We start from the raw sequence: 121896 nt of genomic DNA, 5'->3' as shown, positions 1-121896 counted from the left end.
ATGGGCGACACAACGGACGATCACCCTGTTGACAGCCAGCTCCCCCACCATAACCATGGACGAGTTCAACACGGAACTCGACGCCATGTTTCAGGACCCGAACCGGGAGGCCACAGCTCGGCAGAAGTTGGCAGTCATCCGCCAAGGGACTGACTCCGTGGATAAGGTCATCCAGGAGTTCGAGATATTGGGACCCGCCTCGAGGCTAGGCGATGTCAGGCTGGTCGACCGGTTTGAGCAAGCGATTAACTCCCGGCTCAGGGAGAGTATATACCGCCTCCGCCCCATGCCCACCACCTGGACTGAGTGGAAGCACGAAGCCATGCTTCTGGACAACCAGTGGCGACGTTTCCAAGCCACCCAACCATGCGCACCCCCACCTAGACCCCCATTTCCGCCAGCTCAACCTCCGCTGACCACGACCCCATCCCAGGCCCGACCCGCACAGACCCCCCCATGACCTGCTCCCGCACCTCCGCCCCCCACCCCAGCAGCCCGTCCTACACCAGGGACAGGCCCCCAGCCGATGGATCTCAACAGGTCAAGGACTGACCAGAGGCAGTGCTACAATTGTAACACCCCAGGTCATCTCGCGCAAGAATGCCCACACCCCAGGGCCAGCCGAGTACGACGTCTCCACCCGGAAGACCTGAGAACACTGATGGAAGGGCTGAAGAGACAGTTAACTGAAGGGACAGAGACAGTGGAGGGGGAACCAGAGGAAGAACCTCAGAGGGATTTTCAGGCAGGCGACTGGTAAGGGATGCGTCCCGGCCGCCTGTAGAAGATAGCTCATGTAAATACCGCAGCGTGCGTAAGCCAATGCCAATGCCAAAGTTTCACTGAGTCATCGCGAAGAAAAAGAGGAGAAACGCATCCTCCACCCATGAGAACGAGAAGACCCCAAGGGCAGTAACGCCCGAGGTAGCAGTCTCCCCCCCAGCCATTTACGTCCTTTCCAAGCAGTCCCCCAGATCCCTTAACCTCACAGTGAAACTGACCGCCCTAACCTCCCTCGCGTCGGTATCTGTATCAGCCCTCCTGGACTCAGGAGCCACTGGGAACTTCGTAAGCCCCAAGTTCGTCCGAAAGCACAACCTAGAGACAACCCCCCTCCCCCAGCCCGTTCCCGTCCGTAATGTCGATGGAACCCCAAACGAAAATGGAGCTATAACAGAAGAGCTAGAAGCCCTCCTGACCTTCGGGTGACACACAGAGCAGGCATGCTTCGTGGTTGCAAATCTCGGGCGACAGTCCCTCATCATAGGACACTCGTGGTTGCTGCACCACAACCCAGAAGTGGACTGGGTATGACAGAAAGTCGTCATGTCCCGCTGCCCGTCCTCCTGCAGACAACCGTGAATACGAGATGATCAGGACCCGGTACTGGAGCCTGGGGATGGGATCTACGCTGCTATCATTCCCCCAAGCTGGGGCCATGACCTGAGAGCCACCACGACCCCCTCGCAGCGGATGGCCCAGGAGGCCCGCGACCCGGAGGCTGAGCCTGCGTCGTTTGAGATGCTAGTACCAGAGCACTACCAGGACTTCCGGGACGTGTTCTCCAAAGAAGCCTTTGACCAATTGCCCCCCGGAAGCCCTGGGACCATGCTATAGACCTGGTACCGGATGCCAAACTGCCCAGGGGGAAGACCTTCCCACTCTCGCGCCCGGAACAGAAAGAGTTGGACGAGTTCCTACACGAGAACCTACAGAATGGGCGCATACAGCTGTCCAAATCCCCCATGGGAGCACCAGTCTTCTTTGTCAAGAAGAAGGATGGGTCCCTATGCCTGGTCCAGGACTACAGGAAGCTGAACGAGATCACGGTGAAGAACTCGTACCCGCTCCCCCTCATCTCGGATGTCCTCGCCCGCCTCCGCAACGCCAAATACTTCTCAGCCTTGGACCTACGCTGGGGGTTTAACAACATCCAGATCAAGGACGGAGACGAGTGGAAGGCGGCATTCGCGACCAACCGGGGGCTGTTCAAGCCCATGGTGATGTTCTTCGGCCTGTGTAACTCCCCAGCAACCTTCCAGACCATGATGAATGACATCCTGAGGGATTTCATCGACCGGGAGGTTGTCATCTGTTACATGGATGACATCCTGATCTTCACGGCCACCCTGGAGGAACATCAAAGGGTCGTCCGAGAAGTCCTAGAGACGCTGAGGAGAAGGAGGCTCTTCCTTAAGCCAGAGAAGTGTAAGTTTGAGCGAACCCGGATCGAGTATGTTATGGGGATGGGGGAAATTCCCCATTCCTCGATCCGTTCTTATAGTGGGATGACAAAGGTCATATCTGGTCTGTACCATAATGGGATATGTAATCGATGAGTGATCCCAGTCTTGCCTGGGAGTGGACGATCGAATTCCCATCGATCGCGATTGGTGATGTAGTGAGCTATTAAGGGATTGATGGTAGGTAGTCGGAGATGCCAGGATGGACGGGTCAGCCATGGGTACTTGGCACTCCTCAATGGAGCGTACCGTGTGCAAGGTCGCGACTTGTGAGATGGGTGAGAACTTCGTATAGTCGCCATCGGGTACTTGGCGTTCGCAGTGCGAACGTACTGGTAGCGGGTTGATATCATAAGCATGCAATGAGGACTGACTAATAGGGCCTTCGGTGACTTGGCGTTCCCAAAGGGAACGTACCATTGGCGGGGAAACATGATGACTGACGAAGGAGGGAACAGACGGTGGATGGGCGGCAACTTGGCGTTTGCGTAGCGAACGTGCCGGCATCACGGGAAAGTGGGCCTCAGAGTATTCACGATCTCCATGATCGTGATGTGACATCATATGTCGAGTACTGGGGGGAGAGCGGAGTGATGAGGACCCATAGGGTACAGATTCAATAGGACGATACACATGTCGAGAGTCTTCGACTCGTGACCTCGAGTTCTCACGGCGAGGGCCGTTAGAGGACTCGATATAACCAGACTTATAAGACATATTGAGAGTTGTACAATCACACGGGTTCAGTTGAGTCACAGGGAGGGTTGTTACAGAAGACGATACACGAGGCAGTTGTAGAGCAGTTGTTAGTTAGCGGGAACCGCCTTTGGCGGTTTCCATACAAGACGCGTGACTATCTACAAATGGTAAGGTCGCGGGAAATCCCGCGAAACACAAGTAACCTCAGCCAGCACCAAAACCCCAATGGGGAAAGCTTTGCACGAGGGGGGGAAAGGGGTAGAATGGGTAAGGAGGATAGGGTATCGGGATAGAGGACAGAAGGGAGAAAGAGGGGAGGAACGATAGAGAGGAGAAGTCTTTGACCATGCGACGGATATGGTCGTTGGAGACTCCATATCCGTAACAGAGTACCTGGGCCTCATTATCTCGGAGGGTAACGTCGTGATGGACCCGGTGAAGATCCAGGGTGTCCTCGACTGGCCCCCCCCAACCAAGGTGAAAGAAGTACAATCCTTCCTAGGATTCATAAACTTCTATCGCCGGTTCATCAGAGACTTCTCTGAGAAGGCCCGCCCCCTTCACAGGCTGACCCGGAAGACCCAAACCTGGAACTGGGGCCCGGATGAAGACGATGCCTTCCGTGCCCTCAAGGAAGCTGTCACCACAGCCCCCATCCTCTCTTTCCCTACCGACCACGGCCGCTTCAGGCTCGAGTGCGATGCATCCAACTTTGCAACCGGCACGGTCCTCTCCCAACTGCAACTGGATGGAGAGTTCCACCCAGTAGCATTCATGTCCAAAAGTTTCACGGATGTAGAGCGCAACTACAAAGTGTATGATAAAGAGATGCTTGCAATCATCTGAGCCCTCGAGGAATGGCGACACTTCGTGGAAGGTGCTGAGGAGAAAGTCGAGATCTACACCGACCACCGTAACCTGGGCTACTTCCGGACAGCCCAGAGGTTAAATCGACGCCAGGCCAGATGGTCCCTTTTCCTCTCCCGCTTCCATTTCACCCTCGTCCACTGCCCAGGGAAGCTCATGGGGAAACCAGACACACTCTCTCGCCACGCTGACCACCCGAAGGGAAGGGACAACAATGAGGGGCTGACCCTCCTCCAACCGGCCTGGTTCGAGACCCGTGCGACAGAAGCAGTCTCAGTGGAAGGTGAGGAGGCAGATATCCTAGAGAGGGTACGAGGAGTGAAAGATCATGACGAGCGGGTGGTGAAGGCCATGAGGGAACTGGGAGAAGGAACGTTAAGGTCGGACGAGTGGGAGAGACAGGGAGAGTTGGTCCTCTACCGAGGCAGGGTGTACGTTCCAAAAGACCCACAACTCCGCCACGATCTGGTACGGCTACACCACGACGCGCGGGCGACGGGACATCCAGGGTGATGGAAAACCCTGGAGCTCGTCTCCCACGACTACTGGTGGCCTTGGATGGCAGAATATGTCAGGCGATACGTACGTGGATGTGACACCTGTAACCGCGTCAAATCCTTCCCTGCACGGAAGGTTGGGAAGCTCACCCCAAATAAGGTCCCCACCCACCGTTGGCAGGTAATCTCGGTAGACATGGTGGGAGAGCTCCCAGAGTCAAAAGGTTATAACGCCATCCTAGTTGTAGTGGACCGTCTGTCCAAACGCATCCACGCGATCCCCACCGTGACATCCGTGGACTCGGCTGGTATCGCCCGGCTCTTCCTAGAGCATGTCTGGAAGCACCACAGGCTCCCGGAAGAGATCCTTAGCGACAGAGGGAGCGCCTTCGTCTCGCACTTCTCAAAAGAACTTGCAGATCTCCTGGGGGTCAAGCTAACCCCCTCAACGCCCTACCACCCCCAGACTGACGGACAGACAGAGCGGGTTAACCAGGAAATCGAAGCCTATCTCCGGGTGTTCGTCAACCACCACCAGGACGACTGGGCGGACTGGCTCCCACTGGCAGAATTTGCCTACAACAACCGTGTCCACTCGTCCACCCGTCGAACCCCCTTCGAGCTTGACACCAGGCAGCATCCCAGGATGGGGACGGAGCCCACACGTACGTCCGAGGTAGAAGCCGCTGACGCCTTCTCGTCCAGGATGATGAAGATGCAGGAAGAGGCGAAGGCGGCCCTGGAGCACGCAGCGGACGAGATGGCCCGCTACTATTGTTACAGGGATGGGGGAAATTCCCCATTCCTCGATCCGTTCTTATAGTGGGATGAGTGAGGTCATATCTGGTCTGTACCATAACAGGATATGTAATTGATGAGTGATCCCAGTCTTGCCTGGGGGTGGACGATCGAGTTCCCATCGATCGCAATTGGTGATGTAGTGAGCTATTAAGGGATTGATGGTAGGTAGTCGGAGATGCCAGGATGGACGGGTCAGCCACGGGTACTTGGCGCTCCTCAATGGAGCGTACCGTGTGCGAGGTCGCGACTTGTGAGATGGGTGAGAACTTCATATAGTTGCTATCGGGTACTTGGCGTTGGCAGTGCGAACGTACCGGTAGCGGGTTGATGTCATAAGCGTGCGATGAGGACTGACTAGTAGGGCCTTCGGTGACTTGGCGTTCCCAAAGGGAACGTACCGTTGGCGGGGAAACATGATGACTGGCGAAGGAGGGAACAGACGGTGGATGGGCGGCGACTTGGCGTTCGCGTAGCGAACGTGCCGGCATCACGGGAAGATGGGCCTCAAAGTATTCACGATCTCCAAGATCGTGAGGTGACGTCGTATGTTGAGCACTGGGGGGAGAGCGGAGTGATGAAGACCCATAGGGTACAGATTCAGTAGGACGATACACATGTTGAGAGTCTTCGACTCTCGACCTCGAGCTCTCGCGGCGAGGGCCGTTAGAGGACTCAATATAACCAGACTTATAAGACATATTGAGAGTTGTACAGTCACACGGGTTCAGTTGAGTCTGTTATAGGAATGGACCTAGAATCTTATGGTCCGTGACTATGAACAATCAAACCCTTGGTCCCTGCACCTTTATTTCGCTGTCAAACCCCATGCCAAGCTTTCCCACTGGGTTTTGGTGCTGGCTGGGGAATTTGTTGAGTTTCAAGGGACTTCTCTTGACCATTGTGACTTTTATATTAGATAGTTAGAAGTCATATGATGTGTAAGGCAGATGCCGAAAAATGCTTTCTCATTATCGAATACATAACCCAAAAACCTTGTACCGCAATTGTAACATCCTCACCATTGTGCCACCACTGTAAACTCAACCTGTAACCTTGGAACCATGTCCACCTCCCTATTCATCCTCTCCATGACAAAACCGCAACGAGGAGGGCATTCCCACGCCCAACCTCCTGCTGCCCGCTCCCACCAGTCCACCGGGTGGTTGGGCAATCACTCCCATCCAACCAGAAGTTCCCTATCAGGAACTGTAGCCTATCCCACCTCCTTAGGAGAGGGATATGGTCCAGGCAGCTCCAGGATGCCTGGCCACACACCCGCGGGTCCCACTTCCCACGGTCACCCACTACCGTGCACTGGTCCACCAACCCGCTTTCCCCAACAACTCCCGCTACCGGTACGCTCCCATGAGCGCCAAGTCACCGATAGCCATCATCTGGGTGACTCCCTTTGGGAGTCCCAGTATCCCTCACTACCGGCACGCTCCATTGAGCGCCAAGTCACCGTTAGCCAAACACTCCCAGCACACCCGCTACCGGCACGCTCCCAGGAGCGCCAAGTCCCCGTTAGCAGACAGCCAGGTGGCTCCCTCAAGGAGCCCTCATCATACTCGCTACCGGTACGCTCCCAGGAGCGCCAAGTTACCGTTGGCCAACCCACAGGTTGTACTTCCGTACACTCTTCCTATTCCGCTCTCCCTCCGATGGCTACGCAGCCACCTCCATCAGTGAGTCGAACGGCTCAGGTTGGGTTCCCCGGAACCCATTCCCGTAACAGAGTCACAGGGAGGGTTGTTACAGAAGACGGTACACGAGACAGTTGTAGAGCAGTTGTTAGTTAGCGGGAACCGCCTTCGGTGGTTTCCATACAAGACGCGTGACTATCTACAAATGGTAAGGTCGTGGGAAATCCTGCGAAACACAAACAACCTCGGCCAGCACCAAAACCCCAATGGGGAAAGCTTTGCACGAGGGGGGGGGAAAGGGGTAGAACGGGTAAGGAGGATAGGGTAGCGGGATAGAGGACGGAAAGGAGAAAGAGGGGAGGAGCGATAGAGAGGGGAAGTCTTTGACCATGCGACGGATATGGTCGTTGGAGACTCCGTATCCGTAACAACTATGACCGGGGTTGAGAGACAGCCCCCAAGTACCAGGAGGGTGACCGAGTCTGGCTCAGCGCCCAAAACTATACGACTGACCGCCCGACCAAGAAGCTAGACCATAAGTGGCTAGGCCCCTTCAAAGTTGTCAAGGTCATCTCCCCGGCTGCTGTCAAGCTCCAGCTCACCGCACGGCAAAAGGGAATTCACCCAGTCATATCTGTGACGAACGTAAGACCCTACCGCCTGGACGAGATTGCAGAACGACCCCCCGACCCCCGCCCGGGCCCAGAACTCGTAGATGGAGAGGAGGAATATGAAGTGGAAAAAATACTGGACTCTAAGTGGTTACACCGGAAGCTCTGGTATTTAGTAAAGTTCGCGGGTTGGCCGAACTCAGAGAATGAATGGCTCCCCCAAGACCAACTAATCCATGCCCCTGACCGGATCAAGGAGGTCCACCAAACACACCCCCACACCCCAGGAAGGGAGAGAACGAACCCCCTGGCTGCTTCGAGGCGAAGCGGCTTAAGGAGGGGGTGATGTCAGGGCACACCCACCTGACCCAGGTCCACCCGGACCCACCTGGCCACACCACACCTGCTCCCCACTGTCTATCCCTCTCTGTCATGACCATGCATTCTGACCCAGATGCCAGCCCTTATTCTGTTTCCTTTTGTTTCATTTTGTCACCTGACCCATTCAGTTTCTTACTATATATATATGTATATTACATTATTATAACTTTAGTCTGAATATCGACATGGTTTGTCCCCCCTAACAAGGCAGCCCAAGCCACTTCGAAATGTGGGCACTGAGACAGTAGGTGGGCACAGCGCTCTCTTGGAGTCGCTGAGGCCGAAGCCCAACCCCGGAGCCTTGTCCCGCCAGTCGTCCCCGTTTGCTGACCCGTACCTAACACTCTCCCTCCTCCTTCCTCCCTCTCCTCCCAGTTCTTCCGAATGTAAGACCGCCATGCTTCGGAAGACCAGCGGCCAAGTGCTTGGATCGTAGACTCGGGTACTGCTTGTGAAGCTAAATGCGTAGCTCCTCCTGAACGGAAAGAATGACCGGAGAAATCTTTGGGAAGAACAGCATGTAGCTTCCGCAAAAACCAGGATCAAGAAGGTAATGATCCATCGCCACAAATCCAAAGATGAGGGAAAAAGGGAAAACGAGCGTCACGACTCTGAATATACCGATTGAAAAAGAATAGTGGGTCAAGTGGGAAAAGTCGAGATTGAATGACCACCAGACTCCCATAAAAACGAGGATCGGTTTTATGCGTGGGCAGTAAGAACTGGTATGCATCTACGGCATCACAACGAATAAACTCGACAGAGCGGCGTAGGGTGAGTTTTCGAAAGTTCAATTTCGTAGAATCGTCCGGAACCACTAACTCCCCAATCCTAAGTAGACCATGGAAGGCGGTGAAACATATCGCCAAGAATAACCGATCGTCGAACTCCGACGAAACAGCAAAGCGGTCAACAAGAAGATGGAGGTGGTGAGACTCAATCGGCAACTTCCGTTTGATCGGTTCCCCATCTGTCCGTTCTGCTCCCCGAAGGACACTAACGACAAGAGGATGCTTTCTGACAGCTCGGGCTCCCGGATAGAAAGGTTGGAGATGGTGGACAATTCCCGATAAGTACGAAATGATCGTTCGGATGGATAATGGTTTACCGGATCTGCCAGTCTGCTTTGCCATATAACAAATGAAAAAACTGATTGTTTCAGGAGTCGGTTCGATGTCGCGGGTATGGATGTCACAGAAGGTGATGTACGAATTAATACCGGATTGATATGCTGATCTCGTCGACGCGTCGAGAGCATTAGACAAATAAATCGCTTGTTGACTTCGAAGACGATCCACTGTCCACGGGGCACGCTTGGGCTGACGCGCCCGGGCACTCAAGAGTGATCTCATTCTCGCAACACCCCAAGCGATTCCCGCTGGGGTTTGAATAAAGCGATGTCAAGCCCAGGACGCAGTCGTCGGGCGGTATCGAAAAGTTGACGCGATAAGGCATCTGCAACGGTATTTTGGTCACCCGGTATGTGGACCACTCGTACGTCCATCCCAAAGTCCATCATGCTCTCAACCACCTTGAAAAGCAATAACACGTAGTTCGGTTGTGCTGCTAGAGAGTGAAAAATGTCGACAGTGTTCATCGAATCAGTCCGCAAAAGGATTCGTCGCGGTTTATCAGGTAGGTGAGCAGCCCACTCGATTGCCGAGACTACGGCTAACGCTTCGTTGAAAAAAGTGTCCCCAAAACGGAGATCCGACACCTCGATCGATGCGACAAACGCTAGGTCCAGAGTTGGCGACCAGAAAGCCAAACCAACATTTGAAGCATCGGATAAGAAGACCAGGTCTGCCTCCTGTTCACGCCATGATCGGGCATATAAGAAGTTGACTCCCGGCGAATTAGCGATCCGTCGGATAAACCATGACAAGTCTTGCAAAACCGACTTATTTAGCCGAATTGGAGCCAAGGCGAGCTTCTTACCCCGTATCTTAGCATACGAGGATTGAAGCGCGGGTCTAAGAAGAGGGTAAGCATTCAACGCCCAGTTGCAATACCCTAAAAGCCGCTGCCATTCTCGGAGTGGATGACGACGAAGCTTGCCGATGAGAAATAATTCTACATCTTCAATCAAACTCTTTCGTTTGTCGTCGGGCATGGTTATTGTCATCGAATCCAGGGAAACTTGAAGTCCTATTATGGTAAGTTGTCTCCCGTATTCTTGCTTCCTCTTCTCATGTGGAATTCCGAGGTCGTCGAAAAGCCTCAGTAAAGCAACCTGCTTCCTTGGGTACTGAGCATCGTAAGGAACATAAAACTCGAGTTCTTCCTGGGCGTCGAAAGAAAAAACGTCATCAACGTAATGAAGAAGATCAGGTATACTTTTTTCATGAATAGCAATCCAGAGAACGAGTGCGTAGAAGGTACACCAGATTGCGCCCGACGCACGGTTCCCAAAGACGCAACACCGATCGACATGATAATCCTTGTCAATCAATGTCGCTTGCCTCGCCTGCCATCTTGGATGGCACGGTAAGAGTCTATAGGCAGAACTCGCGTCCGATTTGAACAACCAAGCTGGCGCACGACCAAAACTCGCGTGAAAGGTGAGTAACTGCTTTCCCAAATCCTGGAGGTTGTCCGGCCTAAAAGACCCATCCTCAGGGGCTATCGCCGCATTCAAGGAAAAGCTCCCTGCGGTATGATCGTTGACGAGTCGAAACTTGGCCGATCCTGGTTTGGGGACTGCAAAGCAAGGCTGCGCAACCATTCCTGGTAACAAGGCCGATCCGAAAGACGGTGAATAACGACCTAGCGACATCTCGAGGTCCCGTTGCGATCTCATGAACGATTTCTTCTCTTCGTCCTTCTCTTCTCCAAGTCGCTGGTTGTCAAGCCCCCTCTTCGTTGAAACCAACAACCCCGGTTGCGCGCACGGCCAGAAACCTGATCGAAAACCTGAAACCACCGACTGTACTAACTCTCGGTTCGGATGATGCTGCAATAAATCGTCAAGCTTATCCGGTTTCACAGGCGTTACAATTTTGAAAAGCTCGGGATATTTCTCAATCGTTTCCGTCACCAAAAAATGGGCAAAGTCATCAACTGGAACTGACGGGAGAGGTTCTCGAAAAAGAGTGGACGTTACTGAAGGCGTGACTGGATCCTCTTTCCCCCAAACAAAACCCCTAAGGTATCGCGGGTTTCTTATCGTCGCCTTCCACTCCTCAATTCTTTTCTGTCTTTTTGACCTCTTTTGAAGGGCAAGCCGACCTTCGGTGCTCTCCCTCACACTTGTCGCATACGTGTCGGTATCGGCAATTGAGGTGGGGAATTCCTGCGTTAAAACGTCTACAGACCTCTCCTTCAAGTTTCCCTTGCTTCCAGAAAGCTCCCTTCGTTCCTTTTCCTCCGCTTCCGCCTCCGTACAAGAAGGGATGGCATGATTCAACGTCATCGAAGGTGAGCCTTGCATCCTCGGCCAGTCTTTTCCGAAACATGACGTCGAAGTCAATGATTGATTGCTCTTTGAAAGGTCCGGCGCTTTCGAAAAAGTCACGGATATATTCCTTGTAGGTGCAAAATTCGCCTTTCCTGTGCGGATAAATGTAAAGGGCTGCGTCAGCATAGGCATCGAAGGCGGTGACCCAAGCTCCCTGTCCGCGAATGAGTTTCTTTGATCCGGCTTGGTCATAGATAAACTTGAAGGGTCCAGATTCGTGTACGACTTCTTCCTCTGGCGCTCTGTCGACTCGGATTGCATGGACTTTGTTGAAGTCGACATATTTATTGAGCAAAACCGCTTCCCAGAGGGATTCTGGGAATCGGGGCTTGTTGAGTTGTCCTTTGAGTCTTCGAAGGGCCTTTTTCTTATGTTCCAGGAAATATTCCCGAATCTTATTGGTTCACGTCGCCAGGGAAAGGTTTCGGTAATTCCTGTGATGATCCGACCTTTTGGTGCCGGCGAAGGTAACATCGGCATCGTCTGAGGTTCCGGATGAACTCTCACTCGAGCTCCCTTCTCCCTCGTCTTCATTGGATAGATCAAGTCCGGCATCCTGGATGAAGGTTCGGCGCTTCCTTCTCTTTCCATCATTCTGCGATGCGGGCAACTCAGGTTTTCGCTTCTTTGGTCTTTCTGCGGGGTCTCGTCCCTTTCCTTTCCCATCGTCATCAATCCTTGCGCCACCCTTCCCTTTCTCGAGTTGTTCGATGAATGAAAAGATGACTTCCCTATCGCCGTGAAGGTCGTACTGTTCTATGACCTCAAGAACCTCACGTCGCGCTTTCCGATAATCTTTCGATGATGCCGCTTCTTTCAATATCTTCTCAAGCGCGTCCTTGGGTTCCTGGTCAAAAATAGATGAAGCCCCTTCTTGGTCCTTCTCTTTTCCTGTACTCGGGCCAGACGTGCTGTCTCCTTTCTTGTCCTTTTCAACTGTAACTACTGGTGGTGTCCTCGTAACTGAAGTCTCCCTCGACATGAAAACCTCCCAAATGATTTTAGATGCGAGAAACCTTGGTTTCGAGAGATATTCAACACGAAAAAACAAGGACGAGGAAGAACAAGGAGGAGAAGAACCGAGGTTACAAAAACAAGGGAACAACCGAAAATAAAGAAACCTAGAAAAAACTAGAGTAAGCACTCGGGATCCAACCCACCGAGAGTAACCGGAGGTCACAACACCCCCCCTGCTCAGTGAGACCGAAACGCTTACCGGAAGTAAGGGACTCCGAGAGAAAACTACAACAAAAATCGCTTTCCAGGCTAACAGAAATAAGACTAAAAAGGAAACAAAGACAACGCCTTCAGCAGAGGTTGAGGAATAAGAGGGCCAGAGCCCAGAAGCGTGAGCGGACGAATAAACACGTACAGGATTCGTCCGAAGAAATCGACCCAGGTATGCAGCGGCAATAAAACCTGAATCGGCATGACTGTAGCCTCGGAAGACACAGTATGCGTAAGGCCAACAGCGGGTACGGCGCATAAGATGAAGGCATCACGGGATAATGTGCCATGCGCGAAAAAAGAGCGCTTAGTCCAACTGCACACAAGTCTAATTTAATCTCGTACCTCCATTAAATAACAATTCATTTTGTCACCTGACCCATTCAGTTTCTTACTATATATATATGTATATTACATTATTATAACTTTAGTCTGAATATCGACATGGTTTGTCCCCCCTAACAAGGCAGCCCAAGCCACTTCGAAATGTGGGCACTGAGACAGTAGGTGGGCACAGCGCTCTCTTGGAGTCGCTGAGGCCGAAGCCCAACCCCGGAGCCTTGTCCCGCCAGTCGTCCCCGTTTGCTGACCCATACCTAACACTCTCCCTCCTCCTTCCTCCCTCTCCTCCCCTTTCTTTTCCCTCTTCCTTCCCCTTTCTTTATTTCATTCTTCTCATCTTCCTCTTCCTGTTTATTTCTTTCTATCTACACGGACCACCTTCCTTTGTATCGATGTACTATTGACCCGTCCGGCCCACACACTCCGGACGGCTTCCCGCTGTGCCCAGCACGCGCGCATGCAGCGGACGCTCTCGGGATCCCCCACAGGGACACCCAGATGCCTGCGGCTGCCTCCGAGGATGATGTGGCACTCATCATGTGACTCAAGCCGCATGTACATAAATGTACCTGAAGTGGGAACCGAAGAAGTAACCTTCTTCTCACATTCTCCACTTCAGGTAAGTTACCTTGCTTGCAAGGTCACTTCCAAACCCACAATTGCGTGGGAAAAATGTGTTTATATTACTTTTACTTCTCATGTGATTTCCAATAGCATGTGACTATTCAATGAATTGTGTCATGCCATGGTTGTCATCACCATCATCATACCTTTAACTGACTGAAGTTCTCCGGTGGCATTTAGTGCATTCAAGGCTTTGCACACAGGCCGCATGGACAACGATTCATCGAAGTCTCGTGACAGTCTTAATGCCCGAGCTATTGTCAGGGCACATACCCTGACTTAGCCTGGACCCGGACCCGCGTCCGGACCCACTCCACTTCCCGCGCACTTCCTGCGCCGCACGCTCCATGTGCCGCATGATCCGACCCCGGATCCCACCTCATGTGACTTCCGGGTATCCCCGGAAGTTTTCGCCATATTGGGGCCACTGTGGGAAAGTGAGAAGTTAACCTTCTTCTCACTTTCTTACCCACAGTAGCTATGCCCTGAGATGGGCTGTGTTTACAGGCCAGACTGTGGACTGTAGAGAGGGGTCATGGGGACCCGGGGTCCGTCCCCTGACAGCTATGTGAAAGCACCACATACACACTGAATGGTGTCAATGCTCCAATCGGAGGTGGCACCAGGTCAATTATGACATGGCTGATTGTTTGTCCTTGCACACGAACACAATAGTCAGTGAGAGCATGTTCCCCTGTAATAGGAAGCTGCTTTTGCTCCACCGACTTCAAGATCCCCCCAATCCTTAGTTGGTAGACCCAAAACTTGGAACCACTCCTAAACCACTGGCCTGACTTTAATTACCACCATCCAACCTGATAAGAAGGCAGGGTGGTGGGTAACAGAGTGAAAGCCATGATGAGTTCACAAAAAGTCTGGTGTTGTGTGAACAAACCCATCCTTGATTCAACTCAAGATGGTCACTTACAGCAAGCGACAGAAAAAACCGCACACCTAATGACCCAGGCGGGTCTCATGATGATCCAAAATGGCAGTAAATCAGGGTGCCAATACAATCTCCATTTTGGCGCCCGTAACTGGGGTCCTAAGGAACCTAGCTTGTTTTGCATGTAACACTCGGCCACGGGTTTCAGCAAGGGGATCCTCAGGTGGTTTGAGGTGTTTTCCCATTGTTACAGGTGAACACGGTCAAGAGTGTGTTGAAATCTTGGTTTTCTTGTGCGCTGTGGCCAACTCACAATGTGACGTTGGGCTAGCGGCGCTTCATTTCCTTTCTTGGTATTCCTGCTACCAAAGTCAGTGCGCCATTGAGGCGACTGCTTATAAAAGCAGTGAACAATTTTTCACTTTCGTCTCCCTCAGTTCAACAACGATTGACTGAGGTGAGACTACGCTTTTACCACATGTTTGTGTTGTCACTCATGTATCTTCATATGCCCTAGCGTTTTACGCTAGGTAATTAGTTCTAATCTATTAGTTCAACAACGATTGACTGAGCGTAAATCGCTAACATCCTAATAGAGTGTGCCATTGGGACAGGGTGATTAGCACTCATTATTTTCCTACATTGTCAATCAGCTGTTTCCAATATATTCAGAATTATATTGAATAGTATTCATCCAAATTAGGTGTGCAGTTTTTTCTGTCGCTTGCTGTACATGTTCACAAGAAGAGTCCTATTCTTGATATGTTTGATACAAAAAATCACATGGTACGGAGTTAAAGACATAGCCGATCACTTCGGAGTAGGTGATCGGCTATGTCTTTAACTCCATACCATGTGATTTTTTGTATTGAGTACAGAATGTGAGAATAACGATTTAGCGTGAGAACATTTATTTACATTGAGTAAAAAAGCTATTATTTTGCGCATCCACGGAGCTCCTCAGACTGGGTACGAGTCTGGTCGCAACCCATGATGAGCAACATTGCAAATATTTGCTGATCTGCAAGCAAGGTCATGGTTGCGAAGCAACCTTTCTAGTAGTATAGTTTTCCCCTTTAATAATAATAACACATTCTCCACTTCAGTCTGAGTGGCCAGGGACCACTGTCCCAGATCGGGCCTGCCAGTACGCACGCCCGCTCCACACCCCGCAACGGCCTCAGTGCCGGACGCGTCCCTGACAACAGTACAATGATACAAGGGAAGGTGGTCCGTGTAAATAGAAAGAATAAACAGAAAGGGAGAATGAAATAAAGGAGAAAGAGAAAAGAGGGAAAAGGGAGGAAAGGGAGGAAGGGGAAGAGGGAGGAAAGGGAGGAAGGGGAAGAGGGAGGAAGGAGGAGGGAGGAAGGATGGGTAGTGGGGAGCGGGTGAGGTGGGCCTGGGTGGGCCCGGGTGGAACCGGGTCAGACGGGTGTGCCCTGACACTGTACTACTTACCTGAAATGGAAAGTTGAGAAGAAGGCTACTTCTTCGGTTCCCACTTCAGTGTCAGGGTTCAGCACCCTGCCCTAGGGTGCCCCAGACTCCCCAACCAATCCCTTCCTTCCATTCCCTCATTGTTGCCTTGTTGTTGCCTTTCTGTGTTGTGTACACACGCGCGCACGGGATAGCGTGGGAACTTTCTGAGCGAGCAGCTCGCCCAGAATGTTCCCACGGGTCACAGCCACAGTTCTGGGCGAGCAACTCGCCCAGAACATTCCCACACTTACCGGGCACTGCCACCTGGATGTTCCCTCCGGGTCACACTACACAACTCTAGGAGCTGTATAGTTGTGGGCATGTGACCCATTCCTTTATATAGCAACCATGCGGGGAGATGAGACCTTTACCCTTCTTCTCATCTCATGCCCCGCATAGGCAAGTGTATATATTATCTTTCCTCTTACTATACATCTCATGCCCCGCATAGTGTGAGGACAGGCCAGATGGGGGTTGAGGTCAGGGAGCCTCCGAGTCCGAGGCCGGGCCCTGACATTCAGGTTTGTTTATATACATGCAGCTTGGGTCATATGACAGGTGCCATGTCACCCTTGCACACAGCCGTAACCACCTGGGTGTCTCCATGGGAGATCCCAAGGGCATCCGGTGCAAGCACGCGTGCTGGGCACAGCGGGAAGTTGCCTGAGGTGTCCGGGCTGGGTGTGTCATGGGTGTGCTGCAGATGGGTCAATGGTGTCACAAACCTCTCGGCGCTAAGAGCGTGAGAACGGAGCGGGACAGAGCGAGAGTTGTGAGATCACGAGAAACAAGGTCACAAGCAAGAAGATCACGAGCCACAAGTCACAAGATCACAAGAAGTCAATTCAGGTTGGCGACCTGTGTTGACCAGTTGAAGAATCCCTCTTCACTGGTCAACTCCTTATATACATGAAAACAGGCTAACACATGCGAGATGAAACAAGAGAGACATCCGAGTCATACAGGTAGTCACAAAGCTACATGAATTGAGATGGAACTGAAATAGGCAAGACACATGAGACAAAGACATGTGAGACGTCCGTCAAGTCCGCTCCCACTCAGGGTTATGGCTAAACCGTAACAAATGGTACATTGATACAAAGGAAGGTCATCCATGTAGAATAAAGAGAAAATAAAGAAGAAGTGAAATAGGAAGAAAGTGAGGAAGGAGGGATGAGGAGAGAAGGAGGGAAAGAGGGAGGAGGTGAGGAGGGGTGGACAGCAGGGTACCGGATGGATGGATGGATGGATGGATGTATTCATTTTAAAGTACGTAACCGTGCCTATCGGCATATGCCGTACTATAGTGACTCGGGTGAAAAAAGTTTGGAGAACATAAGGATGTGAAGAAAGGAATTTGTGTGACCTAGGAAGTATGAGACATCGAGTAATCAATGGTGTGAAGGAGAATAAAGTGAGATGAAGCAATAACACATAAAGGGGCATGCGACCCCTGCACTGAGATTGAACAACGGGTGAGGGAGAATGGAGGTGGGAAGAGGTTGTATAGAGCCAAAGAAAAGGACATGCGACCCCCAGTGTTGGGGTCGCATGTTTTGCTGCTGTGTGCCTATGGTTAAGTCAATGTTTGAGTGCGCGGTTCTTGCGGGTGGGTGAGTTGGAGGGTGCTTTCACGGGTTTATGTCACGGTAGGCTGGTGAATGTTCCAGTGGCAGCGAAAGGCGATGGGTGTTGGTGGCATCTTGCTCATGCTTGTTGAATAAAGGCATGTGGCAGATAGGCCTTTGGTAGAAAGGGTAGTGGAGAGAAATGAAAGTGTTGGGGTGACGGCAGGACTTGAACCTGCATTCCTTGCAGTCAACTTTTTGTCGGCATATGGGGCTATCGTTGGCGCTACCACTATCGCGCCTCGTCACTAAGAGGTAGTGGAGAGAAAGATGAATCGGAAGGGTGTTGGGGTGATGGCAGGACTTGAACCTGCACTCCTCCGGCCTGCCCATGGACTTATGGAGGCTACCATTGGCACTACCACTATTGCACCTCACCAACCCAAAAGGTAGTGGAGAAGAGAAAAAGAAGGAAGGGTTGGGGTGACGGTGGGACTTGAACCCACAGTCCTCTGGCCAGTCCCGTCTGGGCTTACGGAGGTCACCATTGGCGTTGCCACTATCGTGCTCGTCATCCCAAAAAGGTAGTGGTGAGAAGAAAAAGGAAGGGTTGGCTTGACGGCGGGACATGCACCCGCACTCTTGCATCTCTCCAGCCAGTGCGGCTCTGGGCTTACGGGGTTGCGGTTGATTGGCATTACCACGGTGGCCACGTCATCCTCCCTTCAGATGTTAGAGGCCTAATTAGTTTTAAACAGGGGCACCGTGTGAAGGTTTAGGCCCGTGCCGGGTGTTCGCTGTGGTAGCAGAACTCCCCCTCGACTGACATCCATCGTCGAGGCCCAGCAGGGTACCGGGTCAGGTTGGGCTGGGTGGAGCTGGGTCAGGTGGGTGTGCCCTGACACCAAGAGACTTCCCCTCTGCTAGATCCGAAATTAGGGACCCCCAGGACAACCAGCAATGGCACAGCACTCCACCTGAGTCACTGAGGCCAAGGTCCTTCCATGCTACATATAAGGATAGAAAGGAAGAAGAGAAAGGAGAGAAAGAAGGAAAGGAGGAAAGAGAAAGAGGGAGGGAGAGAGAGCAGAGTGTGGTGCAGCATAGCATGCCCTGACAGAAATGAGGTTCTGTGGCAGGAGAGAATATATGGACCCTGAGTTCAAAAAGATGCAACATACATGCTCAAAAAAGTGGGCCTCAAAAATGACCTTAAAAGTTCACGAATCTCACTTTCATGCAGTTTTTCATGTGCAGTTTATAGGTGTGTCCTGGCAAATAATGTTACTGTATATGCTCATATATAATGAAGCAAGCTTCAGTGTGTAGAACCTTTTCTCTCTGGTCCATTGGTATACCTGACTCACTTGGCATTTAGTGATGGTGCGCATATTTTCAGTGATTTCACTCTTTGCCAGGAGGATGCACCTGCTGGAGCCTGCCCATGTCATGGAAAGGTGTGGCAGGACGAAAGGGCATTGAGAAAATTTGGCCACAAAATGCTTCTACCCTGTACTCCAAGGTATGTGTCCCCCATGTTGTGTTGGAGACCCTGTATTGAGGAAACAACCTTAATGTGACAGGGCGGTGTGTGGGTCCAGATGGGAATTACTGAGAAGACCACGTAATCATGGGTGTTTTAAGATCGGCGTCAGGAGAAGACGGCCGCGGTATCTAGAAGTGCTGGAGATGAGCTCCTTTGGTACATCAGTCTGTTGCAGCGAAACCTCTTTATTACGACGATGTAAGGATAAATGCGATTCTTCAATATTCCCAAAAAGAAAATTGTCAATCCACTAATGATCTTGACAAGGGTCAACTTTCATAGAGTGTTTTTTTATCAGAGCAGATTTCAATCAGATTTATCCCCGCCGACGGAGAAGTAGATTACAACAAACACGGCACACGGACAATTTCGAAAGAAGCACATCAAGAGCGACCGCGGAAATGCATATAACGTAGAAGATGTACCGCATACCTCATACCTATCGGAAGACCCAAAGTCGGTAGTCAGGTCCGGAGTCTACCTGGTTTGGCCACAATTGTAGCGAGTTGATTGAAGTGTTAGACGTCTGGTTGTGTGTCTCAGGGTCCTGGACCATCCCCGGCGTGTCCCCCTGTACTGAGCTACCACCAAAACCGATAACCAAGTTCGTTTCGGGATAGAAAATTCTAATGAAAAGTGCATAAAATTAATCATAAGCGCTTCCATTAGATCAACAATCAATACCGGGATATTATACTAGTAGGATGTCTTATGTCAGCAGCTTTCACAGTCCAAACGTCTGGAACGTTTGAGCAAATGACTTTCGCGCCCTGCTTGACAGCCCCCTCGACGTTGAGGTACATATCAGTGGACATGCTCTTGATGGAATAGTTGCTCCCGGACGCCTCAAACATCCACTATAAAAAGCGGCGCATCGTCTATGATGAGAGTTCCTCACAACGCAAGAGACTTATCACCTCTAGATTCAGCGCGTGGGGGGTGATTGGAAACCCAATCACAGATCTTCAAATTTGAAAATGTCAGTCAACTCGGTAGGCGGGGCTGCACTGGATGCGAACCAACTAAGAGGGAAGTGATCAGTGATGTGGACAAAATGGCTGTGTCGCAGGAGATATACCTTTTGATCATCGCTGGGTCCGATTGCGGTCCCCGCTTCACGGTTCACAATCTGTCCGATTCTTGTCGAGTGTGTTCCTTGGCAATAGTAGTTTCGGGTACTTACCAAGTAGGGACGGTAGTCGAAGTTGAAACGGTTCCAGTCGGATGCGAGGCCGAATGTCCATAACTGGTCCGAGTTCCGGACGTTCGATCCCCACAAATGAATCAATCCAGAATCAAATCCATAATCAATGTATTTCCGATCTAAGCCAACCGCAGAATTGGTTCCTGGATAGAAGATCCTTTTGTCAAGAGGAATTAGCTGCTGGAACGAAATAACGAGGTCCAGTAGGGTGGGGATAATGACCTAAACGTGTTCGAAGCAGCGCCATGCACCCGAATATTCCATGCTTGTCTGTTTGGGGAGTCAATGACACGCATGCGATTCCTCCAGGGACCATCGACATTGAGATATGTGTTAAGATGGCTCTTAATGTAGAACTGTCCAGGAGAGGCGCGTTCGAGGGTCCACTGGATTTGACAAATGGGTCAGATGTGATGCAGGTCAACGGATTAAGCTCTGAAGATCCGAACCTGTTGGCCTTGTCGCTGAGGCGAACAGGGGTTAGGGATGACAAACCTTGACATTGAAGAAGACCCGTTCAGTCTGAAAGCAATAATATGGAGTGACTTTCGAAACGCACTGGCAAGTGGACGTGTTAGACGCCGATGAACTAGGGATCAAGATCGCGACCCACCTTGTCATCTCCGCCAAGTTCTGCTGAGAAGGAGCAACTCGTATTCAGGATCTATATCATTGCATAAGGTTTTCCATCCTAGCGCTAGGATCTCGGTGACTGACGACGTATGGCAGACCCAGCTTCAACAAGTTGTCGCCTACCGGTGACCCCAATAGCTCCGGATCCCAGTGCTGATGGGGCTTTCGATCATACGTTTGCAGAGAGATTGTCGTGCCATTGCCAGTCTGACCAGAATCGAGGTCCAAACAGAGGCTCGTTCCAGGGTAAATAAGCCTGATCGGGCGGACAATAGGTGGAATGAATCTTCCAGAAGAAACGCTCTCGGCTGACCTGCAGTGAGTTCCATCAAAGATAGCCTGCCAGGCTCTGGGTCTGGAGGCCCCAACAGCAAGAGCTCCATTTCGTGGCTCACCATAGATATTCAAATACTCCGAATGACCCACATTTCTCAGGTAGATCTCTTCGCTTGTGCTGGTTTCAACCACCCACTACGGAAAAATTGAGCCGACTATGAGACAATGAGACGCAGTGTCAAACCTGCTGCGCCATTCCATCATTGCGCTCCCAGCCCACGACGTAGTGAGTCCTACCGAACAGGTAAGATACTCAAGGAGATCTATTAAAGTGGGGCGAACTGGGGCCCCATAGTTTCGTCAGACCCTGTTTAACGCTACTCTTCGCGATCACACACCCAGGAATAGCTAGGGCTGTCACCCGCGAGGACAGTCCCGCTGCTCAAGTTCCTAAACTGCCCAGAGGCTCGCTAATTTTATCACTTTGCTAAGATGTGTCGGGACGCACAACGTAGACAGTACCATCTTGAAAGGTCATGATTTTGTTAGGGGCAGGGCCTGAAATCCATTGCTTTATATAGGACATACCAGAACCGCCTCTTCAGGAGAAGATAACGGCTAACCATCGAGTTACTACCGTCTAGTCCGAGTGATAGGTACCAATGATTACAAATGATGGGACTGGGAAACACCAAGAAGCGCTGTTGCGGATTTAGTTTATCGCAGCGACCTCATGACCAATCAGAATTCATGTAGCAATGATATACACCCCTGCTCTGCATCGTCAAATTCATATAGAAGCAAACAAAATCGCCTGCACAAGGTCTGAACTCATTAATTCTCACGCTTGCTTCTTGTACCCGACTACTGCTGTAGCCTTTCCCGGCTGTCCCTGGTGCTGAAGGAGTTTCCTATACTCTCTCCGGGTACGGCTAAAACTACATGGTCTCGATTTCCTCGATCTAATGACGACGCAGCTGTTCTCTGGCCTCCGACTATCTCGCTTCGCCGCATTATATGATCCTCTCCCATTAAACCTGTGCATAATCTTATCCCAAGCATAGACATAAGTTCGTTTAAAATGTAGCTCTCAAAGACATCTGCAGGCTGTAGTGGTCGAGAACGTCATGCTCCCCATACACAGAGGCTCTTTTATCATCTCATGAACGGACCCTTCTTTACCAGAAAGACGTACCTGGAATTAGCTATACATGCAGCATTGAACTGTCGGATGCGGTATCAACTTGCCAGAGTCGATGGCACAGTCTGATTCTGATCTCCATGCGCCATAATTGTTGGGATTGTGAACTGTACGGCCGTGCTCGATGTGCAAGATGCGGACATAGCTCGGAGCTCAGAACAGAATAGTGTACATGAATCCTTATATGAAACAAAGGAAAAGAGTCACTCCGAACGCCTTAACACATCTCGTTGCCACATTCATCATCATCACATCCGGTAAAGTCTCGCCATCCTCCTTATCCTGCCAACGGTCTCAAAGGAGACATGGGTCTTCGAGCAACCGACTCAATCGCGACTCATGGAATGTACTTTGCAACAAGACTCCGCGCGAAACGCAATCTAGTTTTGAGCGAGACCCATTTGAATCCAGCATCCACCCTAGATATAAACGAGGATGCCACTGTCTAGTCGAAGGGAATCACACTCCTGCTTACCTTGACGTACAACGTCAGGGACGCTTTAGGGAAAATTTGTTCGAGGCCCTTTCGACCTAGACATCCCTTCCATGAGGGCGGCGGGCAAGAGCCAGGAGGCGCATCCTCTTGTTGGCGGAGTGTGAAGGTGTCGAAAATTTGAAGGATGCGGATCAACACTACATTTTAAAATTGGTGAAGCGTCCGTTGATTTTGGGAGAGACCATTAGTGATACGCACTGAAGCTGGCTTCATTGTATGCAAACTCCTGTGAAGACAGTTCGTCAGACAGTGCCACCAATCCATGAAAGTTACTTACCTGACCCAAGCAAACCCTTGGGCCTGCATTAAAAGGAATAAATACAAATGGATTTTCCGTCCATTTCTGCACTCTTTCGTCGATCCAACGTTCAGGGTCGAAGTCGTCCGCATCATCCCCCCACAGATCTTTCCTTCGTTGGAGGGCTATTGGAAGATAGAAGATTAATTTGTTACCACTAGGGATGTAGAACGGTTTTCCATTGGTTTGACGGTCCCCAGGGATGAGACAGGCTGATTTGGATGTTCGACAATTGATTGGGATTGGAGGAAATAGTCGTAATGTCTCATTGAGAACGGCACGCACTAGTAGGTAAAATGAGTATTGCAATGTCAACTTTGTCTGTGCCCGAGTAAAAGGCTGAGTCGCTCACAGTAGTTCATTTTTCGAATATCTTCAAAAGTTGGTGATCCGCACGGGAGATGAGCCATCACTTCATTGTGCAACTTGGCCGTTACGTCTGGATGTAAAGACAGTAAATAAATCACAAAGGTGAGTAATATTGATGTGGAATCCCGAGAAGCCGACAGAATGTTGAATAGCTGTGCGTAAACAGAGTCAGCTCCAAATCATCGCAGGAGCCGTTGGGATATGACGCACTTCATTACGGATAAGTTTTACGTCGTTCGTCGCATCCGCCAAATGATCCACTAAGCTCCCATCACCAATCGCACATTTCCTGTCTCCCCTCACTTTTTTATTCTTCAAGGCATTGGCAATGAGGGGATGAACGAATCGGTCGATTATCTTATTGTCTTCCTGAGTCTTGTCTTTCCAGAGCTCCTGAATTGCCCAAAATCTTCCCCTAAGACTGCGAAGAAAAGTGGCCTCATGAATCCTATCAATCGCCTCGACAAATTCGCCATATAGTCCCTTTGATATGACCTCCTTTTCTCCAAGCCTGACCTTCCGGGGAGGGGGAGTGGTGAATCGAGGGCGTTAAAATCCTTCGTACCGAAAAGAAATTCGCCCGCCGCATCCAGAGTAAAGCGTTGAAACAAATCCTGAACGTCGACGGATTGTGCCGACAGAGCTCGGTTACGCATGAGAGTAACTGTCTTATCGACGTAACGTTCCAGAATTTCGAAGTCTCGGATACGATCCTTCGCTATATGGGTAAGGAGAGTGATTAGTATAGACTTGGTAACTATATATAGAGCTGAGTTTTGTACGCACTGAAGAAAGGTCGCACTAACGCTCTGTGTGCCTTTGCTTCGGCACCGTCAGTGGCGAGAATACCATCCCCGAATACTCCGCGCAGCCTATTGCGGGAAATGAGATGTAGCAATAACAAAGGAGAAAGGGAAACTGTCCAGAGAGTAGTAACGTACATCATGTTTAACTCAGGACCCTTGTGAAAAGAATTAAAATGGGTTGCCAAAATGGCCTGCATAATGTGATGATTTCTGGTAAAATAAGTATCTGTCCACATCGCTCCGAGATTGAAAGTGTCGTTGTCCCCGAAAAATTGCTCCATGTTCTCGAGAGCATATCCTTCCTCGTGTTTTTTCATCGACCTTCCATCGTGTAGAAGCACGTAAGTGAGCCTCAAGCACCACACTAAAAAGTATATTTTGAACGTACGCTGAAATGATATCTAGATTTCCAGGCCATTTTCCTTTGAGTTTAGGAACCAGAACTGCACCTCGTTTCTTGGCCTCTCGCACATTCATGTAATGCGTATATTGTGTCTCAATTGACCAGTATGCTATACTGATCAAGATAGTCCAAAGACTTCGTGTTAGGTATCCAACGCAAATCGAATGGGGAATAATGAGAGAGATCACAACATAGGTAACCACGGTAAGGGGCCCAAAAAGCTTGGTGAGGTCGATAAGAAGATATAGACGATAGTTGTACTTGAGCGCGAGGGAGACCATCCCTAACCGTAGCAGGAGGTTGAGTGAACGGGCTCTAGCGGTGTTGGCATTAGTACAGGGGGTCCCGGGTTATAAGTTTTAGCGGACTGGCCGCCGGCGACAACCGCACCATCGCCACCAAGACAGGAACGCGCATGGGCTCATAGTTCTCCCGTCTTCTTCCTAATCCATTGGAGTAATGCAATTGAATTCCCTGAGTCAAGAACAAGGACATGTACACTATTCAAGCGCATCTCTCCCCCGCATTCTTCGTCGTCAAAGTTGCCAGTGCGTGACGAGCTCGTCGTGCCCGTTCGTAGCTTATCTACGGCTTGGGGCGTGGGAATTTAGCCCGGCATTTTGGGTCCGAGCTTTGGCGCGGAGTCTCGATGTCACTCTTTTGGGTGTATTGAATTGTTGTGTTGGTATTTGTTTGGGCCAAGGCGGCTCTTTCCGGACGTGTCGCACGACAATCTCACCTCGGCCAGCACCAAAATCCGTAACGAATTACTCCGACTGAGTATGTACCCTCATATTGGTGCAGATTGGGCAGTTAGTTAGCAGGTGGGTAGTGGGCTGGCGCAAATATGGGACTGTGTGCACGCCAGGTTTGAGGGTTCATAGTCTCCCCGTTCAACAATTACAAGCACTGTACTACGAACCCACGCCATATATCCATCGAAATTTGATGTGTGCAACAGGCTTGCTTGTAGCCCCGTACACATTGTGGCGGACTCTGCGCGTTCAAACCCGGGTGCATGAGAGGTCGTTGTGCATGGGTAATATAATGGGAAGCTTTACATGAGACTCACTTACCATCATCTAGATATTCGCTGATCAGGGCCCTGACAGCTTCATCGTTAATTAGACTGAGATCTGGGCGAAGACCCTCATCAATATGCACAAAACGAAGGCGTATAGAGATCAATGACGACCTCTGCCAAGCCGGGGCCACAAGCCTGAAGTAGTAAGCCCAGAAGCTGAATTAACAATTTTCCGGCGCTGTATACGGCATCGCGCCAACCGGTATATCGAAACGCCTAGTACAAATTGTCAGGGGTCGACCGTCGTCCCCCGGAGGAATGAGGCGCACTAGAATAGACTGCAGACGATGGAAAGTGCGAGGGGAAGAAACTGACAAGCCACAGTCCTACCCAACTCGGGTATATAGTGGTCTCACAACCAAGGCCCTCGACTGCAAGTTGGGGGCAAATGTACGGATGGTGATTGAAGTCATGGGTCAGATGCACCGATCGTGAACCGATCCAGCTGCGGAATATAATCTGATCGTATTCTCCATTACGCGGGAGTAAATTCCGAACGGATGTAGCTCACGAAGACCAGCGTAGACGAACGACGAAAAAACACACACATCGTCATCTCGAATTAGAAACGTTTCCGTCTCTCGTTTATGCCAGTAGGATTCGGAGAAGCCACAACTCGCAAGACATCGAGTGAGACAAACGGCGCTTGCTGGTAACCCCACGCAGCACCGGATAGCATATTTACCTTTGGGATTCACGAACGGTTCTCTATCAGGCTTCAAAAGCCTCCGTACGTTAGGGGAGGCTCATTCTACTCGCCAATGTCGCAATAGACTGGCGCTACGACCCTTACGTTGTTTTCCCGAATTATGATGTTTGTGCCACGGCAAACGTTGAGTAGGAACAACCATGCAATGACTGATAAGGTTGGAACGTTCTTGGCTCGCCATTGAGAAGGAGATGGTATCACAACTAGGACGGCTGTGATGTATGACAGGGTTGCTAAGTCCCAGGGAGCCATTAGATGAGATACGTGGGAGCTTGTGCGCAAAAAGAAGATTCAAGCCTAGATGGAAGAAGGGGGAATGTAGGCGAGGAAGCTTCGCGTGATTTCTGCCCTGGTACCACGTTCGCTTCCGAAAAGTCAAAGACGAGAAAAATGGAAGTTGCAGCCTCTTGACGTGGACCGGCCGGTCGTCTAATAATCTTCACAACCGACCCGGCTTGACGCCCAGTTGGACACTGATAGCAATAGGGAAACTATTCCCCAAAATGATCGGAGGCTTTGCCAGCGCATCGCATTGAGCAACTCTCCCAATCCACCGCCGCCAGAAAGTGATAGGTTAACCACTGTGCAAAGACCCCCTCTCCAAATCGCATCTGAACTGCCAGTGCTAATTTTATCACCGCCGGAGGTCAAAATCCCTGGCATGTCCTGGAAGGAGTCCGCTGATCTAAGGAAGATCCGAAAATGGGACGAAGCACTGGACGTTGGAGCAAAAGCTGCAAGCTCTGTCTCGATCACCTCGGTTCGACTATTCGGATCCTCCACCTCCTCATACCCGGTCCTCTTCTCCAACTTGGCTTCAGTTGTTCCTGCTGAATCTTTCCCCAATCCCCCACTCGTTCGTTTTCATAATGGTAAGGATCCGTCGAACAAAGTAGGGACATTCGTTCCGTTCCAAATTATAATGATGGCGATCGTCCACGAGAACCTCCCCCGTATGAGTTCATAGAAGATGGCTGAGTCTCCGACGCTAACGAAAACAGCAGGCCCCACTCCAGTCCCAACCCCGAGTCTTGCTTAAGGGGATTCTTGTAGTGAATTCAAAATACAGTCAGATAGAAGCTAATTAGATAGCAAATGTCAACCTAGACACTTGCCTGTTCCTATAATCCAACTCGTCAAAACCACATCTCAAAAAAATCAAAAACTCCGAGGTTTAGTCGCGCTGACCTCCAGTCATTAGGGTAAATTGGGTCGAGGATCGCTGGGGGAGGATGTCATGAAGTCGGTCCTAGGATTGAGCGGAAGCAAGAAACACGTCACGCAACAGAGCAACTGGTTGAGATCGAACTGATCGTACGGGAATGCGATCTCTTGGATTTCCCTGGCCCTTAATTCACTGCGATGTCCAGCCTTTTATAAGGCATCGATGTACGCGGCCAAGTGGTCCTGGGAGAACCATCTCACTTCCTCCCATTGATGGTCGCCGCTACGCGAGCAAATCCGCTTGGTCCAGTGGGCATAATGCCTCTTTTTCCAGAAGTGCCAGCCCCTCCTATCAATAAATATATCGTAGAGTGTTGCGCAATGTTCGGCGAGCATTATCACTACTGCTAGTTCCTGCCCTCGCCGTTCCTCCAAACATGCTAGGCGATGGCCCGAATGCTTGGTCATATCCGGCACGCAGGAGTATGAGCAGACTAGTGTCTTTAGATCCTTTAAGTCCCCCAAGGATAGGCACATCTGTTCGGAAAACTGCCAGAGACTGGCTTCGTGGTCTGGCCAGTCAAAGCCTTCCGCAACCATCATGGCATTTTCCTCCTCGCTATCATCCCGATCGATTGGCCACACCGGTTCAGAATTTGACCCCTTCTCCCCCCTTCATCACTGCTCTCGCTTCACTCGAAAATTCCGAAAAGTGGTGAGACCTTGCCATGATAGACGTGGTAATTCTCCTAACGTTGCTAACTGCCCCATCCTTAACAAGTGTTAGCCGAAGGAATGGGATGATGGAATTGATGTGCTGCACACGAATTGATTGGAGTGAGCTCCAATCGGACCCAGGGAGAGGTATATATGGCTCGAGAAGGACACCAGGATGGTCCAGTGTAATCATTTCTATGGAACGCAGGCGGCATTTCGATGTAGAGCTCAGATCCCTCCTTGTGATCTGATTGATGAACCGTGTGAGTCCCGTATTTATATTGTGGAAGGCGCATTCCTCCAACCCGCCAACCTCCAAATCACCAGAGCTGATACTTTTCTCAAGCTCGTGAAAAAATATTTGTGCAGGCTCGGATTCCCCCCCAAGAAAGAACTCGAGTCTCCGAAGCCTGGGGCACAATCTGATGCCCTTGATCAGTCGCTTGGCTTCCTGCGCGGTGTCGTGACGTTGATGCTCCTCCCCATTTAGGGTTTGATGCTCCCAAAACCCGATCGTAATACATATCGATTGGACATATCCTCCGATCGAGCGATGTGGTGGAGGTGTCAGGAGAAGCTGATTTATGTCGAGACATTGGTGCACTGTGCTGCCAAGCAGCGATAAAGGCATCGTGATGTGCCTCCAAAGTAGTGCATCTGTCATGTTGCAAAAGTGTTGACTGGTGACGTTCAACGTCCTGAGAGTTGGGCGGTCGAGCACAGTTTCGCAGATGAGCCTCTGGAGCTCAACCGGGAGAGTTGTGAGGGATGGGGGTGTACGCATTTGAGTTCTGGCTGGATGGGGATATCGAAACAAGTGGTTATGTGGGACTGGTTTTTTATCCGCTTGAGATTCCGAATCTTTGACTTGCGGAGAGGCAATTATGACACTTACTATGCTCAAATTGTAGTTTCCAACAATCCGACAAACCAAATCAGAGAGGGAAGCTCGTCGTGGCTAATCCAGTTTGTTTACGTTCACCTGAGACCGGGTGGGGATAATAGGAAGCAGAGCTAGAGGCAATACAACACTGAAGACCGAAAGTTATCGGGACAGGCAGGCGGAATACTAAGCTGTTTCTGACCGTGTCTCGAAAGCAAGCACGCAGAGGAAGAAGAGGAGAGAGACAGCGGACTACCAATCTCATGAAGGGACTTATGAGTGACCCAAAGCCAATGCCATGGATCTCCATAGTTAATTTAATAATGTAGTACAACACGCTTCGGCGCTGAAATCAGAACATAAAGAGAAACTTGGACAGCGGTCCCCGGAGTACGATGCGGGAAATACACACCCATGAGTATCAGCCCCGATGAACAAAACGAGGGTCCACAGAAAGGAGACCCCTCAAAGCATTAGTGAGAACCCTATTGCGGTGGGCACAAGTATAGGAGCACAACTGCATCAACAACGAACAAGGTTGTGTACATAAGCCAAACTTGTTGAAATTCGTACCTAGAACTGTGAAGTGAAGATATCATGTTGCTGAAGAATACAATGATCAGTGCATGTGTGCATGTGAGAAATCCGCCAATGACTGCTGCGCGCTAATCACTGGGGAACAGAAGCACACGCTGCAGCTTGCTCTATTGTGTGCTGGAGGATCGATATCGAGTGAGAGTTGGAAGGAGGATGATGTGATGTCAATGTCATCGAATTGATGATGCGTCCACTCAGTGTCCCCCGCGGCCAGCTTCATGCGATTTGAATTCAGTTTAAGACGTTAGGATTAATTGTCAGAGCAGTGGAACGATGAGCTCAGGCTAGATGAATATATCATGAGTTAGGGATCTAAAGCTTCGAACAGTCGAGCACAGAAGTCCGGAGTGGCGCATGGCGGAACAGTTGGAGCACGAAACATGCCCATGTGTAGCCACGGAATGCAAGGATGTATATGAGAAAGTTCTTTCCATCCACGAAAATGAAGCGCCACGTTATCCAAGTTATGATCATCCAAACGACACCCGACCCAAGGGAGATAGTTAGGATAATCATTAGAATCCCCCCAGTATCATCTGATGATGCGGGTGGTTAGAATGCAGTGTGTGTACTAGCTGGCATGACAAGCTAGTAACGCCCTTTGCGCTGAGGAACGACATCTTGATTCACTTAGTCTAAAAGAACAGTTCTGTGACGATCGTGAGAGGCAGTGGAATGCCAAGTAGCTCTATTACTCACAAGCGCCCTAAAGGCTATTGGGTATATGCATATGAGCTTGCACTGCCCGGGTCAACGAGATTCTCGTCAAGGCAAATAGACGAATAGATCTATTCTTATATCCTGCCTAACGAATAGACGAATGTTTAAAGCAGTTTCGCGGAAATAGCTGTAATCACATGGCTAACATATATTCCTCATGATGATCGGACCGTATTTCGGACTTTTGACCCAGTCGAAAGCACACAAATGGTCAGGACCAACACGACTGGGGAGGAGTCTGGGATTTAGGCAGTAGCGCTTTCGTAGTTGGGTTTAGGTTTCAAGTCAGCATATACAGCAAAATAGTAACGCAATTATAATCTCGCAGTGCCATTGGCAGGTTTCTTGATGGAACCCTTCCCGAACACCTTGCTCAACTTGGCAAGATCCCGAGTGTCAATCAATTCCTCTTCCTCCTCGGCAACGGTGAGATTGGGGAATCTGGGAACATTCCGGTCAACCACCAGAGTCAAGTGCAGGACGCTGCACACATACTTCTTTGGAACTGCCCTGCGTGGCTCAATGTTAGGGTCCAGCCTATACTTGACGAAGTCCCCATCCTTGAACCCCCATCGTTCCCTCAGGTAATCGTCATCGATCAAGGGGCGCCCCTCGAGACTTTCTTTATCGTCATCAGAAAGAATAGCCAGAATCGTGTCGGACCAAATTTCAGGTTTGCGAAGGTATGTTGCCGGAGAATTACCACTTTCGGACGAACTGAGGGAAGAGAGAACGGTCGTTGCCGCGCTTTCGACTGAAGTTCCTGGCCATAAAGAGCAAGGGGTAATGCGAGAAGTTGGGTAGTTACGCTTGATGTCGATAGGTAAAGACATGATCATTGCTGTCATTGGAATCTTGGAGTGGGTTAATACATTTAGTATAAAGTGATCCCCGATAATGCCGACATGCCTTGGACATTGCGTATGCAATCTTGCCGCGCAAAAAGCGTTTGTAAATTGGGGGACTAACAACAACGATTTTGGGGGTCCAGTCTGCGGATTCACCCCTAAACTCCTCGGCCTTCCGGAGCCATTGCAGCGCCTCTTTGACAACGATGAAAGAGCCGCGACCATTCACACCCATAAGTCTGGAATTAAGGAATTGCACTTCAACAAAATGGGAAAAGATCGACCCAGGGGTTTGGAACGTACAGATCAAATTTCTTGAGCGTTGTTTCAGGGACCGAGAGCCACGACAAGGCCCCTGCGTTGTATATGACACTGTGAGGGTAAAATTTAGGTGCAGGAAAGTGTTGCGCAATTGTGTTCAGGAGGGCAGCCACGAATTCCGTAGTAGATGTTACAGCATCCCATGGCAGTGGTAGAGCGAGTCCCCCAAAAGCCTAAAACACGGAAGTCAGTGGGTGTTTACGACAAGTGCTACATGAAGGCATACCTCGATCTCGCGCACGACTCCTTCAATACTGCCTTCTAAGTGATACTTGGCTTTGATTCCTGCCTGAGGGTTCTCCGTCGTCTTTGCGGCAACGCCAACAGCATACCCCTTTCAGACGTGTCAGAAAATTTTGGGGAAAGGAAAGAAGGACAATGGTATACCTCCTGAGCCAAACGGAGTGCAACAGCCTTTCCTAGTCCTCTCGATGCGCCAAAGACCACAACGATTCGACCGTTAGGGGGGTGGGCTCTGGATGCCATTTTCCACTGTATGATGTGCCGGAGTGGATTGATACTGAGCAGGTGACCAACCTCTCTTTGATACGTGGCTACATTTCTCCGCTTTTGGGGTCGCTTTCAGCTGACAGTCACCGGTCCCTGCAGTTAGGCGTCCGCGGTGCAAATGCAATAAAATTTGTCGGAAAATCCCGGATTTAAAAAAAAAACGCTGTAAACGGACATCGGCCAACACCGCGCACGTGACTGGAGAGAGTTGGTCCACGAAGGAAAATGTCAAAGAGTGCTAGCGGCTCAGGGGAAAGGCGTCCAGGTATACGGTATATGTAGGGGAAGAAATATTTACGGTTGTTCAACGTGATGATGGTCACGTGCTACTGCACCGGGAACTTGCCGTCGTGCAACTCCAAGCTATGGACGCTTCGGTCGGTCTTCTCGATTTTCTCCATGGACTACTTCATGTAACACGTATACGACGTTTGTGCGCAAGTGTAGAGACCTAATGCTCTGAACAAAGGCGTACAAGGACTATGGGCTACTCATAGGAAGGCGCGATTAAACCTAAACTCGGCGCCACCCCCAGGATCAGCTGCTGGGGATGCCATTCTACAATCGGTGGCTGACAATATGAACAAATCCCCATCTAGAGCAGATAAAAGTGCACCTCGCCCCGAATCTACCGAGTCTTGTGCTAATGGAGCGTTACCAACGTCTGGAACTCCAACATTTGCCACCGTGGCAGAAAATCCCCTCTCCGACGCGCCGACTTCGACAAAACGAAAAACACGTACCGAAGGAGGCGTCTCTAAACGCCCAAAGACGTCTTCTAGTGGCCTTTTGACCTCGAAGGACAAAGACTTTGCCCATCCATCGGTCCGGTTAGCCGACCTCGGCGGGGTGCAATCCTGTATAGAGAAAGTGCTCGAGCTGGTGGCAATGCCAATTTCTCACCCCGAGGTCTATGTCCACACGGGGGTACAGCCCCCTCGCGGTGTTCTTCTGCACGGCCCACCAGGATGTGGCAAAACTATGCTAGCGAATGCCATCGCTGGAGTGAGTCGCTCGCTTAGATTCTCACCCGGACACATACCATGATTTTCCATTCACAGGAACTGGAGGTTCCATTTATTAGCATCTCTGCGCCTTCAATTGTGTCCGGGATGTCTGGTGAGTCAGAAAGGTCGCTTCGAGGAGCATTTGACGAAGCTCAAGTGAGTGCAGTCCCCTTGTTGTCGACCGACTCTAATCCGCGAAGAAAGCTGCCCCAAGCATCTTGTTCATAGATGAAATAGACGCGATAACACCCAAACGTGAAAGTGCTCAACGTGAAATGGAACGCCGTATAGTGGCCCAATTCCTGACTTGCATGGACGGCAAGTTCAACCTTTCCCCTTTCTTGAGCCCTCACCTGAGTGTTGTCCTCAGAATTGTCCTGGGAAAAAACTGGCAACAAGCCCGTAATTGTGATCGGCGCCACGAATCGACCTGATTCATTAGACAGTGCGCTCCGGAGAGCGGGCCGATTTGACCACGAAATCTCAATGACAGTTCCAGACGAGATTGGCCGGGAGCAGTGAGTTCCAAATTACATTGAAAACACAAGGATGCATGACCCCGAATGCGACAGGATTTTGCGAGCTCAATGCGTCAAGCTAAAGCTTACCGGTGGCTTTGATTTCCGTGCCCTTGCGAAGGCTACGCCTGGGTATGTGGGTGCAGATCTCAGTGCACTTACGGGAGCCGCTGGGGTGATCGCTGTCAAGCGTATATTCCGAAGTTTCGGAGGATTTGACGCTGATCCACCCTCAGTCAACGGCAAAGACCAACCTGGAGTTCATACCCAGTCACCAGAAGATATTGCTCAGGCTTCAGACATGCAAGTTGATGAGGATATTACTTCGGTGATATCTTCCCAAGCTGGGGTTGTTGCTCCGTCAACAAATCCAATTTCCAGCAGCATAAGCTCCTTCTTGAAGCGCCACCCAAACCCCCTGACACCTGAAGAACTCGAACCCCTCACTATTACATATGACGATTTCCTTGCTGCTCTCACACAAGTTCAACCTTCCTCAAAACGCGAGGGCTTTACTACCATTCCTGACGTTACCTGGGCTGATATTGGAGCCCTCCACTCAATCCGCGATGAGCTTAAAATGGCCATTGTCCAACCCATCCGGAGACCTGAAGTTTTCAGGGCTGTTGGCATCACGGCATCATGTGGCGTACTGCTTTGGGGCCCACCTGGTTGTGGAAAGACCCTTCTTGCAAAAGCTGTGGCAAATGAAAGTCGGGCAAATTTCATAAGCGTGAAAGGCCCTGAACTTCTGAATAAGGTTAGTTACTACGTTTCAGTGCTCTACCCTTCTTTAAGGTCTGACACGTGAGGGATCTCTCTTTTAGTATGTGGGTGAATCCGAACGTGCAGTTCGGCAGGTGTTCTCAAGAGCTGCCGCGTCAGCACCGTGCGTAATCTTTTTCGATGAGCTGGATGCTTTAGTGCCAAGGCGAGATGATAGCCTGGTGAGTGTGGCATCTCCCCAATTTCAATCTGCTGATCATTTTGCGCTGTATAACTAGTCAGAGTCAAGTGCTCGAGTCGTCAACACGCTTTTGACAGAGCTTGATGGGCTGCAAGTCCGAAAAGAGGTGTACGTGATTGCGGCTACAAATCGTCCGGACATGATAGACCCCGCGATGTGTCGTCCTGGTCGGCTTGACAAGCTATTGTATGTCGACCTGCCCGACGGAGATGAAAGAACGGATATTTTGCGCACTCTTTTACGGAACGTGCCTCTCGCCCCTGACGACAGCTCCAGTCTATCTATCTCTGCGTCTCTAGATGCTATTTTGAACATAGTGCGCCAGAAATGTGACGGATATAGCGGGGCAGATCTTGCTGCTCTGGTGCGAGAGGCGGGGGTGCTTGCGCTTCGGGAAACGCTCAACGTTCTCGATGCGGCTGAGGCTTCGGGTACCAACGTTGGACCGTCGGAGAACCAGCTGATCAAAGTGACCGTGGACCATTTTGAACGAGCAACTGGGAAGGTATTGCCAAGCGTGTCTGTTGCCCAAAGAAGGAAATACGAGGCGTTGCGGAGCAAATTCGCTGGATTACCAATGCGGTCTCGCGTGGAACGTGAAGAGATCCCCAGAGGTAGTAGAGATGACCCTGCCCTCTGATTGTCTTGCCTCCTGCGGCTGTCTGCAAACAGTACGTACTTGGTCTGATGTATCTTGTCATCTAGGTTTATGATCGGATATGCATACTAGGGGAGCCAGGTCGTTAGGGGGGACCGCCACACCCCAAACCGTCCCGCCAATGAGTGCTGCGCTGTGTATTTGTGCCATGGGATGGGATGCTGATGCTGGACAGTCGTCAATGCTTTGCTTCAAATGAAGCGTGATTCGTTGGGGTGTCGTGTGCGATACATTTATTAGTCAATAACGATGATATATGTAATTAATGTAAATAAGCACCTGTCAGGGCAGACCCTCAATTTGCTTCCGAAAGCAACCCTCCAACTGACATACCTGAAGCATTCATACAGGATTCTTCACGTGCGCCTAAAATCATGCTCATTTAATCAGTCTTTGTGTTCCCATCGCCGCTCGTTGCTTCCCTGCTTTTTCGCTGGACGTATAAGACAATATTCCTCTATGCGCTATGGAGGACCTCAAACCATCCTTTGCTCTAATGGATACTCCTCCTTCGCTCCCTGCCATGTCCTTCCCTAGTTCCGGTCTAGACCTACCACTGTTCCAAAATACCGACTTATTTTCTGAGACTGATAGCTCGTTCTCTTACTCCGTTGATGCGCCACTGAACCCTGGGGGACCAAAGCTTTCTACTTCTGAACCAGTATCTACTCCCGCGCATGGGCCAAATTTACGGTACAAACACAGTGCACGACGCAAATCCAAGCGCCACTCGCGTATCGACAGTAACATTAGCAACGATTCAAGTCATATTGATAAAGACCTTCACTCCCTACGCGTCCGTTCGAATCCAGCCCCGAAGGAACACCGTGTAAGCCATATTGTGCATGCAAAGTGAGTCATCCTTTGATCATGCATCACCATTATTCATGCGAGTCGTTTGGACTTATCGCACGTTTACCACTCAGCACCCAAACACTCCCCTCCCCTCAAACTGCTCTCTTAGTGCAGAAGGAGGAACCTATTCTTACCTCTGTATGGGACCCTGATACTTCTTCTGAGGAAGAATCATATCGCGCCCAAGGGCAAGGGAGATCGTCGAAACCTAGGATCTCACGCTTTTCGATGAACGTGTTTAAATCTGCTTTCGGTCGAAGCGCAAGGGGCATCCCTACACCTCAAACGGAACATATACCTTCCTTTGCCCCAGCCAAACCGTCAGCGGGAGTAGATTATTCGGCCCATCCAACATATTTGCACCCTGAGTTATTGAGACCCGTCTTTCAGGGCGGGACTCCGGCAATGGGCGAGCAGACGCATCGCGGGAACTCATCGCACCTTTCAGAGGCCCCAAGACCCAGAGAAGATTCGCACAGCGGTGTTGAATCGTCCCAGATACCCCAAAGTCCGACATCCGTACCCCTGTCCTTTCCCACGTCATCTGCATCTTCATCGGGCTCACTGGCTCCTTCACCGAGCCTCTCTCCCACCCGGTCAAGGATAAGTAGGTCTGCTCTTGTTGGGCCTCCGCGATCACCTCCGCCCTCTATTCCCATTCCCCCGACGCCGAATATGTCACTTAATGCTCCCAGCCTTGAGACATCAAGGGAAGTAAAGTCAACGGAATCCGGTGGTTTACAGTGGAAACAGGTCTCGGCGGCTCCAAGCTCGTTTCCTCATTTTCAGCCTTTTACTGCAGAGAACGGAGACGCGGGATGTAGCTCGGACAGGACATTGGCTGAAAGGCGTATCAGTGCAATGGGGAGAAAGCTCAGTGGACCCAGCTCGCCCACCTTGGAGAATGGGTTATTAAAGAGAAAGGAATCCTCTGTCTATTCCCTCCTCCTGGCGAAATTCCCTTGCCACCGTCCCCCACCGTATCCTTTAACTCTGCACATGCTGGAACATCTGGAGTCACGGATATGAGGGAGTCGGTTTTGGCAGATGGCCGATCATTGCTGCGTCGTCCGTCCGCAGGGTCAAGGTCACGCTCTGGCTCCCTCTTGCGTGAGGGCCGACCCCCTGCCGCAAAGGGCGGCTTGACAATTACCCCTAGTATCCCCAAATTCGCCTCTCCAATACCAAAGGGGGAGCCTGCAGTATCCGATATTCAAACAGGAAAAACTTTTGTTCTTCGGGGAGACGCGAGAGTTGAGCCTAAGTCAGACGACAATGATGATGATATCCCTCTGGCGTTTTCACTCTCATCCCAACGACATGCGCGTGCATCTGTTGGGAACACAAATCGTCTCTTTGCAGCCGCAATGCCTCGGACCGCATCGATGGTCTCACCCCAAGGTGGCAGTCGCGATGAGCTTAAGGATGGTAGCGAGCAAGCGACGCTCGTTCCCCCCCTCGGTTTACGTCAGCGTTCTGCTTCTTCGTCCCCTATGGGTAGCCTGCCAACACTGATAGAGGCCCGCCGTGTCTCTAGCCACACAGAAATCCCATCACTTCTAACTACGAATCCCAGTGCTCTATCAATGCGAAACAGCGAGTCCTCGGGGCGAGGTACTGGGTACACGTCCGAGGTAACGCTTGAATCACATTCACCTTCGCATAGTTCCTCAGATCCTCCTGTTGAACCCGAAAAGCCGAAATCAAAAGTTGCGCGATTGTGGAATCGGAAGTCGATGCTTAAGATTCAAACACATTCCAAACCTAGCTCGCCAGAGATCTCTGCCCCACTGCCTAAACCAAATGTGAGTCGTATCGTCACAAATTGAAGTCGCTTGACAAACAGTAATGATCATTTGGCTGCCAGAGTCCTTTCCTCAAGTCCCCTTTCGTTTCATCTCCTACACGTTCGTTCTTTTCCAATCCTCTTGGTCTCAGGTCTCGTCGTTCTTTAAATACACTCAACCAAAACTCACGCACTCATGACTCGATCCCTCCTTCACCTGTCATGCCTGAGATTATCTTTGATCCTTTTAGGGCGATTAACAACAGTGCTTTACGCAGGCCAAGCATTTCCCCTCCGCAGTCTCCTGTGTATTCGCCCTTGATCTTTTCTTCCTTTGACTCTACCCCGTACAGGCCAGCGCCGTCACCACCCAAGTCACCAGTTTTTGATGAAGAGCCTTCTACCTCTCGTAAGGACCGCTTTCGTCGACTATCCTTACCCTCATTCCGCAAACGACGTGCGAATGCTAGGTCCCCGCCGTCACCAATGCCGAATGTCCCTCCGCCGATCGTAATACCCCTGTCTGTAACTCCCCACCCCCACCGGTGCCCCCAAAGCCTGCGTCTTGTGTACCACTGTCCAACCTCACACCTGTCCGTTCTCCTACTCCGCCGGTACCGGAACGTGTCGGTCGATCTCAGCACCGGTTGCCACTGGGTGACGCTTCCGCCGCTTGCGCAGCACGCTCGCGTCTTTCACCGAGTCCAACTCCATCCCGCAATCAAGAACGATCGAGGTCGCGATCTCTCCGGCCCTCAAGTCCAAAAGGGTAACCACGCCCACGACAGGGATATGTCAGACTTAACGCAAAAATAGTGTTTAGATGAGCTCCACCTTCACTCTTCGTTGTGCTGAGCATAGATCCTGCTTGAGCCACCGCACTTGGAGAGGTTCGCATTTCTGACTTGGCCTCCTTCCTTCTTTATTAGCTATATTTGCGCAATCCAGGTGTCGAAGCTCTTGGTTTCCCTCTCTCTCTTTTTTCATCAGTCAACGTCGTCTAATTGTTGTTTGACACATTGAATGCGGCGCATTTCTCATCCATCTCGTACCTACTTAATCGCGTATTCATAATTCTCCAGATGATATTGTGATATTGAATATGAATATCAGTTGATCTCTGCAAGCTCGTGTAGACGAAAGCCGTGCATCTGCATTTCGGAAGCGTTCGAAAGCGACAGGTACCGGTAGGATCTTGAACCCTTCATGAGCCAAGTAATTGTATTTACATATTCGTTGCGCCTTTCGGCAATCTTGCGAGTCCCCAGTTGATACCGAATGTCGTGTGGTTTGGGTTGACAACAAGCGAGGGTTGTTGGCCCTTGCCAATCCTTCACGACTACAGTACCATTTACTTCATGAAGAGTGAAACCGTCTGGCATGCTAAGCGACATCCCTAGTCTCTGCCGGACGCTTATTGAGCAGGAGGTCGAGGGACGACAGTTCGATGACATCCAGGTTTGTCCGGAAACAAGAATTGTCTCAACGTGGTGTGCATTGGCCACCAGAGAATACCAAGACATGTGAGCTGTCAAGGCCCCACACATCGGGAAGGGTAGCAGGAAGTTTTATGACTGGCTAGGTGGAGGAGACAGCCTCGGTAGAGGGTCCATTATCTTTCTCGGCCTCGACGTCCGTGTTAATGGCTCATGTTGACCTCTCTTACTGTACCTCGATCCAGTCCCCCTTGACCCATTCCCACTAAGTCGGCGAAAACAATATGGATAATTGATGAATCGGGAATGTATCTCAACTGTCATCGAGATCAAACTCGGGGTCGGCAATTTCAGCAAGAGATCGACGTCGCATCACCCCGACGGTCATGTGATAATTCGAAAAAAAAAATGCGTCCTAAATAGTTAGTTAGGGGCATCACACCAAATTTTTTGTAATTAGCGGATGGGACACCGGGAGAATAGCGTGGCGACGACCCTGACGACCTGAATTTGGGAGCGATCCAGTCTCGGTGCCAAACTCTCTGCAATTTCAGTTTGCCATTTATGCAACAACATTGAATATGCGTCTGTTCAAGTCAGACCTCCTCCATCTTTTTGACCCCCCACCTGTTTGCTTACTTATCTCAGCAACATGGTGTTATTTCCCTGAGTCATGGGATGCAGATGTAGGTCGTGAAAGCCGTCAAATTCAGTATCAACTTGTGAGAACAAAATACAACTCCGCCACTCTTATGTTCCATCTTCACAACCGTCTAAGCCACCAGAACCTTTTCTGCGGTCCCTGCGGGGACTGTCTGGTCAGAACTTTTCATTGACGCATTCTAGGACTGAATGTCAGTAATGTCGTCTCCTGTGCACAAGAAAATTCAAACCAAAGTCCACAGATAAGGTGTTCATCCCTACGAAAACCTGGATAATGGGCTGGTAGAAATCGAGGGCGGTAAATCTGCATCCGCAGTGCCCCAAGTTGAAGGTGCGGGTCCGAGTGTCAGTTCCAAAGTGCCTCCTTTCCCGAAAAGTTCGCGATGGGCGAACCAATTCCTTGTAAACGGCACTCCATTCAATTTTGCGGACACAACGTATTTGTTCCTCACGGCGCTGTCAAAGTTGACTGTGGTAATTACTGCAGATTTGCCTGGGGTAGAGGCAGGATATGTGATAGTGCGGAACAGTGGGGTAGAAATGAGGTATATTCCAGTGCCTGTAAAACGGTTCGAATACTTGTCACATGAGTATAGAAATGTCATCTCACCAGCTACGGGGTAGAAACCAAAGCAGGAAAAAACCACAAAGCCACCCATTGCGCCAGACTAATCTGAGTTTAATGACAAATAGCGATATACTGGGGACGGGTTACTTACATCATCGTTTCCAGGAATACCCCCAAATCCGGTATTGTAGTAAGTATTGAGCAATATGAGAACTCGATCAACTGTTTTGTCAGGTCGACCTGCATAGTTGTATAGGAAAGGGTGCAAGAAGCCTGGTTCATCACCCATGTCATGGAACCCTAGGTCGAACAAGGCATCCAGGCGATCCAGAAATGTTCTTTGGCCACCCATGAGTGTCACAAGTCGTGCCATATCATGTGGTACTTAAAGAGACGGTCAGGGGCAGTCGCTCGCAGCACGATGTCCCGTACCATAGAAGCTGTATTCCCAGCTCGAGGCTAGCAGTGGGCAGCACGTCAGGTATGGAGATTGAAACGAATACGACCGAGGTCCTACCTTCGTAGAATTCCACGGCGTCACCCAAGTAGCAACTAAAAAGAGTAGTGGTATTGCAGCAATTCCCTCTAATGATAAGAGCCTCGCGCACCCGTGAGGTTTCAATTGTGGGCTACAGTAGCGAGGATCAACATTGTGCCAAGACCCGTCACTCCATCTAAGGAACAATTGATTAAATAAAGCACAAAAGTACTTGCGCCATAAGTATTTCTCACCGGGGTTGAATGAAACCTGAGTACCCTGAATTCTGTGTTGTTGGGTTCCACAAGTGCTGCCAATCTCCGGAAGCATTCAAATAATGAGAAGTGATGTCCGCCTTGCCCAATCCATCGGCAGTAATCGCCTTGGATGGAAGTATGTAAGCAAACGAAGTGACGTCGATCATTTTGGCTGGACCCACGATCCCAAAATCATTGAACGCATACTCAAGAGTCCTTGAAGCACTCCTGAGGACCTGCTCAGTCAGTCTGCTCATATTGTGTGCAAAAATTGGTGAGACTGCACACCTTCCCATTAAACCATTCGGAGTATCATCGTCTAAGGGCACGTAACCAAGCTGTGCACGTCTTTCGATCCCACCACGTCCCTCGAATGCCCAGTTGGGAGGAGTGACGGTGGCGTCCTTGATCATGGCGGCTAAACCATCCGACCAGTCGATCCCCTCCGTAATTCCCTTCGTGTACGAATCCGATAGAACACTATCGGCATTCGATCCCTACCAAATAAGATTCCCTATTAGCGTAGATGCACAAGGTTCAATGGTTGGGACGTGCCCCTTGAGTGTAACCCTTGTCTAAGGACATGCGACAGTCAGGAAGAAACCCCAGATGTCGATAAATGTCAATGAGCGCCCGAACGACCTCAGCCTGAACCGTTCGGTGGCGATAGCATAGAGAGGATGTACCTAAGTGCGCAAGTCAGTACAAATGATTCAAAAACAGGCCGCTTGCTGGAATGGCATTCTGACCACTCTGAATGTGTCCCCTAGTACAAGAATCACGTCATCAGTGCTCAGTTCGGGGGATAAATACTTAAATGCCTACATATGCAATAGTAGCTATCGTAATATGGTTCGCTAGAGTGCCATAGAGGATTGTCGCCAGTCAAATTCATCGGCGAAATATAAGCCCGGTACAGCGACGAATAGAAATTCACTATGGTGTCATTACTAACACCTGAAAGGTCCACTTGTATTGTTCCAAGAATATTCTCCCATGCGTTTGATGCAGACACTTCGGTGGAACGAAATGCTTCTTCCCCAATGGTCGGAATCTCTGTTCCAGCATACTGACAGGCCTGGGAAGGTGAAGTCCATGAAACGCCAATACGCGCATAAGCTACGTTCCCGGATGCATGCAATGCACCGGGGGAGAGGGACACCAAAATCCCGGAATCTTGGTCGGAGGTTAGGACGGAGGTGGGTATATATACTGGTTGAAAATGATTGTCCGTATAAAAACCTGCAGAGTTGACGTTGGGGATATCGATACAGTAATGGACCTAGATGAGCGGATACATTAGCCGGTTGTCGCAAAAAGAAAGTTAGTAACTTGCTTTATAATCCTTATCGCCAAAACTAGGATTATAAGAACCACTGCCACTCGTACGCAGGGTTCCCGGAAAGCGATTAAATTCCATCTTCAACATCCCAGTGTCATGGAATGAATGACCAAGGTCATTTGTCAGATCGAATAAAATGGTTGGGATGTCGGTCGATGACGAAGAGTACTGCCATCGAAAACAATTTAAATAAGTCAGACAGTACGTCGAAGTGTATCATACGCACGTTGTGAAAAGTGAAGCGATGTAAAGCAGCGTGATGGGAAACAGTGACCTCCGCGGTGATGTTCGAGGCTAGGCCAGTGCCGAAATAGCCGGGGCTACCAACAATCGTCTCAGATATTAGCGAAACTTTTCTATCGGATTCCGCAGTAGGGCAGTGTGATAAGGAGGAGCAGTACATTGGGAGTACTTGAAATTGACCCATGCTGGGACTGCCACCTAGAACCTTGTTCATGCTTAGAAACTGCAAGCGCTAAAACACGACTAACCGGTTCCATCATCGTGAAGGGGAGAAATGCCACGTATTGGACTCCCATCGGAAACGTATCCACCTAAGTTCTCCTTAGAATCGGAGTTGACGACCGCCTTAACCACACCAAAGGGCAAGGTAGCACCAGCGAAGACATGACCGCCATTGGTGGTCCCGATGAACTGGTTAACTAGCCACTCCTTGGTAAGTCTTCATCGCGCCTCTCGACACTCGCATAACACTTGCCGTAAGAGGTCAGAGGTTCCGTGACCACCGTCCCAGGAAGGAGCAGCAACAGGACCGAACGGATGAAGGAAGGCAAGGCGTCAAGCAGAGAGGCCTCGTCGAAGATGAGGTGAAGCGCGACGCTCCCTAGAAAAGCGGCTATCAAGATGTAAACGCCTCTTAACTGCCGTGCACGCCTAAAGCTGATGCGGCAGTATCGCCAGGGTCGCCACAAAGCCATGGTGCAATGGAGACGATCCGTGAGAACTTCGATATCAAGTGAAACCTAAATTAGCAAAGAGTAGCGGGCGCGGTAATTATATACGTATCCCACACGTCAAGTAAGTTGTCAAGGGTGACCTGCACACTGTTCTTGGAAAAGCGTATTTCATAACGTTCCACGAGGTCCCTACCCCGATCTGATGTTTCAATTTTCACTGCAACTGCCACTCAGACGAATGTTCGCAATCCGAAATCGAATAAATTCATCAAATTCACCCATGGTACCTCTCCTGTCAGTGTCACTGTCAAACAACCGTCGATCAGATTCACACTTATGCGCCGGATTAATGAAAGATTCAATACAAATACTTGATCCACAACGTTCGATGGCCAACATTACGTAATGACACACAGATGCGTCTAGACAATAAAAAACAACATTGCCATCAATATGTACATCGTTTATCCACAGGCGATAGGATTCAACCAACGAACGCATTACAACTATGCCAATCCAGTAATAAAAGGGATCGGGATGTAGCAGCGGGAAGCAACAGAACCGAAAGAAGTGCATAAAACACAAGAGGAGTCAGGGACGGCGACAAGTTACAACTGAGAGATGGAGGCATAGAACGCATGCATAAAAGTAGGTAAGCATATCCATGTTCATATTATTAGAGACCAGTCATAAGATGAAATTTTGATGACCGAGGGTTGCACAGCAAGCAGGCAGTATGATTTATGGGGGAATGTCTTCCCATTGCGACTTGCCTCCAAGAACACTGAGGCGACCAAGCTCCTTTCGAGCAATGAGCGACTTGACTTCTGTGTTGATCAGATCTCTCAGTCTAACTAGGTCGACACTCCGTTCCGCCTTGGAACCCATAATGAGATTTCTCCATATGGCGGCCGCCGCAACAGAGTTATCCACGGTCAGTTGCATTGGCCGATTAATGCGAATGATTTTCTGCACGAGATTGTCTGGCTGAGGATATATCGCGTTAGGCCATGCTGCCTGAATAGCGAACCACCATCCGAGGGGCTGGATTTAAGAGCGTAAGCACTAAGTAGTTGAAACTGGTTGAGCACATACCCTGCCATCGGCTAGAGTCTTCTCTGGATACGTATCGTAAGTGGTCAGTGAGCCTTCCGGAAGAGCAAACCTGATGCATTCCGTCAGTCGTCGATTTGCTGCGCGTTTGGACTAGAACTCACCTGTGGACGACGTAGTGATTAGCGTCCCGGCGGTGACGGGCGAGCACGATGAGAAGTCGCGGCATTCCGTCGAAACCGAATGGAGCCCACAAATCACGAAGCATCACCTTGGCGTCTCCGTGACGTCCATTGAACACGGCGATATTGATGGCATCGGCAATGTTGGGCGGAACGTAGCACCTATCAACACGACCGGGTGGGTGTTCGACTTGCTTGGCTCGCACGTAGCGTTTGTACGTCTGTGTCAGCCAAATAGTCAATGCCACCTCATCCACATGTACGCCGGGCAATGTGCTGGCGAGAGCCCGCTGGAGCTCATTATCGGACCAGACAAGTGCCCAATCAAGTAGACGTTGATACACTCGCTGCCAAGAAGGGATGGCTGGGATTTGCGCCACTTGCCAGTCGTTTGCAGGCCAATGTTGTTGGGTTTTCGCCGCTTCCAAAGGAAGCGGAGGAAGTGGTGGAGAGGGTGGCCGATTGCGTTCTTGTACTTCGTTGTGGTGAAGCTCTTCATGATGCTCTACGTTATCAGGGACGTTGGCCAATAGCTGCGAGTCTGTACGACCAGTCTGGGAAACATGCCAGGTCTTACCGAGATCACCCGCCTCCAAGTTATCTTTTATACGAAGACGATACATCTCTGGCTTTGCAGCACGCGGATCGAACTCCGAGACTGTTCCTTGGCTGAGGGTCAGCTTGCCAGTACGACGCAAGTGGTGCGATTGCTTACCACCTTCATCATTTTCGTCATAATCACGCTGCGTAAGTGTACCAACTTTGCTCCGTGTATCACCGTCGGTCCGCTCATTCGTGCGAGCTTCTTCACCTTCATCACCATACAATTCTTCGTGTTCATGGTTAGGTGTGTCAATATGGACAGTCAAATCTTTCTCAGTGTACCCATCCTCGTACTCTTCTTCACCTCCGTCAACTGTTGGAGGCTGATCTTGCTCAGGCGCTTTGATAGTGTCTCTGTCATCGTCCTCAATTTGGTGGGGGGTAGCCTGAGCCAGCGCCCTGTTCGCATCTTCTAACGCAGCAATATGTTTTTGCTGGTCTCGAAGGATGTCAAACAACCCCTGCGCCCATTTCGGCGGCGTTTCGTCATCATCCTGTATGTTGAACGAGTAGGTCTTTTAGCGTCCACAACAGAGAACGGTATCTCCACGGCGCTCACATCAGTGTCCTTTATCGCCCGATGGCGATGAAGCCCCTGCTGGTGGTGCTTGCGAGCAATCATGAGCTATGCATCCCCCAATTGCATAAATATCCTGCATTCTAGGCTTATAAAAACACACACCTCACGCTGATGATCCAAACCGAGTCTCCGTACACGTTCCCGAACGCCTTTTCGCAGGACCTTTCTCACAACTTCGTGTGTACCCTCATTATCGGCAGCATGTAAAAGAATGCATAACTCCTCATCGTGGAAATGTGATGCATTAACTTCTCCAGCAAGTGCTGATGAAGTGAGAGCTGTGTATGCGCTCCGGGGTGTCCTCGTAAGGTCGATCTCTGTGATCTCGTTTACACGGCCAAGCGGAGTCGCTTGTATTTCGTCCTCATCGTCTGCTCGTTCGGTACGAGATTGCCGAGACGGGGCTCGGACATCCTTCCCTTTAAATAATGCCGTTGGGAGAATTGGTGTGAAGCCGACACCGCCACTTGGCGTTGGGTTCAGTTGCATCGTGATTGGAGGAAGATCTTCCGTTACTGTCGTTCGTGGGCTACGGACTGTCTTGGGTGGCCGATTCTGAGGAGAAGTAGGTCGAGTACCAGTCGCGAGAGCATTCTCTTGCCGAAGAATATCCGTCAGCGGATGTAAGCGAGTGGACAATGGGGATTTTGGTGGTGGTGACGAGGCCCTCACGCTCTCAATCTTCTTCGAAAGACGTTGCAGCGGAGATTTAGGCGAACCAACATTAGACTGCGGTTGCGGTGATTTCGCACGCCCAGACACAAGGGATGGCGCTTTCGTGGCTCCCTTTTCCGGAGATCCGACCACTGAAATAGGGATAAATGAGGGCTGGCCACCGACAGGCGATGAAGGCAGAGGGACTTTGGATGGCGTGGGTGTTGCCCTAGTTTCAGACAATGGGGACATGGGTCTCCCGGCACGGGACGGAGCTCTCGAACGTGAACGCTCGGCAGCGGACTGGGGTTTGGAAGCAGATGGATTATCGGCCAGGGTGCGCACAGTGGGAGCCGGCATTTCTGTGTCAGCCTCGCTAGAGGCTTGTTCAGTCTGACAAAATACTTCATTAAACCGATGGTTGCTACATAACGAACCGAACCATCTAACGAACGCACCGGGTCACCTCTATCCTCATCCTGCCCCTCCATTTGTCCTCCGTTAAGAACAGATGACTTATGACTGGGGGTTTTCCGGCTTCTACTTTTCTGGCTCTTAGCACCGCTGTCAGAAGGAGCTGGTAGAGGAGTCATTGTACGTGAGTCGGTAGCAGCTTGTATCTGGATATAAGGCGTAGATGGAGTAAGACCATGGGGAGGGAGAGGGACTGCTGCTGCTTTCGATGGAGTATCTCCGAGTTGGGAAGGGCCAAGCCGTGGCAGTCCATTTACACCGGGAAGCGGTCCCATGTTTCCCCAAGACTCAAAAGAATCGATCACTTTCCCACCTCGGAATGATTTGGGTGGAGAAATGGGGTTTACACCTGCCCATGGATCCGATGGCTCGACGACTCTCTCCCTCAAGAACGACTTGGGCGTTGAAGCAGTGATCTTCGGATAACATTTCTGTGTCTGGTTCCATGACGAAGACGACCGAGCGGCTTACCTGGTGGGCATGCTCGGCAGGAGTTTGCCATTGCTGCGAATGCTCTTGGTCGACGGATTGAATCTCATCTGGTTGTCGAACTTGAGGGGAGGCAGCTGGAACGTAGTCTACATCCGACGATCCCCCAAAAAGCTCTTGATTGAGAGTATGTGTTTGCTGGGCGTCGGGAGGGATGGCGATTGGGGGGCCATTTAGTATATCTGCAGGACCTTCATCCCAAGGACCATCATCGCCACCAGAGATATGTTCGAATTCGCTTCCATAGTTGGACACCGGCTTCGAGACGCGACTGGTTCCCGCCATAGTCCTCAAGTACTGGCTCACTATGATGGTTTAAGGAAAGGAAAAACGGATATATGTTCGTAAGGATATTCCGTGAAACCGATCGCCGCTCGTTCATACCTTTCTCGTCCGGAGCTAGAGAAAGATGCAAGCCATAATTAGCACGCTTGCGATAACCCTGGTGAACTATTGATGAATATACGCACGGGGTGTCTGGGAGCGCATCAGAATGGGGGCAAAAACTTCATTTCCCTCCGTAGGACTGAAACGGTCGTCCATGACACCGCAAGTAAACAGTTAACTATCGTTGGGTTGATTTTTGACAGAGGAAAAGGTGGCGCAAAGTCAAAGGGAGGGACACGAGGTATCCGTGAGGGTAGGGGTTTATAACTCAAGGAGGTAGCAGCAGCTATGCTGAATGCGGAATGGAGGTGCAACGAGGCTACAGCACGAAACAACCAAAATGCAACCAAATAGACGTCAACAATTCCCATTTGACCAATCTTGGTCCCCGGCAGTGCCACAGGTCGCCTGTTGTTCCGTTCAACTGTGACCGCAGCTAGATCCTGCCGCTGGCCATTCGTGAAATAAGAAAAAATGCATTAAAGTGATACGAAGCAATCTAGGGATTCGTGTCGCAAAAATTTAAGAACAAGAAATGATTTGCAAACCGAAAAGCAACTACTCGTCATCCAAAACACCACTGCTATTGGTCTCCTGAGCACCAGCATTCCCACCTTTTGGCCTCCGTAATCGCCGGGGCCCTCCTAGAAGGTTCTTTAGGATCCCCCAATTTGGTGTTGCTCGTTGTTCTGTTGGGATCTCCGAAGTTGGACGCAATTTGTGTTGTAGCGGCTTGCGACGCGCAATAGGTTGGGTCCGGGATGTGACAGGGTCCAAGGTAGTGGATCGAACTTGTGAGCTTTGATCGGCCCCTTCGGGATTCAGTTCGGATGCGGATAAAGGTGAGGGTATAATTGAATAACCAGATGAACGCAAGAGATTGATATCGGTTTCAAAGGTATCTTTCGGTGTAATGAGGGGTGGTATACTGAATGAAGGGAAGTGTATAGTTTTGCGAAAGTCGTCGGAGGATGGTCTGATGTTGAGATCTCTAGTTCGCGCGGAAGCAGTCGAATCGCGGTTGGACGGGAATTTCCACATTGTATCGTAACTATTTCCTTCAGGCTGCACACCCATTCCGCTGACAATAATGATACTGGACTCATCGCCTGTTGCCTCATGCACAGCCGTGCGAGGCGTTTGCGGACTGCCTATGCTCGAATCCACACCCGAACTCGAGTTCGCATTACTTGATGAGCTTTGGCGCCATTGCAGATCTGCAATCAGAGATGTTGTTGGTCCATCGGCGGGAGCCTGATCTACGGATATGGAAAACTCAGGGGTATCAACAAATGATATCGAAGTTCGTGGAGAATCTGGGATTTCCGGGATTATGTCCAATTGACTGGCGCGCGGCTCTGTTTCCTCTACTCCTGCAATATCGAGCTCCGTGAGGTTGTCGAAAAATGTAGATACACGTAGTGCCGACTCAGATCGCAACGTGATTGGATCTTTCAGGGTTGGGCGTCGTGCCTGCGAGTAACTCGGATTCGAATTCGAGAACATCCGTTCAAGCCTGAGCCAGTAACTAGCCTCTTCATCGTCAAGATTCTGGATGTCGCCCCGAAGATCCAGTTCCTGTCGTTCGCGCAGCTTGAGCTCGGCTTCTAACTGGGTGCGCTCTCGTCGCAGCCCAGCTCGGCGCGTCATGAACGCGTTTCTGCAAGCTTCCGGGGTCGAGGGCAATATTCGCTCATGGGAATCAAGGTATGATTCTCGGTCCTCAATGAGTGTTAGTCTCCGCCGAAGATCAATTTGAGCCTGCTCTATTGCGTTCAACCGTGCACTCCGCTCGGCTTTCTCTTGAGAAAGCAGCAGGAGACGTATGAGAGAGTCTATAGGAAGCGAGGGATTGATGTTCCAAAGACGCAACACGATCTCTCGCTCGCGAGAGATCGTCGAAGATAACGCTGAGAGATCAGACTCCAACCCTTTCTTTTGGGCGAGGATCTGGCTGACGGTATGGATTAATTCAAATTCGGATTGCGTTTCGCTGCATTTCTGGGACCAGGGTGGGACATCATGGGTAAAAATAGGTTGAGAAGCGTGCTGACTTAAAGAAAGAAGGGAAGTTTGAAGGAGCGTTTGGGTATCAGAATCGGATTTACTACGGCGTAGGGTGCAAGGTGGTTTGTCGATTGGCCTTTTCAGCGAAGCGAACGATGAGCTCTGAGCAAGAGAAGACGATCCTCTGGACGTCGGCCGGCTCGCTGGCTGCACAACCTTCCGACCATTGACGCTTCGGACTGCGCCTGCCACTGGCTAGGGTCTCGATAACATCAGACGAGAAGAAGAAGAATAGGAATTGACCCACATGATCCTTTGACGCGCGTCTCTGGGTTTGAGCTCTCGAGTTCATCACTCAGCCAGGTTGAAAACGACGCCCTGCGGTCGCCCTAATCAGGCCCTGAACATGTTAAGGAATGAATTGGACTGTTGAAGCTTTCGTGAAATGGTTCCGAGCTGGACGCTTGCCTATTTCGGTCGTGATCACGAAAGTCGTTTCAGCTCGGCGATTCATATGTGACTTGTCCTCTGACCTTGCCAGGAGCATAGCCCACACTATATACTTGATTTATCACTTGACTTTTGTTTCTGGGGCTGTAAGGGTTCTTACAAGGTTCCATTGACCCTCTTGGGAGAACGTGCATATTCGCAAGTGTACCAACGATGGCGGGCGGTTCCACTCATGATAATCCGCCAAAAATCGTGTTCCTCATAGTGCCATGGGCCCAGCATAAGTTTCCTAATTCACCATGGAGGCTGTGGTGCGATATGCTGTGTTGCTGGCATGGCGGTGACAAGCATGTCCACATGCCGTTTGCAAGCTGCATGGATGGTCACGCTGAGATCGTATGAGGCACAGTCAAACCGTCGGGCCCGCCATGACCTGTCGATTGAGCAAGGTGAAGTCACCCAGCTGTGCAACCCCTGTATGCAATTGCGTCTGTTCTTGACCGTCTGTTTCACGCTATCCTGAGCGGCCTGTGCTCGTCTCAAATGCAACATGGCGGCACACACACACACTTTTCAAACTTCGGGTTCGGTCGCACTGAATAATGGCGGCGGGCAATGAGCGCTCAGACAGTGAGTTTGCATTATCATCGACTAGAATGGAAATTCATGCACACAACCGCTCACGCTGTTAGCACACATGACCATCCATTGCCGTACTCCTCGCGGACGAGATGCATTGCTCGAGGTAGCACCTGCGACCCAAGACAAGTCCCAGGATCGTGGGAAAGCCGTGATCCCTGCGGCCAGGAACCCCCGCAGATTACCGGGCCCGTCGTCATGACGAGCCCACACAGCGGCTGCAGTGGCGATCCAGATGTAGTGAAAGATGTATAAAGGTGGGTTTTCCAAAACCTCAGGACTGGCAACTCACAAGCCTTCTCACATCTCAACAGTCATGTTCAGCTACTTGCTTCTCTCTTTGGCTGCCTTGGCCCCTTTCACCCTCGTCGGGGCAAGCCCTACGGAGCTCTCTGGTCGCGCCCGAACGCAAGGATGTGATTTGACTCATGTCCGCCTAAATGACTTGCCGGCTGGGCAGAATAGTGTCACCATCAGATCGTCAGCGGTGCCCAAAATTGTTACAATTGGCGCGGGTGTTCAGGTACGTCTCAAGACTTTGTAAAAGTCAGTCCTCTGACACGAACGAAAATAAACCAGAACTACACTTGCATAAACAACGTCTACGTTTCAACGGGTGCCGTAGCCGAGCTCTTCGACATTTCATGTATAGCTGGCACCAAAGCCTTCCGCAATATCCAGAACTTTGCTGTTGATCACCCAACGGGATCCGAGCTCGGGCACCAATTCTTCGGAGGGCAGACAATTAACCCTGTCGTCCATCATTACTTCGACTTCAACCCTGTCTCGCCAGGCATCGCGCCACGCTTCGATCTTGCCGGAACGAATCGTTTCACAACGTTGAAAAAGCTTGGTGTATGTACAATCAGCTTTTGATTCTGTATCGAGTTCACCAAGATCCGGACCTTGTTCCAACAGAACATCCCTTCTCCTCAAGGAAAGGCCAACGTTGACTGGCTCGAACTGTCTGAAATTAAGGGCGACCTCGCAAAATTCGTGTACCGCACCGACACCATCCGTGGTCAACCTCCTGCGTCATGCATCGATGGTTCGCCCGTTATCAGCATTGACTACGCTGCCAAGTATTGGTTTTTCGATTCGAATTAAGGTGGACGGAGATGGCGAGGATGGTCTCATTTTGCGTTTTACATTTCGATTTGGACAATATCAACTTCGATTGTAGTCTGGTTCCTGTTTCTTTCGTACCCATTGGACAATAATGACTGCTTTTTGCTCCATGCATAATTTTGAGGAGAGAGTTCTGGCCGGTTTTATGAGTTCGTGGAGTGATTTCCATTGGCACGCCCCGACAAGAAAGCAGAGCTTATAGCCACTCCTATGCAACAGTGACGGCTAACCCACATGTGCAGGGTTTAGTGTAGCATATGCAAAAGCTAGACCGTGAGAACCCAAACATGCATTCAGCATGGGGACAATTCACGGATGTTGCCTTTCCACCACTTACGACCACACACACTCCCATTATCCTGAAGACTGACCCACTGGTTCGGAATTGTTCACCTAGGTACTCTGGGCCGCCCGGAGAACCATTCCCGTAATGAAGCCAAATAGACGTTCTTTGGGTAGCCCTCCTCGGGCCAACTCCGACGTGTTGTCTAACATCCCCAATGGAACGGAGTCCGCAGTGCGCGGCTCACGCTGGGGCGTGAGGACTCCACCAGGCACTCGGGATAATATTGTTGATTCTGCAGTACGGATAACTATTCATCTCATGCGTTGTTACTCACCCCAAATCCTCTGTCATCGTTCTCTCCATTATGCAGACTCTTCCTGTCCAAGTGATCAATGAGGAAAAGGAATTTACACCCCACATGAGCAAATTCCTCAGTGATTGGGACCTCGCTGACGCTGGATTCAACTACAATATCGTAGCTGTTTTCGGTTCGCAATCCACAGGAAAGAGCACACTCTTGAATCGGCTATTTGGAACCACATTCGAGGTCATGAACGAATCTGAGCGCCGACAAACAACTAAAGGCATTTGGGCCTGTCGTGGGAAGGGGATGAGTGTTATGGTCATGGATGTCGAAGGCACCGATGGTCGAGAGAGGGGCGAGGATCAAGACTTTGAGAGGAAGTCAGCACTGTTCTCCTTAGCGAGCTCGGAGGTGTTAATTGTCAACATCTGGGAGCACCAAGTCGGCCTTTATCAAGGCGCGAATATGGGTCTATTAAAGACTGTTTTTGAGGTGAACCTTAGTATATTCGGCAGCAGGAATACGCTTGATGCGTAAGTCCTGGTCGCACTGCACTTTGACCTCCGTATCACTCACGGCATCTGCAGAGCAACTCAAAAAACTCTCCTCCTTTTCGTCATCCGCGACCACGTTGGCTCCACTCCACTCGCCAATCTTGCTCAAACCCTCACTGCAGACCTGAACAAGATTTGGGATTCGCTCTCTAAGCCAGCGGAGTTATCATCACGTCGTCTTACCGACTATTTTGACCTCTCTTTTACTGGCCTTCCTCACAAGCTCCTTATGCCTGAAAAATTTGAGAGAGAAGTAGTTGAACTTAGAAAGAGGTTTACCGACAGAAATCGGGAGGACTTTATCTTCAAGCCGGCATATCATAAACGCATTCCTGCTGATGGCGTTGCTCGTTACATGGAGGGGATATGGGTGTGTTTAAGTTAAAACATGTGTGTGCACCATCCCGTGTTGACTCGCTCTTCTAGGAACAAGTTCAATCAAACAAGGATTTGGATCTGCCTACCCAACAAGAACTCCTTGCCCAATTCCGTTGCGATGAAATCGCGGCGGTCGCTCTCGAACAGTTCAATATCCAGTCGAAATCCGTACGTAGACCCATCGAGAGCGGCAAGGTTCAGGAAGAGTTGGGAAAATCGATGGGTTCATGGAAGGACGGAGCACTGGGTAAGCCCCTGAACGAGACAGACCAACTCCGGTGTTGACTTCATACTCCAATCAGCTCGTTTCGACCGTGATGCCTCCCGATATCACGCTGGTGTGTATAAGCGCAAGCGTGCAGACCTCGTGGCGCAGATACATGCAAATCTGAGCCCGCTGTTCTTTGGGCAAATCAAGAATCTACACAAACACGCCGTTGTATCGTTTAAGAAGGCTGTTTTAGATGGTCTAAAGGGTGATTCGTATGACTTCGCTTCCGTAGTCAAGGGGGCTCGGGCGACTTGGGAAGGGGCTTTTACGGATGGCGCGAAGGGTAAATCAATCAACGCTGTGATTTTGTGCATTATTGACTTTCTTGCGCAGAGGCATTGCTTGCGGACACGGACTGGTCATTCGAGGAGGAGCTCGCCTCTCTGGTGGAGGAAATCACCCATATAGCTGATCAATGCCGAGCGGATGAAACCAAAAAGATGGTCAATCAGATAGAGGTAAGTGGTACTCGAACGGGTCAGACGGATGGTCTCATCTGGTATATTGTTGCAGCGCAATTTACGCAACCAGATATCGGAACCTATCGAACTGGCTTTGAATAGGCCTTCGCCAACGATGTGGGACAGCGTGCTCCTGGTACTCCGTGACGCCTTAGACAAGGCTTCCAATGTGTATCACAAAAAGGCTCAAAGTAAGGTGCTGCTCAGCAATGTGTTGGACTCATATGAACATTCCCTTCCCAGGCTTCAACTGCACAGAGGAGGAGAACACTAGTTCTCTCAATATCTTACGGCGGCGAGGTTGGTCGGGGTTACGGTCGAAGGTTGATGAACAAACCACCGATGCAAGTATCCTGGGGAAATTAAGGTCATCATTCGAAGAGAAATTCCGTTATGATGAGAATGGGGTACCTCGAGTTTGGAAACCTGAAGACGACATCAACGCCGCCTTCCGAAAAGCCCGGGATCAAGTAAGCATTTGTTTTGTTTATATCCGGTTATCAACTAATCTTCCCTATGGAGACCTTGGAACTCGTTCCCCTCTACTCCCGGATACAACCTCAAGATCCGTCACTGGAGTTCTCCCTTCCGCCAGACGCCGACGAAGCCAGCCTTTCTATGAACGGCGAACCCGTCTTCGATTTCCCTTCCACCCTAGTCGTCTTCACCGAGTCGAAGCAGCTAGATATTACCACCAAGTTCAAACGAGATGCAGACGCTTACTATGTTGAGGCGAAGAGATCCGTTGTCAGTAGTGTGGCGCAAGTCCCCATATGGATCTACATCCTTTTGGTTGTTCTTGGGTGGAATGAGGCAATGGCGGTGCTGTTCAACCCAGTGTATTTCGCAGTTTTGCTTTCGGCCCTCGGTTCTGTGTAGGTCGTTCCTCATTCTGCTCGTGAGCATCACTGAAGGTTATTATTTAGGTGGATAATCATCAAGCTAAACCTCGTCGGGCCGCTTTATGCAGTTACCACCGCGGTTACTACCGAGGTATGACAACTTTGTGCAAGTATAGAATGCCGTTCCTATTATTTTCCTCTCGCAGATCCAGCGTCAAGCTACCGCTAAGCTAAGGGCCCACTTTGCGCAACCGCAACTCGGAGCGCCCATCGTTGCACAAAATCACACCTCGTCTCACACACACAAGCAAAGCGAAAGCGAAGAGTTTGAGTTGAATACACAACCCGAGCTGTCGCCCATGTAGAAGTCGTATTTGCGCATCACTGGCTGATGGATCATACATTGTTTGGTATATAAATTTTAGTGACTAATTCTACATTTAATACATCCCAAAAGCCGTGCGTTAGGATACTCACTCGATTCTAAGAGCTAGTAACATTGAAGACTTGGTAATAACGTGCTGTAGTGTACAGGATGCAAATATCCAGTTGGTTCAAATATGAACTCATGAATAACGAGGCTCAGACAAAAAGGTCGAAAATCATTATGGAAAGCTCCCGCTCCCTGATCGTACTTTGCGTGAGTTCTTCTCAGCCTCTCTGGCTTGCACATCTTTCAAAACCTCTGGATCAATGTCTGGTTCGGCGTTGTTTTGCGAAGCATCCAAAGAAGCACCCCGCTGTCTGGCATCCCATTCTTCTTCCGAAGCAAGTGCGGAATAGAAAGCCCCTCCTTCCCCACGCGACCAGTAGGATGCGGGTCGCTCACCCTTCACGGTTGCTAGGTCTACTAGAACGTAACGAACAGACTAGAAGGACGCTAAGTGATTGATGAAAGGCTGGATGCTTACGGACTTACCGAGCCCCTAAATGGTTACAAACGAACCCTATCAGCATGCCGTGCAATGCAAATAGTGATAAGATGCACTCACGGAACATCATACATTGACTCCAGTAAGAGTCCCTCCATAATTCCCCGCAGCCCCCTGGCGCCCATACCCCTTTTGACTGCAATATTGCATATCTCCCTCAGTGCAGGGGTCGTAAATCGGATATCCACGCCACTATAACCAAACAATGCCTCGTATTGTTTGGCCAGGGCCCCACGGACGTCGGTCAGAACACGCATGAGATCGGATGTTGTAAGAGGGCTAAGAGAGGTCATAGTAGGGATTCGAGAAGTGAACCTGTGGAAAGGAGCATTAGGGTGCGCGCCGAGGTTCAGAAATTGGAAACGTACTCAGGAATGAATCCATATTTGATTAAGTCTACCCGTTCAGCAAATGCGTGGATCCAAATATGGTCTCGGGAAAAATAGAGTACATACCGACAGGCTCAACCAGTTCATATGGGTTGATGTCTCCTGACTCTGAGTTCTTCGTGAAAAACGGTATCAACGATGGGCCCATGGGCTTCCCTCCCTTCACAAAAGCATCGCTCGACAGCGAGGCTCCGAAACCAATTGACTAACGGGTCCGCCAGCGCAACATTAGAGGGGCAGAAATTGAATAAACAGGAGTAATACATACTCCTTTTGCCATCCGCTGAGCAACGATTTTGTCTAGTCCTACGAAAGCACCAGACAGAATGAACAGGATGTCTGTTGTGTCTACCTGATATGTCTCGCTCCTCGCTACAAGGTGGGGAAAAAAGGGTATCAGCATTTGACGCACGGGGCCTTAACGTAATGGAATTTGGATTCGGAACTCACGGCCAGCGCTGGCCCCTCCATTCTTTCCTTTTCCTGTCCTCCCCGGCCCAGGCCCAACAATATCGCCTCCTCCTGCACCTTCAATACTCCTTGCATTGACACTCACCACACTGCCCTCCAACATCCTTAGCAGCCCTTGCTGCACCCCTTCCCCTGACACATCACGCGAAGAATCTCCGGAGGAAGAAGAGCGCCGGGCAAGTTTATCCGCTTCATCGAGGACCACAATACCGATACTAGGAATGATTAATGGAAAGAACAAAAGCCGGCAGTCCGAGGACACACCTCGCTCTTGGGACGTCCCAGTTGGCCGCCTGCAACTGGATACATACGAATTCCAAGGTTACGGGTTGTTCGGCGAGAGACTGCGAGAAGAAAGCTTACCAATCTGTGAATGACCATCTCAACATCATCCCCAACATCTAGCAAAGACCTAATTTAGTCGTACAAAATGTCTCATAATGGCAGTGGACCAACATCCGGCCTGTGAGATGATTACAGTGTATCGTGAGCGCGTGGACTCCGACATGGAGTAGGCATGTTGACCCAACCTGAGTTAACGTCGTTGCATCGCTCATGGCGAATGGAACATCGAGGACCTTGGCCAGTGTTCGGGCAAGAAGCGTCTTCCCTGAACCTGTCGGACCCCTGGTTGGCATGAATAAGCTTCCTGGGGCCGCGCTTCAACGGATCGCATTGAACATACATTAAGAGAACGTTGCTCTTCTCAAACAGTGGCACAAAGTGTGATAAAGGGGTGTGTCCTCTTCCAAAATGGCTCTCAGATAGGTGCTGTGGCCGGCGAGCAGGGTGTGGGCGGAGTCCAGGGGGTGGCGGAACTATGGATGGATACTTGGCCTTGGGTGGAATTCTTTCGGAACGAACAATCGCGCAACAAACCATCGATGTGATCCAATCCCTCGTTTCTTGGTTCCCAGGATGAAGATGCGGGTGCGACGGATTCTTCGGCGTGTATTTGGGTCAGTAACCTTGCTCGTACTAGTGGGTATGATTTCAGTCATGGCGGAGAGCCGTTGATACACACAAAATGGTTCGTGTACCTCGATTATAATGGTTGAACACGGCTACAGACAGGACCTTTTTGGCTCTTTCTTGACCAACGACAAATGAGTCTAGGTATTGAACGAGCTGTCCCAAAATTAGAACGAAAGAAACAACGAATGCGGTAGTCCCCGACGGACCTGGCGGGGACTTGTGAGATGGAATCCAGGGCTCCAATTGGAACCAGAGCTACTCCCTCTTTCCTGGGAACCCTCCCCTTCCAAGATTTCGTCGTGAATCGTGTTTTCGGAAGTCCGGGAATGTGACTTGACGGTGCGCCGAAGTAACAATGAACTCGCGAGCGGAGAAATGTGTCTCCGGCTACACAGCAGAAATCCCAGATGCATCCACTGCCAATACTGCCAATACTAGTGAACCGCGTTTTTGGGATGGATGCTGGCTGTCAGATCCGGCGAGCGATGAAGTTGACGGAGTGATTCCTAAATTCATTCCCACGGCCAGTCCGTCGATGCAGCCTCACGTGCGATGTAGTCACATGATAAAATTTCTAATCGCCGTGATAACCACTATATTACTTCCATTCAGTTGGATTGAATGACTCCTCCAGGCTGGCAGGCATCGTGCTCGCCGCTCATCTCCCTCGCACTTGCTTGCCGCCCATCCATCTTCCAGACAGCGCACGACCCTGAAAATCTCTGCTAATAATGACCACGATAACAGACACAAAGATAAGGTCTATCACATCCGGCACGCTGGTCATCAGTGGGGGGCCAATCCCACGAGTCTCCTCGGCATCACTGATGCCCTCACCGACTACAACCCGCATTGAGCCCACCGAACCATTTCGCATTCCCTATGAGCTTTTTCGGCCCATCATCGCTCTCGTCGACGACCCGAAGGACCTACGAAACTTGGCTGTCGCGTCGCGAGTAACTCAAACCGATGCGGAGATGTTCCTCCACCGGGTGGTCACCGCAAAGGGTGTTCGCGAGCTTGTCTCACGCTGCCGATGGCTTGTGCGAAATCCGAGGCTAGCACTTCTAGTCCGACAAATCACATTTAGGGATGTGGGCGAGTACGGATGGCCCGATCGTCCGTTGCCGGCACTCTACACACTCATCAAGGGTAGGTTTATACTTCATTGGTTGCGACAATAACTTATTAAATTCACATTATTCTTGATATGCTTACCGCTCACCGCAGCTGCGTTCAGGAACGTTCCCAGGCTGATACACCTCGATGCCTCCATCCTTCCATCCAATGCCCTCCCCGTCAACGCTCCTTTCACTCTCCAATCATTTCGTCATGACAATCTCATCATAGGCATAGACGCCCTTGCATTCCTCTCAAACCAGCCGAACGTCAAAGACCTTTGTATCAACCCTTATTCTTACTATGAGGTAAATTTGCGGATTATAACCCTCCCAACCTTTTGCGCTGACATGTATAAATTTTCTAGATGCACGAAGACGACGAGCACTACCGCCGTCGTCTCTACACTGTCCTGCCCAATTTGGAAACCCTAGCCTGCGGTCCTAGCGTTGCTATCCGTCTCGTGAAAAATCGCCCTATCCAACGACTCATCGTCCCTGCGCGGCCAGACTACATTGAGTCTGACCAGCTTGAGCGCGTCATTACAGCTCTCCGAAGTTCACCGGGATGCCCGGGGTGTGCAACGGTTAGGCAACTCGTGATCGAGAGGCGGCTTGCGGGTCGTGCGGGGCTGCAATGCGTAGTGAAAGAACTGAAGGATCTAAGGGCCCTGAGCCTCGTTGTGTCCTATGCCTCTGATGTGAGTAAGCGTGCACTTGTTTGGCGCAAATAGAGTCGTGTGACTGAACGATAATCTTGGACGAACTCGTTTCTTCGTTGATGCCCTTCATACCAAACCCGTCATTCCGCGGCTGGCCGAAACGGACTTGCCATTCTAGTGGCTCCGTGACCTTCGGCACCTTACCTCTCTGAACACACTCAGTGTTACCGCAGACACTTACTTTGACGCGCACGATCCCTCTATTGCCCTTGATGAGCTGTGTGCCACATGCCCCTCTCTGAAAACCGTTTATATTCGAAAAGATGAGATGAGCTTCATAGCGGACCATTGGGTTTGGAGAAGTAAGCAGGGCGTGGAGGACGTTTCACCCAATGGAGAATGGTTATTAAGTGGAGAGGTCGATACGAGGACCGCTATTTGGGATAATTCTTGATGTGATGGCCTGCTCTTGGTGTGGAAAGAAACTAGTTTTCGGTTCTTGGAATCGACAAATGTGAGTTTCCTTCATTCGAGATTTGTTGAGCTTGATTCTGATATGCACTGCTTGTCCTTGAGCCAGAAGCTTTTCATTTCTCTTGCTATATTATTATTGCCATCGGCAGGGAAGATATTCCGGAGATGACCGCCCAGGTTCCCCGAGGTTTTCATTGCTTTCTGTTCTATTTTGCTTCAGATAACGCCTAGCCGCCATCTCCCAATACCCATCCCATCTCCGGTTCAACCCCTAAGCACGCGACATGTATCACACCAAGTCGCGTGTGTTTTCCATGAAGAGCTTTTCGCTTTGGTTCGGAGACCAGTGCAAATTTCGCTTTTTTCTCTTCATCGTCAACTTGTTCCCCTTTCGTGGTTCAACAATATTTGTACACGCCTCAGCCAACCCATTCATCGTACACTTTGCATCTTGTATCTACTTCACATCCTGGTCTCCCGCTGCTGTCGCTGTCCACATGTGTATGCCCTTTACATATGAAAATTGTTCCATCCCCTGCACTCTCCCGACAGGGACTGTGCATCTGTGCGCACTGCACATGCAGAAGCAACAGCTTGCCCATATTGGAAAGGCGATTCATGGAGACAATTGACAACTGAAGTGCGAAGTTTGCAGATCGAAGCAATGAGGCGGCGGAGAGTTCCCAGTTTACGGCTGCGCAGCTGTCCTATACTTTCATGATTTCATCACCTAAGACGGCGTTCTGAATCAGCGTACTAAGATACTGCCATCCGGGTCCACGATCTGGGCACCTTGATTTGGGATTGAAGGTGTCTGCATCCTGCTTCCACGCTGGCCTTGAATTCTGGGCCTACCCGCCGCTCGAATCCGTGATAGTCGTCCCCGCCCTCTACCTGCGCATTGATCACTGGAAGCCCCTTCGCGTTGAGCTGCATATCGGGTTGCTCAAGTCGACGGCTGTGCGGAATCGCTCTCTTTGGGTCGAGTCGCTGTGCATGGCATCATAGCTGCTAACAAGAATACCAACGCCCACAACGATTCGACTAGAAGACGGAATGGCGGCGGGGTCAAGCATGAGATGTCACAAAGAGTCACCTCCCAACTGACACCGATCCCATGGGTTGGCATTCCAAATCTTAAAAGTGGTCGTGGCGCCGATGGCGAGGCATTCGGCTCGTCTCCAGTTACCGTGGACAAAGGCTGGACGAAGAACTCAAACTTGAAAGCAAAGAAGGTTACAGACTCGGAGGCAACGAGCTGGCAGGTCGTCGTCTCAGAAGGTGAGCTGGATACTATCAAGCCCAAGACATCCACGAACGCGCTGCCAGGATTCCGCACCGGAAACGGTGCGCCGCCGCTTTCTATTGGGTTTCAGCGAAATTTTTATGAATCCCTAGCTCTTCAAACTCGTCTCTCCTGCTTACCGAGAGCTTTACGGAGCTTTTGAGGTCAGTACAGGACAAGCTGGGTGTTGCTGAGACGTCGAACATAATTGATCCGCTCAAGCACCCGCACCCTGCTTTGTCGGCACTTCTCAAAGCGTGCATGCCAAGCAGCTGGCTGGGCCACCACTGAACTTGTGCAGTCTCTCATTAACATACGACGCGTCCAACTCTGCGGTACATCTAGCTAATAAACGACGTCCCGCAGTCCCAATAGAACGCATCGCACAAGGCATACCAGGACACTGTAAGGCACCGAAGCGAAGTCGAGGCTCAGCTCATTTGTATCTGGGGAGCCTTGAGCTGAGCCTGTCAAAGCAACGGCGGATGGTTGGCTGTAAGGCCTCGCTTCCGCCTCCTGCAGGAGCGGATCGAGAAGATTGGTGTCTTGGGCCATAATCCGGTTGGAGAAACGGACCACGAAGTCACCCGGAAGGAGGCCCGACGATTTTGCACGTCAGGGGCAGCAGGCGATTAGGGATGAGTAGCCGAGAGTCGCAGCCTTGGTCCCTTACTCGACTGACGTCCAAGACAGAAAGCCTTCGTTGAAAACCCGTTTCCGCAGAGCCCAAGACATGAGCCCCGCCCACACCCTGACGTGAGGGGAGCTATTGAGAACTAGCAGACTCCATTGCCAATGCTCTCAGTGACTTAATCGCGTAGGCTTGTGCAAGGACGCAGGTGTTCAAGCAATTTTGTTTCTGGGGCATTCATGCTAGGAAGGCGTTGACATCCAAACTCATGGATCAAGGATCGGTTCTTGCACCGCACATGTTGTCCGTGATGATATCAGCGCTGCCTTATGCGGCACATCCGCAAACTGCCTATCTACACACTTGGACAATGGGACGGTGTTCTCGCAGTCAACTCTGTTCATGAGACAACACTACAACACTACTCTTGATTCCGAGCCCATGAGCCAGCGAAGGAGCATCCTGCCGATTTGGGAATGTAGCAAGTTCGACATGAAAAGGCTACTGGAGGGCTTGGCATCGCGCTGAGCATGATGCGTTCATCGGATGTGTGATATATATACACATAGTCATCCAAATCGCCATTCGCTCACTTTCCGTAGCGTCTCTCATGCTTCACATCCAACTAAAACGGGCTCTGAAAAAAGCGTGCGATCGCTACCAAGAAGTGCTTGTTCATGTCGAAATCCTTCGTCAATCACATATATGGGATCGATCGCCAGAATCCTTCTACTGCACTTCTTGCCCGCTCGATCTTACTTATATAGCAACTTCCATCCCTTGGAATATACACACAGTCACTTGAATATGAGATTTCATTTTGCACTATCGCCTTCTAGCCCAAATCCCTTCTTCACTAGAGTGATTGCCCCAATCGCAACGCTTTGCGTCAGACACCACGACTCGACTAACTATGCGTTGTATTGATTCGTCGACGGGGAAAGGCGTTTGAGGAAGTCAACGACTATGAGCAGCTCGCAGGATCACGCGCTTTCGGACGTCTTCGTTTGCTCTCAAGATTACGCTACGCGAGTTGAGACAGGAGAATCAGGCGAGAATACTGAGTCGTACATGAAGAGGATTTAGTGGGACGTGCGTTATGTCCGTTCGGAGTTACGGCTTAACCGTAACGTAACACCACTCTGGCTTCCCTTCGAAAATTACTCTTTAATTTCTACGCTCAGGAAAACGTCATCGAGTACGAGCATGGAATTATATTAGCGTGAGTCGTGTGAAGAAGGATGATATATATATACTGTAGATCAACCATGTGAAGGGAAATTAAAAAGAAAACGACTTGCAGTTGCAGGGATAAAGTGGCAGACTGAAGAAGATAACTAGGTTGAAGTGGACGGAACAAATATATGATGTATGTAAAGGATTAATGCAAAGGTGAAATGCCTAGAAACGTGGAAGGGAAGACATGTTCCCAACAAAATTTAAGGAGTGAACGCTGCGAAAAAAATACGAAAGCCATGCATATACAAAGCATCTCGTCAGATTCAGCTTCGCGTTTTACGCAGTGACAATCTAGATCTATATCTACAAGCCCACGATGCCTACACGTACGAATTGACTAGCAACGCAAAAACAGTGAACGACAGCATCACAACATAAAGAACAGCTAGGGATCAGAACTGAAACGACGTCGTTTCTTGGCGAAAGAAGGGTGGACGAAGTGGCATCTTACGTGGAACTTTGGAACTTGAAATATTGGGCTAAGAAGTCATCCTTAGGTTGTACAAGCGGGATAAGACACAGGCAGGCATAGAATCTTAAAGTCTGTGACAAGAGACCAAGGCGATACAGAACACAAACGAATTAAGCCATTATTCGGCGCTTGTGCATCATAACTTTTGCCAAGTCTTCGACCGAAGCCATTAAAGCGGGGACGCCTTGGTATAACCCGTAGGCAATCACGACTAAAGAATAGAATGAGACCCTCTGAAAAATGGCCAGAAGAAGCCCAACTTACTCAAGAGGATAGGTATCCAGAAGAGGACCAACATGGTGTCCACTGTGAAACGATGTAAGTGAACGGTTGAGAAAACACTCAGGGGGTGTAAAGCTTACGCTTTGATTTCTCTGTCTGTTTATTATGAGTCCGACTTCCACGCTCCGTGGTACGAGGTGCCCCATAGCCTAATCTTCTAGCTAGCTTACCCCTGATTGCATTGGAGGGTCGTGGCGTCGATGTACCACTGGCGGTACCGGCACTCTCGCCTTCCGTTACGGTCGTTGAACTAGGGCTAGACGGATCATCAGGCGTGGGTGGAGCGCCGACGGTAGGATGGTCTGGCTTCGGAGTATATTTCGGTAGGTGCTCATTTGACTTCTCGGCAGCTGCAGGTGCATGTGTGGAAAATGTCGGCCATCGATTAGGATGCAGCCCAAACCATGGCGACGCGAAATCGTATCCCCCCCAAGAGTTCTGCTGACCTTGCTGCTGCTGCTGCTGCTGTTGGTTTCGTTCCGCTAACTTCTCGCCTCCAGAGCCTTGCCATTGGAATGCCGCGGGCCATGAAGGGGTCGGGATATGAACGGGGAACACCATGGGTATTTCGGGCATATGTAGGCCGAGGTCGAGGTGTGGGAACTGGAGCTGATTCGGAAGGACAGCCCATTGTGGCATGGGTAAACCAGGCATGTTGGGAAGGGTGGGAAGTGGTGGGGGATGAAGGTGGGAGAGTGTGCGGTGGAAAAGAGATTGAGGGGACTTTTCAGAGGGGAGAGGATGTTTCTTCTCGTCGGGATATGACGTAGTTGGTGGGACGTCAAAGGACTGCTTCATATCCGCCGAGAATAGATGCAAAGGGCGGTTGTCGTTCAAAGAAGGGACATCAGATAAATCGAGTCCCTCGACATCACCAGTATCCCGACGGAAGGGCTTAATAGTGGTTGTGGGTGAAGTAAGCTCTTCATTTCCGTCCCATGAAGCATCTTCAGAGTCAACATATTCCTCATCAGCAAAGTCTTCCTCGGTATGTGCCTCTGCGTCTTCAAGTTCACTCTCGCCTCCTTCCGCACCCTGGTCAGCGAGTGCAGCAGCTTGGGCAACCATCGCACGCTGCTCAGCGTCTTGCAAGAGAAGTTCAACATCAATCTGATCCCTCCACCGTGCAATTTCGCGCGCAGTCCGGCCGCGAGCCTCGACAATTTCTACATCGGCGCCACCTTCCACCAGGAACCTAGCGCATGCCAGTCGACCAGACAGGGCGGCGAAATGCAAAGCCGTATAACCGTTAGCATCTCGAGCGTCAACATCGATACCTCGCTGAATGAGATGCTTAAGGAGACGGTGAAAACCAAGCAGTGCACTAAGATGGAGCATGGTCTGGCCCGAAGGACTAGAATGTGAAATAGCCTCTCGGGCGCTAACAGCTGACGCAGCAGGCACTTGGATATCCAATAAACCAAGAAACTCGATGATTACGGATTGGAAATCCCGGCTGGATGAATGCGCAAGGAGGGCGCTGTGCTCCGTGACCGACGAGTGCAAGTGGTGAACGGAACGTGCAACGGTGCTGGCACTAGTTGTGAGACTGTGGCCAGGGGATAACGCTCCTGTAGAAAGCACGTCATCGCCTCCAGTGGGCGAACTGTTGCCGACGATGCGCATGGCGACGTTCTTGGCTTCTTCGATTCGGCCCGTCATCTTAAGACCGACAACTTGAAGGGCTAACTCCATCCTAATCATGTGGCATGATCATCACTAAGACGGGACCCGATAAGGACGGAAACTCACAATGCTCGATCAGAATTGTCCAAATAGTTGAATAACGGCAGATTACCACCCTCGCCAGAGCCTCCACCGCCTCCCACGTTCAACGGTATGCCCTCAAAGCTCACAACCACCGGTCCCGGAGCTGCACTCGGAGGCAACAAGCACACCAGAGTATTCTCACTCCACATCTGTGTTGAAGTCGCCACTGTATCTCCGAATACGCACTGATGTGTTGGCAGGAAATTAGAGCCAAGAACGGTAATTTCAATCCCACCATGGGTGGGTCCACTAGACGGGATGAGGCGATGAATCTGCGGTGGCAGTGAAACAAGTGAGGATGGAGGAGAGGGATAGGCGGTGTTGAACAAAGTGGACATGGTCATTTCAAGAGACGACGAGGCGAAAGGCTTCGTAGACGAGCTACGATGAGACTCGGCACTAGCTGCAGCTGCGGCGAGAGTGGCTGCAAATCCATCAATGTTCTCTGGGTTCTGGATGAAGGCATCGGTATCGAGCGTCGTGCTCGCTGGAGTGGGCATCTGCTGCGTCTGAGTCGGCGTCTGATTTTGTTCAGGTTGGGTCACTTGAGATGTAACAGGGTAATGCAAGTAAACTCCTGCGCTGGATGCGGACGGTGATGGTAAAGTCATCATTTGAGGCGACGACGGAGCGGTGGTGAATGCAGAAGGGGATTGAGACGATCGCCCTTTCATCGACACAGGTGGACACCATGACTCGCCATTGTGCGCTGCTCCACTTGCCAGAGCTTGATGTAATAGTGGAGATCCAGTCACAGAGTTGCTGACACTCATGAGACTGGGAGACGACTCCTTGGCTCGCCGTTTGACACGAACGTCATCCATCCCATCATCCCTCGCTCGTTTCTTCCGTCTTGCTGTCGAACTTTCATCCTGCTCTTCTTTGGCAGAGGAGGCTAGCGGGGGAACCGCAGCTGCGGAAGCAGGCGCAGCCTTCACAACACTCTTATGATCGTCGGTAATCATAATGGGTGGCGTACTTCCACGACCAATAACACGACCCTGCCAATCGGTCATTGTGAAGGCAATCCTAATTTCAGATAGCCCGATTTGTGAACAAAGTTCAGAGACCACTATATAAACCATGAATTGAACACGTACCTAAATCCCAGTTTCTCGCGATGATGCCTACAATAGCAGGTCACTCTCACAGGTAACACCACTCGCCCTTCTGAGAAATCGTTCAGATCAGGGCAATTGAACACGACAATGTTCCCCCTGACGCCATCCTTCCCACCGCCATTGCCATCCTCGCCATCCTCTGAATCGGAAGAATCCCGGCGAACAGGACGCACCCTGGCGGCTTTCTTGCGCTCGGTACGTTTAGCTTCACGCGTCAGACAATTTGTACAGGCCAGGACGGACATTGAAGGGTCCGACGCGCAAGTAACAGCCACAGACAAGGAAAGTGCGTCCTCAGGACGAGCATCTGTTAGTCAACGTTTTGGTTCGGGGTGTGGCATTCCACCCGTGAGGAGAACCATGGGAGATATTCGCACATGCAGCATAATGTGGTTGGGCCAAATGCGTTGGGGCATAACAACAAGGACATTGCCAAACATGGTAATGTCGCAACGAATTCGTCCCGGAAGTGTTGTTGTGGGCAAGTTCGCAATGAACAATTGAGATGAAATGAGGAAAAGAATTTCCGATAAGCCAGCTATTCTATTGGGAAGATGTTACGTACCAGGCTTCGCCTCTTTACGAGGTCGTCGTCGCGTAGAAGTTCCCTTTGGAAGCTTGATCCACTTCCAGCTCCCCACTCTCTCATAGGACGTATAGGCTGGCTGGGAAGGTAACGCTAGATCGAGTGTCATTTTTATTTGAGTTTCGACACGAGACTTGGCGCCAACGTGAGGGACGTTGTGGATGAGGATCGGTAGGCTACATAATGCGGCATTAGAGATAACTATAAACAACGTATGAGAAAGGTACTCACTTGGAAATGTTGTTTTGTGGAGGAGTTATGACAGGTGCGTTTGGACACGTTGCATTGGGGACAGTGACAAGGAGACTTTTGAGACTCGCCCCATCGGAAGACCCTGTATTTGAAGAATGTGTCGTTATGCCCAATGATTCGGAGGTGGAGACTGAGCTGGCTGAGCGCTTGCTCGCGTTATTTGAGATTTTCTCACTGATTTCATTGGAAGGCTGGGACTCATCGGAGGGGAGACGGACAGTGAGGGAAGGCGGAGAGGATGTTAATGATGTGAGTGACGGAGGGAACGCAGGATTATGATGAGGTAGATGAGGCTCGAATCCAGATACAAGCAGTTGCTGGGGCTGAACGTGGTAGACGTTCGTCGCAGAAGGCCCATTCCTTACCAGAGGTAAATTATAGTCATAAGCACGAACCAAAAACATGAACGCACTCATAGGCATCTTCTTGCATTATGTCCTCCAAAAGCATCCCCCGATCCTCAGAGCCGTGCACATAGATGTCAAGACCGGAAAGGTTGTCGAGAGATGAAGGGATTTTCTCTGTGTCGAACAAGGCTGAGGGGGATACAGGCTGCTGAATCTTGGAGAATAGTGTCCATCCCCCGTAAGCTAAAGGAGATGAGAGGTCGTTAGCTAGAAACTCGGACGGTGATGATTGAGAGGATGGTGTGGATGGTCGTGAACCCGTGGGTGAAGAAGTTGAAGAGCGAGATGGGGATGATGATACGACGCTGGCCATTATCTGCCGGGAAATGAGCTAAAATGACTTCTAAGTCGTAGTCGTTCCCGACAATGGCAGTATGGATGTCGAAGTGATTGCGTGTAGTGGAAGGAACAGCAGCGGAATGAAGCGCCCGACTTTGGTCGGATGAATGGGTCCAGCTGTGTTCAGTCAATTTGAATTGGCTGGATACATATGTGTGAACGGATGTCAACAAGTTTTGCTGATGAGCGCACAAATGGATTAGAATGTGGTAAGAGCTCCTATCAAGGTTGGAGGGGAAACCAAAGGGATCAGACTACAGCAAGCAGAACGAATGAAGCTGGAATTCAGGATTTCTATGTCATTGCAATGTCATCGTAATTCAGATTGTTGGTTCATCGAATTCGAAAGGTCGACCGGGTTAATGCATCGATCCCAATTCTCACCAGCATAATAGCAGTGCAGTATGTATTGGGCAATGCTATCATCAAGTCCCGTCGTGGGACACGAAGCGGATACATGGTGACTAGTAGCACATCATACGCCGACCGGATCCAGCATACTTAAGATGCGTGTATTTGGTCATCTTGATCCCGCCAAAAGACTTGAAATTTCGTAACCCTGCAATACCTGAACTTTGTTTCAGTATTTCCAAGCTACTAGATGCGACGACAGAACATCAACCGTTAATACTGGCGCCTTGTTCCTGAATATCGCCCTCCTTCCATGCCCACGAAGCGCACAAACCCCAGGGATATGGACAATGCCACATTTGCATTCGATGCCTCCCATTTCGCACACCTATGAATACACTCAATAAGTTCTGTGATAAGCTGCACACCTGGGATATTAGTCTTGTGAAGCAGGATACAGGAATGAGTCGAGACATCAAGGAGGCGCCCAATATCGGTCGACATCAATATAGGGTAGCTCCGGCACAGTCGGATCCAGGTTTGATGGCATCAAACATCTCGCCAGTAGTTGAGCTAATCAGATATCGCGGTGAGCGAGCAGTGAAGGAGCATACTTCTCCCAAACCCATAACCACAATTGGATGATGAACCGTGATTACAATCTAGCGAAGAGGCTGGAGTCCTGCCCATGATCACAGTTGGTTATTCTCACTGAAAATGTGCGTATATCATGACGAGGCTGGGCACTGCATATATAAGCGCTGTAAGCTGGAACCTGCCAGACTGCTGGTTGTGTCCGGCCAACGCCCCCTGCCTGTCCAAACTGCTTTGCTCATTTGGCTGCACGTTTTGCTTTTCTATTCCTCTTAATTCCTAGAGCGTTTCCTTCGTCAAGACCGAAAGCCGTGGCCGATGAGCCCGAACCCTCGGAGACATCATTCCGACGGCTAGTCTCACAATTTGCGAATGCCGATCATCTAGCACTCGGAATGGCCAAAATATACCCATCGTTATGAAGGAGGCGCTTACACGACTGGAGCAACCGACGGCCACGGGAGGGATCCTCTACGCAGAGCAAGTCCTTACACCTTCAACTGGCTACCACTGTGAGACAATTGTTGGAATAGTGCATCGCAGACAACTAAGACCAATGCATGCACCGGCCAATTGCTGATAGCTGAGGGGCGCTGGTGCCCACCTTCGTGCAATCCGCATGCCCACGAACCGCATGGAGTGGCGATGTTCCCGCTGCCATCGAAAAACTGCCGAGTCATGATTTAATCGCCGCCTCACTTGTCAGAAGACAGGAAGATTTATCCTTGAATGTCAAAAATTGCCTCAGAGAGAAACCGAGAACGTCCTCGAGGCCTCCCATGATACACACCAATGTGCCAATGTGACCAATCGACAAGGAACAAAATTGAATGAAAATTCACTGCCACCGGCTCATGCATGATTTTTTGCTTCCGTAATGCTGCCTTTAGCCGAAAGTATTCACTCTTTTTTCTTCTCCTCACTCACCACTCTTTGTGGGACGCTAGACAGCAAAACTCATTGAACATTCTCCTGCATCGTATGATCGCTACCCAAACCGCGTACGCTTCTGTTCTTGAATATTAAATCTAGCTGGGTGGTGACTTGGCATAACCGATTACGTTTCATGTTTGATAGTGCTGGACACGTCCTAAGCTCGCCGAGTGTTTTCAGCCTCTCTGCTCTCCTCGTCGACACCGATCGTCCTCCCTAAGACCACCTGATACCTACCACCGTCCTGCAGCCCATCTCTCTATGGGCTGAGGTAGCCCTTGTCTCGTTTTCATAGATTTCCTCTCGAGTTCGTCGTCATCCGTCAGGGTCCTTCAAGAACACCACAAAACTCATCGCAGAACAGGCTAAAGCGGACTTAATATACAACAAGATGCATCAGATGCAGATCAAGGCCCCCACCTTTCTCAGATCGTCTAGACCAGCCTCTCCGCACCTCCCACTCAATAATAATGATGATGTGCAGAACAGTAACAACTCCATAGTGACGAATTTGTCTCGCCGTCCTCTAACTCGCCTCCAGAATCCTTTCCGCCGTTCTTCTTCTGCCTCTCCTTTCGCAGCCCTCCCTCTCACGGTTGAGAGTGCCGGGCCCCCCAATCCCCCTCACGCAAATTCAGCCACAAACACGCCACCAGCCAATTCGGGTATACCTCCTGCACACCTTGATCAAATCAGTCTCAGGCTTGCCGAAGCTGCCACTAAAGCTTTGGCGAATCCATCATCCAGTAGCGTGCCAAGCTCTATGTCTACGAGTAACAGTGCATGTCCGGATCCAGCTTTAGTCGTCCTTCGCGGACGTAAACCTCTCCCTGCGGGCCGAGGAGCCGCCTTGGGGAAAGTTGTTCAGGATGAGTTGGGTGCGGCATGCTCCGATCCGTACCTGTACCGGGCCATCCTCCGCGTGCTCCAGAAACCGCTTACAGTGCTGTTGAGCAACTTATCCAGTCTGCTCCTGCCCGTATTAGCATTCATTGAAAATAGCTCGTCAGCGCAGGAATATTGCATTAGCTTAGCTGTGCTTGGTGCCGAGGTACTCGAAGCTCTTAACACGATTCCTATGCCAGCTGGTATGAGTAAAGAGTCGCGTGTAGGAGATGGGTTGAAGGGTATCTGTGAAGGCCTAGAAAGTCTCATCAAGCGCGTTATCTCCCCGCTCGTGTCCACTATCCGGTCCAGTCTCGGCGTTCACATCGATACGCTCTCTTCTTACAACCCCGCGACGGGTGAGAACAAGAGTCTTGCGGCGTTAGGTGCCGCTATTCCAGGAGCCGCGCCACGCCTGGCAAAGTACACAACACCCTCAGGAGTTATTTCCCAAAGTGCGCTTGCTACGCTGCACATTGGATTAGTATGGAGAGCCCTCGTTGCACTCTCAGAGCGGGATGTCAGTGAGCCGGCTAGACAAGGAGACAAAGAGGGAGAGAGAGGCAAAGGCACTTTTCCTGGGCTTAAAGTGAAGAAAGAGCTCTCATTCAGCCTTCACATGACTACTCGTCCAAGTTCAGCTCAGCAGCCTCCCGCTTCCCCAATTGCCACATCCACTACATTCTCGACTGGCACGAGCACCACTACCCCTCCGGTCACGCCACGCTTCAAGGGCATTTCATTGCCTCTTCCTTCACTTTCACGCCCCCCGTCTCCTCAGATCGCTTCGGTTTCGTTGAACGGTTCAACGAATACGAAGCCTAGGTCCCCTACGCGCCAGACCTACCCACTGGCCCAGCTCCTCTCAGATGCCCAGCAGACTCAGGCGCTCCTTCTGACGTTGCCCAGTCCCACGCCGGGATGCTTTGCTCGCGAAGCGGTGAACGAGGCATACGATGCTTTCGAGGCCTTCATAGGTTTCTTGCGTTGGCTTTGTGCCGTTCGTGAAGCACAACTGGCGCACGAAGGGGTTTCCAGGAGGACGGGCGATGGATCGAGCTCTGCGAGAAAGAGAAAGGACCTCGAAGACGAGTTAGACAGCAAGACGGGGGATTTTCCCACTCTCGTTGCCCTTCCTCTGCTTCTCCGCTTGCTTCCCTCAAATGAGTCCAAAAAGCTGGCTGGGAAGCTGACCGTGGCGCTGTTGGTGGGTATGGAGGAGACGGAATACAAGTCTAGCTGTTTGGCGGGCTTTGGAAGAGCGGAGGTCTGTACCAGTGCCATCGGAAGAGCTGTCCTTTCTGAGTTGGCCAAGCTGAGGGCAGATGAAGCTGAAGAACAGGGAAAAGAGGGCAAGAAGGAAGTAGACCCCGAGTTGGAGGTGGAGAGGATTGGAATCGATGTAGAAGTCTTAAGGGAATGGTTGGTAGACAAGATTGCGAGTGCGGAGGCAGCGTAAGAACGCAATCAGATTTCTTTTCAACTTTAATGTCATATTCATGTCATCACTACCCTGGGTACTCGGTCACCTGCATATTGTAGTCATCCTTAACATTAATTAAGACTAGTTTTTTCACCCCTAGATCATGATATCCGAGCATTTCTGGAAGAGCAAAATTGCGCACCTGCGCTTTGGGGAACATAATCAACGCAGCTCCATCATATTACTTGCTTGAGTATGGTTTCTTTACCCGGGCTGATTTGCAAATAGCTTACTGGTGTGGGGGCAACTGCATGAGGTTTCGATATCTCGCTGCAGAGCAACCCAGTCCCCCCTTTTACCTGGCTTTGGGGAGGAGGATTGGTCGCGCGAGATGGGCAGAGGACAATGCACACCATATGCTCACGAAAACAATGGAACGTCATGTACATACCTCCCATCCAGACTCAGGACAAAACCATTGGAAGACGGACCCGGTCGAGAGCGGCCTCAACAATATTATGGTCCACACGATTCAATGCAGCTTTGAAGGCAATCTTAAAACCCCAAATTCATATTTGTGACGATATCACCAGCTGATATCAGGCCCAAGGATTGCACAGGACAGAATGAGACAACAAAAACCTACACCCTGTTGTAACAGTCGAAACAGCCATGGATGGATATCAATTGATTTTGAGGGAGATACTTGCCCGCCGCTGCGACCAAGGGGCTTTATTCGAGCGCATAGTTCATGCAGACGCTGAGATCGAAATGCTTTCCGCAAAAGACCTCGATGAAGGTTTCGTGCGGCATATCCAACTTCCTATCCAACCATCATTGCTTTTACTTCAGATCAACAAAAGTTCACCTGATGATGTCTATCAAAATCAAGTAGGCACGCCTGGTACACGTCCACGGAATTCTCCCAAGGCATTAGATTGGATCGCATCGGTCTTGAGCGCATCTAATTGGACTACCAAAGTAGCTACCGTGGGGCAGAAAGGGGCCACAATGCAGACGATACGTTTATAAACGGAACAGGAGAACAACGAACGGACCGGGCCTGCACAGCGGCCCGAAAAACACGATTTAGAACGATGCAACACGACCAGGATGAATACGTACCTATGAGGGTCGAAACAACAAGTTTCAATGGCTTCGGAGTCTCTTCATCGAACATTAGATATGTTCTCTTCGTCGTCATCGAGGCCTTTACGTGCAGCGCCCAGGAAAGCAGTTTTAAACTCATCCCATAATTTCCCAGATGACTCCGAAAGCCCCATTCCGAGGTCTGTCCAATCAAAGATGTCCTCGTTTCCCTGCGTCCTCCGCAACACCGAGCCGATGAGTCTACTGGTGATCGACAATTCCTCGTCTGTTTTCTGTAACCGCCGACGATTTTCGTGTGTTGAACGGTCCGAGTGGGGTCGCTCAAAGCCTTCGTGTTTGCGCAACGTAGCTTTGTTGGTCTTTGAGCGCTTATCCGATGAAGGACCCGAATCAAACCTCTCCCATGGTTTCCGTCGGTCAGCACGCGAAGTTCGTTGGGAGCGCGAGCTTTTCGATTGTCGATAAGCATTGGCTTTTTGGACCTCGCCTGTCCGCGTCAACGCATACCAGCCCGAGACGATGGCTCGCGGCAAGTTGTTGAGAATAGAATTATTCACAAGGACCTCTACGCCTTGACCCTGAGGATATATCGTTCCCAATACAGCCAGAAGCGTAGCAACTATCGTCCCGTACTTCAGGAAAAAAAAGGTAACTCTGAAAGCCGTTTGCGTCGCACGAATCGTGGAAGTAATGGTCCAGTAGAGGGAGATGGCAAGGGCAAGGGTGGACAAGATGGCCGGTACCTCATTCTGCAAGTTGGATGGGGATGTAATGAGCACGTAAAATAAGTGAGAACATTGGGCGTATAAGTGTTTGAGACTGTAGATGAAGGATTCTGGAATGAAAGGGAGCACGGTGGCATAGATCTGTCGGGCAAGGTCATATGCGTCATAAAGCCTGGCCATCTGGAGTACAGGAAACGTCCTCGGAAGACAAAATCACAAATGGGACACGAAGGCCAGTCTACAGGGCTGAAGGCGGTCACCCTGTTGGCCTGAAGTGTGGGTGTGTGTGTGTGTGTGTGCGTGTGTGTGTGTTTCTGACTGATCTGGGCGAGGACTTGGGCAAGTCAACGATTGTTGGAAATTATTGTCCACGTGACTGGATTCGAAAACCAAAAAACGCATCTAGATGAGTTAGGTAGTTGCGGTTTTTGGTTCGCACTTTGGCCCTTCAGATATTTCTCCAACCGATAATCATGATCTTCATTATGGTTTGACATGGTCACCTGCCTATCTAGACAACAAGTATGTACGCGTGAATGTCCGGCAGCATCGGATTTCACCATCCACACCAATTTTTTCAACGATATTCGGGTGTTTAGGTTTACGAGCCATGTACGATCACACTTTGTGATCTTTGGCGGGAGAGCATTTTGGAAACTGGATTTCGAGGTGGTTCAGGTCAAAGGACCGATATGTTACACAAGGCATGGATCCGAGAGGCACCTGAAGGTGCAACAGAGGACCCGGTCTTTGCCCTCCACGGCCACCCCCTTTTGAGATGAAGACGATGAGAACAAGGGAGGTGAGAAGAAAAAATGCTGGAGAGAGAGCTGCGTAGTAGTAAGAGGCGGAGATTCGAGGAGTATCCAACTTTAAACACCAAGTCTGGCAGGCGGGGAAAACAAGAGGGGGGTGGGGAGAGCTTGAAGAAGGAAATGGTGACGAGGCTGGCGATGCATATGGAGGGTGGAAGACCGTGGACGGCGGATGCGATACGCAATGGGCAGGGGGTGTGTCGAGCTCGGGCAGCAAGACAAAACGGGGGACGTGTCAAGCACGGGCGGCAGGGAAAAACGGAGGAGGGTCAGGAATGACAGATCGTTGGTGTGTAGGACAGGCGAGAGAGAAGGCAAAACCAGCGGTGAATATAGAACGGATGGTGACTGTAAGAGCAGGTGGAAGCAAACCAACGAGAGAAATATGATCAATGAGAGTATGCAACAGTTGGTCCATCTTGAACGATTCCCATCCATGAACCTGAGCAGACTGGACACGCTGTAGATGGACCTTTCTGAGCGTGACTAACCGTCGGAATGAACAACTCGGATAATTTAATGTCACGCGCCCTGAGGAGCCTGAGACTCCTACTGAGAACTGCAATCTAACCCACCTCTATCATGCTTTCAGCTTGCGTAAACATATTTCGGGCTCGTGCCCCTTGCCTCGCGAGCCTTGTTTCCAGCCGTGCACTTTCAGGCAGCGTTGGGCCTGGTACAGCGACCCGTGAGCATATTCTCCGATTACCGTGACTTCCTTGGTCAACACTATTCCTAGAACTCGCCAGGTTTGACTGGCAGGCGAGTAGCTCAAGCTTCTCCCTGAGATGTTATGCCAATTTCCCCCAGGATCCTCTGGGCCGTGAAGGACTGCTGACGGAAGAGGAAAACGCCATTCGGTTGGTCTAGTAACACTAGGAACGCCGTCTGCTTCGCTGACCATTTCTAGGGATGCGGCAAGGACCTACTGCCAGGTTATCTGAGCTTCTATGAGAGGCGTACGAAGTCTGACGTCGGAATGAAATGACAGGAGAGGCTCCAACCTCGGATAATTGAGGCGTATAGAACAGAAAGTGTGTTACTCTCCCCGGAATTTAGTTTAGGAATCGACTGTCCCGGCTTCAGGCTTCGATAAAGCTATTCTTATGGAAATGGGCGAACTAGGTTTGCTTGGTGCCACCATCAAAGGTTATGGTTGCGCTGGTGTTAGCAGCGTAGCATATGGCCTTATTGCTCGAGAGGTTGAGCGGTATGTGCTTCTTTCACCGCACCTTCGCGCGGCCTAACGCATGCCCCGTTCAGCGTGGATTCAGGCTATCGATCAGCGATGTCTGTGCAGTCATCTCTGGTCATGCACCCTGTGAACGAGTTCGGTTCTCAAGAACAAAAGGAGAAGTATCTGCCTCGGTTAGGTTCGGAGAGCCCGAGAAATCTTGCGTTGCTTTCCTGACCTGGAAATAATTATCAGCTAAGGGCGAATTCGTCGGCTGCTTTGTATGTTGGCAGTGTTGGCGTCCGCTTTCTTTGACACTGATCCTTGATCAGGGTCTAACCGAGCCAAACCATGGTTCAGACCCATCAGGAATGGAGACGACAGCTGAACAACTGAAGGGAGGTGGATATATCCTAAATGGCAGCAAAACCTGGATCACCAATAGCCCCATCGCGTAAGCTATGCTGATGTTGCTTGCACACTTTCACCCGAATTCATATATGGAGTGCCCAGCGATCTGTTTATTATCTGGGCGCGATGTAAATGGGACGGCAAAATACGGGGGTTCGTCTTGGAAAAGGGAACAGAGGGGCTCTCCGCCCCTGTGATAAAGAATAAATCAGCCCTTCGAGCGTAAGTTTTTCTCACGCTCCTTGGGCCTGTATCATCCTCAAGGCTCTTTCAGTTCGACTACCGGGTCGATTTTTATGGATTCAGTCAAAGTTGGTACAGAGGCACTACTCCCTGGTACAAGAGGGCTTTCATCAGCCTTTTCTTGCTTGAACAACGCTCGCTATGGTATCGCATGGGGGGTTATGGGATCACTTGAATATTGTATCGAGGTGACGAGAAACTATGCACTCGAGCGCCGTCAGTTCGGGCGTCCCCTTGCGTCCTTCCAGCTTATTCAGAAGAAGCTGGTCGACGCGATGACTGAAGCATCTGTTGGACTTCTTGCTGCGCACCGTGTTGGTCAACTGAAAGACCAGGGGAGATGGTCTCCCGAGATGGTAAGTATCATCAAACGGAATAATTGTGGGAAGGCACTCCTGCATGCGAGGAATCTGCTTGACATTTTGGGAGGAAATGCGGCTAGTGATGAGTATGGAGTCGCTAGGCATGCTGCAAACCTGCAAGTAGCCAATACTTATGAGGGTACACATGTAAGTGCGGATGGCCCTTACCCGTTTCCTAGATTATGATCGCCAAACCACCAGGACATTCATGCTCTGATCTTGGGAAAGGCCATGACTGGCCATGCGGCATTCGCCAACTGAAGGCGTGCACTGCAGTACTTTTTGTACTCCTCTCATACTCATGTTACCTTGCCCATCGTATTTTGCGATTGCTTGATTTGCCTCCTCAGGGGTGAAGCCCCAGACTAAGCCCACCTATAAAACATGAGGTCCTTCATAATGCAAGCAACCCGCGTGGCCTCCACGCCCATTCAGTTGACAAGAACAGGTACACTTCCATCAATATTGTGGCGGGATAGATGATTTATCAGTGTGCATCCTCTTCAGTTATACTAAAACTCGCGGCGCGTAACACATAGCCAGCCCGAGCCGCTACCAATCAACCTATCTGAAAGTTGTTCATAATGCTGTCGATGTGCGCATGGTTGTTACACGTGCACTTGCACTCCGGGGTAGAAATACATGTTCCAAACCAATACAGACGAGTCACAAGTCACGACGGGCGTCTAGTCAGAGCTAGTTACACACCAACCTTCATCCTGCGTGTATCAAAGCCACATATTTTTGGCCCATTTCCCAACTGATCCAAAGATGACTTCATTGCGCACATTCCAGGTATATGCTTTGATTATTCAATTGCACATCTTCCATTGACTGCGCCGAATCGAAAAGCACGAGATTGATGAGATTCACAATCGTGAAGTCGCCCGCCAACGAGCCCTTACGTCCGTGTCAGGCGATGGTGACAGACCCGGCGAAAAAGGAAAGAACAAGTCTGTCACTAAAGGAAAGGCAGCTTCAACGGCGACCAAAGAAGAGCCCAAATCGATCCCTGCTCAACCGCTGAATACGATCGGTTCCGAGGAAGAGTTAGATCGAGTTTTCGTGAGCTTGACTGCATTGTTGGTATTTCTCCTGCACTGAGCGAACAGCACTAGGAGCTATTGGTCTCCACTTCTGAAACCTCGCACGCAACTGCCAGAGATGTATTGGCTTCAATATTAACGCGTCGGCGAGGAGAGATGGTGCTTAGAGTCGGGTCGCACACACCGAAGGTGGTACTGTATGGGGCAGAGACAGCGGATACCGAAAGCGTTGGGCTGGGAAAGAACCTCAATGCCGATGACTACGAGCGAGCCAGTCAGCGACTAAAGGAGATTGTTGAGGATATGGGGGGTGTAGTGAGTAGTCCTCCTCTGACTAGCAACATTCGCCCACTGCTTCTCAGGCTACAACGCTATCAACTGGAACCGATCCCCCTCGGTCCCATGTACTAGTCCGACTACCCCCTGCATCGGTCTCCGATGTACCCGAGGTTCGGTGCGCAGTCGTTGGGAACGTTGATTCCGGAAAGTCGACAACGCTTGGTGTATTAAGCCGGGGAAGCCTTGACGACGGCCGGGGGAAAGCTCGGGTTGGTGCGGAACCTGTCACCACCAATGGTTCAGAACTAGCAGCTAACTGTTCCTTACTAGGTTTGTTCCGACATAAGCATGAAGTTGAGACTGGACGAACCAGTTCTGTTGGAATGGAGGTCCGTGCATTCGTAGGCGACCCAGGTAGAAATCGACGGAATCTATCATCCAGATATTAGGGTTTTCGACATCAGGGAAACCTGTTTTACCGAATTCACAGGTGGTTGGATCTGACTCTGCGGCTATTGTGCGTCGCGACAAGTTAGGCTGGGAGAATATCGCGCAGAATAGCGCAAAACTCGTCAGCTTTATCGGTAAGCATTTCGCGTCTCTACTCCAGCGGAAGCACTGTGCTGACACCGTACGGAGACCTTGCTGGGCACGAGGTGCGTAGATGTGTTCTCCCACCTTTAATTTCGTGCATCTGAACTGTCTGTCTAGAAATACCTCAAAATCACTCTCTATGGAATGACTTCTGGCGCTCCTGACGCTGTTATATTGATGGTTGGGGGAAATGCTGGCCTTATTGGCATGAGCAAGGAGCATCTTGCGATTGCTCTCGCGCTCGGCGTCCCCGTCTGTGTTGTTATCTCGAAGGTGAGACCTGAGCTAAAGACGGTGGCCGCCTAGTTATTTGGCTCGCTTTTAGATTGACATGACACCCAAGAACATTCTTGCCGACACTATTAAGCAAGTTACAAAAATTATGAAGAGTCCTGGCTGTCGGTGCGACTAATCTTTGGTATTTCGTAATAATTACTGAGATCTATGGGTTCAATGATTAGAAAAGCCCCCGTCTTTGTAGAAAATATGGAGACAGTTGTTGAAGTTAGTTTGTCACTGGCAACCGAGCGGTTAGTTTTCCTGAAATGATGCAGCACTTGGGCTCACCGTGGTCTCCCCGCAGTATATGCCCAATATTCCAAATTTCCAATGTGACCGGCCAGGGGCTTGACTTACTCCGGACGTTCCTAAATCTTCTACCTTCTAGCGAGGGCGACCAAACGAAGTTCGCCAAGGATCAACCACTTGAGGTGCTACTTCAGATTAGTGATTCTTTGTTAGGACCTCACCATTTTGTCTTGTCATATTGTAGTATTCAATTACCGAGGTTTGGAGTGTACCATATGTGAGCCCCGATCAATCAGGAGGCTGCTGATTTCTAATGCACTCCTTACAGGTTGGAGTAGTTGTGAATGGTCTGTTTAATTAACACGACTCACATATTCTTCTCATGATATCACAGGTATTCTCAACAGCGGTTCTGTTACCGCTGGTGATACTGTTTTTTTAGGCCCAGATCCCAACGGAGGATGGGCAGTCACTAGCATTCGAAGTATACACAAGAAACGGTGACTACTCCTGACGAAAGAAAGATTGTAATGTTGCTCATTGGTTCGCGCACATGTAGTCACCTTGTGCCTTCTGCCGAAGCTGGTCAATGCGTAAGCTTTGCGTTGAAGAAAGTTCGACGCGCTACCGTTCGGAAAGGTATCAAAATAGCAACATTATTGGACTGCTTGTATAACCGCTCAAACCCTATCAGGAATGGCAATCGTCACAAGAACCGAGACTCCCCCCAAGGCCTTCAGGCGGTTTGAGGGTCAAGTTTTGATACTTTAGTGAGGAGACGATCTTTCATCGTGTTTGCTTAGCTCGTAATCACCACTGCTGCAGTCATAATACTACATTACAGAAGAACTATCAAGTGAGCCACGCTTCCTACTATACTGCAGACATGACGATGTCTTGATGGCCTTTTTCGCACTAGGCTATGCTTCATTGTGGAGTTAGTGCCACTTATCTATTGATCGTTCAGCCTGACTCATTACGCACTCTCAGGCAATCCGTCAGACCGTCCGCATTATAGCAATGGATAACCCGAATGGTGTCCTACGTACCGGAGACAGAGCTTCTGTGACTTTCGAGTTCATATCTTCTCCGGAGTATATCAAGGAGGGTATGAAACTCTTGTTTCGAGAGGGTAAGACTAAGGTAAGCAATATGAAGGATAGCGTGGCAATGTGCAGATGGCATGATAACGTTCTCTCCATTTGGTAGGGCCTTGGGGTGATCACGAAACTTGTGTCATAAGGATCACAGGGGAAACTACCCCGACACGAGTTTCGCCAGTCTATGCATTGTACCAATGCCAGAGAACGGGTTCCAGTGAAGTAAAGGATGCCCTCAGGAGCACACACACTATACGTAGCGCATACCGCTTGTAGCAATTTTTCATGCTTTCATACACGTACTGATGATGTATTATGTTGTTCATAAGCCTTTATATGTCCTCTTCGTCATATTCATCATTCTCGCCTTCAAAGTCTATGAGATCACCTTCGTCAAGATCCACCGTCGACTTGGGTCTGGAACCATTTTGCCTACACCAAATCTCAGTCAACATAGAAGGTTGAGTAGCGTCTTCAACGGCCTTGTCCCCTCTAATTCGCATGAATCGTGGAAAGCGAAGGCTAAGACCACGCGTTCCAGATACTTCACCCAGTGCCGCGACACTGACAGGGCTAATGGTTATGTCAGCTCCACGAATTTCCCACACTTCGCTGTTGAAAATAACGGCTTCAGAAGTTTGTTTCTTGGTTGTGAAGGAGGAAATACCCAGGGAGAAAATATATGGCGGGTCTTAAGCCTGACAGGAAAACGAAGCGATAAGCTCGGCATAAAGGATGAAAGGAGACGCGGATACACCTCCATAATCGACATGATAGCTTCCAATCGGTTCTCGCGAGCATGTTGGAGAATTCTCTGGGTATCGCTCTCCCAATGCCTGCGACGCAGCTAGTCATTATTTGCCTGAAAGCCCAGTGGAGATTCACTGACAGTGTAGAATGCGTCAGTGAAGCCTGGCGAAGATTACTTGTCAGTCGATTCGCGCATCAGGACGTCACAAAACTCACCACTCATGCATTTACACATTGCTACAAGGCGAGCTAGTTTTGGATCCCAAACTGCAAGCAGGATTGGGCTCCACCACTTGGCTTTCCTCCCATTCCCATGCCATGCACCCACGGGCACCAGGTCAAGGGAATCGCCTGTATTTTTTTATCGATGTGAGGGGTTTAGCAGCCAATCCTTCTACGTCCAACCCACCGATTCCGTCGACATAATCCTTTTTCAATTTCAGCCATGCTGATGTTCTCTTATCTACATGAATCAGCACCAACACCAAACGGATCAAATTGGAACAGCTTTCACCTGGTTCGTATGTTGCAGGGAATGGCTTTCTTCTGCCTCCTTTCTTCTTGCTTGGACTAAGTGAAACGTCGTCAAGACCGACCTCCCCCGTAGCGCCCCCGCTGTCCAACAACTTTAAGGTGCATATCATTCCTCAACATAAGCCTGGAACTGCGATGGTGTTCGCACCTTAATCATAAGACCTTCACATTGACTTTCTAAGGCATGCTCCCAGAAGGTCTCAACAGCTTCTCTTCCGTCCGGGCCGTCGCTGTCCACATTTTCAACGAATTGAAGTCTTGCTCCTCCACGAATTGGAGGCATTACCCGTGTGGAGAATTTTTGACGAAGGGTAGCCCTTCGTTCTCGAAATGATCTAGACAAAAGGGCCTTTACGAATTAGACTAGACGCCACACACGAGCGTCTAGACAGAGGTATCGTACCTCACCATTCAGGTACATTATGTCGAAGACGAATAGTGAGACAGCGAGTTTGATAGCTCCGACTTGAACATTTTTCCGGGGACGGTTAGACAGTTCTTGGAAGGAACGGGCACTGTTTTCCTCCGCATCCCATGCAACTATTTCAGCATCAAGAATGAATGATTCAAGGGTATTATCTACGTGATCACTCAATTCAGGCTCAGAAAGACAATCGACTGCCAGCTCGACGATGTCGGGATACTTTTCCGTCATATCTTCGAGGTGACGGCTGAAAATCTTGATCGTTGGTTTGGTCTGGCCCGCCTCGTAAAAGGCGTGAACCTGAGCCCGTTGTCCGTCATATTTGAATTCAGCAGAAAATGTTACTCCATTGATCCGCTCGTAGATTTCATCAAGTGTGCGCATCGGAGAGCCGAGAGCCGGATGCAATGGGATACCAACGGTTAGAGGCACCTTCTGTGCAAGAGATTCCCATCCTCCAGCGAGGAATGCTTTCACGATGTCGTTATAGTTAGGGTGTTGTACGAATGTCGTGCGGAGAAGGGCTTCAGCATCTAACATCTTCTTGATGACCTCTCTCCTGGCCTTGTCGATTATTTCGCTCTTCTTATTCGCCTTTTCGGGAGGTGTGAGTATGCGATCCAACAGATCTTCTGAGGCAAAGTAAGGTGAGTCTGTTGGTAGAGCGCTCCCTCGCGGCCGAGTCAACACGCCAGCCTTTGCCAGTGCTGTCAACATGGTTGTCCTGACCGCCCCAACACGCAGGTGCATGCTTAGGGTTCGACTGATAAAGCGGACTTCTTCGCCTCTAGCTGATAGAAGTAAGTGCTCGACGACGCCTTGGCGCAACTTTGCAGCGCCTTTCCCCTTCGCTTGGCTTATTTTGATCAAGGACGCGTATACGCCTTGGATTGTAAGGGGTAGAAGGGGAACCAAGGTACGCACAGACGCCTTTGCTGCGAAAGCGACATCACCTGGATCGCCATAGGTGTTGTACAACTGGTGACACCAAGCAGAGGACGCCAATATTGAGTGGAGCACTTTCTAAGAAAACTGTGAGTCCAGCCTCTTACCTTGCGCAGAGCAGCAGCGCTTAGTCCAGAGACTGCTTGTAATGCCCTCGAGATGACTGCTGGACCAAGACCAAGCTCTATAGGAATGTAAGGTGGCGCCAAGGTATTGGATATCATATACATGGACGGAATGATGGAGTCCGAGTCGTGAACTATGAGCACTCGAAGGGCGTTCGTCAACGTGTTAAGTATCAGGGTGCGCGATTTTGTCTGTGAAAGCAGAACCAGTACATGAGAGAGAAATGCATATGGCGCGGTCTTCGTGATCCAAGGATGAAGGGGGATTTGGAACAAGAGAGGATCCAAGCTGAGGTCAGGCATCATTTGGACAGCGTCTATCGGCTGAGTGGGTGGATTGGAACTTGAGCTTGGGCCATCGGTGGAGTGTTGAATATCTTCTACGTCAGTCTCGCCAGACAGCAGGGAAAACTTATCATCCAACCCAGAAGGCAGAACATCAGTATCCGCATCATCAAGGACGAGGGGCTCATCCCAAGACAGGCCAGGACCCTCAAACGCAGATGATGAGGGCCCTCCTGCTGGTACCAAAGTTTGGCTCGACTGGCTCGCACTGCTGGGTAACGCAAAGAATGAATCGAGTGTTCCTTTGGCGGTTCTCGCTTTCTTCGCTCTGAAGTTCTTAGGTGCAGCGGCTTGTGTCTGCCTCTTATTAGGTGACATTGTCGTTTTTGCTGAGCAGGAAATGTTATTTAAGTATGTTTGGCAGTGGCAGGAGGCTGAAATCCTGAGCAAAAGGTGGGTTCGCAAGGGGGTCTCGACCGACACAATCAACTCAATCAACTCAATCAACTCGTTCAACTTGAACTTCTGCTAAGGCACGATAAATTCGGCCAACTCCGCCACAAATTCGCACAATCTAGAAATTTGCTGTGTGGATCACGTGTAGTTACTGGTTCTTAACCGCAGCCCAGATACAGCCTCTGAGTTGCAACACCCAGATTCCAAACTGTACATGCTCGATTAGAGAATACCTCTGTACCTGAAAGGTTTGTCCGAGCATCCCTAAAAGATTGGCTCCATTCTTGACTTCGACTTTTATAACAAAGATGCCTCATAAGAAGACCCCATCATATCCTTTCTCCTCGGGACCAAATGCTGTCAATGCCATCAATCGCTCCAGTTGGACACCCTTACCTCCCACAACACAACCACCGGAAACGGATGTGTACCCACACTACGACCATACTGAGGGAAACGAGCACGCAACCTTGTTAGAAGCCGTCCATGACCATGACAATGGCCACGAAGAAGCAGCAATGTTCATGCCTGAAGAGGTATCGACTCAGTTTTGTGTTGTAAAATTACTAAAGGTGCAATCTATTCTCTCATCATAGGCCAGCCCTTTAAATCGCTGGAATCCAAATGAACCAGAGCCAGACGGTGCATCCGTTTTTATTGATGTTCTATCTCGGGTGCTCACTTCCATTGTCAAAGATTTCCTTCATGTACCAGACCCAAGGCGTGACCATAAGAATGACAGAGGAGGCACCATCCTGACTCTTCGTGGGCTAGCGAATTTGGGATTCTTGTTTTTTTTAGCACTAGCCTTACTCACGATGTTGTGCGTCCGACTCTCAGCACTAGTTGCTCCTGCTTTCTGATCTTCCCTGCTGGGTGCCTCTAGTGCTGGATACCCGTTGGCATCGTACTTTATCTCCCTCAGCCACAAGCCAGGCAAGTTGGGGGGGTATAATATTGGGGGCATAAACGCATCGGGCCAGGTCCCCGAAATAGGCGGTCATTTTGCGCTCATTGATCCAGATACCCCAAGTGACGCGCAAAGGATAAAGGCTTTCACCGATGGATCGATGTACGATCTCGTGTTTTCAGATGAATTCAATCAGGATGGTCGGACATTCTACCCAGTGGGTAACTACAAAATAGAGCAGGGGTGTGCCCGCCTTACCCTTTAATTATCAGGGCGATGATCCATACTGGGAAGCGGTTGACCTCAACTATTGGTTTGTATTAATTCGTTGATTCCACGTGGCGGCGTGTTCATCCTTTTCACAAGGCAAACGGGAGACTTGGAATGGTACGATCCTTCCGCGATCACGACGAAGGACGGATCGTTGGTCATCACCTTGAATGCGACTCAAAGTCACGGCAAAGACTTTATCGGCGGGCACATGAGTAGCTGGAACAAATTTTGCTTCCAGGAAGGATACATCGAGGGTGAGAGGACTTGGCCCTTCGTGTACGCTAAGGGAAAGCAGATGTCATCCCTGTATTCTAGTCAATGTGTCACTACCCGGAGACCCCAAAGTATCTGGATTTTGGCCCGCCGTTTGGATGATGGGTTCGTGCATATCACGGCCCCGTCTGTGTACCCAACTGATCACATCGCTTAGGAAACCTAGGGCGAGCCGGTTACGGTGCCTCATTGGAGGGAATGTGGCCCTACTCATATGACTCCTGCGATTGGGGCACTCTCCCAAACCAGACATTTCCTGGGGCCCAACCCCCTTCTAACACCATAGTATATTTGCCTGGGCAACGCCTCTCAGCATGCACTTGTACAAATATTAATGACGGAAGTCACCCTGGCCCAAAGACTAAAGGGAGATATGTTGGACGCTCCGCTCCTGAGTTGGATGTATTTGAAGCCCAGGTTGACAAGATTGGTGGTGGGGCATCACAAAGTTTGCAGTAGGTATCTCCCCCGCTTTTCCTATCATGATGTTGAACACGGCTTCCAGGATGGCCCCATTTGACGATGATTACTTTTGGGGCAACACTTCATCCGATATTAATATATATGATGCATCCATCACAACGGTGAACTCATATAAGGGCAGTCCCTACCAGGAGGCCCTCTCTGCTGTTACTCTCAACGATCAAAATGCATACCAGACTACGGGAGGATATGCGATTTATGGCGTCGAGTACAAAACGGGCGCAAAGGGATATGTCACCTGGATCAATAACGGCAAACCTGCATGGTCAGCGTACCCCAGCGCCATCGGTCGGTGAAGTACATGCACAATGTGTTTCCTGGTTGCTGAAAGCAGTTCTTAGGTCCAAACTCGATTACTAATATCAGCCAGCGCTTGATACCAGAGGAGCCCTTGTATATCATCATCAACCTAGGCATTAGCCGCAATTTCGCGAAGGTTAGTAGCTAATTCGCATGTTTGCACTCATTCGTTTCTGACGTGCATTACAGATTCAATTAGATCAGCTTGTTTTCCCCGCCCAAATGAAAGTGGACTATGTCCGAGTTTACCAAGCCCCAGGAAATAGACGTGTATGTTTGTGCGGATGAGGCACTCCCTTGTTTCTGAACTCATGTCATACCGAGCAGGTCGGTTGTGATCCGGATGATCATCCAACGGCGGCTTACATCAATAAATATAGTGAAGGTTTGCTGATACACCCCATTGATAGTCCGTAAAGTGCTCACGCCACTCTTAGCGTATTCAAACCCAAATCTAACGGTCTTCGCCACTACGGGGACAGGGGTGAGTCGGTTCAACTCATGCACGGTCAACCAATCGCCTGAGTCGCATATTAGGGAAGTTATAATCAGAGCTTCCCGAAAAACAAGCTTGTCGATGAGTGTTAGCAAGGATATCGTGGCAGTCGCACTTCAGCGGTTGATCAACAAAATTTGCATGACATACTTTTTCAGACATAAGATATTAATAGTTGTAATCTTCACGTTGCTACATCATACATACTCGGACTTGTTTGACCTCTGTAGATCTTTAAATGCATTATATTATTCTCAAAGGACCTCTTATTTACTCTGTCGCAACAGATCCTTTCTCCTAGGCAAAGACTACGGTATACTCCATGGAAATAGAATGCAATATCCCCCTATTAACATTACCCTAGACCCTAAACGACATAGTCCGACGCGCCGCACTACGCTTTCCCAGACTCAACATAAACAACCCCATCATATCAAAAAGAAGAAACTAAAGAAACAAAGAACCATAAAAGGAAAAAGACAAAAACAGCACCCAAATTTGGAGAATGGCGAAAGAGATCGAAACAGGAACGGAGTCGACCGGAACCATGGGCAAGAACAACAGAAGATCTAGAAGACAGACTGAAGATGACGATCCCCGAAAATAAAGCAGGATGTTGTTTGAGCAAGACATGACGACGCGCCGGTACGCACATCATGCCCATATCGGCTATCCGATATGATACCCTTTTACCATGTGTTTCGTGTTCCACTGTTGATTGCCTTCCACATGTAGCGCTGTCGCGTATCTCATTTTCTTATCACTTTTGTCTGATATCCGTGTTATTACTTTAACTACTTATACCGCTGTGCGGTTACAATATCAAGTCGGTTGTTCCCCGTTATCCGAGTGTCCCCGCTGAGAGCTACATAACAACACAGGAGTATCAGTAAAAAAGAGCTGGGCGGCTGGAAGAACTCCCAGGATGAGTCCCACATCTATTTGTGCACTGACGGATTACTTGTGCAACGACCAGGACATTCGAGAAGCGGGGTATAGATTTGCAGCCTATCAACGCCGCAAAGTTATCTCCAAAGGGTCGAGATCCACGACGCAAAGATGGGGGGGGCTCGCCCAGAGAACAGAACACCTCACCGCTTGGATCAACGAGAACATCCCAAAAGAAAATGTCTTATCACATCTACCTTCGCAGATAACACCGGGGCCCGCCCACCAACCAGGCCAACACCCCAGGCCTGGACATTCAACAGTCCCTCCGTTTCCGTAAAACCACCCTCCAAATATTAGACGAACGCCCTCTGAGCAGAATCGGGTACCGGGACACGAGGACATTAAGGGAAACGACCTTGCCAACTCACTAGCGAAGGAAGGAAAATCGCGCCCGCCTACCCATTGGACGCCTCAGCAGCATACTCGAACAGACGTCGGTGCAGAACCGAACACTGGAACATAAGACCCTAACCAAATCAGACCTTCAGAGCACCGGACATGCAACTGTGAACCGCACCCTAACACCACCAAACGCTTCGACTCCCTCTAGGGCGAAGAAGCTTCAGCCGTCTCCTGCAACTGCGCACTGGTCATGCCTTTATAGGCCAATATTCCTCCCAGACGAAGGCCTGAGATGCAGTTGCAGAGAACCCACAGAAACACGGGAACACATCCGACCTCCTCGAGAAGGAAGACGGAGGCCTGAGGGTTGCGAGCTTCCTGAACGTGAGCAGAGCGTACGAGAAATCACTAGACCCCCGACCCCAGGAGATACCGCCCGCGGAATCGTCCTCTTCTGCGAAAACCGGTGGCATAACATCCGAATGCATGTAAGTGGAGACTCCCCAGGGGAACAAGACTCTCTTGGACTTTATTTCCGTGTATTTATTTCGAGACCCGAGCTGAGACACAATAAATTCGGTATGCATGCACGAGATCATCTCATCGATCTGTGACTTAGTGCTGTAATCCATCTACAAATGGTTCATGATCACTTCCCAGGTATCGCCTTCAGGTCTTTTCATACTCACTAACTGAGGAAGCAACTATCGTGTCTGTCCCTGAAGCTGACATCCACGCATCAAAGACTGTCGCTGAGCTAGGTCGCCTCCTGTCCAGGGAACAACAGTCGAAAGTCTGTTTTTCCCTGTTAGGCTAATTGTCATCCGCGTTCTGCAATCCTGAGCACTGCGCTGTCTCATCTTTAGGGACAAATTATTTATCTGCAGTCTCAGCCTGTGACTTACAGAAATGACACAGATAGAGAACTAAACTTCAGACAGGAGGTAAATGTTATCAACGACTTTCACCCTTTCCCGTGCTGATATATTTTCCTCCAAGTCCAATTTCTATTATCTTACTGGTTGTGACATCCCTGCGTCTGCGTTGCTCGTCCTTATACCGCCTCCCAAAAAAGGGGAGGCGTTTGGAAGGTCCGTACAGTCTACTCTTCTTATTCCGGAGGAAGATCCCTTGGAGATAATATGGTCACCTCCCCCTCCTACGATCGAACAAGCAAAAACAACGCATCCAGCGATGTCTTCTGTCCAGTATACAAGGGCGCTCCCAAAATTGATCTCGTTATTCATCAAGAACTATCCTGATGCGTTGATTCAGACTCTCCCAGTGGAGAAAGCTTTCCCGCCTCCGCTGGAGTCTTTCCTATCTATTGCGACCAAAAACAGGACATCTGAATTTCTTCTATCCGCCCTCCACCGTGCCCGTCTCACCAAGACGCCGCATGAGATATCATTGATTCGGAAAGCAAACGCTGTCAGTTCGCGGGCGCATGAGCTTATTATGAGGATGTTGGGAGAACATGCACATGATGATATTGTTGGAAATCTTCCGGACGGGAAGCTCGTGATGCCCAACAAATGGCGAATTGAGAAAGAGGCGGAAGCGGAGGCTGCTTTCGTTGCTTCATGTCGCAGAGAAGGGTAGGTTCTACGACGGGCTCACTTGACTGGAGGCGGCTTTTAAGTTCACGTAGATCACTGCACCAGGCCTACTTGCCCATCGTGGCAGGGGCTGAGCGGGCTGCGACATTGCACTACTGCTGCAACGACAAAGACTTCGCATGGGGACCCGTGACCGGCACAAATGGGCGCCACCATGGGCTTCATCGTGAAAATGGCACCCATGCTATTGGTCCAGGATCACGTTTAGCTCCTCAGGTATTACTGCTTGACGCGGGATGTGAGTGGAAGAATTACGCCAGCGACAGTACGTTCTATGACAGCACTAAGTGATGGATGATTGAGCTTGACGCGTCGATGCGATAGTTACTCGCACTATCCCAGTCGGTAACGGAGGGAAATTCACCGAAGCTGCGAAGGAGATATATTCGCTGGTACTAAAAATGCAAAATGTTTTTGAACCAACTTGCAGCGCCTTTGACCGATCCCACTGACTTCGGTTTGCTTCACCTTCCAGGACGCTATCGCGATGTTAAAGCCCGGTGTCCACTGGGACAGAATACATTACCAGTGCCACGTCACGCTAGTGAAGTCTTCCTTGAACTGGGTATATTCCATAATGGGTCCCTGGAAGAAATTCTAGACAGCCAAATCAGCGTCGGCAAGTGCATTGATGCTCTGTTCAGATCCTCTAACGGCTCAGTTCTAGTCACATCCAGCCTTCTTTCCTCATGGCCTAGGCCATAGTATTGGTCTTGATGTTCATGATGTGCCGTCTGCTTCGAAGCCAATAAATAATGACACGATTCCAGCTGATTCTAACAAACATCCTAACTTCTACGCCTACTTGAGACTTCGCCTTCCACTTCAGGCAGGGTACGTTCTCATCCCCGTGCCGTTCCACTTCAGTGGTGCGCAATTTGACGTGAGGCCTCTCTAGAATGGTGTTGACTGTGGAACCTGGGGTTTACTTCTCCCCTTACCTATTGGCCCCCCACCGAAATTCGCCATATATAAACACAGAAGTGCTCAATACATATGAAACGGTTGGTGGTGTGCGTATTGAAGATGTATTGGTCATTACGGAGACAGGTTTTGAGAACCTCACAGCTGTCGACAAGGATATCGACTGGATAGAGGCAGTATGTGGGGGCCATAAATGATAATTGACGGCAGTTATGTGCTGACCAATAGCTGGATGACCGGAACCACGTATATAGAGTGATGTGATAATTCAGCTGGAATTCGGATGACCGTCAATCAAGCCCAAGCATTATCGTTCTTTGTAATCGACAAACAGGACCCAGAGGTGGGGTAACGAGATGTATCCACCTAGAATAACCCCAATAAGTCTTCTTGCGGCTTCCCAATCGGCTTAGAAGATTGTGATGGGGTTTGTAACGGGGGACCAAATAAACCTATCGAAGTATTGGAATTGGTTGACGGAGACATAGGTGATGACAACGTTGTCGGAAGTACGTTAGAGGGGGCAGAGATGTTGGTATTCCCAAAAATAGATACCAGTTCGTCAAGTGGATTGGCGGACGTTAGTATGCTCGTTGTAGCTGCGGTTGTCAGTGGTAGCGTTCGTTGGGTTGCCGCAATACCACTTAGTGAAGCGTTTGCACTGTCGCTGTCAGGTTCATCGAAGTCCAGCAGATTCTCGGCCTGTTGGCCGGCCACCAGAGTTTTGAGCGCTTTCTCTCGGGAAGACATCTCGTCCTCCAAACTGGATGGGATGACGGTCAGTTACAACCTCCGCGTGACTCATGGGCAAGATCCGTACTCAGAAGTTCGCCGCAACGCATCAGCACCTATGCGGCCTCTTCCCACAAACGTCTCCGCGGGTTTGTGGTACACACTAGCTAATGAACCGATTTCTCCAAGCAATTCCTCAAGCACCACTGACGAGACGGTTGTGCGGGGAAGCGTTATCGGGGGTTTCGAAGCAAGTACGACGGCCTAGTAAGAATCCTGTGGGGTTAGTAAACGGTCTTTATGGCCTCAAGACTGTTGATTACTTTTGCTGCGCCAGGGTCCGTCGATAACAACCTCCAATAAATATAGGCCCTATCTCTGACGTCCGCACTTTCGCAATCCTTCGTTGCCGTCTCAAGGATCCGCTGAACTAGCCCTTGTGCATTGTCAGGTTTCTTGAGGAACAATTTGACTACAGCCGTCAATGTCTGTAATTGAACCTGAAGATAGGTGTTTGCGTCAGCATAGGCAGTGAAATGATGTGGGACTACGATACCTGATACGATTCATCAATAAAACCGTCAACGAAAATTCCCAAAAGTTCATCTGCATTATCTATCTTGTCTGCATATTCCCCAATGATCCAGATGAGCGACGCCTTGGCCTCCGGTTCGTCCAACTCCTCTAGATTGCCGCACAGCGTTGGAATTACGGCTTCATAGCTGTTAGGATATTTCCGAAAGATATCCTGTCTCGAGAATGAGCACTTGGCATGGACCGCATCGGTCCCTTACCTTCATCACCACCACTGCTTCTTGCACCACATAACTCACTCGTGTGCCGATCAAGTCAAGGAGAACATTGACGCATCGCTCAGCGGATGTGTCAATCTTGATGGCACATTGCCCGATTGCTCTCACCGACTTCCGAACAAAGTCTACGTCAACTTCTGAGGCATACCTAGAGGAACAGTTAGTATGAACGCTATCCCAAGGTAAGGGAACGTGCGTCACTCTTTGAGTTCGCTGAGTAGAGTGTCAACGGTCTTCTCTTGAGCAAGCCGAATCATGATGTCAAGCTTTTCGACTTTAATATACGGGGGATCGTTGTATTTGCAAAAAAATACGCGCATCTCATTTTGCAGAATGTCGGAACGTTTTTGAAGGAGTAGATTGATATTCCGAAGAGCTACCCATTGCACTTCGTGCTCTGCTGAAACAAGCGTGACTGGACGAGCAGAGTCATTACGTGGCAACAAACATGCAATTTGCGGACAAACCTAGCGGAGGTGCCATCTTCCTGACTAATTGACTGATCAGATCCTCTCTCGTCACCATACGCATGTGTACCATTACTGCCTATTTCCAAGCTCAGTACGGAATCGAACGGAGAGAAAACTAAGCATCTTACGCGAACCGCAGTCAAGACTACGCTACCATTCGCGTGTTGGAATTGGGGCATCACTCGCTCGCAGATGTGTTCGCTCTCTTTGTCATCCTGTGCTTTATACTTTGCCAGGCAATTGAGGATGGCTACTCTCCCCCATTCCGAGCATTCGTTAAGAGCAATCAAAAGTTTAGTCAGCACAGCAGAATTGATGATGAACATGGCACGCGAGTCGGGGGCAACACCCTCACTGATCTGCGCACTGGCGCTAGAATGTATGTCACTGAGGGCGGTAACGGCATTGGAAACTACCTGAGTGTGGGGAAAGAATTAGATTCGTGACCTTGATCTAAGAACTATCACGCACCATCGGATTACTATCCGCAATGAGCTCTTGCAGCATCTCAAGAAACCCTCCATCGATAGCCAAGTCAGGTTTGATGTCATATAATTTGGCCACACATAGCGCCGCAGTCTTCCTGACATAAGGGTTCTCGTCTTTCAAGGCCTTATGCAAAGGATCAGACAGATAGTCGATTATCTTTTCGGCTCGTAGGCAACCCATTGTCCGTATAGCCAATGCTCGTACAAGGGGGTTCGGATCGTCTGAATCCTGAGGAAGTGGTAAGCGTGCCATGCACCGAAGCAATAGTTGTTGCGCGCACCTTCACGAAGGTATTGACGGCCAAAATCACCAGCTCTGGTTGAGTTTTGGCGTAGTTCATCAAATACAAGTAGACGAGCTTCTTCTGTTCGAGATCTTCCGTCTGCATGTTCTTTAGAACGTCTGGAAATAACCCCGAGACGTCTTTCCCAACGGTCATGTTTGCTATAACGCGCTTAATAGCATCTTTTCTGCGGTCCCGATACTCGCTGTTAAGATCGGCCCTCAACTCAAAGTTCTCGCCTATCCGCCGCTTACATTAGCAGTAAATGAAGACAATGGCCCTATCTTACCTTTCTTGGGGGCGGCACGCGCACCAAAACCGTTCATAGTGTCGACGGGTTGCAAACGGGGGCTTTGCCGAATTTGGCGTCGCGATCCAGTGACGGTTCTGCTCATACATTTAACATCGGCAATGCCTCGAGCAACATCAGAGAAGTTTTCGCGTTTTCACGCACCGTCTGCCAAACCAAAATCTTCAGGCTCAGGAAATGTGGGTACTGCCAACCCCTTGTTCAACGTGGAAAAATTTGGGCAGCACATATTGAAGAATCCTCGAGTGGCCCAAGGGTGCGTATGAAAATGCAACTCAAAGCATGCCTAACTTTTTCTTTAGTATCGTTGACAAGGCAAACCTTCGACCCACAGATATTGTTCTTGAAGTAGGGCCTGGTACTGGTAACCTCACTGTACGGATTTTGGAGCGTGCAAAGCAATGTACGGCAATCGAGCTGGACCCCCGCATGGCTGCTGAACTCGTGAAGCGTGTCCAAGGGAAGTGCGTAGTTTCCTCTCCACCCTCGTATGGCATCTGTCCATTTATGTCCCCAGACCAGAACAGAAAAAACTCAATGTTATGATCGGTGACTTTGTGAAGGCTCAGTTACCGTACTTCGATGTTTGCATAAGCAATACCCCTTACAAGGTCCATTGTTTCGGCGCTTATTACGGTCCTCCAGCTGATACCGGCGCAGATATCGTCACCCTTGGTTTTCCGCCTACTCTCTCATCGACCCATCTTTCGGTGCGCAATCCTAATGTTCCAGAGAGAGTTTGCTCTCCGACTCGTGGCCCGGCCGGGTGACAAATTTTGGGGCCGTCTAAGTGCCAATGCGCAGCTCTACGCCAAAATCGACCATATCATGAAAGTGGGAAAGGATAACTTTCGGCCACCTCCCCAAGTGGAGAGTTCGGTTGTCCGAATCGTACCGCTAGACCCACCGCCGCCTATACGCTTCGAGGAGTTCGACGGGCTGACGAGACTACTCTTTAGTCGGCGGAATAGGACTGTGCATGCCAATCTCCGAGCGAAAGGCGTGTATTCCATGTTGGAGGCAAATTATAAAACGTGGTGTTCGCAGAACGATAAGGTAGGGTCTGCACTGGGACTCCCTTGCACCTTCCATTACTAAATGGGCGTTCCAGACGGTTGACCAGTCGATTGATTTTAAGACGAGAGTGGAAGGGATATTAGAAGAGTCAGGCTTCAGAGAACAACGTCCCGCAAAAATGGATATCAATGACCTCTTAAAGTAAGTCGTTGTTGTGTCCAGAAGGCAAACATTATCTAAGTACCAACTACCCAGGCTGCTTCATGCATTTCATGAGAACGGCATACATTTTGCGTAATAAAGGGAAATGCAGTTTTACTTCTTGGACTTCATCGTGTCACGCACCTCTATACACCTTTTCGGTACACCGCGACTAATCAGCGTCTCCATCACCATGTTGATATGCTTGCCTTGTACCATTACCTCTTTCCCTGCCTTCCCAGGTAATTCTGTTACTATCGTAGATCCAGATTTAATAGTTGAGAAATTCTGGGGTAATGTCTTGTCTCACCTGATGTCGCACCTGCGCATGATTTGCGTAACTCTTCAGTGAGAAATTCGGGAGGGATCAAGTATGTTTCGAAGCCAGTGATGAGCGTGCATGCTTTTCTCCCGGATCTCAATTTCGTCATCACTACAATCGGTTTGAGCTCTCCTTTCCTAGGCGCAAGTCAACCGACAAGGAAGGGGCAAGATGACCAAGGACAGACCTCAATCTTGGCTCCTCCCCAGGGACCTTAACAGAGTGCCATTTTTGCATTGCATTTTTCAGCCTAGGAACTAACTCTTCTCGCTTCAGGAACTCTGCATCTTCGTTCTTGTTGAGGAGGATTTCACGAAGCACTACGTCTACTGTGACGTAGCCGCGTTCGCGAGGATGGATTAGCCCATTTGCCGCGATGTATGTGTCTATGAATGTCTTGAGATCCCCGGTGGTATACAGGCCATCTGTTCGTTCCGAGGCCTTCTCGACAAAATCCCGTGTTGGTCCTGCGGGTTTGAACAACTCCTCGATGATCATGGGTTGTACTCTTTCGGCTTCCTCCTTCGCCGCCTTCTCTTCTCGTGCTTCCTGCGCTTCTGCATCAGCTATAGTGCGATATGGCCTGTGTGCCAGAACGTCGGGGTGGTTCGCATTTAAGCTCACCACGTTGAGGTTTCCTTTCATATCTTTGAGTTTCAAGAGCGATATTTTCTCTGCATGCTGGAGGAACCTGGTGAGCTTCTTGAATGACGAGCGTCGGATTAGGTCCGGCGGTGCAGAAGATTGATCGCTCAGAGGAGGCGCAGGGCGGGAAGGAAGGATATGAGTGGAATAGAATGCAGATGATGAGATAGGGAAATGGACAGTAGATGATTTCGAAATTGTTGTGATTGCCTGGACGAGCGCTGTGCGTAATATTGCGTCTGCCTCTGCACACAACGTCAGCGGGTCATTCATGCTATCGGCCGACGTTATTACTCGACAACTAATTACCTTCGGGTGTTATCTGTTCGACCTCAGGGGCTGTCCCATTGGACGGGAGATTTTGTTCCTCGACTGATAGGTCTTCCATGTTGACAGCGATGTTCCGTTCAGGGGCAGGGGCACGATCCGACATACCCGAACTTGAATGCACCTCGACTCCGTCAATTCTTGGAGCTGAGAGAAGAACAGCGTTATCAGGTCCCAAACCCCACAACGAGTCTTTATGGGTGTGAAGAATATAGACGGCTTTGCCTTTGGATTCCCGCCTGACCTCGTCCGTATTGATCGCCATGCGGCCTATGGCCAGGGGTACTCTTGAACGCGCTGGCGCGACAGCCACAAAACCATTCAGAGGGATGCTCGGGATGTTCCCATCTTCGTGGTTTTCAATAATTCCTGGTATCATCAGGTCTGCACCACCCAGAATCTTTTCGATAGCCGTTGGGGGAGTTGTCAAGATGGGGAGAATCTCGAATTTCCAGAGGGTGTAGACTGCGAGATGAAGGTCAGGCTAGAAATTGGTATCATCAAACAAACACACGGGTAGGAATCAAGTCGTTGCTCTTCTCGAGGGTAAACCATAATGGTATATTGTCCGAGGAGGTGTAGAGAACACCGAAGTGGTCACGAGAGAGCACTGAGAATCTGGAGGATCGCAAACCATCTGGCACTAGTTGGAGACTCTGGTCTGAGGCATCTCCACCAGCCCCCGTGATATACTTAGAGACAATTTCTGCCCTCAGACGGCGGCACTCAGAGCTCTTTATGGGAGCGGAAGGTTTGACATGTAAAGGTTTCTTGAACATGACGACATGTGTGTACAGTACGTAAGCCGAGTCAGGCCCTTTTGCAACCGGGCGTTTTTGGAATTGCTGAGATACGCAGCTTCCGACGCTAAGCCCAGCTCAGCACACCACAAGTGAAATGCCAGTTGAGCTGAGACTATCGAACGCTGAACTCACATCATCCATCTGTCGGCAGGGATCCGAGGAAATCGACGCGCAACGCAGCGAAGCGCGCCTGAAAAGTGCTGGAGGCCTGGCCCGTCTACATGGACCCGATCCGCCTGCCTGTGATGCATCGTGCATAGCACTGCATGGTGGCCGAATTGGTAATTTCTGCACCGTGGCTCGGGTGCCTGTGTGTTCACTTCACGCCGTCCTCATGCTCGTAGTGCTACTTGCCGTAGCTCAACTTGTACCTTCCAAAACTATCGTAGTCACAAAATATGCCGCAGCCTATCAGTTATCACCTGGGCACGGACACTAGATAGTGAGGCTTGATTTAAGATCACTGGCCTTCTCGCCCAGCGACAATATTTCGCGTGCCTCACATCCGTGGCGTCTACGTCTCACTCTCGCTGTGAGTGACCACTTATACAAGTGGCAGGCCCCTAGTCTTCGTCTGTCAATCACTTGCATTTCAACCAGGCTACGACTAAACACTTTCTGGCCTCTTCATTCGGTGGCTTCAGAGCGCTTGACGTGACGTCGCGTCAGAAGCAAACCTCGCCCAGCGACATTCAGATTGCCTTCACTCACAACAGCCTCATCATATAGTGTCCTGTCGGTACCTCGCCCGGCTTACAGGAATTTCAGCAATAGTATGAGAAATGTGAGATTGCAAGTGGCCTGTCAATGGCACTGTTGAATGAGCAAGTTGTGCTGTCGTACCTAACACTACCTGCCCCATCCTTAGCATGACGTCGTGTCGGAAGCAAACCTCACCCAGAGTGTCTTCACTCGCCTCACATTGGTGGCGTCTACCGCTCACTGTGGACGACCACTTCCGCAAGTGGCACATCCCCCATTCTCTTTGTCTGTCATTTTAACTCATGGTATGGCCTCCTCATCTGTTGGCTTATACTATAAAGCTCGGGCGCGCTCCACCGAGCCTTTCTCTCATTCAAATTGACTAGCCTCTTGCTTTCTGGCGTCCTCTCGCACTACATTGTCAGAAAATCCTTTGCCAATTACTCCTATATCTGACGAACACTCTCTGATGTCATCAACGACAGAGCGAAAACGAATCGGGCATGTGGCACCCGTCCTGAAAGACTAAATGATCCACTTCGTATGGTGAAACTGCTCGAACAACAATGACTCATCACCAGAGGTTGACCATCTGGCAGCACGCGGGGAACATACAGGGGATAGATGGTAACAAGACAGGACACAGCCGAAGGCTGGCTTTGTTGGAGTGGCTTAACTTTATCTCTGGCCTGAGATTTTCCGGCACCCCGTTCTGATACTCTCAAAATGTGTGGGACTGAAGATGATTGATTCAGAGCCCACGCGCCATACCGTGCATGGCTTGATGTCACACGATCAACCGCACCTCATTTCATCCAAAACTTCGTTATTGGACAGGGTTGGATCATCGTGCCTTTATCAACCAGTGTAGCTCAGCATTCCCAGCATATATATTTATCTTACTCCGCGCATTCGGCACTAACAGGAATCTCATGGGCGGCCAACAATTTGTTATTTAATGGAGGTACAAGATTTTGTGTGTTGTAGAACACACTGTTAAATGGAGGTTGGCATCAGATGTTGACATTTGTGACTGCTCGGGCGTAGAATTCGCACCAGTATCCTATATCGGTGTCTGGGGATTAACATTAGATAAAGGTGCGAGTCACTGCTGTCCTTGCTCGAAACTGCCCCCCTCGAGGCGAACACTGTTGTAGTTATTGTCTCAAAGACCCATTGAGAGAACCCACGTTATTTCCACGCGACGAGGGAGCAGTCCGAATAATCATCAGGAGGTACGAGATGCAGTATGTCTGGTGATTCAGGTAGGAGTAAGGTACTGTACTGGCACGACCAACAACCGGTAACGCGTAACGCAAGGATCTTGGATTGAATAACTGGTGGACGCTGCCTGACGGGGAAAGTACCCGCTGCTCATACTGCCTTCGTTCGCAAACCTACCATTTGCATCAAACGTGTCAGAAATGAGGAAGTGTAGCTACAGGTAGATAACTCCGAAATACATTCGTGTTCCGTCTTTTTTTAGGGCTCCCCTCACGGTCCTTATCCCCATCCTTCTTGATCGTCTGTGTCATTCACCGCACCTACTAACGATGGCATTCCGTCACGTTTTCGGGGGGCGACCCTGTTTTTGTCATTCTTTTGATTGAAAAGAAAACAATTTCGTTTGAAGCTTGATCAGAACGAGCCCACAGACTCTTGCGTCGGACACCCACCGAAAATACACATGTTTCTGGTGTTCTGATTTCAAATAGTCCGAAGTGCAGCGTAATGCGCATGTTGGAATTGGGCATGCGGATTTCTGTGGCGAGATCCATTGGTGCTGCGCACTAATGCAAGGGGCTACCCATTAAATGATCCAACGCTAATTGCACAGGATGCTCACTTGGAGGCAAACATGAATATGAGACACCCCACTCTCCTCATGATCGATAAATGCAATCCACGGTTTGTTCGCATCAAAAGTCTGTTGGAAGCAGGCAGCTGTAGTGCGTAAAACGCCGCAATGCACCGATCCCCATAACGCTTGGTCAGAACCACAGGGCTAGTGTAACACCATGCAGTCGGGGGCAACTACATGGTGACCTGGAGAGTCATGCATTGATGTCCATCCAGTATTGGAACTCCCTCTGTACGGCAGTGGAGGGTATGGCCCGACGAAAGTGAGATTCAGGATCCCACTCGGGGTGGTCGGCATAGATCGATGGTGCCGTGGCTTCCTGAGTTGAGACTATAGCACTGTGCTCCGTTTCTACACCTACCCCTTCGTCAGCTACTGATGAACCAGATGCAAACCTTACCCACTTTGTAAAGCGTCGCTGACGTTGAAGCATGGGGGCCGGGTGCGCGATTCTCACGGAACATTGGGTGCTGAACCCTGATATAGGCGCGTTGGAGTCGCTCAAATATACCATATTCCTTGTCAACGATCTCAATCACATCCTATAAGTACCATCACCATCCGTACGAGTTTACACACGCTCTGTCCAGTGAACGATCACCCGCTTTCTCTCGCGTTTTTGCGACTAATTAACCCGAACATTTGGCCCGCGAACGCCTCACTGCCTCAGGAGCAGTATTTGGCATTCCCAGATGGAGCAGGTATTTGGTCGAATTGACCATGCTTATGTTCGAGATAAAGATAGATGTTGAAGTTAGTGAAGGAACACTTACACCTTGCTCCCTCCACGTAGTGTAAGGAGCCGCGAGTTGATTCACGGAGACCCAAGAGCCACGCAAGCTCTGGCCGTTAGCGCTGGCAAAGCTGCGATATGATAGCAAGGCGGGTTGGACGTTTCCTAGGAAGTTCTCGCTCTGTGCGTGAGCTAGCATACGTGTGAGAGGAGTGTTTTCTGGACTGAGATAGGGATGGAGAAAAGAAGAGTTGAACATGACGGGAGAACGTTACATAAGGTATGGGAGGCGGCACACGAAAGTGGGGGCAAGTTCGGCTGCAAGTAAGGAGGCATTGGGAACCCAGGGTATTGGCAATGATACAGGACCACTTGCACGGCCATAGGGTTTTCGCGTCGCAAAGATTGGTAGGACCCGCTACGGAGTAGGGGGAATCAGGCGAGCGGTGAGTATAACCCAACCTACACAATACGTAACAAGCATAATTAGTCAACTGGAGTTGTATCCACCCCGATCGAGTCCTCTGGCCAGTGGCCTCCTGTTTTATTAGCGAGTTCGCCAGCCTTTTAACCCCATTGTTGGTATTTGCCGATCTTGAGGACCTCACACTCATCAATCGAAATACAACCCCCATAACGCCGCCTTTCCATCGGTATGGGAGCCGATAACCTGCCTGAGTGGCTCAAGAGGACGAGCAACACCGTATTTCTGTGTTGAGGAAGCTGAAACATAGGGAAGATAAGAGAGTGCAGTATAGGACACAGGTGATCTCGCATAGGCATTCTGAACATGAGGTAATCGCTCGAATCTGCATGAAGCCTCCTATTCGTGCTTACATTCTACGTCCTTAGATCGATGAGGCAGAGGAATATCGCGCTAAATAGGTATTTCACCATAGAACCATACGATCGCGGGTGTTGTATGGTCAATAGTGGCCCATCCAGCGGAGAGCAGGTTTACTTCAACGGGAATTAGGTCAGCGAGCGTGCTGGCGGAATGTGGTGTCTTGCTACGCAGGTGCGTCTCAATTTCGTACATTAAACCTTCTTCTGAATTTTTGGAAATTTGGGATTGGATGTTCTTTATGCAGGTACCACTGCCGTCCACTATGTATTCGTTCTTTGCGCTTTGTACGCCGCTCACGCCTCCCCATCAACGAATCAGAATGATTACGGTAGATATGGAACGGAATGCGCATCCTTATATTCCTAATAAACCTGGGGATGAATTCTGATTCACTCCACCAACCGGAACAATGAACACTTTAAGACTCCACCGACGATTGAAGTGACGCTTCTGTCTAGGGAAACCTCAGAGGACGCCCAATTGATCCAGAGGACGCTTCCAGTCCGACTTGTCCCACCGAACGCATCATCTGCCAGCAATAATCCTGACGGAGCTGACTTTAGAAGTATTGTGGAGCACTTCCATTTTGACGGCTGGCCAGATCATGGGTTGCCGAATACCGCAGGGCCGATCATCCACCTTGCAAAAGAAGTAAACAAGGCCAATAGGGCATCTTTGTCATCACCTCATCGAGTGGGAACAGTGTCGTTGACACGGCCTCATTGCCAATATCATCGGCACCGTCGTCGTCAGAGGTCTTATCATCGATAACGCCCATCCTGGCGCACTGCAGTGCTGGAATCGGTCGCACAGGCACATTTATTGCCATCTCGTCTGTGCTTCGAGCAAATGGACTGCTTGATCGCACGGGTGATCAATTGGACCCGTCTGCACCACCTCCTGAAAACTCTCCATTGGGTGAATTAAACGGCACAGAGCCGAAGGCGGACATCATCACACAGGAGGTGGATTCGCTGAGGGAACAACGGCCAGGGATGTTGGAGTGGCCTGAGCAGACGGAGTTCATGTATCACGTACTTGCCGAGGCTTTGTCAAACCAGAAGGCCGATTGAGAGCAATCCGATCATGTAATTTTAAGTTTAACGCACTCGAGGCAAAGGTTCTTCCCACGGTGATTCTGGCGATTTTTGATATACGGAATTTACCTGGAATTTGAAAATAGCAGTCAGTTGGTCATCATAACTGGTGGCCTTGGACTATCTGCGGATATATGATTATGGGCGACGCCTAGTCAAGGTGCATTGCAGAGAGTACGGGCGCCAGTGGCACGGTATATACAATATATGGGTGCGGCTGTTTGCTTATCGGGCTAACAAAACGATTATCCTTAATTTCTCCTCCCGGTTGTACACTATAACCGTCGAATAATAGTCGACCTCTAGCTTCTCCCCCTGAACACCATGGCACCATCTACCCCGCACCCCCGCATCCTCACAAATCGTGCTAATTTGGACGACGATGATGCTCTCAGAGCTGTCGGTTATGTCGTAAGTCATCCCTCTCCGCTCGCCGTTTTTTTCTCCCCAACACATTTTTTGGGAATGCAACGCTCATGACCATTCCCAATGCACACTAGCCATCATTCAAGCGGGAGTTCACAAATTTGGATACCATCTCCTTCGCCTTCAGGTAACGCCGCCCATGAAAAAGTACAATATTCAACAATAACCACCTTCTCCGATCTTAGCATCATGGGCGTGTGCTCATCGATCGCCATGACATTCAACACTCCACTCACCTTAGGAGGTCCGGCAGCAGCACAGTGTGTTTAAAGATCAACAATGTTCATTCTCATGCACTTCATACCCTCTTTTCCAAACTGTTAGATGGTGCTGGCTAATTGGAGGATTCATGTGTTTTACGCTTGGCACGTCAATTGCAGAATTAGGTGCTCAGCTTTCCCGATACAGCATTCCCCGCAATAATACAAACTTTTTTTTTTCAAATTTGTTCTACAGTCAGTGCGTTCCCAACCGCGGGCGGACTCTATACCGCTTCTGCTCGCTTAGTGCGTGAAAATCGTATTCGTTCGGCCGTGTGCTAAATTTCGGATGCGATACTGTAGGTTCCACCGAAGCACCGGGCACTCGTTGGTTGGATCGTTGGATGGCTGAATATGCTGGTACACCACACATTGCACCATACGGCCTGGTAACTTGCTTACAAAGGCCCTTTATCTATGCAGGGCCAAGTCGCGGGTGTATCGTCTACGGAGTTCGGCTTGTCCCAGATGTGAGCGTTGCGTTTTCCCTTTGAGTAATAGACCGCTTGATGGCCCGCCTCGACAGGATCTGGGCAGCTGTTGTCGTCGCTAAAGATGGTAACTACACCGTCACACCAGGAAAGATCGTCTCCCTTTTCGTCGCGTTGCTTATTCTAGTACGTCTTCTATTCGTTCCTTTCCCGGAGTTCATCCATCCATTTTGTCTGCTGGTTAGCACGGAATTCTCAACTCGGTTGCGACCAAATACCTCGCCCGTTTCACTAAAGGTTTCGTCTTCATCAACCTTGGTGCTACCATTCTCATCACCATCGTCCTGCTCGCATGCACTGGAGCAAACAATATGCACTCAGCCGCGTACGTATTTGGCTCCGAGGGAATCATCAATGGTACCAGTTCGAATGGGGGTGTTAGTAAGTGGAATGACGGAATCGCCTTTTTGTTTGGGTTGTTGAGTGTGCAGTGGACTGTGAGAGCATCTACTTGTTCTGTGGTAGCCCGAAAGATAACTGATCCTCTCCAAGATGACTGTGAGCGAACCGGGATTTGATGAAAATGTTAGGGAGTTGACTATAATTCGGTTCTCCGACATGTAGGATTATGGTGTGTCAGCGTGATAGCCCCATTTCTGTCCTATGGTTAAGTTAACGCATGGGGAATCGCTTTAGATGCGACGGCACACATTTCGTGAGTACACCGAATCGGATTAAACCAATATCGACCAGCTGTCATTCATCTGGCAGCGAGGAAGTTCGGCGCGCGGCTGTTGCAGCGCCTACGGCCATCTTTGTTGCAGTCATCGGTACTGGTATCTTCGGCTGGCTCCTCAATATCGCTCTCGTTCTCTGCTCTGGACCCCTCGAAGATTTGCCAGGCCCAACAGGTCTTGCGTTCATACAAATCATGTGGATACGAATCGGCAAGTCTGGGACCCTCTTTCTCTGGGCATTCGTATGCCTTACGGCGTTCTTCGTCGTTCAAACTGCCCTTCAAGCTTGTTCGAGAACGGTTTGTCCTTGTCTTGACTGTTATCGATCACTGCATGTTTGACACGGATACTCGCGCTCAATTCTTATTGCAGTTCTATGCTTTCTCACGAGACAATGGTTTTCCCGACAAGGGCTTTTTCGGAAGGATGAACCAGACAACCAAGACACCTATCTTTGCTGTTTGGCTGACTGTTTTTCTATCCGCTCTTCCGGGCTTGCTGGATCTCGTGAGTTCAACGGCAGCAGCTGCCATATTCGCCCTCACTGCCGTCGGTGAGCCCAACTTTGGTGTTTTCTCGTTGTCCACCCCATTGACCCACCGGGTATATCTTATTTCAGCGCTGGACACTTCGTACATCATCCCTATTGCTTGTCGTCGTATCTTTCGCAATCATCCTGAAGTAAACTTCACACCTGGCCCATTCTATCTCGGAGAAGGTTGGCTTGGTTGGTTGGTTAATGTCAACTGCATCTTGTGCGTCATTGTGCCGGTCCTTTGTTTGACATTTATAAAATGCTTCTTCTAGATGGGTCTCGTTTGTAACCGTCATTCTGTCTCTTCCCACCGTTCTTCCGATCACAAAGGACAACTTCAACTATGCGTCGGTCATCACTGGTGCTGTCATCATATCCTCTTTGTGCGTTATGGCGACTTTTGGTTCAGCTTCGCTTTTGACTATCTTGTGCCATTATTTAGCGTCTGGTACATCTTTGGTGGGCGTCTTCACTACAAAGGGCCTACTGGTAACCTGAGTGGGATTGAGGTTCACCATCCTCCACGCTCATACTCCGCCGCTGACTTGGGCGACAATAAGAAGCCTAGTGTGGAGGTGTAAAGGAATCCCATTGACCGACCGCGCGGCTAGTTTTTGTGGCAACATTCCTGTGTTGTGGTTGGTTGATCATACCCCTCTCATCTTGAATTGTAGTTATTGGGATCTATGGATTGCGAATGACGATTTTGTGGCTGTCGTTAATTAGAATGCCGCTCTCATGCGGACGGAAGCGAATAGGGTTGTTCAGAAGCAAGAAAGCACGTCCATATATAGAGATTGACCTCCTTCCATGATGTCCTGCATCTAATCCAAAATCCCGCCACGAGGCCGAGGCCATCAAACTCAGGTTTTCCAATTAAGGACTTGAGAGGTCGATGATTCCGTTAGATGTGCTCGTTGTTGCCTTTGCCCTCGATGGGCGTTGTTCCGGACGAGTAACTAGTGAAGATGTCCCATTGGCAGTCTCTCGAACCCAAGATGGAGGAAGTGTTGTCTGTCTACTTGGACCACCCTTCCGAGAGCCGGGTGATCCGGGTGGAACGGGCTGATTGATCGACGGCGACGACGGTTTGAGAGATCGCGGTTCGGAATCCGAATTGCTACTGATATCGATAATCTCCACAACTGTTACGCGTTGCCTCGAAGTCGTAGACGCTGATCGAATCTGCGCCGACGCAGGAATCAAGCGTATCCTATCTTGCCGTCCCATTTGATGCGACGGGGACGGAGAGTCTGCCCGAACGTCCGGGTCATGAGTCTCGCTTGCGGAAGAATCCGATAGTGGATCCAGTCCTACAGGCAGTCGCCTTTGGTCTTTGTTATTATGCGGTTGCTTAATAACATTTCGGGAGTTTTTTGGTACCCTACACTTTCGTGAGGCAGCGCGAGGTCCAGCGTGTTTGGGGTTGCCGGAAATGGCCCCGGAGTCCCACGGCTTCGCATCGCGTGATTCACTTCCGGAAACTTTCCGCGGGGATGTAACGAGATGAGATTTGGTTTGCGACCCGGACAGGGGCTCGTCGTCGGAGAAAAATTTGTCCCACGGGCATCGAGCCTGAGAAGATGCCTTAAATTGATTCTCGGAAGATGTTATGTGGGCGATTGAAGCTATAATCCCACGAGTAATGACTGAACTCGTAGACGAAGGGCCTCGACGCACCAAGGGTTTCGGGACATTCGTAGATGTTATGTCAAAGGGATTATCAAGCACGTCGGAAGGTGACCGAGACGCTGCTTTTACTCCTGTATCATCGTCGCTCAAGATCGGAGATAGATTGCGGTGAAAAGCTGCCTTTGAATTTGGCATTGTCGCTAGCCGACCGTCCAATGAGTCTTCCGAATCAAAAGGGGCAGATGTCCGGCTAGCTGATTCCGAGGATTTGCTGCGCACACCACACTTTTTCCCTGACTTCTTTTTGGCAGCCTTCTGGGCTTGGGAAGCCTTATAGATTGCTACCAAGTCGGGTTCCACCAATTCTAGCATGGAGGCGGGAACCCAGAAACGAAGCCCCTTGGCTGTGCGCCGGGGCGATTTGTGATTCATACTGGGACTTGCATCAGTACTGCTGAGAAGATTATCGTCTTCCATATCCTCTCTGTCTCCTCGGATGCCAGAGAGGGTCAAGGCAATGAGCTGCGCTGGATTAATTTCTACTCGATATTCCAGCATATAGTCCGTCGACGGGTGATCAGCGGTACTTCCAGTGATCCCTCTGATGAAATAATCGCTGCCCTTGGTGCCATGGTCCACAACGCGTGATCGCTGAGGCGAGGTCAGCGCCAGCTCAGAGAGGCAGGCCGCAACTACTTTAGATGGTGTTTCGACAGTGCTGTCGCCTCTGTGACCGCTGTCCCTTTTGGCCCCGGATTTGACGGGAGTTTTTGGAGTCTCTGGTTGGGATGTTTCAAATAATACCAAACGTCGTCCCGATTCCCTAACGCCATTATCAAGATCCAAGGCTGCTCGTCGAATGATGCGAATGAGGGCCCCTCCCCAGAGGAGGCTAGCGAAGCGCTTTTGAATCTGTGTTTTAGTTCCCCACTCGAATTTACTCTCACAGAAAGTCGCGAGTCGGGCAAGGCTGTGCTCACGGCACCATCGATCTGGCGCTGGGCGGCCATTTGAGGTAGATTCCGAGGTGACAGGTGAAGCGTATGCCGTCAAGACATCCAGGTTTGGGAATGTGTCTGGGATCTTGGTCGATAGAGCAGTCTTTTTAGTCTTAAGGAAGCCTTGAGAATTGGTACGAAGCTCCATGCGAAGATCCTCTCTCCAAGTGTCAAGAAATGCCTGGAATTTCACGGGTGTGAGGGATGCAAAGGCGTCCAAAAGAGAATCTCCAAATCCGCATTTTGCTAGGGCATGCGCCGTGTCAACGCCGCAGCCATCCACAGCTGATCCTTCCAAACGATCCTAAGATATTGATATGAGCTTCAATAAAAACGCTTTAATGATGGTAAGACCTGTTCATAATCTCCCCCGCTCCTTGATAAATACATGATCATTAAACAGGACACCGCTTGTGCAATGAATCAATGCTTACATGAGTCCAATAAGGACAAAGCCAGCTCTTGTTAATCGAAGATTTGGATCGTTCGCGAGAACATCCGCATTGAATATCCGTACATGGTGCCCATCGTCCTTCCCTTGAGAATTAAGAGCAGGATTGCTCAGATTGCCCGTGAGGCCTCTCCCGGGGCTGCGAATGGAAAAAAGGTAGACGAACGTTCTCTCACTGCTATATCTTACGCACGCGGGTAACGTACTTTCGGATCACGATCTTAGCCCCAAACAAAAAGTTGTCTACATCGTCCGACAAAACGGCGTCAATTTCTCCGATTTGATTGAGGTAGGCTAGTTCTGCTTCCGCTTCTCCAGGTGCCTGGCGCGGCATTGCGTCAGCGTCTACTCTCCTTGATTGGAGACTGCACTTCACAGTTCTTGTTGCCCAGCTCACGAACCTGTTTCCACTCAAATCCAAAAGCTAAAATCATATCTTTGACGCCTTGTACCATCCAGTGAGGCTTCCGGGATATCTCTTTGTTGCGCTTCCACGCGGGCCTGCGTCCCCCATCGAATACAAACAATGGTAGGATGGGCTGAGCCAGGAGTTTGGCAAGACGAAAGAACACCAGTCTGAGTTCTGGATTTTCTCCTTCTCGGCTATTCTTTGCATGAAAGAACCAGATACTGTGACGGGAAAAATTCATGGAAAAGCACCGCTATGGCTTTGAACCACTGGATAAGTACGATGACTGTGAAGACAACACAAACCTCGCGTCAATACCAATCCGGTACCCACGTTTCCCATTGATATTCTTTTCGAACCCATCCACCACAGCTAGATGCATTAAGGAACGCGTCTCAGCCGTATCCTTGATCAGCTATGGAGATGACTGCATTGAATTGTGTTCGAGTCTGCAGGAACGTGTGCCACGTACATCCCATAATTTTGGGACCCCCATAGCTTAGGCGGTCCAAGAAATATATATCACGGGGCACGACTAGATGCGTAGTAAAGACGCGGATAGCAAAATGGCGTGTTCAAACATGCGGGCATCCAAAAGTGACTCCCGGCAACTAGCGCATACTTAGTTTCATAACGTGAGTCATGTTGGGGAGAGGGAAGTACAAGTCCATATCACTACTACCACTGCCACTGATCCCCACCTCCGTTTATCTCTGAACAGCGGTCATTCACATTTAGCAACTGATCTGCCCACCGGCCCTCTGGCCCCTTGTCAGCAACCTTCCTTACCCGACTACTACGTCATCTGGCATCCTTCGCCCACTTTTTCAATGACTCCAGCCTCTATGACTTCGTAATATTAGCTAGAGGCTGGTGGAATTAATCCCAGCTTATTGCTCTCAGTTCCGAGGAAACTAAAAAGAGTGGCTCGACGCTTTGATAATTAATCTATCTCGGTTGACGTGGTGCTTTACGTGTAGACATAACCGATGCTTCGTGATGCACATTATGAACAAATCCAGACCATGACGAGCGATGAAAACGTGAAGGGGATCTTTGTGGAACTGAGCAATTACGAGTGGATGAAGGTACTAATTGGCTCAGAGAATCGTAAAAGGATCACCGCTTCGCGAAACGGAAGAGCTTGGACGCTACGAGGGTCTGAAATGGGGAGCACTTCAGTAAGAGTCAGCTTAGAGATGCGGTGACCAATCTACATACGAGAATGACATTGAAACCAACGAAACCTACGAAAATCCCTATATCCCTCCATCGATGCTCGAACGAAATGTTTAATGGGGTGTAGTACTCGTCGCCAACACTGTAGGGACAATATTCGCACCCGGAGGTGGCGTTGAGGTTGTTGATATAACCGCCAGCTGAATTCACGAATGCCTGTGCATAGGAACCACATTGCTCTCCAGCTGGTGGATTAAAGATGGAGAATTCGCGCTGATCACATCGAACTTTGAGGTTGTGCATTTCCGTGCTCATAAGCCCGGAAATAACGCGAGTGAAAGGATCCAGCTGTTGTGAAAGTCAGCGCTGGCGTAGCTCATAGGCAACGTGCACTCACTTGATACATCCAAGATCGCCAGAATTTTGGCATGTTCGGTTTTGTGATGGTGACACCACAGAAGAGACCGAACAGAACCAACAGGAAAGGGTTGAGTAGCGCGGCAACCTGAATGCTCGGTGTGATAGAAGCAACTGCTTGTCCCCTAAACGCCAAAATAAGCGACGGCAGGTCACTAATCGTTAGCTCTGAGCACTCACAAAGTCACAGAATAGATTTCCGCCACGAATACCATGAAGAAAGCATAGCCGGCACGGTCGGATGCGAATCGCATATGCGTGGGGTAGTAATAGAGGAGGAAATAAACTACAGCACAGAGGATGGAGTATGGCATTTCTGACATAAGTTGACCAATGGCGAATATGGGTTGTGTGTACATTTTAGACGACGCTTCGCGAATAAACGTTTGACGTCCCATGATGAACATCGGCTATTTCCAAGTTCAACGTAAAGATTTCCTATAATTCGAAACCACTCACCTCAACTTGGGATATAATGATGGCAGGTAAAATCTATGGAAATCTTTGTTAGAGTGGTGGGATGGTATATCTGGGAATTGGATTCTTACCGTGACGAAGAACATCACGAAGACACGATACTGCAAGGACGCGTAGTTATGGCTCAAGTTTATGAACGTCAATCCAACAAGAAGCGCAATGATCCCGTGCGAGAACAACCGTCTGGAAGGGATATCGTCAAATCCACGTACTCATGCTTATGGGGCGTACGCACGTGAAACCATAATCAGCTTGACGCCAGAACGAACGGAAAGTGCGCAGTGTGACAATCTTGAGTTGGTACAACCAAGGCGTAGCGTACTCCGTACGAGAAACCAATGGATCATCTTCCGACGGACTGGCAGTACTCTCAGCATTGATAGTAGCGACCATTCGCTTATTCTCCTCGAACTCAGGTGAATCGAGATAAATCTAAAAGGGTGATGAATTGGTAAGATAACGATGTTACACACGGAATGTTGACGTACTTCGGCCCAGTCACGAGGCCCAATCCGTTTCTGTGTTCCACTACCTATAGCGTCGAGCATAAATTCCGCCGCTATAGAAAAAGTTTCAGCACAATGACTACAAGGCACAACGGAAATCGCTTACGATTGACCCCAGGGGGACAAGTGGCACCATTGCGAGCAAAGTAGTCCACAAGGACCCGACTGTCTTTCCCAATTCCACCAAAGTAAACAGTTTCACCGCCTCGCTGCAACAGCAACAAGCGGTCGAAATGCTCGAACAAAACAGAATTCGGTTGATGAATAGTGCAGAGTATCGCTTGTCCTGCAGCGGCCAATTTGCGCAAGAAGCGCACAATGTTGAAAGCGGATTGTCCATCAAGACCAGAGGTTGGCTCGTCAAGGAAAAGTAACAACTGAGGCTTGGCGGCAAGCTCCACACCAATGGTAAGACGCTTCCTTGCTTCAACGTTCAATCCGAAGCCCGGAAAACCTATCATGGCATCCGCAAGGTCCTGCAATTCAAGGAGCTCGATTATCTCTTCCACATACGCGTCTTTGTCTTCCTGTGAGACGTCGTAAGGTTGCCGCAAGTACGCAGAGAAGCGGAGCGCTTCGCGGACGGTGGCAGTACTTTCATGAACTATTCATATGAAGCGACAACAGTCAGTAGATGATACCAAGCGCAGCACAAAAGACTCAGGACAAACCATCTAGTTGCTCGCAATAGGCCGTCCCCCGCTGAAACTCAATGCCAAGAGGCCGACCCGCAATGAGGAGATCGCCAGTGACGACTCCAATTGTTTTACGCATTGCCAGTACGTCTAGAAGTGTGGTTTTACCAGCCCCGCTAGCACCCATGAGGGCAGTGAGTGTGCCCGGCTGCCGACGATAAGCAAAGGCGTATCAATGAGTTCGGGCCAAGTTTGTGAGAATGTTTAGTACCCACCAAAACATATCCGTAGACCTCGTTCAAAAGTTTTTTCTGCCCGCCAGCAACAGGGACGCTGTAGCTCAACCTCTCCCATGTAAACGGTTTTCGGGTTCTAATTAGCCCCTTCAGGCCCTGCTCAAATTCCCCACGTTTTGCCGCCTCCTTTCTCTCTTGGAGACGTTCATTCAGCCTCTTTCGTTCAGCATTCTCGCGTTCAAACACAGTGATAGCGGGGATGGCCGCACTCTGAGTGGCCTCTTGTTCGTACATGTGGAAGAGCTGAAAGAAGATAAAAAAGACAATCAAGATGCCAAAGTCGCGCCAGAGTTCACCCGTCTTGATCTGAAAAGCTGTGGTCATCAGGATAAGCTTGGGTTTTTCAGTTAAAAAAAGAAAAAAAAATAGGCTTACCGCTGTTGATGTAGTCGGCGCCGGCTACGTACTGCTGGCCGGGTTTGGCTCCAGGTAGAGTGCACACTTGATACGCGCCAACGCTGGTACCATAGGAATTGTCGCCGGCCACATTGTGGGGAACAATGCTTTTGCCTTCACACAGAAGCTGAAGATCTTTGAATTCATTGATCAGAAGAGCGGAGAAACCGTAGTTGACTGGGTTGATGTAGTAAATCCAGAACAGCCAGCGCTTCATGGCGTAAACGGGGATAAGATAGCCAGAGTCTACAGGAAGGTCGAATGAATGATATGATGTTCATGGCCTGATTGAGGAGCACTCACAAACAATCATAGTGGTGATGAGGAAAGCGGCTAGACGAGCTGCAACGTTGTAATCCAGTGTTATCGTGCCCAACAGCCGGAAAAATGCACCCAGGGCCCAGAAGGAGAATAAGATTATGAGGTAAAATGTGAAGAAATGCCCGGCGTCTCGCACAAAGTGGCACATGCTGAAAGAGCATGATCAGCACAGAGAACATTCGTCAATGAGAACGGAGGATTTCAACATACAGGTAAATGATGGTACAGAACACTAGGATCTTGAATGCACCTAAGGGGAGATGTTTCAAAACTTGGAAATCACTAAGATAGGTACAATTCCTACCGAAAGGCATATCTGCAATCACGGTTCCGAGGCTGTAGGCCGAGGGTCTGAAGAGTGTGTATCCAACTTGCTTGTGAAGGATTGGTCGTCCCATCATTTGGGTAGGCAGTTCGGCGAAAGCATTGAATGAGTTAAACAGTAACCTAGCAATCTATGCGTGAGCCCTTGGCTTCGAGGATGAGGATGTGGACTAACGCAATGAAGAGGGCACCGCCACGTGAGAACGCTCCGGAAGACGTTTGCGGGAGGTTAAGGAAAAGCGATCCAGTGATGAGAGACACGCCAATTGCAGTACCCATGCCCGTGAACAGCGTGAACCGGTCTTGGATACTGTTGTTATGAGATGTCAGATTTAGCGGAATCTCGGGGGCGGCACTGGGATTAGCAAGGCTCACATCAATTGCACTTGCCGCACGGCAATGGCCCATATTTGGGCAAGGAAGCTGACGCTGTAAGCACTTTGAGCTCTTGCCCCTCTGCCCTTTGATTCTCTGACAGCCATTCGAAATTCTTCAACGGGATTTTCGCGCTCGACTCGTTCCTTCCACTGGGCAACATCCTTAAGGACATCTTGGTAAGTTTGACTCTGAAGGTAGTACTCTGCCATAGCATCCGCGGTGCTTGGCACATTCTCGGCGCTACGACCTTGGCCGTACTTTCTTTCATTGGGATCGGTGCTAGATAGGAAAAGGTACTATGGGATCACACCGAGTAACACAAAGGCAGCAAAAACGCACCATCCGGTGAGGTAATCGGCTGTTGTCTGTCGTGGATAATCTTGCCAACCCATATTAACGAAGTACTCGCGAGCCTCTGTTGTAGGTCCGAAATAAACTTGGCGACCCTCGTCAATAACCAAAACTTTGTCGAACTGGTGGTATATGCCTTCTCCAGCTTGGTATAAGGACACAAAAGTGGTCATCTCGAATATGTCGGTCATGATGCGTAAAGATTTTGCGTAGTCAAGGGCCGTGGAGGCGTCGAGACCGCGAGTTGAATTATCGTAAGAGACAATACCTGGAAGTGGATCTCAGTTGCATGCTGGGTTGGGGTACTTGTATGAAGAATTCGCTCACAAGCGCCGGTGGCCATCATCTCGGCAATACTGACACGCTTTCGCTCACCACCACTTACGCCTCGAACAAACTCATTGCCAACGAGAGTATTCTTTGTGTGAGAGATGTTAAGCATGCGAAGGAGAAGATCCTCGACCTGATTGACAAATCCGCTTTTGGAAACGTCAGGTAGTCGCTTGCCAGGTGTTTTGGTGGACAGGGCGAAGCGGATGGTCTGGCCAACTGTCAATGTAGCATAATGAATATCATCTGGAGATAATGATTCGATCAGAATACAATGACCCAGGTTAGGCAGCGATTAGCGTTACCTTCGGGATTGTATACGGTCTCCCCTTTATAGTGCCTGAGAAAGTGGTTGGCCTCCATCCCAGAGTAATTGACATCGCCTTGAATCTCCAAATACTCTTTTCGATTGCCAGCAATGGTCTTGAGGAAGGTTGAGCACCCGCTTCCTGGTCGGCCAAGGACGAGGATCATCTCGCCGGGTTTGGCAATCCCATTGAAATCCTTCAAAATGGGCTTGGGGGCAGGCATGAACGGATTGAAGCGATGAGGCAGGTAGTTGAGAGTGAGCATGAGAGGAAACATGAAAAATTCCATGACGGCGTCTGGGAAGCGGCGAATGTGAAGGCGAATACCTCCTGAGCCAATGACGGTGAGATCGGACCACTGGACTCCGACGTGTTTTCCTTTAATGCCTGCCGCCTGGGATTTGGCTGAGGTCGTGCGCTGAAAAATGGTGCCCATGAGACAAAGGGAATAATGGGAGGTGTTAAAACATACAAGAAACTGCCTGAGGTCGAAATCGTCTTCATCTGCGGCCTCTACATCCTTTTGGCCACTCTGGACTCGGTGAAGGGAGCTGATAAAATAAATCAGTGACATGGGTTATTCAAACCGAGGGAGGGGACGACGATCGGTCGGCACGATGCTGTTGGCAGAAGATGCGGGGCTAGATGAAGTGTTGAAATTGAGTGCTCACCTAGCTCTGGACAAAGAACGACGAAGAGCTGCGAACTCGGCCTTTGCGGACTCGACATCAACCTGGCGGGGGGTATGGATGGGAGAAGGAGTATTGGCAGCGGTCTTGTCTTCGTTGGGAGAATCGAATATTGGGGAATCCTTTTCGTCGATGTCTGCCATGAGTATATGGAGTGAAGGGAAGGGTGAAGAGAGGAAAGTCCGGGAAGAGAAGAAGCTTTATAGGAGGAAGAAGGGGCCCGAGCTGGGAAATGTAAACTGGAGGTTGTAGTTATGCAAACATGCCGTGGAGTGATAACAAGCCACGCAATGCAAAGCCAGGAACGGCAAAGGGCGGGCGATATCTATGCCGATGATTTCAATTTCATCGAGAAATGAACCCAATTGGTTCCGCGGCCGCCGTGGACAAATTTGTCAGCACAGTTGCTTTAAGTAATCGGAGTCCAGTTGTACGGTTTGCCTCATTCCGCACGAGTCATCATATCATCAGGCACATTCATTCGGCCGACTCCGTAATACATACGTAGAAAAGCTCATTCACCACCATCTAGATATTCGCTAATTAGAGCCCTGACGCCTTCATCGTCAATTAGACTGAGATCTGGGCGAAGACCCTCTTCAATAAGCAAATCCACGTCATCTTCTTCGATGTTTTCAAACGGTAAATGCCCGGTATAAATGTGCCAAATCGTCATACCAGCTGCATACAGGTCGTCTGCACGGGTTAAGGGAGAACGAGTTTTCAGGGAAGAAGGCGAGACGTAGCGTGTTGTTGAGGCGTGTCTGCACGGGGGCTCAGACTCGAGCACGGCCTCGGCAAAATCGATGAATCGTAGGTTGTCTGCCGCATCAAAGACGAGGTTAGATGGCTTCACGTCTCCGTGAATGATACCCTTGGAATGTAGCCTGTCCAGCAGGGCACAAAACTGTTGAATCACTGAGAGGCGATGGTCATGGTACTCTGGGCGAATGTCGTCTCTTGGTCCTTGCGTGATGCACTTCCCGAACCGTGTGATAAATCCCATTATCATCCCATGACTGAAGTAGCGGCCGATGATCGGAATGGCACAACCAGGATTGCCAGCGAGAAGCGTCATATCAACTTCACGCCCGAGTCTTTCATTATCAACGTCGACCGAGTTTGGTTTCAATAAGTTCTTGATGACGAATTCCTCGTTGTAAACAATTATGTACGAGTTGGGAGAAGCGGAAAATGTGCTGCATTCGAGTGATATGTCTTGAACGTCTGATGGCCAAGAGCCCAGTGGATCAGTGAAGAAAGCTTGCGACATTGTGTAAGACACTTTGGAATGCTCCGGCAGCCAGGGCGTGACCGTACTGGAGAAAACCTACAAAATGGGGGTCGGCAACAAGGCTGTGACCTTGTGACGCTTACATAAGCGAAACATGGCTCGATCGTGGCCGCGCCGTCCCCCCCTCTCCCAAGACCTCATCTTTAGGTTGCAAGCTACGTTAAAACTCAGGGAACAATAATACAACATCGATCGGTGGTTATCTACACGCGAAAATGAATACATAAATGATTTTTTGAGCCATGTGTGATCTAAGCACAATCTCCATCCGATGAGCAGCCTTTGTCAGGTTTGTTTTGTCTTTCCGCAAGCGATTAATTGTCCCCCCCCCCAAAGAATTGGAAAGGTAAATATGCTTTGTCTGTGTAGGTGCTGGGAGGGACATTTGGGTTGGATGGTGATAGCAGCTCAGCAGTGGGAGTGATGGATTCAAGAATTTCATGCCTTTGAACTGGGGCACATTTTTGCTCACATTTTCCTCTGCTGGTTCCCCTGATTGTTTCCCAGCTAGTCTAGCCCCATGAGACTGCACGCTAACAAGCGGTGACAGAGATAGTGGCCAGACAGTCACGGAATAGGTCCAAAGGTTGGGCGACTTCAAGTTGATAGTCCTGGCAATGCATTCTCATTTAATATGTAATCTGTTTGTCATTTAGCCAAACTAGTCCTCTGAGCTTTGTTGATCTGTCAGGTTTTGGGAGAAGAAACCTTTTTTTTTGGAATACTTCCAAGCAGCTCTATCCCTTGGCATTTGGGGGACTAGGAAGGGGATATGGGAAGGTTGAGTCTTGAGCCCAATGTAAGCCTAGCCAAAGCAGCAAGAGACCTAGATGTCAAAGTCAAGTTGGGCAAGTGCGCATCGGTGAAGCCTGACATGTGATCCATTTTTGCACCTATCCAGGCATTCTGGGAAAGGTGAGTTTCAAATGTACCTTCAACCCCCTCCATTTTGCTCGAATTTTGGCATGTTGGTAGATGTGTTATCTGCCTAACTTTTGGTCACTCAGATTTTTGAAATTCTACTTGGTTCAAAAGTTATTCCCGGTGCATGAGGCTGTATTTTGTTGCATCCCCCCATAACTTGGTGATTACAGCATGCGAAGGCCCAAAACTTTCAAGGGGTATTATAGTGGCATTGGAATATTTTTCGGTGCAGTCTTTATATCAGTACAGACATATGTTGCGCAGAGTTAGGGCCCACATCCATCTCAGCTTCAGAGCAGTGGAATGTACCTGAAAGGTTGCTTACTTATTTGGGGATGGTAACGTTCCATTCCCCCGTTCGCCTCAGGCCTCAGTTAGTCCGTCTAAATATAAGCTTAAATGTGCTCTATATTCAACAGGGTAGAGGTAAAAGGCTACCGGGCCTTTACAACTACTCCGAGGTATATATATGTAAATTACATATCTTGGCGCAAATAAATAAAGAAATAATAGCATCACTATAATGGGAATTATAGCGATGCAACATAATGATATCACTATAATCGGAATTATAGTGAAGTAAGGTTAATCCCTTACAGTACCTTTCTGTCATATCTGTACATACTCGATCCCGAACTGACTCCCGGACCTCCATCTTCACCACCTCTGGAGTCCTACCCTACCACTGTCCATTCCGATATTCACCTTCGGTCCTGACACCACACCTGACACCACACCTCCCCTCACCCCTCATGCCACCTCCACCCTCCTGTCCTTCTCCTACCCTATCTCCATTCGCTCTGATACTCATCTCGGACTGAACATCACTCCTCTCACTCCTCCTCCTACTCCTCCTCACGACACCTCCACCCTTCCGTCACTCTCCTACCCTTCTCCTGTCCGCTCCGACACTCACCTTCGGACCTGACACCTTTCCTCTCCTCCACTCCCCACCCCTTTCCTCTCTCCTCTCTCTTCCCTCTGACCCTCTTCTGCTGACCCTCCACCAAGTTACGACCTTTCACCGCTGTCCCATACCCCGTACTCGGACACCACTTGTACCTTCGCTCTGAGACTCCGTCATAGTTCCTACCTTGGACTTTGACTCCACCTCGGCTTTAGTCCATTGCATTGGTGACCTCACACTACGTAAACACCATTGCCAATATTCCTCGGACTTTCAACCCTGCCTCCATAAACTCCAGAAGCTCCACAACCTCCGAGCTCCACAGATCATCTTTGGCACTTTCACTGCTTGTAATGTATCTTTCGCATTTTCCCCTCATCCCTATTTGGACTGCTGCTTCTTCCCATTCTAGCCAGTTAGTCATCATCCCCACTTCCCCTCATCCTCCTGCCCCTCTGGGCTTCACCCTCCTTACCTCCTTTCGGATGTACCACAGGTTCTGCCCTATGACCTTCAGTACCGCTCCGCTTCTGTCATCCCTTTGTTCCGATTTGGACGCCTTCGTTCCGATTTGGACCCCCTTTGTTTCCTTGTGCTTTCACCCTCTCCATTATATATATCGGCGCTTGTACATACTCATTTTAGGCCTTTAGTCTAAAATCAACCTGAAATGCCCCCTAGAGACTTCCTGCTCACTGCCTATGAAATTAAGGACCAAATGGACAAACAGCAATGGCACAGCGCTCTGCTTGAGTTGCTGAGGCCAAGGTCCCTCCTTGCTAAGTCTCTGGTTCCCCTCCGGAATCGCCACCCTCGCCCAGTTCTAACACTTTCCACTACTTCAACTCGCTTCAAAATTGGCACAATTGCTCTATGGGTGTGAACGCAGGTTTTGGTCACTCAGATTTCTGAGAATCTCCCTGATGCATGAGAAAAGTGCGTGCATTTCCAACATACTGTAGTTATGTATAAACCTGTTTCGAAGTGAGTTCCCATACCACATATGCATTTTAATATTATTATCAGGCAATAATTATACAACACTTAATAGAAGTTGTGTGGTTAAATGGAGTGGCTTTGAGGTGAGTGCCATGGCCATATTTTGGGAATCATGTGACATTTTATTTTCTCAGACCTCTTCCCTCATTTGCCAACCCCATACAAAACCCCTCTGAGATGAGTGCAAAAGGAAATATACACGTGATCATGGCCGAACAAAAAAAATGATGGGAATTGATTTAGAAACCAGCCAACGACCATTGCCTACATGTGACGTTATTATGTAATAAATATTCATTGTGTGCGGTCTCATTGTCCCCTCCCTGTTATTCCCCAACCCAATTACCAAACTAAAATTATTAATTACCATTACAGTGCTTGTGTATGTCAGAGTCGGAAATACTGTCAGAGTTGGACATACTGTCAGAAGATGGACTGAAGATGGATGGGTTTCTGTCTGAGTCGAGGTCAGAGGTTGTGGCAGAGGTCTGTTGGAGCACACACACACTGTTACAGGAATGGGTTCCGGGGAACCCAACCTGAACCGTTCGGCTCACTAATGGAGGTGGCTGCGTAGCCATCGGAGGGAGAGCGGAATGGGATGAGTGTCTGGCAGTGTAACCTGTGGGTTGGCCAACGGTAACTTGGCGCTCCTGGGAGCGTACCGGTAGTGAGTATGACATGGGCTCCTTGAGGGAGCCACCTGGCTGTCTGCTAACGGGGACTTGGCGCTCCTGGGAGCATGCCAGTAGCGGGTGTGCTGGGAGCGGTTGGCTAGCGGTGACTTGGCGCTCAATGGAGCGTACCGGTAGCGTGGGATACTGGGACTCCCAAAGGGAGTCACCCAGTTGGTGGCTATCGGTGACTTGGCGCTCACGGGAGCGTACCGGTAGTGGGAGTTGTTGGGGAAAGCGGGCTGGTGGACCAGTGCACGGTAGTGAGTGACTGTGGGAAGTGGGACCTGCGGGTGCGTGGCCAGACATTCTGGAGCTGCCTGGACTATATCCCTCTCCTAAGGAGGTGGGATAGGCTACAGTTCCTGATAGGGAACTTCTGGTTGGATGGGAGTGACCGCTCAACCACCCAGTGGACTGGTGGGAGCAGGCAGCAGGAGGTTGGGTGTGGGAATGCCCTCCTCGCTGCGGTTTTGTCATGGAGAGGATGAATAGGGAGGTGGACATGGTTCCGAGGTTACAGGTTGAGTTTACAGTGGTGGCACAAAGGTGAGGATGTTACAATTGCGGTACAAGGTTTGTGGGTTATGTATTCGATAATGCAGAAAGACATTTTTCGGCATCTGCCTTACACATCATATGACTTCTAACTATCTAATATAAAAGTCACAATGGTCAAGGGAAGTCCCTTGAAACTCAACAAATTCCCCAGCCAGCACCAAAACCCAGTGGGAAAGCTTGGCATGGGGTTTGACAGTGAAATAAAGGTGAAGGGACCAAAGGCTTGATTGTTCATAGTCACGGACCATAAGATTCTAGGTCCATTCCTATAACACACACGGATGTGCAGGTGGAAATATGCGGCACGTCTGGAAGCGCTGCTCAAGGTTAGCAGAGTGGGATCGCAGCCTCAGCAACTCAAGTGGAGCGCTGTGCCCTGAGCTTGATGTCTGGGGGAGATCCCTCATTTACGGACTGACACTCACAGTGAACTTCAAACAAGACTTGCAGGTGGAGTGGACCTGTAGGAGGAGCGCCAACTCTGCAAGCACAGACTCAGTGGGGGGGAAGCCCCCTTTGCAGAAGGAGGGACTCAGACCAGAACAGGGGGGTACTCTAGTTGATTTCAGACTGAGGTCCCCGAAAGTATTTACAGGATATAAATAGGCAGGAGGGAAACACAGAAGGGCTGGTCATGTCAAAAACCCGTCGGTTATGGAAGAAGGGGTGAATGCGTGAGTCCGAATGCAGGCGGGGGCTCAACTAGAGGGGGTCCAAGGGCTCCGGTGATGAACCAAAGCTTCTCAGGGAGCCCAGTTCTGCTGGATGGTACAAGAGGCTCTAAGAAGGACGCGGCCTCAGCGACTCGGGGGGAGCGCTGTGCCTCCGTTACGTCTCTGTTAGTCCTTGTATTTCTTATGTCTGAGGTGTCTTGTAGAACAGAGACAGGAATCACTCAGAGGGACTTGGGGTGGCATTTTAGTCGAGATTAGAACTGAGGAACTACAGGTTCTAATCTACGTGTATTTATAAAAGTGGATGGGGAGGACTTTAGTCAAAGCCCGAAATGACAAAACGGGGAAAAC

The 121896-nt window shown here is 50.0% G+C and overlaps 34 protein-coding genes across 34 annotated transcripts; 12 read left to right on the top strand and 22 right to left on the bottom strand.

The window, feature by feature from the left end:
* Positions 1-5323: 5323 nt before the first annotated feature.
* EI90DRAFT_3123007 (uncharacterized protein) lies at positions 5324-5805 on the bottom strand (the record flags this gene model as incomplete). The annotated part of the gene is made up of 2 exons (XM_039063555.1): positions 5324-5386; positions 5422-5805. 2 exons carry the CDS (start codon positions 5803-5805, stop codon positions 5324-5326), a joined length of 447 nt encoding a protein of 148 aa, XP_038916444.1.
* A 13603-nt stretch (positions 5806-19408) lies between these two features.
* Positions 19409-20004, bottom strand: EI90DRAFT_3055778 (uncharacterized protein). The gene is made up of 2 exons (XM_039060174.1): positions 19954-20004; positions 19409-19837 (listed from the first exon to the last, which is right to left on the bottom strand). Exon 2 carries the CDS (start codon positions 19726-19728, stop codon positions 19552-19554), a length of 177 nt encoding a protein of 58 aa, XP_038916443.1. The 5' UTR covers positions 19729-19837; positions 19954-20004; the 3' UTR covers positions 19409-19551.
* Positions 19698-20697, bottom strand: EI90DRAFT_898430 (uncharacterized protein). The gene is made up of 4 exons (XM_039068208.1): positions 20528-20697; positions 20301-20464; positions 19953-20235; positions 19698-19896 (listed from the first exon to the last, which is right to left on the bottom strand). Exons 1-4 carry the CDS (start codon positions 20579-20581, stop codon positions 19855-19857), a joined length of 543 nt encoding a protein of 180 aa, XP_038916442.1. The 5' UTR covers positions 20582-20697; the 3' UTR covers positions 19698-19854.
* Positions 20698-22568: 1871 nt separating this feature from the next.
* Positions 22569-24841, bottom strand: EI90DRAFT_3123003 (cytochrome P450; the record flags this gene model as incomplete). The annotated part of the gene is made up of 10 exons (XM_039063554.1): positions 22569-22607; positions 22664-22821; positions 22883-22910; positions 22962-23266; positions 23335-23503; positions 23562-23799; positions 23868-24069; positions 24138-24223; positions 24293-24478; positions 24546-24841. The coding sequence occupies 10 exons, from the start codon at positions 24839-24841 to the stop codon at positions 22569-22571; spliced, it is 1707 nt and encodes a 568-aa protein (XP_038916441.1).
* Positions 24842-26395: 1554 nt separating this feature from the next.
* EI90DRAFT_2919010 (uncharacterized protein) lies at positions 26396-26605 on the bottom strand (the record flags this gene model as incomplete). Its single annotated transcript, XM_039054679.1, has 1 exon — positions 26396-26605. One exon carries the CDS (start codon positions 26603-26605, stop codon positions 26396-26398), a length of 210 nt encoding a protein of 69 aa, XP_038916440.1.
* Positions 26606-28193: 1588 nt separating this feature from the next.
* On the bottom strand, positions 28194-29138 carry EI90DRAFT_3055755 (uncharacterized protein). Its single transcript, XM_039060173.1, has 3 exons — positions 28573-29138; positions 28296-28495; positions 28194-28232 (listed from the first exon to the last, which is right to left on the bottom strand). The coding sequence occupies exons 1-3, from the start codon at positions 29016-29018 to the stop codon at positions 28210-28212; spliced, it is 669 nt and encodes a 222-aa protein (XP_038916439.1). The 5' UTR covers positions 29019-29138; the 3' UTR covers positions 28194-28209.
* Positions 29139-30596: 1458 nt separating this feature from the next.
* On the bottom strand, positions 30597-32246 carry EI90DRAFT_3154310 (uncharacterized protein). The gene is made up of 6 exons (XM_039065923.1): positions 31991-32246; positions 31830-31937; positions 31586-31776; positions 31344-31521; positions 30930-31288; positions 30597-30875 (listed from the first exon to the last, which is right to left on the bottom strand). The coding sequence occupies exons 1-6, from the start codon at positions 32087-32089 to the stop codon at positions 30749-30751; spliced, it is 1062 nt and encodes a 353-aa protein (XP_038916438.1). The 5' UTR covers positions 32090-32246; the 3' UTR covers positions 30597-30748.
* Positions 32247-32758: 512 nt separating this feature from the next.
* On the top strand, positions 32759-35513 carry EI90DRAFT_3055747 (P-loop containing nucleoside triphosphate hydrolase protein). The gene is made up of 8 exons (XM_039060172.1): positions 32759-33118; positions 33175-33276; positions 33321-33438; positions 33491-33638; positions 33693-34398; positions 34466-34585; positions 34643-35276; positions 35336-35513. Exons 1-7 carry the CDS (start codon positions 33002-33004, stop codon positions 35243-35245), a joined length of 1914 nt encoding a protein of 637 aa, XP_038916437.1. The 5' UTR covers positions 32759-33001; the 3' UTR covers positions 35246-35276; positions 35336-35513.
* Positions 35514-36960: 1447 nt separating this feature from the next.
* On the top strand, positions 36961-38716 carry EI90DRAFT_897366 (uncharacterized protein). Its single transcript, XM_039068207.1, has 4 exons — positions 36961-37752; positions 37816-37923; positions 37986-38313; positions 38375-38716. Exons 1-4 carry the CDS (start codon positions 37144-37146, stop codon positions 38416-38418), a joined length of 1089 nt encoding a protein of 362 aa, XP_038916436.1. The 5' UTR covers positions 36961-37143; the 3' UTR covers positions 38419-38716.
* A 1302-nt stretch (positions 38717-40018) lies between these two features.
* Positions 40019-43624, bottom strand: EI90DRAFT_3055742 (alpha-1,2-mannosidase, putative subfamily). The gene is made up of 16 exons (XM_039060171.1): positions 43367-43624; positions 43140-43310; positions 42875-43089; positions 42643-42816; positions 42120-42588; positions 41862-41992; positions 41595-41803; positions 41489-41534; positions 41304-41431; positions 41180-41245; positions 41089-41123; positions 41004-41030; positions 40723-40955; positions 40614-40671; positions 40234-40562; positions 40019-40182 (listed from the first exon to the last, which is right to left on the bottom strand). Exons 1-15 carry the CDS (start codon positions 43584-43586, stop codon positions 40261-40263), a joined length of 2484 nt encoding a protein of 827 aa, XP_038916435.1. The 5' UTR covers positions 43587-43624; the 3' UTR covers positions 40019-40182; positions 40234-40260.
* A 682-nt stretch (positions 43625-44306) lies between these two features.
* Positions 44307-45423, bottom strand: EI90DRAFT_3145493 (uncharacterized protein; the record flags this gene model as incomplete). The annotated part of the gene is made up of 3 exons (XM_039065298.1): positions 44307-44609; positions 44661-44730; positions 44783-45423. 3 exons carry the CDS (start codon positions 45421-45423, stop codon positions 44307-44309), a joined length of 1014 nt encoding a protein of 337 aa, XP_038916434.1.
* A 468-nt stretch (positions 45424-45891) lies between these two features.
* On the bottom strand, positions 45892-48319 carry EI90DRAFT_896854 (uncharacterized protein). The gene is made up of 6 exons (XM_039068206.1): positions 48071-48319; positions 47985-47999; positions 47583-47905; positions 47096-47527; positions 45963-47030; positions 45892-45897 (listed from the first exon to the last, which is right to left on the bottom strand). The coding sequence occupies exons 1-5, from the start codon at positions 48141-48143 to the stop codon at positions 46029-46031; spliced, it is 1845 nt and encodes a 614-aa protein (XP_038916433.1). The 5' UTR covers positions 48144-48319; the 3' UTR covers positions 45892-45897; positions 45963-46028.
* Positions 48320-48545: 226 nt separating this feature from the next.
* EI90DRAFT_3122995 (uncharacterized protein) lies at positions 48546-50346 on the bottom strand (the record flags this gene model as incomplete). The annotated part of the gene is made up of 2 exons (XM_039063553.1): positions 48546-50249; positions 50302-50346. The coding sequence occupies 2 exons, from the start codon at positions 50344-50346 to the stop codon at positions 48546-48548; spliced, it is 1749 nt and encodes a 582-aa protein (XP_038916432.1).
* Positions 50347-51127: 781 nt separating this feature from the next.
* Positions 51128-52324, top strand: EI90DRAFT_3055734 (uncharacterized protein). The gene is made up of 4 exons (XM_039060170.1): positions 51128-51340; positions 51398-51606; positions 51663-51938; positions 52002-52324. Exons 1-4 carry the CDS (start codon positions 51331-51333, stop codon positions 52188-52190), a joined length of 684 nt encoding a protein of 227 aa, XP_038916431.1. The 5' UTR covers positions 51128-51330; the 3' UTR covers positions 52191-52324.
* A 506-nt stretch (positions 52325-52830) lies between these two features.
* Positions 52831-55881, top strand: EI90DRAFT_2995427 (protein SEY1). Its single transcript, XM_039056191.1, has 10 exons — positions 52831-53334; positions 53389-53725; positions 53782-53980; positions 54036-54287; positions 54338-54462; positions 54518-54656; positions 54709-54935; positions 54988-55340; positions 55392-55458; positions 55514-55881. Exons 1-10 carry the CDS (start codon positions 52862-52864, stop codon positions 55670-55672), a joined length of 2331 nt encoding a protein of 776 aa, XP_038916430.1. The 5' UTR covers positions 52831-52861; the 3' UTR covers positions 55673-55881.
* On the bottom strand, positions 55812-58622 carry EI90DRAFT_896058 (P-loop containing nucleoside triphosphate hydrolase protein). Its single transcript, XM_039068205.1, has 14 exons — positions 58281-58622; positions 58140-58227; positions 57979-58077; positions 57785-57917; positions 57556-57726; positions 57463-57511; positions 57364-57398; positions 57079-57314; positions 56897-57000; positions 56695-56833; positions 56608-56635; positions 56300-56554; positions 56227-56233; positions 55812-56176 (listed from the first exon to the last, which is right to left on the bottom strand). Exons 1-14 carry the CDS (start codon positions 58485-58487, stop codon positions 55913-55915), a joined length of 1815 nt encoding a protein of 604 aa, XP_038916429.1. The 5' UTR covers positions 58488-58622; the 3' UTR covers positions 55812-55912.
* Positions 58623-58659: 37 nt separating this feature from the next.
* Positions 58660-60295, top strand: EI90DRAFT_895274 (uncharacterized protein). The gene is made up of 4 exons (XM_039068204.1): positions 58660-59226; positions 59305-59501; positions 59561-59897; positions 60033-60295. Exons 1-4 carry the CDS (start codon positions 58806-58808, stop codon positions 60041-60043), a joined length of 966 nt encoding a protein of 321 aa, XP_038916428.1. The 5' UTR covers positions 58660-58805; the 3' UTR covers positions 60044-60295.
* A 490-nt stretch (positions 60296-60785) lies between these two features.
* EI90DRAFT_3016022 (uncharacterized protein) lies at positions 60786-62168 on the bottom strand (the record flags this gene model as incomplete). Its single annotated transcript, XM_039056951.1, has 5 exons — positions 60786-60900; positions 61086-61318; positions 61353-61690; positions 61754-61769; positions 62010-62168. 5 exons carry the CDS (start codon positions 62166-62168, stop codon positions 60786-60788), a joined length of 861 nt encoding a protein of 286 aa, XP_038916427.1.
* A 1762-nt stretch (positions 62169-63930) lies between these two features.
* EI90DRAFT_3122989 (uncharacterized protein) lies at positions 63931-68686 on the bottom strand (the record flags this gene model as incomplete). Its single annotated transcript, XM_039063552.1, has 9 exons — positions 63931-64026; positions 64099-64166; positions 64220-64261; positions 64318-65933; positions 65990-67036; positions 67108-67435; positions 67694-67890; positions 67946-68326; positions 68379-68686. 9 exons carry the CDS (start codon positions 68684-68686, stop codon positions 63931-63933), a joined length of 4083 nt encoding a protein of 1360 aa, XP_038916426.1.
* Positions 68687-70832: 2146 nt separating this feature from the next.
* Positions 70833-73415, top strand: EI90DRAFT_894330 (uncharacterized protein). The gene has a single exon (XM_039068202.1). It carries the CDS (start codon positions 70982-70984, stop codon positions 72932-72934), a length of 1953 nt encoding a protein of 650 aa, XP_038916425.1. The 5' UTR covers positions 70833-70981; the 3' UTR covers positions 72935-73415.
* Positions 73416-74067: 652 nt separating this feature from the next.
* EI90DRAFT_3016019 (uncharacterized protein) lies at positions 74068-74913 on the bottom strand (the record flags this gene model as incomplete). Its single annotated transcript, XM_039056950.1, has 1 exon — positions 74068-74913. One exon carries the CDS (start codon positions 74911-74913, stop codon positions 74068-74070), a length of 846 nt encoding a protein of 281 aa, XP_038916424.1.
* A 1155-nt stretch (positions 74914-76068) lies between these two features.
* On the top strand, positions 76069-78057 carry EI90DRAFT_3280689 (acyl-CoA dehydrogenase NM domain-like protein). The gene is made up of 12 exons (XM_039066777.1): positions 76069-76236; positions 76288-76310; positions 76359-76408; positions 76459-76483; positions 76540-76582; positions 76635-76758; positions 76812-76921; positions 76978-77003; positions 77055-77176; positions 77236-77355; positions 77408-77885; positions 77940-78057. Exons 1-12 carry the CDS (start codon positions 76131-76133, stop codon positions 77997-77999), a joined length of 1287 nt encoding a protein of 428 aa, XP_038916423.1. The 5' UTR covers positions 76069-76130; the 3' UTR covers positions 78000-78057.
* Positions 78058-78417: 360 nt separating this feature from the next.
* Positions 78418-81659, top strand: EI90DRAFT_3055706 (GTP-binding protein 1). The gene is made up of 20 exons (XM_039060169.1): positions 78418-78533; positions 78591-78803; positions 78857-79099; positions 79147-79336; positions 79394-79452; positions 79506-79647; positions 79703-79719; positions 79775-79930; positions 79983-80059; positions 80119-80187; positions 80241-80367; positions 80430-80462; positions 80514-80532; positions 80580-80685; positions 80745-80824; positions 80880-80955; positions 81011-81041; positions 81105-81122; positions 81176-81328; positions 81395-81659. The coding sequence occupies exons 1-20, from the start codon at positions 78510-78512 to the stop codon at positions 81425-81427; spliced, it is 1866 nt and encodes a 621-aa protein (XP_038916422.1). The 5' UTR covers positions 78418-78509; the 3' UTR covers positions 81428-81659.
* EI90DRAFT_2919106 (DNA ligase) lies at positions 81618-84366 on the bottom strand (the record flags this gene model as incomplete). Its single annotated transcript, XM_039054688.1, has 10 exons — positions 81618-81897; positions 81953-81976; positions 82033-82121; positions 82175-82197; positions 82252-82386; positions 82445-82498; positions 82550-82661; positions 82718-82918; positions 82973-83971; positions 84046-84366. The coding sequence occupies 10 exons, from the start codon at positions 84364-84366 to the stop codon at positions 81618-81620; spliced, it is 2238 nt and encodes a 745-aa protein (XP_038916421.1).
* Positions 84367-84945: 579 nt separating this feature from the next.
* Positions 84946-87801, top strand: EI90DRAFT_3055700 (beta-glucan synthesis-associated). Its single transcript, XM_039060168.1, has 15 exons — positions 84946-85052; positions 85113-85340; positions 85401-85446; positions 85501-85627; positions 85691-85931; positions 85987-86027; positions 86081-86241; positions 86303-86365; positions 86418-86715; positions 86766-87031; positions 87085-87179; positions 87233-87313; positions 87371-87428; positions 87481-87527; positions 87581-87801. Exons 2-15 carry the CDS (start codon positions 85113-85115, stop codon positions 87629-87631), a joined length of 1803 nt encoding a protein of 600 aa, XP_038916420.1. The 5' UTR covers positions 84946-85052; the 3' UTR covers positions 87632-87801.
* Positions 87802-89470: 1669 nt separating this feature from the next.
* EI90DRAFT_3145487 (prolidase) lies at positions 89471-91572 on the top strand (the record flags this gene model as incomplete). Its single annotated transcript, XM_039065297.1, has 10 exons — positions 89471-89492; positions 89558-89625; positions 89699-89776; positions 89832-90430; positions 90484-90716; positions 90776-90861; positions 90927-91016; positions 91053-91089; positions 91129-91285; positions 91350-91572. The coding sequence occupies 10 exons, from the start codon at positions 89471-89473 to the stop codon at positions 91570-91572; spliced, it is 1593 nt and encodes a 530-aa protein (XP_038916419.1).
* Positions 91573-91741: 169 nt separating this feature from the next.
* Positions 91742-94487, bottom strand: EI90DRAFT_2919180 (adaptin N terminal region-domain-containing protein; the record flags this gene model as incomplete). The annotated part of the gene is made up of 11 exons (XM_039054695.1): positions 91742-92138; positions 92196-92371; positions 92431-92607; positions 92664-92855; positions 92902-93067; positions 93121-93334; positions 93387-93465; positions 93518-93805; positions 93861-94106; positions 94159-94400; positions 94451-94487. 11 exons carry the CDS (start codon positions 94485-94487, stop codon positions 91742-91744), a joined length of 2214 nt encoding a protein of 737 aa, XP_038916418.1.
* Positions 94488-94527: 40 nt separating this feature from the next.
* Positions 94528-95943, top strand: EI90DRAFT_3055690 (rRNA adenine dimethylase). Its single transcript, XM_039060167.1, has 6 exons — positions 94528-94727; positions 94774-94935; positions 94989-95082; positions 95132-95527; positions 95583-95689; positions 95744-95943. The coding sequence occupies exons 1-6, from the start codon at positions 94573-94575 to the stop codon at positions 95784-95786; spliced, it is 957 nt and encodes a 318-aa protein (XP_038916417.1). The 5' UTR covers positions 94528-94572; the 3' UTR covers positions 95787-95943.
* On the bottom strand, positions 95621-97798 carry EI90DRAFT_3055688 (uncharacterized protein). The gene is made up of 6 exons (XM_039060166.1): positions 97498-97798; positions 96966-97448; positions 96199-96901; positions 96000-96148; positions 95745-95943; positions 95621-95690 (listed from the first exon to the last, which is right to left on the bottom strand). Exons 1-5 carry the CDS (start codon positions 97760-97762, stop codon positions 95804-95806), a joined length of 1740 nt encoding a protein of 579 aa, XP_038916416.1. The 5' UTR covers positions 97763-97798; the 3' UTR covers positions 95621-95690; positions 95745-95803.
* Positions 97799-100542: 2744 nt separating this feature from the next.
* On the bottom strand, positions 100543-101466 carry EI90DRAFT_3016010 (uncharacterized protein; the record flags this gene model as incomplete). Its single annotated transcript, XM_039056949.1, has 4 exons — positions 100543-100721; positions 100750-100891; positions 101123-101306; positions 101381-101466. 4 exons carry the CDS (start codon positions 101464-101466, stop codon positions 100543-100545), a joined length of 591 nt encoding a protein of 196 aa, XP_038916415.1.
* A 1884-nt stretch (positions 101467-103350) lies between these two features.
* On the top strand, positions 103351-105996 carry EI90DRAFT_2919389 (APC amino acid permease; the record flags this gene model as incomplete). The annotated part of the gene is made up of 15 exons (XM_039054709.1): positions 103351-103437; positions 103527-103579; positions 103638-103712; positions 103777-103838; positions 103909-103958; positions 104016-104072; positions 104136-104182; positions 104239-104329; positions 104389-104656; positions 104840-104858; positions 104915-105179; positions 105253-105433; positions 105500-105635; positions 105688-105798; positions 105858-105996. The coding sequence occupies 15 exons, from the start codon at positions 103351-103353 to the stop codon at positions 105994-105996; spliced, it is 1641 nt and encodes a 546-aa protein (XP_038916414.1).
* On the bottom strand, positions 105990-109507 carry EI90DRAFT_893605 (uncharacterized protein). The gene is made up of 7 exons (XM_039068201.1): positions 109378-109507; positions 109211-109320; positions 108873-109126; positions 108703-108805; positions 108480-108635; positions 108400-108421; positions 105990-108349 (listed from the first exon to the last, which is right to left on the bottom strand). The coding sequence occupies exons 1-7, from the start codon at positions 109399-109401 to the stop codon at positions 106292-106294; spliced, it is 2727 nt and encodes a 908-aa protein (XP_038916413.1). The 5' UTR covers positions 109402-109507; the 3' UTR covers positions 105990-106291.
* A 586-nt stretch (positions 109508-110093) lies between these two features.
* EI90DRAFT_2918930 (ABC-2 type transporter-domain-containing protein) lies at positions 110094-115397 on the bottom strand (the record flags this gene model as incomplete). The annotated part of the gene is made up of 20 exons (XM_039054672.1): positions 110094-110432; positions 110482-110626; positions 110682-110911; positions 110961-110993; positions 111050-111161; positions 111214-111410; positions 111467-111537; positions 111591-112088; positions 112156-112327; positions 112395-112729; positions 112791-113057; positions 113115-113281; positions 113343-113382; positions 113437-113579; positions 113632-113766; positions 113832-114113; positions 114174-114453; positions 114513-114761; positions 114821-115241; positions 115296-115397. The coding sequence occupies 20 exons, from the start codon at positions 115395-115397 to the stop codon at positions 110094-110096; spliced, it is 4218 nt and encodes a 1405-aa protein (XP_038916412.1).
* Positions 115398-115966: 569 nt separating this feature from the next.
* On the bottom strand, positions 115967-116854 carry EI90DRAFT_890736 (kinase-like domain-containing protein). The gene has a single exon (XM_039068200.1). It carries the CDS (start codon positions 116783-116785, stop codon positions 116027-116029), a length of 759 nt encoding a protein of 252 aa, XP_038916411.1. The 5' UTR covers positions 116786-116854; the 3' UTR covers positions 115967-116026.
* Positions 116855-121896: the final 5042 nt, after the last annotated feature.

This window comes from Cantharellus anzutake (assembly GCF_015039405.1).
Source record: "Cantharellus anzutake strain C23 chromosome Unknown EI90scaffold_21, whole genome shotgun sequence".
Taxonomy (NCBI): domain Eukaryota; kingdom Fungi; phylum Basidiomycota; class Agaricomycetes; order Cantharellales; family Hydnaceae; genus Cantharellus; species Cantharellus anzutake.
This window is presented reverse-complemented; position numbering and strand designations above follow the sequence as displayed.

Excerpts from the sequence above, each read along its gene's own strand:
- EI90DRAFT_3055778 (XM_039060174.1), bottom strand. The coding sequence starts at position 19,728 with ATGTTTGAGGCGTCCGGGAGCAACTATTCCATCAAGAGCATGTCCACT.
- EI90DRAFT_898430 (XM_039068208.1), bottom strand. The coding sequence starts at position 20,581 with ATGTCAAGGTTTGTCATCCCTAACCCCTGTTCGCCTCAGCGACAAGGC. Across the intron at positions 20,465-20,527 it reads CTCAGCGACAAGGCCAACAG|TGGACCCTCGAACGCGCCTC; the intron begins GTTCGGATCTTC and ends TGTCAAATCCAG. Across the intron at positions 20,236-20,300 it reads GCTGCTTCGAACACGTTTAG|GATCTTCTATCCAGGAACCA; the intron begins GTCATTATCCCC and ends TCTTGACAAAAG.
- EI90DRAFT_3055755 (XM_039060173.1), bottom strand. The coding sequence starts at position 29,018 with ATGCGTACACCCCCATCCCTCACAACTCTCCCGGTTGAGCTCCAGAGG. Across the intron at positions 28,496-28,572 it reads TTTTTTCACGAGCTTGAGAA|GGTTCATCAATCAGATCACA; the intron begins AAGTATCAGCTC and ends CGGGACTCACAC. Across the intron at positions 28,233-28,295 it reads CATTCCTTCGGCTAACACTT|CACTTTTCGGAATTTTCGAG; the intron begins GTTAAGGATGGG and ends GCAAGGTCTCAC.
- EI90DRAFT_3154310 (XM_039065923.1), bottom strand. The coding sequence starts at position 32,089 with ATGGCATCCAGAGCCCACCCCCCTAACGGTCGAATCGTTGTGGTCTTT. Across the intron at positions 31,777-31,829 it reads GAGTCGTGCGCGAGATCGAG|GCTTTTGGGGGACTCGCTCT; the intron begins GTATGCCTTCAT and ends TCCGTGTTTTAG. Across the intron at positions 30,876-30,929 it reads CGCAGGGCAGTTCCAAAGAA|ATTCCCCAATCTCACCGTTG; the intron begins GTATGTGTGCAG and ends GAATGTTCCCAG.
- EI90DRAFT_3055747 (XM_039060172.1), top strand. The coding sequence starts at position 33,002 with ATGCCAATTTCTCACCCCGAGGTCTATGTCCACACGGGGGTACAGCCC. Across the intron at positions 33,277-33,320 it reads GAGCATTTGACGAAGCTCAA|AAAGCTGCCCCAAGCATCTT; the intron begins GTGAGTGCAGTC and ends TAATCCGCGAAG. Across the intron at positions 33,439-33,490 it reads ATTCCTGACTTGCATGGACG|AATTGTCCTGGGAAAAAACT; the intron begins GCAAGTTCAACC and ends TGTTGTCCTCAG.
- EI90DRAFT_897366 (XM_039068207.1), top strand. The coding sequence starts at position 37,144 with ATGAGGGAGTCGGTTTTGGCAGATGGCCGATCATTGCTGCGTCGTCCG. Across the intron at positions 37,924-37,985 it reads CCCCACTGCCTAAACCAAAT|AGTCCTTTCCTCAAGTCCCC; the intron begins GTGAGTCGTATC and ends TTTGGCTGCCAG. Across the intron at positions 38,314-38,374 it reads TGAAGAGCCTTCTACCTCTC|GTCCCCGCCGTCACCAATGC; the intron begins GTAAGGACCGCT and ends TGCGAATGCTAG.
- EI90DRAFT_3055742 (XM_039060171.1), bottom strand. The coding sequence starts at position 43,586 with ATGGCTTTGTGGCGACCCTGGCGATACTGCCGCATCAGCTTTAGGCGT. Across the intron at positions 41,246-41,303 it reads TCAGGTTTCATTCAACCCCG|ATGGAGTGACGGGTCTTGGC; the intron begins GTGAGAAATACT and ends ATTGTTCCTTAG. Across the intron at positions 41,124-41,179 it reads CCACAATTGAAACCTCACGG|TTGCTACTTGGGTGACGCCG; the intron begins GTGCGCGAGGCT and ends TACTCTTTTTAG.
- EI90DRAFT_896854 (XM_039068206.1), bottom strand. The coding sequence starts at position 48,143 with ATGGACGACCGTTTCAGTCCTACGGAGGGAAATGAAGTTTTTGCCCCC. Across the intron at positions 47,528-47,582 it reads CTGCCGAGCATGCCCACCAG|ATCACTGCTTCAACGCCCAA; the intron begins GTAAGCCGCTCG and ends TGTTATCCGAAG. Across the intron at positions 47,031-47,095 it reads ATGAGGATAGAGGTGACCCG|ACTGAACAAGCCTCTAGCGA; the intron begins GTGCGTTCGTTA and ends GTATTTTGTCAG.
- EI90DRAFT_3055734 (XM_039060170.1), top strand. Across the intron at positions 51,607-51,662 it reads CAATTGGCGCGGGTGTTCAG|AACTACACTTGCATAAACAA; the intron begins GTACGTCTCAAG and ends AAAATAAACCAG. Across the intron at positions 51,939-52,001 it reads CAACGTTGAAAAAGCTTGGT|AACATCCCTTCTCCTCAAGG; the intron begins GTATGTACAATC and ends TTGTTCCAACAG.
- EI90DRAFT_2995427 (XM_039056191.1), top strand. The coding sequence starts at position 52,862 with ATGCAGACTCTTCCTGTCCAAGTGATCAATGAGGAAAAGGAATTTACA. Across the intron at positions 53,981-54,035 it reads ATGGAAGGACGGAGCACTGG|CTCGTTTCGACCGTGATGCC; the intron begins GTAAGCCCCTGA and ends TACTCCAATCAG. Across the intron at positions 54,463-54,517 it reads AGATGGTCAATCAGATAGAG|CGCAATTTACGCAACCAGAT; the intron begins GTAAGTGGTACT and ends ATATTGTTGCAG.
- EI90DRAFT_896058 (XM_039068205.1), bottom strand. The coding sequence starts at position 58,487 with ATGCATCTGGGATTTCTGCTGTGTAGCCGGAGACACATTTCTCCGCTC. Across the intron at positions 57,727-57,784 it reads AAGAGCAACGTTCTCTTAAT|GGGTCCGACAGGTTCAGGGA; the intron begins GTATGTTCAATG and ends CATGCCAACCAG. Across the intron at positions 57,399-57,462 it reads AGATGGTCATTCACAGATTG|TTGCAGGCGGCCAACTGGGA; the intron begins GTAAGCTTTCTT and ends GTATGTATCCAG.
- EI90DRAFT_895274 (XM_039068204.1), top strand. The coding sequence starts at position 58,806 with ATGACCACGATAACAGACACAAAGATAAGGTCTATCACATCCGGCACG. Across the intron at positions 59,227-59,304 it reads ACTCTACACACTCATCAAGG|CTGCGTTCAGGAACGTTCCC; the intron begins GTAGGTTTATAC and ends CGCTCACCGCAG. Across the intron at positions 59,502-59,560 it reads ACCCTTATTCTTACTATGAG|ATGCACGAAGACGACGAGCA; the intron begins GTAAATTTGCGG and ends TAAATTTTCTAG.
- EI90DRAFT_894330 (XM_039068202.1), top strand. The coding sequence starts at position 70,982 with ATGCATCAGATGCAGATCAAGGCCCCCACCTTTCTCAGATCGTCTAGA.
- EI90DRAFT_3280689 (XM_039066777.1), top strand. The coding sequence starts at position 76,131 with ATGCTTTCAGCTTGCGTAAACATATTTCGGGCTCGTGCCCCTTGCCTC. Across the intron at positions 76,484-76,539 it reads CGGCAAGGACCTACTGCCAG|GAGAGGCTCCAACCTCGGAT; the intron begins GTTATCTGAGCT and ends ATGAAATGACAG. Across the intron at positions 76,583-76,634 it reads TGAGGCGTATAGAACAGAAA|GCTTCGATAAAGCTATTCTT; the intron begins GTGTGTTACTCT and ends TCCCGGCTTCAG.
- EI90DRAFT_3055706 (XM_039060169.1), top strand. The coding sequence starts at position 78,510 with ATGACTTCATTGCGCACATTCCAG. Across the intron at positions 78,804-78,856 it reads AAGAGTTAGATCGAGTTTTC|GAGCTATTGGTCTCCACTTC; the intron begins GTGAGCTTGACT and ends GAACAGCACTAG. Across the intron at positions 79,931-79,982 it reads TCTGTGTTGTTATCTCGAAG|ATTGACATGACACCCAAGAA; the intron begins GTGAGACCTGAG and ends GCTCGCTTTTAG.
- EI90DRAFT_3055700 (XM_039060168.1), top strand. The coding sequence starts at position 85,113 with ATGCCTCATAAGAAGACCCCATCATATCCTTTCTCCTCGGGACCAAAT. Across the intron at positions 85,932-85,986 it reads ATGGTCGGACATTCTACCCA|GGCGATGATCCATACTGGGA; the intron begins GTGGGTAACTAC and ends TTTAATTATCAG. Across the intron at positions 86,028-86,080 it reads GCGGTTGACCTCAACTATTG|GCAAACGGGAGACTTGGAAT; the intron begins GTTTGTATTAAT and ends CCTTTTCACAAG.
- EI90DRAFT_3055690 (XM_039060167.1), top strand. The coding sequence starts at position 94,573 with ATGCCTCGAGCAACATCAGAGAAGTTTTCGCGTTTTCACGCACCGTCT. Across the intron at positions 94,936-94,988 it reads GTGAAGCGTGTCCAAGGGAA|ACCAGAACAGAAAAAACTCA; the intron begins GTGCGTAGTTTC and ends TTATGTCCCCAG. Across the intron at positions 95,690-95,743 it reads GATATCAATGACCTCTTAAA|GCTGCTTCATGCATTTCATG; the intron begins GTAAGTCGTTGT and ends CCAACTACCCAG.
- EI90DRAFT_3055688 (XM_039060166.1), bottom strand. The coding sequence starts at position 97,762 with ATGTTCAAGAAACCTTTACATGTCAAACCTTCCGCTCCCATAAAGAGC. Across the intron at positions 96,902-96,965 it reads CGAACAGATAACACCCGAAG|AGGCAGACGCAATATTACGC; the intron begins GTAATTAGTTGT and ends CGTTGTGTGCAG. Across the intron at positions 95,944-95,999 it reads ATGCGCAGGTGCGACATCAG|TAACAGAATTACCTGGGAAG; the intron begins GTGAGACAAGAC and ends GATCTACGATAG.
- EI90DRAFT_893605 (XM_039068201.1), bottom strand. The coding sequence starts at position 109,401 with ATGGGGGTCCCAAAATTATGGGAT. Across the intron at positions 108,422-108,479 it reads TTTGTCCTTATTGGACTCAT|GAGCGGGGGAGATTATGAAC; the intron begins GTAAGCATTGAT and ends GTATTTATCAAG. Across the intron at positions 108,350-108,399 it reads GCGGGGGAGATTATGAACAG|GATCGTTTGGAAGGATCAGC; the intron begins GTCTTACCATCA and ends TCAATATCTTAG.
- EI90DRAFT_890736 (XM_039068200.1), bottom strand. The coding sequence starts at position 116,785 with ATGTCGCAAGCTTTCTTCACTGATCCACTGGGCTCTTGGCCATCAGAC.